Source organism: Oncorhynchus keta, chromosome 35 (genome assembly GCF_023373465.1).
Source record: "Oncorhynchus keta strain PuntledgeMale-10-30-2019 chromosome 35, Oket_V2, whole genome shotgun sequence".
Classification (NCBI taxonomy): domain Eukaryota; kingdom Metazoa; phylum Chordata; class Actinopteri; order Salmoniformes; family Salmonidae; genus Oncorhynchus; species Oncorhynchus keta.
In genome coordinates, this window is record NC_068455.1 from 55,735,586 (window position 1) to 55,877,395 (window position 141,810).

General features: G+C 43.6%; 9 protein-coding genes and 1 non-coding gene across 28 annotated transcripts in view; 8 read left to right on the top strand and 2 right to left on the bottom strand.

Moving 5' to 3' along the window:
- The window catches only part of LOC118368654 (uncharacterized), a 12,964-nt gene extending 5,144 nt beyond the window's left edge, over positions 1–7,820 (bottom strand). For 2 of the 3 annotated variants that reach the window (XM_035752935.2, XM_035752933.2), the window contains exons 1-3: positions 7,411–7,820; positions 1,282–5,056; positions 1–896 (exon numbers count right to left, since the gene is read on the bottom strand). The exon at positions 1–896 is cut by the window's left edge and continues 13 nt beyond it. In XM_035752935.2, the coding sequence (XP_035608828.1) occupies positions 1–896; positions 1,282–4,833 (4,448 nt within the window). In that variant the 5' untranslated portion in view covers positions 4,834–5,056; positions 7,411–7,820. Of the gene's footprint in view, positions 897–1,281; positions 5,057–7,132 lie in introns of all 3 variants that reach the window. The other variant, XM_035752934.2, reaches the window with a different exon arrangement.
- Positions 7,821–13,825: 6,005 nt separating this feature from the next.
- LOC118383874 (zinc finger translocation-associated protein-like) lies at positions 13,826–19,443 on the top strand. The gene is made up of 5 exons (XM_052497139.1): positions 13,826–14,326; positions 14,811–15,335; positions 15,636–15,977; positions 16,205–16,690; positions 16,805–19,443. Exons 1-5 carry the CDS (start codon positions 14,191–14,193, stop codon positions 17,299–17,301), a joined length of 1,986 nt encoding a protein of 661 aa, XP_052353099.1. The 5' UTR covers positions 13,826–14,190; the 3' UTR covers positions 17,302–19,443.
- Positions 19,444–21,233: 1,790 nt separating this feature from the next.
- LOC118368655 (reticulon-3-B-like) lies at positions 21,234–53,954 on the bottom strand. 6 transcript variants are annotated; one of them, XM_035752936.2, is made up of 9 exons: positions 53,624–53,954; positions 47,295–47,342; positions 35,768–38,329; positions 28,530–28,737; positions 27,645–27,783; positions 26,355–26,424; positions 23,020–23,066; positions 22,254–22,312; positions 21,234–22,096 (listed from the first exon to the last, which is right to left on the bottom strand). In XM_035752936.2, the coding sequence occupies exons 1-9, from the start codon at positions 53,718–53,720 to the stop codon at positions 22,048–22,050; spliced, it is 3,279 nt and encodes a 1,092-aa protein (XP_035608829.1). In that variant the 5' UTR covers positions 53,721–53,954; the 3' UTR covers positions 21,234–22,047. The 6 variants fall into 6 exon arrangements, with proteins under 6 accessions (XP_035608829.1, XP_052353097.1, XP_035608830.1 ...); XM_052497137.1 differs by lacking the exon at positions 53,624–53,954 and adding an exon at positions 52,898–53,175; XM_035752937.2 differs by lacking the exon at positions 35,768–38,329 and having other exon boundaries at positions 53,624–53,911.
- A 4,504-nt stretch (positions 53,955–58,458) lies between these two features.
- On the top strand, positions 58,459–68,925 carry LOC118368658 (menin-like). Of its 4 annotated transcripts, none has more exons than XM_035752946.2 (10): positions 58,459–58,481; positions 61,955–62,475; positions 62,725–62,933; positions 63,066–63,194; positions 64,081–64,121; positions 64,288–64,375; positions 64,541–64,677; positions 65,718–65,850; positions 66,039–66,203; positions 67,163–68,925. In XM_035752946.2, exons 2-10 carry the CDS (start codon positions 62,040–62,042, stop codon positions 67,673–67,675), a joined length of 1,851 nt encoding a protein of 616 aa, XP_035608839.1. In that variant the 5' UTR covers positions 58,459–58,481; positions 61,955–62,039; the 3' UTR covers positions 67,676–68,925. The 4 variants fall into 4 exon arrangements, with proteins under 4 accessions (XP_035608839.1, XP_035608837.1, XP_035608836.1 ...); XM_035752944.2 differs by lacking the exon at positions 58,459–58,481 and adding an exon at positions 58,510–59,598; XM_035752943.2 differs by lacking the exon at positions 58,459–58,481 and adding an exon at positions 58,511–59,490.
- Positions 68,926–69,053: 128 nt separating this feature from the next.
- On the top strand, positions 69,054–87,542 carry LOC118369146 (mitogen-activated protein kinase kinase kinase kinase 2-like). Of its 4 annotated transcripts, none has more exons than XM_052497140.1 (32): positions 69,054–69,451; positions 72,723–72,780; positions 74,307–74,397; positions 75,352–75,416; positions 75,519–75,574; positions 77,142–77,189; positions 77,432–77,474; positions 77,717–77,789; positions 78,058–78,189; positions 78,680–78,742; positions 78,957–79,038; positions 79,443–79,553; positions 79,679–79,757; positions 81,001–81,059; positions 81,243–81,295; positions 81,628–81,666; positions 82,260–82,293; positions 82,441–82,597; positions 82,871–83,046; positions 83,564–83,605; positions 83,883–83,967; positions 84,060–84,139; positions 84,230–84,290; positions 84,553–84,676; positions 84,853–84,914; positions 85,015–85,118; positions 85,247–85,430; positions 85,544–85,624; positions 85,723–85,809; positions 85,973–86,043; positions 86,165–86,220; positions 86,339–87,542. In XM_052497140.1, exons 1-32 carry the CDS (start codon positions 69,344–69,346, stop codon positions 86,424–86,426), a joined length of 2,652 nt encoding a protein of 883 aa, XP_052353100.1. In that variant the 5' UTR covers positions 69,054–69,343; the 3' UTR covers positions 86,427–87,542. The 4 variants fall into 4 exon arrangements, with proteins under 4 accessions (XP_052353100.1, XP_052353101.1, XP_052353103.1 ...); XM_052497141.1 differs by having other exon boundaries at positions 84,856–84,914; XM_052497143.1 differs by lacking the exon at positions 83,564–83,605.
- A 342-nt stretch (positions 87,543–87,884) lies between these two features.
- Positions 87,885–91,825, top strand: LOC118368660 (RNA-binding protein 4.1-like). 4 transcript variants are annotated; one of them, XM_035752952.2, is made up of 3 exons: positions 87,885–87,992; positions 88,772–89,207; positions 90,572–91,825. In XM_035752952.2, exons 2-3 carry the CDS (start codon positions 88,796–88,798, stop codon positions 90,688–90,690), a joined length of 531 nt encoding a protein of 176 aa, XP_035608845.1. In that variant the 5' UTR covers positions 87,885–87,992; positions 88,772–88,795; the 3' UTR covers positions 90,691–91,825. The 4 variants fall into 4 exon arrangements, with proteins under 4 accessions (XP_035608845.1, XP_052353105.1, XP_035608844.1 ...); XM_052497145.1 differs by lacking the exon at positions 90,572–91,825 and adding an exon at positions 89,515–90,336; XM_035752951.2 differs by lacking the exons at positions 87,885–87,992; positions 90,572–91,825 and adding exons at positions 88,107–88,360; positions 89,515–90,336.
- A 61-nt stretch (positions 91,826–91,886) lies between these two features.
- Positions 91,887–96,946, top strand: LOC118368659 (RNA-binding protein 4.1-like). 3 transcript variants are annotated; one of them, XM_035752947.2, is made up of 4 exons: positions 91,887–92,109; positions 92,683–93,104; positions 93,558–94,452; positions 96,169–96,311. In XM_035752947.2, the coding sequence occupies exons 1-3, from the start codon at positions 92,033–92,035 to the stop codon at positions 94,430–94,432; spliced, it is 1,374 nt and encodes a 457-aa protein (XP_035608840.1). In that variant the 5' UTR covers positions 91,887–92,032; the 3' UTR covers positions 94,433–94,452; positions 96,169–96,311. The 3 variants fall into 3 exon arrangements, with proteins under 3 accessions (XP_035608840.1, XP_052353104.1, XP_035608841.1); XM_052497144.1 differs by having other exon boundaries at positions 93,558–96,946; XM_035752948.2 differs by lacking the exon at positions 93,558–94,452 and having other exon boundaries at positions 91,965–92,109; positions 96,169–96,946.
- Positions 96,947–104,891: 7,945 nt separating this feature from the next.
- On the top strand, positions 104,892–117,727 carry LOC118368661 (splicing factor 1-like). The gene is given in 14 exon segments (XM_052497146.1): positions 104,892–105,440; positions 105,941–106,072; positions 108,037–108,112; positions 113,260–113,412; positions 113,731–113,820; positions 113,962–114,145; positions 114,303–114,418; positions 114,558–114,665; positions 114,982–115,168; positions 115,339–115,588; positions 115,782–115,946; positions 116,184–116,265; positions 116,267–116,463; positions 116,466–117,727. Coding segments are annotated over 14 exon segments (2,040 nt in total). The 5' UTR covers positions 104,892–105,184; the 3' UTR covers positions 116,510–117,727.
- Positions 114,794–114,919, top strand: LOC118369353 (small nucleolar RNA SNORA17). Its single transcript, XR_004822590.1, has one exon. It is a non-coding gene; the product is annotated as a small nucleolar RNA SNORA17 (small nucleolar RNA).
- A 7,735-nt stretch (positions 117,728–125,462) lies between the features above and the next one.
- The window catches only part of LOC118368663 (glycogen phosphorylase, muscle form), a 26,397-nt gene continuing 10,049 nt past the window's right edge, over positions 125,463–141,810 (top strand). Inside the window, exon 1 of the mRNA XM_035752953.2 lies at positions 125,463–125,909. Coding sequence (XP_035608846.1) covers positions 125,667–125,909 — 243 coding nt within the window. The 5' untranslated portion in view covers positions 125,463–125,666. The remainder of the gene's footprint in view (positions 125,910–141,810) is intronic.

Sequence of the window (141,810 nt, forward strand, 5' to 3'; positions counted from 1 at the left end):
CCCTGCAGCAGGTGTTGAGGCTGACTGCTGGGGAGGATGGGCCTCCAGTTGACCGAAGCCCTCTTCTCAGTCAGCTCCCTGTCCCTCATGGCCTTCCTAGCTCTCTGTTCCTTCTTCTTCACTCTCCAGTACTCCCTCTTCTTCCTCAGAGTCTCCTCTTCAGACTCCCCCGGCACTGGCTTGGGCGGACCCATGGAGCTTATGTAGATGGGGCTTCTGGTGAGCCCCTGCATTGTAGGCAATCCTACATTTAGTAAATTCCCACTTTGAGGAATCTGTGCACCTTGACATTTGAAAGGAGTCTGTGTTGGTGTGAACGTGGACGTTTGACTGGGAGGATGAATTGGTAAGAGCTTGATGCTAGTCAGAGGGTTGGGCGGAGGTGTGAGAGTAGCGATGGGTGAGGCGTCTGCGTCTGAGATTTCCTGCACTTGCAATCGCCATTTTCTAACACGTGGCGAGTCAGGGCTGGACCCCGGGGCCGCTTCCTGTTGGCTCTCCACCAATAGCAGCCCGCCTTTCTTCCCCTCACCCAATGGAGGGACAGTGACACCGCCTCCTACAGGGAGAAATGAGGTACTGAAGCTGTGAGATGTCTGGGGGGACCCTGTGTGGCCAATGGATGAATTGGAAATACTGGTACAGTTGACCGGAGGTCTGAGCTGTAGTGTATCAGATGGCTGTCCCATGTTGGAGGTGCTGGGGCTCACAACCAGAAGTGTAGGGATGTTGGTGACCATGCTGAGGCTTGCCTGAGGTCCAGAGTCAGGGGGAGATATAGGCTGGAGAAGGGGGGAGGGCTGGGGTTTGAGCAATGGTGCAGCTTGGAGACTGAAGCTCCCGCCTCTCTGCACTGGCCTCTGTGTCGGAGTCTTGACAATATGGAGATTCGGAGCCTAAAAGACAACAACACAATCAATGGACAGCTTTACATTCGTTTTATGTCTCAATATATAATTTAGAACCAGGGTTATTTGATCAATTTGTTTATCTTTACAAACATTTACTTGTTTATGTTCAGAATCCATATACCTCCTCCCCCTCTCCCTCTATTTTCGCTGCTTGTGTCAAATGCCAGAGAGAGATTTGTGGCTTTTCAGTTAGACTGGACAGTGGCCTTGTGTACAGTATTGCATTGTCCACATTCCAATTAACATAACCACAAAATGTACTTTTACCTCAAATTAAATTGAAATGATAGGTATTGGCCTACCATGTGAGTCATGAAATCTGCACTATGATGAAATCTAATAGCATGGATTACAAATTATATCCACCCACCTGTGCTGCTTTGAGGGCTAGTCGTCTGCTGTAGTCCCCCTGCCTCAGCCCCCCTCCTCCCTGCCGAGCCTTCCTGGCTCTCTGCTGCCTCTTCATCATCCTCCAGTACTCTCTCTTCTTCTGCAGAGTCACATTCTGGTCTGTCACCGCCGGGGCGTGGTGATGTTGCTGACGCTGCTGCTGTTGTTGGGGGTGTTTTTGATGTTGTTGACGCTGGTGTTGATTTTGAAGTTGGCAAGGTGGTGGTTGTTGTTGTGGTGGCTGGTGATGTAGCTTTGGAGGTTCTGGGGAGCAGCAGTGGTGGTGGCCTGCTTTTTTGGCACGCAACCTCTGGGCTCTACGAGGGACAGGGAGGGGTGGTTCTCCGGAAGCTGCCTTGTGGGAGCAAGATTGTGTGGGTGTGTGAGAGGGGGGTTCGGACCGATTGAGAGGGGAAGCTGAGAAAGAGAGGGTGTTAGCACAAGGACTGGATAGGGGAGAGTCCTTAGGATGAGGACTCAGTGGACGAATGGTCACCTGACATGGTGGCGGGGCGTCAGCATCCACCTGCCACCCTTTGACCTCCAACAATAGGTCACCAGATCTGGAGGCTTTCTCCTCGTCTCCCAGGGTGAGCAGAGGTAGATTTGGCTTGACCTCAATCTGGACGGCATTCTCCTCGGAGGAACAAGCCTGGGGTTCACTTTTACAAGGCAGCTGTTCTGTAATACAGTCAGGCTGTTCCGTTTTACAGTCAGCCACAGTGCTGAGAGATTCCTCCAGAAGCTTCTTCATAGAGGCCACTGCCAGGAGAGTGGTGGCCTGGCTGTCAGCACTCAAAGCTAGGTCTGGTGGCTCTGGATGTGGTGGAGACGGGGACAGTTTGATATCAACACAGAGGGGTTGTTCCAGTGGAGGACATGGAGCATGTGTTGAGATTGATTCTCTTTCTTTTTTTATTTGGTTTCCCGGTGGAGGCATGGGCAGACTGGTGTTTAAGAGAGGCTTGATAGTGTGTGTGTGGCTGACAGAGGTGTTGACATTGGGATTGGCTAATCGCGCTAACCTTTGGTTCCGCCTCTTCTGTGAGGCAGCATTTCCCCGAGCTTGAACTCCTTGCCTTAGGCGGATGGCGCGGGCTGCCCTCTGCTCTCGTTTCTTTACCCTCCAGTACTCCCTCTTCTTAGCCATACTTTCCTCCTCTGTTAGCTTTGGGTCCAAGTTAAGCACTGCTGATGCTGTAGAAGCTTTGACAGCCATCTGCATGACACAGCTAGCCGGCTTTGGCATTGCTGTAGGCACACCAGGAAAGGTGTTTTGGATGTTTTGAGGGTGTGTGAGGGTGATATGACTCTGGGGCTGGAAGACTGTGTGTAAATTCAATAGGTTTTTCGGTGTGCTGCGAAATTCAGTCCTCGGTCTGATTGAAACCAACCTGGGAGGATTCATGATCGACAGGCCGACGGGAGGACAAGAGACTTGAAACGGAGCAGAACGGATTAGAGGAGGTGGTGGGTTGTCCTGTGTTTGATGACTTAACACCACATTACTAAAGGCATCACCAGTAGGTTTGGGAAGCAGTTGGTGTTGGCGGTGTGTGTTGGTAAATAAATTATTAACAGGCATCCCACTACTGCTACCAATTTCACCCCCAGTCTCTTTCGCTTCTGTAGTGAGATCAATTTGAGGAATATTATTGGTCACTGTGCCATCCTCCATGATGAAACCTCCAATGATCTCTGAGGCGCTGGTGTGAGTAGGCCTATTTTCTGTTGGTTGTGGCAGCGTGTTGCAGCCCGCTGCTCTGTCCTTCCTCATATCCTCCAGGATGCTCTGGTAACGCTTGACTCTTTGCATCAGAGCATCCCTCTCCTTCATCTTAGCTCGGACTTCGCCAGAAAGCTTGGCTCGCTGCTCCCGCTTCTTGACGCGCCAGTATTCCCGCATCTGAGCCGCCCTCTGCTCGGGGGTCTCCTTTGAGTCATCTCGTGGTGCGTTGTAGGTTGTTAAGGCTTTGGCATGACAGGGGGACTTCCTCATCTTTCTCTGACCCAGGAAATTCCTGTGGGTTTCAATGAACCTCTGTCTCGGAGTCCTACAACGGACCATAACTCGGTTAACGTTGGCAAACTGGACTGGACCAGGGAGCCTTCTGCTTGGTTCCCCTGCTGGTTTATAACCAATGATATTAGATGTGATACCAGTCTGCATTGTTGCTTTAGCCTCCTGCAGATTCTCTGCTCTTAGCTGAACGGTCTGTTCATTAGCGTCGACTGTGGTTAGCTTAGCCAGGATTGAATCGTCAGACTCCCTTTTGACAGCAAAGCTAGCCACTGCTCTGGCGTTCTTCAGCAGCCGTCCGGCTGAGATGAACGGGGCACTGACCCTACTAACACACTGCCTCTGGCCCTGTCCACTCAAAGAGGACTGGGGACGTTCAACGTCCACGTTTGGTAACAGTTCTACTTTCTGCAATGATACCTCCATGTTAGTGATTCTTTTGCTGGCCTTGCTTAACCTAGCCGCTTGCTTCGCTCGCTGTTCTCTTTTCTTGATGCGCCAATTCTCTCTGCGCTTGGCGGCTCGCTCCTCCTCAGTCTCCAGTGTAGCTGATGTGTCGTTGATGCTTCTAACTTCTTGGGCCGCGACCACTGCGCTCTTTTTCCCGCCTAGCGGTGTTACTTTCATCCCTCTAGGCCTAACCCCTGGTTTTTGAGCGAGCATAGGGGCAGATTGAGTGGTCACGATGGCTATCCCTGTGGTAATGTTAGTTGTTAGCGATCTAGGCTGAACAGACACTGTAACTTGCGTCTTTGTCATTGCATCGGGCCTTGATACACTCTGGGTGGTCAGATGCTGCTCAGATGACACTACAGAAGAGCTGCCATTGAGAATAGTCATTCCGCTCTGTGGTTGGCGAGGTGCAGAGCCTGAGGCTCTCACCGCCACTCTTACCGGAGGCACAAAGGAGCCACTGTTGAGAAGCACTCCATTGGGTTTGGCTGAGGTAACTGTTCCAATCACAGCGCTCCCTGTTGGATAACTGTTCACTGCCATCTTGCAGACCATTGCACCTTTTCCTGGGCCTGCACTGGACATTGGGAACTGAGGCAAGACTTTGTTGAGTTTTATCCTCTGGAACCAACTCTCCTTTTGGTTTGCTGAGGAATAGTTTTGGCCCCCTTCCTCAACACTATGGTTCTGATTATAGGAGACAGCAGAGCCCTTTCCCTTCAATAAGACTACAGGTGCACCGCCGACATAAGTTTGGTAGGAACCATCACTATTCAACAAAGGGGGGGCAGACCCTGCTATTGAACAAGAGGCACCAGAATTCAACCCCATTGAGGTTATGGTTTTATGGACTGCATTACTGTCCAAGGATTTACTTCCTCTGTTTGTTGCTTTTGACCTCTCCTTCTTGACCTCTGACAACTTAGCCCTCTGCTCTCGTTTCTTAGTCCTCCAGTACTCTCTCTTCTGGGCGAGGGTGGCGTTGTCAAACTCCGAGGCCGGACGGTAGCGCTGAACCCGTGGGCTGCCAGCCCCTCCCGTTCCCTGGGTGGTTGGCATGATGGTCGTGTTGCTGCTTGGTCACCGTTCCTACCCTTCACCAAACTGTGCTGGCAACGGAATCCTCACTCATCCTACTATTTATCGTCCAATGTCCTCCAGATATAGATATCGTCAGCCTTTAGCTATTGAGTAGCATCCTATAGGTCTTGTTATGTCCATCTCCCATCTCGGGTGGTCACCCGCCACATCTGGACATTAACAGACGCCAGATGGTAAAGTCCTAAAAGTATGAAAATAAACAGCGCGTGAATAAACAACTGAAGGTCACATTCAGATATTAATCATAACAGGGCTTGTGATTGGATTGTTAGCTGACTTATCACTTCTTGAAATAGTTTGTTGGGTAGTTGATAAAACAAAAAAATGAAACGTACTTCTTCAAGACACATATCATCAGTGTTCGCAAAACCCCATTTACAGTGCCTTCAGAAAATATTCACACCCCAATGACTTTTTTCACATTTTGTTGTGTTACAGCTTGAATTTAAAAAATGGTTCATTTAAGATTTTGTGTCACTGGCCTAAACACAATACCCCATATTGTCAAAGTGGAATTATGTTTAAATTCTTTAAAAGTGGAAAGCTGAAATGTCTAGAATCAGTAAGTATTTAACCCCTTTGTTATTGCTAGTCTAAATAAGTTCAGGGGTAGAAATGTGCTTAACAAGTCACACAATAAGTTGCGTGGACTCACCCTGTGTGCAATAATAGTGTTTAACATGATTTTTGAATGACTACATCAGCTCTGAACCCCACACATACAATTATCTTGAAGGTCCCTCAGTTGAGCAGTGAATTTCAAACCCAGATTCAACCACAGACGTCCTTCCCGGTGGTGTAAAGTACTTTCGTTTTTTGGGGTATCTGTACTTCACTATTTATATTTTTGACAACTTTTACTTCACTACATTCCTAAAGAAAATAATGTACTTTTTACTCCATACATTTTCCCTGATACCCAAAAGTACATTGTAATTGCTTAACAGGACAAGAAAATGGTCCAATTCACCCACTTATCAAGAGAACATCCCTGGTCATTCCTACAGCCTCTGATCTGGTAGACTCAATAAACCCAAATGCTCTGTTTGTAAATAGATGTCTGAGTGTGTGAGTGTGGCCCTGGCTATCCGTAAATGGGGGGGAAAACCAGACAGCACCATTTTCTTGTTTTTTTAATATACTTATACACTTTTGAACCTTAAGTATATTTTAGTAATGACATTTACTTTTGATACTTAAGTATATTTAAAACCCAAATACTGTCCTACTTTTACTAGGTGACTTTCACTTTTACCACCACTGGTCCTTCCTAACTCAGTTGCTGGAGAGGAAGGAAATCGACTCTGGGATTTCACCAATGGTGGCCAATGGTGACTTTAAAGCCTTTACAGAGTTTAATGGCTGTGATAGGAGAAAACTGAGGATGGATCAACAACATTGTAGTTACTCTATAATACTCATCCTATTCTCAACGACAGTGAAAAGAAGGAAGCCTGTACCTAATACAAATATTCCAAAACATGCATCCTGTTTGCAATAAGGCACTAAAGACTGCAAAAAACATGGCAACGAAATTGACTTTATGTCCTGAATAGAAAAGCATTATGTTTGAGGCAAACCCAACAACACTGAGTACCACTCTTCATATTCTCAAGCGTGGTGGTGGCTGCATCCTGTTATGGGTATGCTTATCATCGGCAAGAACTAGGGAATTTTTTAATGATAAAAAGAAACGGAATAGAGCTAAGCACAGGAAAAATCCTAGAAGAAAACATGGTTCAGTCGGCTTTCCAACAGACACTGGGAGACAAATTCACCTTTCAGCAGGACAATAACCTAAAACACAAGGCCAAATATACACTGGAGTTGCTAACGAAGTCAACATTGAATGTTCCTGAGTGACCTACTTACAGTTTGGGCTTAAAAATCTATGGCAAGACTAGAAAATGGCTGTCTAGCAATGTTCAACAAGCAACTTGAAGAACATATTTACTATACTAACAGCTCTGAGCTATCTGTGAACATTTTTATTGATTTGTTCTACCATAGGACAGATTTTCAGAGTAGCCTCCATGCAACCTAAAGGAGACAGTGTTGCAAAACACATTTTCTTTGAAGACAACATGATCTTTGGCAAATGAAATCTGAAACGCTTCCAAAATGCAGGCTGTGTTCCTAGCAGCATGCACTACAACCAGGAAGAGAAAAATGGCACTGTCTCTTTAAGTCATGTCCCTCGTCTATCACAAAATATGTCTGTCGTGTGCCGTTTTTCATTCTTTATTTATGTGCATACCAAACGCAGTGTGCTGACGAGTGTCCAAGTATCGCCACCAATTCCAAAGAAAAGCGTCCGGAAGATTGGACAAATTTGGTGATATTCATGCCGTTAGCAGCGCTGTCTCTACCAGCGTACAATGGACAATATCTTCCTCCTCCCCTGTCCACACGGACTGGCGCCTGTCTGCGTGTGTGTTCCTTGTCGAAATGAATCGAAAAGCATAAAACCCAAGCCCGCGGTGAAAGAGCAGGATGTTTGGAAACGTGTGGAAAAAAAACATGCATATGCATTACCTGGTAGTTACACCTAACTTTCCGGGACAGTTTGTTAACGTTTGGACAGATATACTGTCAGGACACTGCAGATACTTTCCGCGAGCCAGCCTTTCTCTCTATCGCTGCCTTGACAACGGTGAAAAGTACCAGGATGTGGGACCTTGCTGCTTGTGTGTAAACTGCGTCGCGTGGACAGATACAAGCCTCTTAAAGCAATACTTACCACAACAGGGGACATTATTGTTTATCTGGACAGCAACATGTATTTAAAATAGATGGACAACGGAATTGAGACATTTCTATCCATATCCACGATACCAAACATTTCCACTCTATAACACCATTTTATTATAGGCTATATTGGTTATATAATTTTTGACCATGCTGAAAATGTTGTTGAGATGTACAACTGGGACTGCACCCAAACAAATCAATTCATCCATTAGAATCCAATCAATTAAGTTATTTGTAATTGAATATACACCTCCCTAATATTGGAGTTGTGCCCCCTTTTGCCCTCAGAACAGCCTCAATTTGTTGAGTCATGGACTCTTCAAGGTGTCAACCGTTCCACAGGGATGCTGGCCTATGTTGACTCCAATGCTTCCAGAGTTGTGTCATGTTGGCTGGATGTCCTTTGGGTGATGGACCATTCTTGATACACAAGAGGAAACTGTTGAGTGTGGAAAAACCCATCAGGTTGCAGTTCTTGACACACAAACCGGTGCACCTGGCACCTACTACCATACCCCATTGAAAGGCACTTGCATATTTGTCTTGCCCATTCACCCTCTGAATGGCACACATACACGATCCATGACTCAAGGCTTAAAATTCCTTCCTTAATTAACCTGTCTCCCCCCTTCATCTACACTGATTGAAGTGAATTTAACAAGTGACATCAATAAGGGATCATAGCTTTCACCGGGATTCACCTGGTCAGTCTGTCATAGAAAGAGCATGTGTTCCTGACGTTTTGTACACTCAGTATATTCTAGCACATTTGACTTATGCAAAATTGACCATGGATTTTCACTAAATTACAGGGTTTCTTATGTGGGGACAAAATAATAGACAATGTTGCCACGCCCGTTGTATTAATTCATGGGTGCGAATTTGAGCATTTTGGCAAATATTTCTCTCAATATCTCACTAAAAAGAACATGAAGAAATGACAGTGCAAGACACATTGCTATGATATCCCCTGAGATTATGCAAAGTCACTGTACAGAAGGAATTGTTCATAAATAGTGAAAATGTAGGTTGTCTTGAGACAGCCATTTCAAAGACAGTAGATCCCGCCCCTCCACCCCATATTCATGTCATAAACGTCTCTGTAACAAAACAAGTAACATAACAACCCCATTGGCAAACTGTCACATTTGTCCAATTGATTTTGCAGTAGAATTTAACCTACACACTACAATACTTGGAAAGTATTCAGACCGCTTGACTTTTTCCACATTTTGTTATGTTACAGGCTTATTCTAAAATGGATTAAATAAAATTAAATCTTCATCAATCTACACACAATACCCCATAATAAAAAAGCAAAAACAGCTTTTTAGAAATGTATTAAAAATAAACTGAAATACCTTATTTACATAAGTATTCAGACTCGAAATTGAGCTCAGATGCATCCTGTTTCCATTGATCATGCTTAAGATGTTCCTGCAACCTGATTGGAGTTCACCTGTGGTAAATTCAATTGATTGGACATGATTTGGAAAGGCACACACTTGTCTATATAAGGTCCAACAGCTGACAGTGCATGTAAGACCAAAATCCAAGCCATGGGGTCAAAGGAATTGTCCGTAGAGCTCCTAGATGATCTAGAGTTTCTCTTTGGAGATGGGAAAACATCCAGAAGGACAACCATCTCTGCAGTACTCCACCAATCAGGCCTTTATGGTAGAGTGGCCAGACAGAAGCCACTCCTCAGTAAAAGGCACATGACAGCCCACTTGGAGTTTGCCAAAAGGCACCTAAAGACTCACAGACCATGAAAAAACAAGATCTCTGGTCTGATGAAACCAAGATTGAACACTTTGCCCTGAATGCTAATCGTCACGTCTGGAGGAAACCTGGCACCATCTCTACGGTGAAGCATGGAGGATGTTTTTCAGCGACAGGGACTAGGAGACTAGTCAGGATCGAGGCAAAGATGAACAGAGCAAAGTACAGAGAGATCCTTGATTAAAACCTGCTCCAGAGCGCTCAGGACCACAGACTGGGCCGAAGGTTCACCTTCCAACAGGACAATGACCCTAAGCACACAGCCAAGACAACGCAGGACGCACTAAATGTCCTTGAGTGGCCCAGCCAGAGCCCGGACTTGAATCTGATCGAACATCTCTGGAGAGACCTGAAAATAGCTGTGCAGCAACGCTCCCCATCCAAACTGACAGAGCTTGAGAGGATCTGCAGAGAAGAATGGGAGAAACTCTCCAAATACAGGTGTGCCAAGCTTGTAGCGTCATACACAAGAAGACTCGATTGTGTAATTGCTACCAAAGGTACATCAACAAAGTACTGAGTGAAGGGTCTAAATACTTATATAAATGGGATTTTTCAGTTTCTTATTTGTAAAACATTTGCAAAAATGTATTTTTGCTTTGTCATATTTTGGTATTGTGTGTAGATTGATGAGGGGGAAAAAATGATTTAATCAATTTTAGAATAAGGCTGTAATGTAACAAAATGTGGAAAAAGTCAAGGGGTCTGAATACTTTCTGGCTGAGACCAGCCACCCGGACAGCTGATGAAACTGTGTGTTTGCACAACCGAAGAGTTTCTGCACAAACTGTCAGAAACCGTCTCAGGGAAGCTCATCTGCGTGCTTGTCATCCTCACCAGGGTCTTGACCTGACTGCAGTTCGGCATCATAACCAACTTCAGTGGGAAAATGATCACCTTCAGTGGCCACTTGCACCGTGGAGAAGTGTGTTCTTCACTTGGATAATCTCAGTTTCAACTGTACCGGGTAGATGGCAGACAGCGTGTATTGTGTCATGTTTGCTGATGTCAACATTGTGAACAGACTGCCCCATGGTGGCAGTGGGGTTATGGTATGGGCAGGCAGGAGCGACGGACAATGAACACAATTGCATTTTATTGATTGCAATTTGAATGCACAGAGATACCGTGACGAGATTCTGAGGCCCATTGTCGTGCCATTCATCCGCCGCCATCACCTCATGTTTCAGCATGATAATGCACGGATCGCAAGGGTCTGTACACAATTCCTGGAAGCTGTAAATGTCCCAGTTCTTCCGTGGTCTGCATACTCACCAGACATGTTTGGGATCCTCTGGATCGATGTGAACGACAGTGTGTTCCCGTTCCCATCAATATCCAGCAACTTCGCACAGCCATTGAAGAGGAGTGGGACAACATTCCACAGGCCACAATCAACAGCCTGATCAACTCTATGCAAAGGAGATGTGTCGTGCTGCTTGAGGCAAATGCTGGTCCCACCAGATACTGACTGGTTTTCTAATCCACGCCCCTACCTGTGAATGACTACCCCTTCCTCTGTCTCCCATTACATACAACATATGTAAGGTCCCTCGGTCAAGTATTGAATTCCAATCACAGATTCAACTACAAAGACCGTTGAGCTTTTCAAAAGCCTCAAAGAAGGGCAGTGATTCGTAGATGGGTAACAATAACAAATCAGATATTGAATATATCTTTAAGCACTGTCAAGTTAATAATTGTGCTGTGGATGATGTATTAAACCACCCAGAAACATCAAAGATACAGTCGTCCATCTGAACTGTACGACAGGAAGGAAATTGCCTAGGGATGTCGCCATGAAGACATTGGGGATTGTAAAACAGAGTTCAATAGATGTGACGGAAAAGAACTGAGGATGGATCAACAATATTGTAGTGACTACACAATCCAGACCTAAATGACAGAGCGAAAAGAAGAATAAAAATATACAGCATATGTATGCAACAAGGCACTAAACTAATACTGCAAAAAACACGTCAAAGGGATACACTTTTTGTCCTAAATGCAAAGCCTTATGTTTGGGGCAAATCCAACACAACACATCCTTATTTTCAAGCATGGTGGTGGCTGCATCATAGTATCTGTGTGATTGACATCGGCAAAGACTGGGGAGTTTTTCAGGATGAAAATAAATGGGATGGAGCTAAGCATAGACACAATCTTAGAGAAAAACATGGTTTGGTCTGCTTTGTACCAGACACTGGGAGAGGAATTCCCCTTTCAGCAGGACAATAACCTATAACACAAAGCCAAATCTACACCCGGAGTTGCTTACTAAGAATACAGTGAATGTTCCTGAGTGGCAAAGTTATAGTTTTAACTTACTTTTGAAGTAGGAAGTTTACATACACCTTAGCCAAATACATTTAAACTCAGTTTTTCACAATTCCTGACATTTAATCCCAGTAAAAATTCTCAGTTTTAGGTCAGTTAGGATCACCACTTTATTTTAAGAATGTGAAATTTCAAACTAATAGTAGAGAGAATGATTTATTTCAGCTTTTAATTCTTACATTACATTCCCAGTGGGTCAGAAGTTCACATACACTCAATTAGTATTTGGTAGCATTGCCTTTAAATTATTTAACTTGGGTCAAATGTTTCTGGGTAGCCTTCCACAAGCTTCCCACAATAAGTTGGGTGAATTTTGACCACTTCCTCCTGACAGAGCTGGTGTAACTGAGTCAGGTTTGTAGGCCTCCTTGCTCACACACACATATTTCAGTTCTGCCAACACATTTTCTATGGGATTGAGGTCAGGGCTTTGTTATGGCCACTCCAATAACTTGACTTTGTTGTCCTTAAGCCATTTTGCCACAACTTTGGAAGTATGCTTGGGGTCATTGTCCATTTGGAAGACCCATTTGCGACCAAGCTTTAACTTCCTGACTGATGTCTTGAGATGTTGCTTCAATAGATCTACATTATTTTCCATCCTCATGATGCCATCTATTTTGTGAAGTGCACCAGTCCCTTCTGCAGCAAAGCACCCCCACAACATGAGGCTGCCACCCCCGTGCTTCATGGTTGGGATGGTGTTCTTCGGCGTGCAAGCCTCCCCCTTTTTCCTCCAAACATAACGATGGTCATTATGGCCAAATAGTTGTATTTTTGTTTCATCAGACCAGTGGACATGTCTCCAAAAAGTACGATATTTGTCCCCATGTGCAATTGCAAACCGTAGTCTGGCTTTTTAATGGCGGTTTTGGAGCAGTGGCTTCTTCCATGCTGAGCGGCCTTTCAGGTTATGTCGATATGGAACTTGTTTTACTGTGGATATAGATTTATTTTGTTCCTGTTTCCTCCAGCATCTTCACAAGGTCCTTTGCTGTTGTTCTGGGATTGATTTGCACTTTCCGCACCAAAATATGTACATCTCTAGGACACAGAACGCGTCTCCTTTCTGAGTTTTATGACGGCTGCGTGATCCCATGGTGTTTATACTTGCGTACTGTTGTTTGTACATATTAACGTGGTACCTTCAGGCGTTTGGAAATTGCTCCCAAGGATGAACCAGACATGTGGAGATGTACACATTTTTTTCTGAGGTCTTGGCTGATTTCTTTGATTTTTTCATGTTGTCAAGCAAAGAAGCATTGAGTTTGAAGGTAGGCCTTGAAATACATCCACAGGTTACACCTCCAATAGACTCAAATTATGTCAATTAGCCTATCAGAAGCTTCTAAAGCCATGACATAATTTTCTGGAATTTTCCAAGATGTTTAAAGGCACAGTCAATTTAGTGTATCTAAACGTTTGACCCACTGGAATTGTGATACAGTGAATTATAAGTGAAATAATCTGTCTGTAAACAATTGTTGGGGAAATTATTTGTGTCATGCACAAAGTAGGTGTCCTAACCGATTTGCCAAAACTATAGTTTGTTAACAAGAAATTTGTGGAGTGGTTGAAAAACTAGTTTTCATAAACCCCCGACTTCAAATGTAAATCTGTTTGAAAAACTATGGCAAGACTTGAAAATTGTTGTCTAGCCATGATCCCCAACACCTTGACAGAGCGTGAAGAATTTTGAAAAGAATCTGCAAATATTGTGCAACCCAGGTGTGCAAAACTCTTATGAAGACTCACAGCTTTAATCCCTGCCAAAAAAAGTGTAACATGTATGGACTCAGGGTGTGAATATGTATATATGTTTTCTTCAATAATCATTTTTTTTTTTTTTTACATTTTTCTTCTACTTTGACATTATGCTATTTTTTGTAGATTGTAGACAAAAAAAATGACAATTAAATCCATTTGAATCCCACTTTGTAACACAATAAAATGTGAAGAAATCCAAGGGGGGTATGGACTTTCTATAAACACTGTAAATCATTGATCTGGCCCCCGGGTCTGCGTGTCGCTGCGTGAATGCCGCTACTGTCTCTTTAAATTTACCCAGGAGCCCCTTAAGGAGCCCCAGGGGCCCCAAGCTCGGCTCCCTACCCCGAAGACAAGCAGAGCCTTAAAATACATACAGGAGGCCGCTATAGCTTGCCATAAACAAGAGATACTCACACCCGCAGACTCGAAGAAGGATATGACCGACCAAATGTCGAGCTGATATATGAAAAGTTAACTTGGCTCCAGAGCTGAGCGCGTGGGGGGACGAGGGGCACATTATAAAGACAGTACGGGGGCACCCTAAAATCGATGGGTCCGAACGTGTTATAGATAGCTTACAAAACGCGTGCCGAATGATTCTCCAAAAATACCGTGCCTCCCTGGTTTATCAAGGCGAATTGAAGGCAATCGTAAATAGTGTAACGTTGCAGAGTAATGGAAGAGAAAGAGACGGGGGAGAGCGAGCCCGTGGTCCACCCGTGTGCTGAGCAGACAGATTCTCTCTCATTAATAATACGCGGAGAGGAGGAAGCAACACGAGAGCCCAGTGATTTGGGACACTGTTCAAGAGGTAAATATTGTCATGTTTTTGTTTCGAGATTATGGACACTCGACCCCTCATCCGCCCGCCACCATTAGACACAGTTAATCCGTGTGACGGACAATGCCATCTAGCAGCATGCCCTCTTGTGTCAGTGGCTCCACTATAAACAAAGGCAAAATAGCATGCTGGCTGCCTGCTGTGATGCACAGTCGCCACCCAGCGGAAACCAGCGGCTGGCTAAATCGGCTAAATGGAGTCGCTTCCCCCTCTCCGATGGCTGTGGTGCTGTGCGCAATATTATCCACAGATTAACGATATTATTATGAATCCCTATTTTTGTCTCACAATATTTCTAGCGGAATGAATATCTGGAATGTCAGGCAGAGTATGTGCCACCAGCCATCTGAGAAATAGGCCTTGAATTGTAGGCTATAAAGCTTTGAAATGTTTAGTTTCATTATATAACCTATACCTACTGTAAGTGCATCTCCTAACACTCTCTCCCTCCTAGAGGAAGACGGTCTGACCAATGGCCACGTGGACAATGACAGCGATGAGGAGATGGTTACCCCACTCTGCTCCCCGGGCACCAGCTACTGGAGTGTCACAGAGGGTCCCGACTCCCCCTTTCTCCTGTCCCCCGTCCCGGGCCCCTCTGGGATCAAGGAGAGGGTCCAACGCGCCTCCCGTCCCGGCTTCAGCCGCATCCCGGGCCGGGACCACCGGCGCTACTACCACGAGTACTGGCGCAGCGAGTTCCTGATGGACTTTGACCCCCGTCGCCACGGCATGATCTGCATGGTGTGTGGGAGCTCGCTGGCCACTCTCAAACTCAGCACCATCAAGAGGCATATTCGACAGAAGCACCCAGATTCCCTGCTGTGGAGTGTGTCCGACAAGGAGGTGATTCGCTCGGGCTGGGAGAGCCACCTGAGTCTGGAGGGGGGCCAGAGGTTGTACTGTCCGGCCGGAGGTGTGGTCGCCATCTCGCAGGGTCAGGAGGAGCAGCTGCTGGACTGCGCACGCCGCTCCACCGGTGGGTTGGGGTTTCTGGAGATTGGGGGGGGGGGTGGAATGAAATTGACATTGGCCTAGTTTTATGATAAGATTATTGAGTTTCAGGATTTTGCGCTTGGTGGCAGTATGAGCATGTCTGATAAGAAGTGTGTATGTTGTACAGTCATGTTGCCAACATCCACTTTTACAGTAATGTAAGATGGTGATGTCTTTGTGCAGTAGCTTGCTGTAGTAGTAAAGCATTCCCATGGTTGCCTATTTCGTGATTCACATTAGCATACATTTCAATTGCATATCCCCTCTCCATCTCTTCCCGCAGGGAAACCCGATGGTATGGTGACCCCCAAACTCCAGCCCCGGTCCACCACCCCATCTCCCCATACACCGGCCCCCCTCCAGCAGCAGGAGGAGCTCCCCGGGCCCTCGGCCCGGACCCTGGAGCGCTACCTGAACGACTCGCTCCACGCCTGGTTCCGACAGGAGTTCCTCATGGAGTACCAGGCGGAGGCGGGCAGGCTGGTGTGCATGGTGTGTGGCCGCCCGCTGCCCTCGCTCCACCTGGACCACATCAAGAGCCACGTGCTGGACATCCACCCTCAGTCGCTGGTCTACAGTTCGGAGGAGAAGCACGGCATCCTGCAGACCTGGGCTCAGACGCATGGTGAGACAGGGGAGGAGGGCGTAGTTGAGTATAACAGTACAGGGAAAGAGGCATTCTGTCACTGCGGCACTCGTTTTTTTTTATATGCAATATGTCTTGTGTCTTGTATGATGCTAGAAAGAGTTAAGTGGAATCTTTTCAGCGCCAAATTGAAAAGCTTTTGTTGAAAAAGCGCTTGATGTTCTGCTATACTCTCCCCCCACCCCCACCACATGCCCCGATTTCAGAATCTGACCCCCTGAACGACTTCATCAAGTCGGAGCCCAACACCAAAGACGAGAGAGAGGCTGGGGTGGACTTCTTCCATGATGACCTGGAGACCATCCAGATTGGCGCGGACAACGATGAGGCATTGTCCCAGATACACGACATGGTTGGTAGCAGGGATGGAGGTGGTGTTGGAGTTCCAGAGGTGACCAGCCCCATACCCCCTCTCCCTCTCCGCCAGCCCAGGAAGAGGCGTCTCCTCGGGGGCTTCCCCTGGCGCCTGCGCCTGGACTACCTGGTGGCCTATGGGCCTCAGGGTCGTGGCACCTTCTGCATGGTGTGCTCCCAGGCCCTGCCCGTGGCTAAGGTGAGCAGCTTCCGGCGCCACATTCAGGACTGCCACCCTGAGACCACCAGCCTGGCCCGGGAGGAGAGAGAGGCAATGGCCGAGGCCTGGACCAAAGAGGCCCCCATGGAAGACCACCTGGCTGTGCAGATGAAAGAAGGTAAAACTTACAAGTTCCAAAAAAATCTAAAAGACAGACTGTAACTACTCTCAGAGAAAATATTAAATACTAAGTGATTCACCAAGTGGTTTTTGTCCCGTCCCCCCCCGACAGAAGTGGACCCCGGTGACATCATCAGCATCCATGTGTCAGGAGAGATGGGTGAAAAGGCAGCACCGGACAACAACAACAACAACAACCACCGGGCCCCCAAGATGTCCGCCATTCAGACAGTGAAGGAGGAGGAGGGGGTTGTCACCATACCTGCCACTCTGGGACGCCATGGACACTACCCGGGCAAGGACCAGCGGCGGAACTACCAGGTGCGCTGGCGGATGGAGTTCCTGATGGACTATGACTGCCGGCGACACGGGCTGATCTGTATGGTGTGCGGGGCGACGTTAGCCACTCTTAAAGTCAGCACCATCAAGAGACACATCCAGCAGGTCCACCCTCATTCTCTGGAGTACAGCTCTGACGAGAGACAGCAAGCCCTGCTCAGCTACAACCAGACAGCCCTGCACTTCGTCCACTCGGACGACTGTTTCTCCTCCCTGGACCACGGACACTCGGCAGTCGGAGAGACGGCCGCCAGCCTCTTCGTCAGTTAAGACGAGGGGCAACAGGCCCACGGTTGTTCTCCGTTCTCACCGCTTCAACCCCAAGTCTTTCTTTCTCAGGAAGTTAGAAACATGAGGCTTGGTAGAGCCCTGCCGCAAGTGGTGTCTGGCACAGTCGGTGATTGTTGTGTGAGGGAGCGTACAATATAGCACTTTTTGTCCCAAAAATGTACTTAAACCTAGCTTTGGGTGTGTAGGTGATTGAATGAGAGGGTGTTTGAGGTTTATTGCTTAAGACAATGAACGGCACTTAAAGATGCGATTATCTTTATTCACTTACGTCAAATACATCAAGTTATTTCAGAAATTCCTTGTTTACAATGAGGTAAATGGACTTCCTCCATACAGTTTTGTCATTCTTGAATGAGAAGATCTTACCTTGCATGTCTTTTCCAGTGTCATAGTACTATTGTTGCACCGGCCAGCAACTATTTTTGCTTCTCATGAGTCTTCTTAGCAAAAAGTTTCACACACACACAAAAAAAAAATCTATTTTATAAGTGTTGAATATTTGCATTTATTTTTATTTTCAACAAGCACTTTTAGACATGTTTTTTTACAAAAAGGTTTGTAATTGCGGCCATTTTGTCTACTTCATTGATCAAAGTTAAAGATGCCACGTACATTTAATTTTGAATGGCAATTCTGAAGTCATGCATGATTGTGGAGGGATTGCCTGGAATGGCTTAGGCGTTTTATAAGAGAGCATATTTATACAAGATTTCACATGCAAGATTTCCATTTCAGTAACTCACCTATTACAAGGTTTATGCAACAAAGTGATAAAAGAAATATTACAACAGCGTCAGGAAATAAATTGCCAAGTTGACCACCTATGAAATGAGCACCTCGGTTGCCCTTATTTCAGTGATCTTTAAAATATCACTCCCACCAGGAAAAGCACAACTCAGGGATTGTCCATTTTCCATCTGTGCTCGCTCTTTCGCTCGCTTGTTATAGCACATCAAAATTACTACACTAAACATAACAATACTTTACAACCCATGGACTAATTGATTTGCTCAAAGAACCAGATGGCAGCATTTCTCCAGTTACGTGGAGAGGAGGGACGTGAGAGTTGAATACCACTCTCTTTCTCTAACCTAAGCTGCCTTAATTGGTGACTCGGGATGGATCTCAAATTGTTACCGGTCAAACCTGTGCTTTCTCCGTCCTTGTTACATGAATTCCTCTCAAAGGCATTGCAGGGCCAGAGGAGGGACCCTGAATCCTCTCCTCTAATGCACTTCAATAGGAATTGAGGAAACAACGAGAGAGGAAGCAAGGATTTGACAGCCAGTAATGTTTTCAGACACATCCCTAGTTTGTGCGGTGGTCTTTTTAGCATGCAGGGAATGGGCAAGGAGTGATGAAATACTTATTACATCTGGGCTTTGAGCCACGTTGGCCACAGAAAGGTTAAAAGCTTTGTGACTCAGCACTTATTATTTAAATATGAATAGAATATAAATATGTGATTGAATAAATAAGAATAAACCTTGTTTGTTGCAATGATTTACATGTATGTTTGTGTCGGTGTGCATAAGGGGCACGTTAAAATGACCCTTTGGTGGTACTTAGTTGGCTTGGGCGAGGACACGAGCAATGATCTTCAGTTTTATTTCGGGACCGAGTCCCTCATCTTTCTTCTGTTTCATCTGTTTCAAGTATCCGCTCTGCATTTCGTCTGTACATGGCGAAAGGTTGTTGAGACATGCATTCTGTTATCAATTGATACTTGTAATAAAAAAAAAGTGTCTGAATAATATTGTCTGACTGGTTCTCTGGTAAATTATGGGTAAAATTGACTCGACTCAGCTGTCATTTGCAGACAACTGGTAATCACGTATAAAGCAACACATTCGCTGATTGGGTTTACCATGTCTGTGTTACCTCAACATGCAGACCTGGTCTAAAATGAGTAGCTACAGTGTAGCTACTCTTATCAAAACCACTCATATCACCATCCCATATCCTCTGTCCAGGCGGGAGCGCGAATGCTGGACTCCAATCTCGTTTTCAATCTTGACACAAATGTATTTCCCCGTGGTTCAAACATGCGGTCATGTTTTAGTGTTTAAATGTTGCTGAGCAGACCACAGATGGACAAAACAAATCAGGGTGTCCTTTGACATATGTTTATTAACTCCACTTTAACATCACTACAGGGGCCACAGTTATTTTTTTTCTGCAAATTCTCTTTACCCCCCAAAAAAAGCTCCAAAATGTGATCAAAAGTCATTGCTAACAGACAGAGCTGGAGATGTTAGTTAACACACCTAGTTCCAATATAGTCAAAAGCTAAACAAATAATGCCAAAGAAGAAATAAACTCCTGCCAACCCCCTCCAAAAAAGGAAAAAGACAGGAAGCAGGAAAAATGAGAAAACAAATACATGCTTCAAGGAAACCAGTTTAAAATGTAGAATTATATCATCATTGACAAAGGAAGAATAAAGACACTAAAGTGAGAGGTTTGTATTATAATCTATTGAAAACATAGGTAGCATTGCCTTCAATGAAAAGGTTGAGGTGGAGCGCCCATGAAAAGCCTGACTGTCTGGAACACCTCGTCATCATGGCAACCGAATGTATAATTAGTCCGGCATCACAAGGACACAGTGGTTTACAGACATTGGATACGTTCGACTGTGGGTGAGCGTGTGTGTGCACGTGTGAAAAACAAAAACATCCAGAACAAACATGTCCAATAGCTTGAGTCGATGAATTGAGGGCAGAGTTAGACCTTACCCTAGCGAAGCAAGTAGAGTATGTGTTCATTGGCTTGAATGAACTGCCACAGAGTTGGATACAGAGACACATGTATGCACAAAGGGAACCAATAAGCATTGTTGCACCACATCTCTGTGAGGTGGTGTGTACGCTGACAACATCAGGGCCACTATGAAACACTGGTTTTCATGCACGAGGAGGAATGTTCTATTAATGTTGCAGGGTAACATTCAGCAGTTAACATACATTTGAGTAGTAGTAGTAGTAGTAGATGCATTGAGGCAATGCGAAACTGTCATTGTATAATTTATGTTACAACATTAGTGTTTCATCTTTAGTGACCATCCAATGTAGAGGGATTTCCTCCCAAAAATTGCAACGGAGGTGCAAACCTACTTTGAGCACATTGTCACGGAGTATGGACGATCAGAATAGGAACAGTCTTTAATATTTTTCAAAAATCTATTTCTAAAATCCCTTTCGAAGACACGAGGCCATTACAGAGAAGTAGCCCTAAAAATAGATGACTATGGTTTTTATTGTAACCAAAACACAATTTAAGCAATCACAAATAATGATCATCTTATAAACAAAAACATTAACACTTAAGAATATGATACAGCCTATATATTTTTAAAAAAAAGTGTGCAAATGTTTCCAGTTCATGCAATGACATGCACTACATGGCATTCAAAAAAATAATAAACCAAAGCCCATTACAAAACACCCACCAAATCTTTTCTTGCATCTATCGTTCCGTCAGTTATACGTCTAGCTACTGCCAAAAACTGGCCGCTCTTTGAACCCATATCCAAGAGGTCTCACTGGAGAAGTCAAGCGGTTATGAAGCTTCAAGAAAGCAACTACGAAGCTTTATGGAGCCTTTACGAGGCTGAAAGGGAGTCAAAAGCGGCAATCCTATAAGCAATAAGAACCATATCAATAATAGTAATAATATACATTTTACAGGTGACCGTGAAACATTGGATGTCGACTTGAACAGGTGCGACAAAAAAAAACGAGTTATGACCGCTGTAAGAGGGAGTTCTTCTTTTATAAACAAGCCAGGCTAACTAACTCGTTTCATTACAGCACAGAAAGGGGGAGCCCGTTGTCGTGTATATACAGAAACATTACGCCAAATGCATTCAAATCAAACAGGGTGAACTTGACCAAAAGTATCACAGCTGGTTCAGTGTTCCAAATCCTTTTATTTCAACCTGCTCGTGGGATTAAAATAAAAAATAAAATAAATGTTCGGTACATTGCAGAAACGTTATACATACATAAGTGCCTTTAAGGTGAGCAAAACACAATTGACACCAAAACCGTAACAGTGAAATCCCAGTACCACGTTCCAAACACAAACTTTATATATTTTTTTGTTTATCCATACAAACTGCCACAGAGCGAGAGAGCAGGAAAAAGACAAGCCACAATTGACACCCAAAGGGTACGTTTCTAAAATCATTTTGCTCTTTTTATGCATTTTACTCTTCTACTTGTTCGGTTTACTTTCAGCTAAATATATATTAGTTAAAAGTACAGACATTTGCTTTTTTTGCGAGACTAACACTCATACTTACTCGTCAGTGATAAACCCTACACACTCCAACTGTACACTACAAAACCAGGTCATAGATTCCGTCTAGTTCACTTGACCCCTGCATCATTTTTATTTATTTTTAGTGCGCCCAAAGACAGGCGTCCTGCCACGGCATTACATCAGTTCCTCCCGCTAGACGTGTTTCCTGTCAACACAGTAGGCGCAGTTCTTTTTCTAAATGCTCTTAGTTAAGCTGCGCGGTTCACATTGAGTAGCATTACTTTGTTCTCTTCTACCTAGCTGGTTCAGTGCAGATGGTATGATGGTTGGTGGAAGGGAGGGGAGTGGGGGTTAGATGGTGGATAAGGGGGAGGAGGACTGAGAAGGAGGGGAGTGCAGGGAAGAGGGGATTTAAGATGGGATGTGAGGAGGATGGTGATGAAGATGTCTGCGGGCCGCTCATTCAGCTTTCGTACGCTTGACGGCTCCAGGGAGTTTCTCTTGCAACCTGGAAGAGAAAAGGCAAAGAGAACATGTACACCGTCAACATACACATCTCTGATCACCTGGCACCACTGATATTGTATACGAAACTGTTAGTTTAGGTAGATTGTGATCGGAGACATCCTGTTGGCATTTAAACCATTTTGGTTGGGAACACTTACTTAGCCATTGTGGTGTTGACTTGAGTGCGTACAATCTCCATGTAGCGATCAATCTGGGTCTGGGGGAAGAAAGAGGGGAAGACAAAAGTGAGTTTTACATTAAATTACAGATCATCTGGGTCAAAAACAGACCTGATCCGAACAACATGAAACAATACCTCATTGTTCACACAAAATGAGTTACGAGATAAAAAAAAACACAAGTAGACAGATGCCACGACTGTTACCGTATTACGGTTGTTATGGTATTAGGGGTTGTTATGGTTACCGCGTGTGTGTTTAGAAGAGTAAAATACTGCCATTAATCTAGGCCTCCGTGAATTCAACAGACCTATACAGTTCACAGTAAGCATATAAAAGATATGGAAACATTAAGTAAAGGTGATGACTTTATTCAACAGGACACTTAAAAGCCATCTTGTAACTGTGACAGTAGGGTGACTTGTCCCATCAGCCTTGTCCTATGATTACGATAAGTATGCAAAAACAGCCTCCAACGACTCGGAGAGCCCAGTCATCCGGTGAGGTCACACAGAGCGGAACGATGGGGGATGGACTTGTACGCTCCCGCAAAGTGATGATGTCGTCATCATCATTGTTCACGGGTGAAACAGAACCATATATAGGCCCAGTTCTAGGTAAAATGGTATGATTTCACCAGCACGACTCATGTCGACATAGTTCTAAAGCATGTAATGCAACAATAAAAGCTCTCGACTTCTTCGACGTCATAAGAAAACAAAAGGGTCAAGGGTCAGACTCTCACCTTGTTCTTCTCATAGAACGGGGGCACGGCAAATAGGAGGATGTCAGCTGGGGGAGAGGGAAAGAAAAACTTTGAAATAACAAAAATAACAACTGACCTCTACAAAAAAGCACAAAGCATCACAGGACTATATAAAGTTACCATTTATAGTCCATCACAATAATAATAATAATAATAATAATAATAATAAAGCCACTTTCAGGGAAGGAGACAAAGAACAGTGAAGAACATTTTACTAGTAAGAAATCCCCCCACAAAAACAACCAATTAGGCTGTACCACCTTGTAAACTGCGATGGCGTGACACGCCATTAAGAAAGATCAGATCGATACTCCTGACATACAGTGTTGTTCAGAGCAGCAGGCTTTTGGGTAGTGGTGGTCTAAACGAGCCAATCATCTGAAGGCCACATTCTGTGCCGCCAGTAACCTCAGACTATCATCAGTCTTGTCAATATAGGAAAAGGTCACGGGTGGACACTGATCAAGTGTGACACGCTAACAACAGACTAAACAAGACCCACACAGTGTTCTAGTCTCACAGCAATTGTCCTGAGTTTCTATTATAAACGATGCCGTTTACCAAGCATTATAGCGATGTAATTGCACAGTAAAAATGCTGGGACTGGGTTTTTAGTAATCCAGTGAGATTCTGAACTAATGTTTAATTATTATAATTTTTTTTTATGTAAAGGAAAATGTTTTATGATAAACCTTTTGTAGCACATTTCATGAACTTTGACCCCCTTTCAAGTGTGTCCCATTGCCCAGGTTGGTTTAAACATGCATGAAACATTTGAGCAAGAACCGGAGAGACGAAGGAATGTGACAGTGGACAGTTACTGTATGTCCACAGGCGCCTGAGAAATGGAGGCGCTTACATCCCCACTTTCAAAATAGGCGTTCAAATATTACATGATTAGATCTGTGAAATAATTGTGTGTCTGTATGCACCTATGCGCAAAATGAAAAAGAGCAAGATATGTGTACCTTGATAAAAACAGCTCTGCTTTGCTTGGTAAGTAATAACGACCAAATAAGCCATTTCTACCCTTCTTTCATCAAATATGTATGCTACTGAGACAAGTTTTAAACATTTTCATGGTGACACTGACAGCGCTTTAACCTGTTTGGGCTAGGGGGCAGCATTTCCACATTTGGATGAAAAGTGTGCCAAGAGTAAACTGCCTGCTACTCAGTCCCAGTTGCTAATATATGCATAGTATTAGTAGATTTGGATAGAAAACACTGAAGTTTCTAAAACTGTTTGAATGATGTCTGAGTATAACAGAACTCATATGGCAGGCAAAAACCTGAGAAAAATCCAACCAGGAAGTGGGAAATCTGAAGTTTGTCATTTTTCAATTCTTGGCCTATCGAATATACAGTGTCTATGGGGTCATTTTGCACTTCCTAAGGCTTCCACTAGATGTCAACAGTCTTTAGAACCTTGTTTGATGCTTCTACTGTGAAGTGGGGCCGAATGAGAGGGGAATGAGTCAGAGGTCTGGCAGAGAACCACGAGCTCGTGACGCGCGTTCATGTGAAACTTACCTCGTATTCCATTGCTTTTCTACAGACAAAGAAATTATCCTGTTGGAACATTATTGAAGATTTATGATAAAAACATCCTAAAGATTGATTCTATACTTCGTTTGGCATGTTTCTACGAACTGTAATATGACTTTTCGTCTGAACTTTTGCCTGGACCTGCACGAGCGCCGTGAGTTTAGATTGTGTACTGAATGCGCGAACCAAGGAGTTATTTGGACATAAATTAATGACTTTATGGAACAAATCAAACATTTATTGTGGAACTGGGATTCCCGGGAGTGTCATCTGATGAAGAATATCCAAGGTTGGTGATTAATTTTAGCTCCATTTCTGCTTTTTGTGACTCCTCTCTTTGGTTGAAACATTGCTGTATGCTTTCTGTGACTAGTTGCTGACCTCACATAATATGTTCTGCTTTCGCCGAAAAGCGTTTTTGAAATCGGACACTGTGGTTGGATTTACAATAATTTTATCTTTAAAATGGTGTGTAATACTTGTATGTTTGAGACATTTGAATCATGAGATTTCTGTTGATTGAAGTTGGCGCCCTGCAATTTCATTGGCTGTTGGCGAGGGGTTCCTAGACAGGTTAAACAACGGCGCCAGAACAATTCCATGTCAGATGAGAAGCGGAACAGTCAAGCAATGTGTTTGCCAAGTCTACAATTTTGTTATTCCTCGTACTTTTCAGGATTATTCTGTTTCTTCAGGATTTGTTGTCAAATACATTTAGCCTACTCACTGTGGTGTGTTGTTATATAGGCCACTATTCAACAGAATGACAATTAAACATTTATTTGAAATTCATTTATAGCAGCCTAGTCCTGTAACTGCGGAAGACACATTCCAGTTGAAGGCATTCAGTTGTACAACTGACGAGGTCTCCCAAAATGTGTGGTTTTAAGAACCAAAACGCAGTTACTTCATGTATGCAATGCTGTTCTTTGTTTTTAATTCATCAAATTAGGCCTACACATTAACAACAACAAATCTAATTTTATATAAGTAGCTTGAAAAATGTATGAAGTAGCTATTAGCTTGTATGAAGTAGCTATTACGAAAGAAAAGGTTGGAGACCACTATTCTAACCCAAACTGTTCAAATATGACTCATATTACCAGAGCTACATTTTTATTGCAGATTCAGGGCTGCAATTTATGGATCTATCTCAGAGATAGATAGATAGAGAGAGAGATAGAGAGATATAGATATATAGATATGAGATGCCAAAATATTGCAATATTATTTTTACGTTAATATATGACAAACCAATTGAATATTCAAGATTACAGGTCTTGTTCCATGCCATACCAGATAACACTGCAATAATTGAGAAAGAAAATTGTTAAAAGATAAATCTAAATTCACATTTGTAATTGTACTACATTATTGTGATCACATTATTTGTGTAAAAAAGAAAATGAGAATTCAACGTGCAATACGTTTTTTCTTAACCGACAAGGTGCAAAATTCAAATTGTTATTGGGGAAAACAATATTGTTCCTCCCATTTTCGATTTAATTTCCTCATTGTCATGTGCTATCCTAGCCACATTCTTAACAGTTTGGCCTCTCAACTGATCACTGAGGGTGGGATTGTCAGGGGAAGAGCAGGATATTTTTGTGAGTCACAGAGATGGTAGGGTTTCAGACCTGTCAATCAATCACTGAGCTACAATCAATCATTCAGCTGCTGATTCAAAACCTTTCCCCTCAGGGCCCTAGCTGCTACTCTGATTGGCTGCAGTGCAGTGCTGAGTGCAGTGCTGAGATAGACTCTTACCCAGGATGAGGATGGTGATGCCGTTGAAGACGGCTCCTACGTAGGTCAGCAGCCACATCACTACAGCCAGCTGGGAGAAGAAGAAAACACACCCGGGTCAGAGCCAACGATGCCATATTAAGTCAATGATTAGAACACTGGGTGCCTGGGGCCTATTCAGAGGGGTGAAGCGGTTCAAACGTTGCAGAGTGAAATGTAGAACAGGCACGGTTTTCTGTCATGTAAGATAGGGAATCATGCCATTTCTATGCATTACATTTCTATCTGAACGTTAGGTACAGTTGCATCCTCCCAAATTTATCCTCGGTTTATACATACCCATGGTATCCATACTCAGAAGTGGGAGGATTAAGACGATGCCCCTTAACTGTTCTAGGGTCAACTATTGTAATATTTTCTAATTCCATTGTTGGTTTATGCTATGGGAGGTAGGATAATCTGATCCTAGATCTGTGGTTAGGGCTACTTCTACCTCCGGCTAGGGAAGGGATGGAATGTTGATTTAATAGGCTGAGAGTGGAGCCACAGCAAGGAGCATTAACCCTGCATGAGTGGCCATGGGATCGACCAGCAGCAGTCGACTTGGTCTGATGGGCTGGTATGTCTGGTTGGCTGGGCTATAATGAAGTGTTAAGACTGGCAGTAGCTCTCCTCTCCTCTCTTCCCTCCTATTCACTCACTCCACAGAAAGCTAGCCGTGAGCTGCATTCTGGGTCAGCGAGCTAGCTGCTATCGGATGGCCGCGGTGCGAAGCCAGGGCTAGTGTCGCGCCTGCCCTGTGTGATTGACGCACACGGGCATGCCATTGACATACCGTGAGCTCTCCCGCTCTCGGTCATAGTCACATGATGAAGAGTTTTGCAGTCGATCACTGTCACACTCACACTGCAACATACAATAGGGTTGAGTTACTAACTACATGACCAGGGTTGGTGGTGGAGAGGCTTATTATAGACACACACACACAGCAGGGATCGCTCAGTGTTCAGATTGCGTGAGTCAATGAAAAGTATTGTGCGGCAGGAGAGGAGAGTTTAAGGGGGAAAGAATAGACATAGGCCTATGGGAACAAGTCCGGATTGTCACCTGTTTAGGACAGTCTTGCCCGATACCTTGTTTAGGGTCGTGTACGTAGATTTATGAACAAGGTGAACAGCAAAACGATCCACCCACACACGCCAGGGTTTGATGGAATGGATCACTGGTCTACCAACATGCCCATCATAGTCAGAGGCACAGATACAGGGGGTGAACCGCCAGACAGGCAGCTGGACAGACACTTAAACCCACCTTCAGGGAGTCGATGAGGTCCTCGACCAGGAAGAGTTTGCTCATCTGTTTGAGGAATCGGTTAATGTAGGTCAAACTGACGTCCACGTGCTTGTGGAAGGTCTCGGGGGGAATGCTGACATCCTTCTCCATCAGAGCCCTGAAGAGAATCAACCCACAGCAGGAGTGTGAAGCTGCGAACTCAAAAGTCAGGCTAACCTGCTATATGTCAACTCTAACAACGGCTTTAATTTGATCATTTAATGCTAACCCGCTAAGAAGCGCCAAATCAGCTCAACCAACCCGAGCTGCTTTCATTTTAGAACTTGATCAAGTCACTGGATTTGAGGATTTCACTGGTTCGCTTTTTTCCCCTACTCCAGCAGTTGTTTCCATGTGCATTTGCTGAGTGTACAAACCATTATGAACGCCTTCTCTTTCCATGACAGACTGACCAGGTGAATCTACTTGCCTGGTAAAATAAGTGTTCAATAAATAAACAAATAAGAAGTCATCATTCTGTGTTTGACTGGGCTGTAGTGAAGTAAGCCCCCCCCCCCCACTCTGCCTGGACCAAACATGATGTTTCTATTAATAAAACCAGCATGAAATGAGTCACTCAGGCAGGGATTGTGATGACAAGCACAAACATCCTGCTGGAGCTAAAAACAGCAATGGCAACGATGATAACATAAAAATAGGGAATTTAGTTTTTTCTGGTCATGTGGTGAGGAGAAAAAAAGAAAAAAAAACCTCCTGGCCCTTGTGAAGACTACTCAGCTAGACGTTTTGTCAAAAACAACCACTCCTACCAACCACTCTTACCACTGGCTTTTCCCACGTTCGTTCTAATGAATACAATACTCAGTAGCGTCACAAGTTTCCAGGTGGAGTGTGCCGCCTTACTTGAAGGGGTGTCCGTCGTTGGACTTCTGCACGGCCTGGACGACGGACTTGTAGATGCGGAAGGAGATGGTGACACAGAGCAGGGCGAGGAGCAGGTAGGAGATCACGCTGATGACGCTGAACGCCGCCAGGGACAGGAGCGTCAGCAGGGACAGGCCGAACACCACGCCAGACTTCTTGGGGTCTCGCCAGTGCACCAAGTCCTTGACTAGAGTGGGTGAAAGAAAGGGTGTAGCAGAAAGGTGTGTGTGTGTGTGTTTAATGGAAGGAAAATGTGTGTTTGTATGAGTGCATGTTTCAGTGTGTGGAAAGCGGGTGAGAGGGCATTATTGTTTATGAGATTAGGGGGGAGACAAGAGGGAAGAATTCAAGTTGCTTATTGCACAAGACACGTTCGGAATACAAGACCAGCAAATGGTGATATCCAACCGCCAACCTATAAAAATAAAAAAAATGCTGTGTTTTCCCCCTCTGGCAACTCCAGTCTAAGAATAACATACTGTATACAGACTGCATTAGATACTGTTACCACACCTGCCCCCACAACCCTGTATATGTTTGTGTGTGTATACAAACTGAACTGATATTCCCAATACAGTGTTGTTACGCAACCCTCTTATTGGGCTCTTAAATATCCTCCCTCCATCCTTTGCATGAAAAGGGGGCATTTAAAAGAAACCTGGTATCAACCGCTGCCTCCACATGGGACTACGCCTCTTCGGGCTCCGGGCCTGGGCTGCTGTGCATTGCAGCCAATTAAGGGGGAGAGAAAGCAGAGCAGAGAGCACGGCATACACAACAACCCTTCCCACTCCCCTCACTCTACAGAGGATCCATTAATGCAATTCGGTTGGCGTCTTTCCGTTTCACTCTTCTTTCGAAGGCCTTTCTACGTTTTTGACACCGTGGTGGCAGGCTGGGCTGACTACCGAGAAAAGGTTTTTGGAGAAACCGTAGGGAACGGAGACGCCCACTTTTTTTTTTACCACTTCTTCCTTTCATCCCCAATTTTGTTCATCCCACACTGTGCTAGACAGAGCACTGTTTCTACCCCTGTGCATAGGCTACACAAACAGACATACAGAAGGCACACAGAGACAGAGACACACACACTTTCCTGGGGTGGGAGGTGCCTGGCACACTGCTCGCCCACCATTACCTAACTCCGTGAGTGTGTGTGAGAGAGAGTGACTCATGCTCCACTAACATGTAATGTACAGCTGAGAGCGAGCCACTGCGGCTCTGCATCATCTGGTCCCACATACAGACACTGAGGAGATGTAGCATGTCCCGCGGCCAGGGCTTGTATGAAAAAAACAAACAAGGCAGCTACGATTAGTATCAGCATATGTTATGAGCTTGTAAGCAGCCTCGTCGTGGGGCTACGCTACAGGAGGGAAATAGGAATTTATCCAGGGTTGCACATAGTCGAGGCACTCATGTACAGGAGATTGTGTAGAGGCAAAAAAAAAAAAGAAAAAAGAATCACTTAACTATATCCTGTTACAGTAACAGGATTGTGTTGTGAAATTAGGCTACACTGCAGCTGGTTAGTTTTCCATGATTAAAATGCTCACTTACCATATAGGCTTCAGTATTATTAACTGATAGAAAGATTTCCAACTCGAGACAACCATGTGGGGTTTATTGGAGGGAGGATTGAGTGAATGGATTAGGAAACTTGGTTTATCATAGTTCTCTTTTACCCTTCCTCCAATTTAATAAATGTAATAAATATAAACTTCTAAAATCTAAATTTCCATTATTAAATATCAAAATGTTCAAAATATACTACAATAGAGAGTTAGGAGCAATATTGTGTATCAGTTCAAAATGTGGAACATAGCTGCATGGCACAGTGCATTTTTTTGTTTGTTTACAGACAAGTCATTCTGACAGAGCAGAGAAGCAAAGTAGCGCCGCTCTTGTAGCAGGACACAGACAGCACTCCATTGTTCCTGATGCTGCCTGGCTGGCTGGTAAGCGGTGCTCAGAGAATGAGTGGGGTTTCCTAGCCCAGCACTGCAGGGGTCTGAGTCCCTCCCAGCATGCTTTGCTGGTACCCACAGGGAGGTAGCCTGGGCTGGCGGCCCTCGTTAATCATCACTCCCTCCCTCCCTCTCTCCCTCCCTGCGTTATAGGCCCCAGATCTAGCAGCGAGTCCCAGTGGCAGCAGAGCCGCAGTGGCCTGCTTTCTACCTCACTGTGCAGTGAGCAGCTCTTAAAGGTACAGGCACCACACCACATTGCCTGCATTCCAGGGTGTGTGCGCGCCCGTCTATTTGCGTCAATGTGTGTGACCCCATTACAACATAGCCTGGCAACAGATTTCAACGTTTTACTCCTGCAAAGCTAAACCAGCTTCTAAAGCAAGTCAAATACCATAGGTGATTATATACACATTGGCACGGGTGAATAAGTCTGACTCAAGTATTGACATGATCCACTCCCTCCCGACTGACAACGACTGGCTGGTCCCCGCCCTATCCCTCCCAGTCCTAGTCTAAACACACACACACACGATTAACACAAATCTTCCTACTACAAATGGACTGGCTGTTTTGAACTAATCTTTAAAGGGCTGGCAGAAGTCAAGATTTTCTCACTATCCCAAGAGAGAGGAGCCTTTTCTGGCCACTGTTCAAATGTGTACCCTATTTGGGAGGATGACTGATTCATATCACCGTCAGTGTGACCATTTCTTGTTGAGGCCTTTTGAGGGAGAACTGGTATGTCCACACCGCATTATCATTACCAATAGAGCCAAGCCAACTAAAAACAGGTTGTTACACCCACTAAAGTAACCTTAACTCACCTAGCCAGGCATACCCCGCCTAATAAACCACTGAGTTGAGGCAGCAGCAATGCAGAAGGATGACTAAAATAGAATGGTTTGCGGCTGAGGGAAAGGTTCAAGAGGGAAACGGGGTACTTAAAGAGCAGACTGTAGCAGATTGAGGGAAAATAACCCCCAAAATGTAAGCCACGCTACTTGAATTTTGGTCTTTAAAGTATACAGAAACCACTCGTGAAAATAATTACGAGCGCATTATTATTTGATATGTTAGAAGAAAATATGCGCTATACCATCGATATGTATTGTCCTAAAGCACCTCCAACAGTAGCTTAACTGTAATGCTTCATTATAATTCCCTCCACGACTCCTGCATGGCGTAAACTTTCCCCTAGTTACTGGTTGCCTCAGTGATGACCTACAGTTCCATTGCGTGCCCGTGGTGTAGGTTGCGCTCGCAGCACATGAACATGTTTCCATACTGCAGGCATCCTGCCTTTAACTCTTGTCTACATACCAGTTTGTGTGTGCCAGGTTTGGATTTCATGTTTGCACTGAGCAGGCATAGCATAGGAAGGGGTTCCCTATTGGGGGGGGGTCTGCTTCAGCTCCACACTGTGAATTAGAGGGCCACCCTGCCTTGGGTTAAATCAAATCACAGACGAAGATTACACAAAATGTACAGTTAGCTGTGACCTCGTGTGTGTGTAGAGTATATGTAACATCTTGTTAGCCAGTAGGAAATAATGACAGCATTGATAAGGCATATTATATTGGCAGATGTGATATATAAACTAGATGAGGCTCAGATAAGAGCCACATTCAAGCTTTTCACACAGAACAAAAATAGAAAAACGCAACAATTTCACAGAGTTACAGTTCATATAAGGAAAACAGTCCATTTAAATCAATTCCTTAGGCTCTAATATATGGACTTCACATGACTGGGAATACAGATATGCACATATTAGGGGCGTGGATCAGAAAACCAGCCAGTATCTGGTGTGACCACCATTTCCCTCATGCAGTACGACATCTCCTTCGCAGAGCTAATTGGGCTGTTGATTGTGGCCTGTGGAATGTTGTCCCACTCCTCTTCAATGGCTGTGTGAAGTTGCTAGTAATTGGCGGGAACTGGGACATGCGGTCGTAAACGTCGATCCAGGGCATACCTTACACGCTCAATGGGTGACACGTCTGGTGAGGATACAGGCCATGGAAGAAGGGACATTTTCAGCTTCCAGGAATTGTGTACAGATCATTGTGACATTGGACCTTGAACTATCATGCTGAAACATGAGGTGATGGCGGCTGATGAATGGCATGACAATGGGCCTCAGGATCTCGTCACTGAAGCTCTGTGCATTTAAATTGTAATTTACAATTGTGTTTGTTGTCCATAACCCCAGCGACACCATGGGGCACTCTGTTCACAACGCTGACATCAGCAAACCGCTGGCCCACACGACGCCATCTGCAATCAGCCTGTTTCAGTTGAAGCCGGGCTTCATCCAAGTGAAGAGCACACTTCCCCAGCTTGCAAGTGGCCATCGAAGGTGAGCATTTGCCCACTGAAGTCGGTTATGATGCCGAACTGCAGTCAGGTGAAGTCCCTGGTGAAGACGACGAGCACGCAGATGAGCATCCCTGAGGCGGTTTCTGACAGTTTGTGCAGAAATTCTTCGGTTGTGCAAACACAGTTTCCTTAGCTGTTTGGGTGGCTGGTCTCAGACGATCCCGCAGGTGGAGAAGCCGGAGGTGGAGGTCCTGGGCTGGCGTGGTTACATGTGGTCTGCAGTTGTGACGGCGGTTGAACTCAAATTCTCCAAAATGACATTGGAGGCAGCTCATGGTAGAGAAATTAAAATGTAATTCTCTGGCAACAGCTCTAGTGGACATTCCTACAGTCAGCATGCCAACTGCATGCTCCCTCAAAACGAGACATCTGTGCATTATGTCGTGTGACAAAACTGCACATTTCCGAGTGGCCTTTTATTGTCCCCAGCACAAGGTGCACCTGTGTAATGAGCATGCTGTTTAATCAGCTTCTTGATATGAAAAACCTCAGATGAATGGATTATCTTGGCAACTGAGAAATACTCACCAACAGGGATATAAACAAACTTGAGCACAACATTTTTTTACATTTTTAAATAAGCTTTTGTGTGTGTATGGAACATTTCCGGTATCTTTAATTTCAGCTCATGAAACATGGGACCAACACTTTACATGTTGCGTTTATATTTTTGTTCAGTGTATATACCATGTATTTACTGTGTCCTTTGTGCCATTAAAATCAAGGAAGGTCACAAGAAAAATGAAACATTCTGTGTATAATTTTCTAGAGGAGGTTGGGAGGGCTGTGCCAAGACTCAAGTGGAGGGCAAGAGGGCAATAAAAGCTCTTATGGCATCCAGCTAATTACGGCGGTTGGCACCCTTCCTCTGAGCCAAGTGACAATTGTCACACAAAATAAGAGAACCAATGCCCCCTAGCCTGGTCCCTTCTGTATGGGTTTTTGCCAACTCAAACTGGCATAGCAACATTAGTCAGGGGAGTTGGACAAAGATAAGCTGTTATCATTTTTTGCAGTTCCTCCAGTGTGTCTGGTCATGCTCTTGTAATATCCAATCCAGCTCGTAGATAATAATGACCATCATAAAAGGTAAAGTAAAGTCTGCGCCTTCAGAATGATCACGCGTCTCTGGCATGATCGTCTCCTGTCCTGTCTAAGTGCAGCGTAGTGTGGAAAGTTGCACCAGAGCAGAAACCCAACACTGGTGAATCGACTTCTCCGCCTGACATCCAGGGGCATTGCAAGCAGACACTGGAGCGCCATGTTTGAACTCCCCACCACCCACTGTCCGACCATGATTACTCTAAGCTTTTAAGGACATGGAGGAGGGGGGGGGGTCAAAGCCTCAAAACAGGGAGGGGATTGTTTAAGAATACATACAGTTGACATGTTCACACACACACCACCCAGTATAGTTTGACCCTTTACTTTTGTGACAACTGCACTCTGTCTGTCAACGTGGAGACCTTCATAAGGATGACTGTAAGAGCCAGATTTCAGCCTGGCACATACAGTACCAGTCAAAAGTTTAGACACCTACTCATTCAAGGGTATTTCTTTATTTTTACCATTTTCTACACTGCAGAATAATAGTGAAGACATCAAAACTATGAAATAACATATGGAATCATGTAAAAAATCATGTAAACAAAAAAAGTGTTAAATAAATCAAAATATATTTGAGATTCTTCAAAGTAGCCACCCTTTGCACACTGTTGGCATTCTCTCAACCAACTTCGAGGTAGTAACATGGAATGCATTTCAATTAACAGGTGCGCCTTGTTAAAAGTTAATTTGTGGAATTTCTTTCCTTCTTAATGCGTTTGAGCCAATCAGTTGTGTTGTGACAAGGTAGGGATGGTATACAGAAGATAGCCTTAGTTGGTAAAAGACCAAGTCCATATTATGGCAAGAACAGCTCAAATAAGCAAAGAGAAACGACAGCCCATCATTACTTTAAGACATGAAGGTCAGTAACTTCAGAACATTTCAAGAACTTTGAAAGTGTCTTCAAGCGCAGTCACAAAAACCATCAAGCGCTACGATGAAACTGGCTCTCATGAGGACCGCCACAGGAAAGGAAGACCCAGAGTTATATCTGCTGCAGAGGATAAGTTCATGAGAGCTACCAGCCTCAGAAATGGTCAATTAACTGCACCTGAGATTGCTGCCCAAATAAATGCTTCACAGAGTTGAAGTAACAGACACATCTCAACAACAACTGTTCAGAGGAGACTGCGCGAATCAGGTCTTCATGGTCGAATTGCTGCAAAGAAACCACTACTAAAGGACACCAATAAGAAGAGACTTGCTTGGGCCAAGAAACTACGAGCAATGGACAATAGACCAGTAAAAATCTGTCCTCTGGTCTGATGAGCCCAAATTTGATATTTTTGGTTCCAACCGCTGTGTTTTTGAACAGATAATATCTGCATGTGTGGAAGAATCTTAGAAGAATCTCAAATATAAAATAAATGTTGATTTGTTTTTGGTTACTACATGATTCCATATGTTATTTCATAGTTTTGATGTTTACACTATTATTGTACAATGTAGAAAATAGTAAAAAATAAAGACAAACCCTTGAACGAGTAGGTGTCCCCAAACATTAAATTGGACCTGTAAGTAATACAGCCATGGCGCTGTATCAGGAAAAATATATAAAAATCTAAATGGTGTTATCAAAATTCTCAGACACATGCAACCATGTGTTATATAGTTAGTGTACTCACACTTTGAATAAGAGGACCAGATGCTAGAAGAAAGATGCAAGTGAGAAAGAGAGAGAGAGAGAGAGGAAGAGTGTGGTCATTGTGCTATGCTTGCGTGAGGTTAGCAGGCATAGAGCCCAGAGGGGAGGCATGTTACCTGACAAGTGCGTTAGTATTGCTGTCAAGACATGCTCTGCAAGGTGGTAGGCCTCAGCCACCCACACGTCGATGGCCTCTACCTCTTTGGAATACGCGCTGTCGGACGTAGGTTTGTTTTGGGGTGAACGATGGTCGGAGGTTGTTGAGGTGAAGGAAGACTGGGATTTCTCAAAGGCCTTGAAACTAGACTGAAGGTCATCCTCCTCTTCCTGGCTGCTGCCCAACTCTTTAAGGGCATTGATAGTGAGGTGTTCCTGCTCCAGATCCATGACCATGGTTGGTGTGGACTGGGAGGGAGGACACTCATCCTTGGCTGTGGGACCTTGACGGATGTCTTCTGGATCTTCGTCCTGTCGTGACTTCAGGCACTCCCTCATGAACTCGACGAAGCTGTCCGTGGCACCAGAGACAGAGCAGTCCGGCTCAATGCTTTCTGGATCACTGGTATTGTCTGGCGAATGGTGTCCTGCTTTAGTGTCCTTCTCCGCCACAGCTTCCCGTGGTGGGAGAGTCTTGCTGTTGACTATGCGATCTACAATGATGTCATCGTTAGGTTTCTCCTCAGTCTTGGGCTCCACGGTGTTGCCAGGCGGTTCGTTCTGGAAAGAGGAGAATGGATCTTTGGGAAACTCCCTGGGAGATGGCTGGCCACCGACTGGCTTGGGGAAGGAATCTTCATCCATCGAGGTGAGATTCTCAAAATCTGAGATCATGGTAGTTGCGTTGTTTTGAGGGAGTAGTGTTCCGATGTGGATCTGAGAGGTTGGATCCGAGGGAGAGGGCTCTGGTACAGTGTCAAAGTTCAGCTCTTTATTGTCAATGGTGTCATCCGTGGGTGGCAGTGCGTCTTCGTCCTCAAAAGATCCGTATTTACGGATTGTGTCATCCTGCATGTAGTTGGACTTTGAAAGCTCAACTGTCTGCATATAATCGTGTTTAATATCAGACTCTTCAAACTTGGATGTGGGGTGAAGTTGAGGATCCTGAGAAGTAACGTTAGCAGAGCTAGACTTCACTAAGATCTCTTGTGCGTCAGTTGACCAGTCATCGTCATCATAGTCTGTAAAGTCCGAAAGGTTCTCTGCGGTTTTCCCTGCGGTTTTCTCAGAAGGTTTGGCATTGGATGGAGAAGACTTTTCATTAGACTCATTGGGGGTCTGTGATTTATCAGACTCAACTTTCTGGGCTTGTGATACCTCAGAACTAGAGCTCTTTGACACAGCAGCACCTTGCATCCCATCATTAGATAGTGCTGTCTCTTGATCATCCGTATCGCATTCAGATTTCAAGATCTTGTGTTTAGGTGAGTATTCAGCATCAGAGTCGACCGGAGAGGAGGGAGGAGAGTAACCCTCATATTCTAAGGGGGGAATTTTGGAGAATTCCTTTTTAGTGACGTCTGGTTGTGGCTCAGGGGTTTTTGGTGCCTCTTTCACAACTTCAGAACTTTCCTCCTCCTCTTCCTCCACTTCCATCTCCATCTCCTCATCGCTGTAATTCGGCTCGTCTGTCTCAATAACATTGATGGTAGGGACCTGCATCGGCTGCTTTGCTGGAGGAGTTTCCTTTTCTTCGGTAGGGAGAGAGGGAACAGAGGGTTTGGGGGCAGGTGCAGTATCACTTGACAAAGAGGGGGTAGGGAAGGAAGGGGCAAGGATGGAGACTGCATCCTCAATGACAGTGTCATCAGAGTCTCCTGAGCTGTCGACCTCGACTACCTCATCACCCCATGGGGTCTGCTTGGTCTTTGAGTCGTTCTCTTTTGAGTCAGAGGGAGGGGGTGGAGGGGGAGAGTTAAAACCAGCGGGAGGCGCAGGAGAGGCAGGGTGCTCAGAGTCAAGGTCAGAGGGCCCTTGGGTGTCTGTCATGTATGCTGTAGGTAGGAAGCTCAGGTCAAATTCAGATTCGTCCTCAACGCTAGACTGCTGCGCTGGGTCTTTGAACACATTTTTAAGTTTAGGCCCTTCGATGGGAGAGTCCATGAAAGCGTCAGGGACACACGCAAATGCCTCTGGAACATCAGTTATAGCTTTATCTTCCCCTTTTATATCATGGGATCTGCCATCGTTCTCTAACACAAGAGCATCTTTGTTTGAATCTACTTTGTCCTCAAAGTCAGGCACAGGGGGTAAGTGAGCTCGCATCCAGTCTGCGGTATCTTCAAAATCACTCCCTTGCCGTGCTTCTCCCAGGACCTCAAAGGGAGATTCTGGTGAATCCTGATCAGTGGAGGCTCCTTTTTTCTGGAAGGGTGAGGTGGTCTCTGCCGGCACCTCAGTAGGAGACTTTTCATAGTGGCGCTCTTTGAAGTGAGGAAAGCCTCCATCCGTCTTGGGCTCTGGCTCCTTCTTCGCTGCCAGGGCCTCCAGTGCCTTTATCCTTTCAGACACGGGGGATGTCACGATTGACGAATCTGGCTTTCCATCAGACGGACCTGATGATGCTTCGCTCCCATAGTTAGCGGGCGAAAACGAGCCGGACTGAGAAGACCCGGCGAAGCGAAGGGAGGTGGTCACGGCTTCGGAGGTGGGCTTGTCAGAGCCCAGCACCACTCCTTTGTCTGCATCGGCCATGCACAGAGGTAAGGAGGGGAAGGGGGAGAAAGGAGGGAGGGAATAAAAATCACAGACACACTCAAACTCCCATGCACTTCCAGTTATATTCGGCGGAGGCCATTTTGTTGCAGCCCAAGCAGTCATGCATGGCACTGTATAACTGCAGCAATGGATGAGGGTGTGTCAGTCGGGCATGCTGACTTAGCATCTCAAGTTGTTGCCATTGAAGAGCATTTTCAATGAGGCAACGTTCGAAATGACTTGCATGGTCGAAATGAAGCAGCTCCACAACAAAATAACAAAAGTGCATATATAAACAACACTGTTACACAACTGTGTGCCCTGTGGCCGTATATTAATTTATCTAAATGCATATTCATATATTTACATAGAATATGGCTGGGGTTTTGTTAAATCAGGTACTCTGTCTGATCTCTGTTCTACAAAATACATGGCACTTTATTACTGGAAAAAAAAACATGGGACACTACAAACCGCTCTGTTTCTCTGGCAGCCCTGTCAAGTCAAAGTTTCCACATCTGAGGAAACACGATTGGGTAATACACAAAATCTTCTTCCCTCATCATTCCTTCCGCTTTCTGGGTTATATCAATGATCTCATGAGAACCGTTGAGAAGTAACTCACATCTCCAGAAGACTAACATAAAAGAGCACAGGGATGATATCATAGAACTGAATGTGGCACAACGGGGACGAGATACATAAAACGTGCCTGGAAGACGAGTCCGGAAGCAAAGGTCACATAGGATAAACACTCCTTGTATGAACCCGCAAGGCAATTTATGGGCGAGACTAGGGTTAAGTGACTGCAGCCTGGTATAAAAGAGTTAAACGACATTACACTATTTCCATAATGGCTTAATTAACACATACAGTGGGTTCCAAATTATTGGCACCCTTGATAAATTTGAGGAAAAAAAGGGTATAAAATAATACCAACACTGAGCTATATTGTATACTCCCCCCACACACAATTTTTGGGGGGGAAATTATATTATACAGTTGCTCAGAGGAAGAGATTTTGTAAGGGCAATTCCGCCACTTTTCAACCTCATATTCATGATCTCCGGCACAATACCAGTGTCTAGATATGTGAAAATGGCACATTTCTATGATCTGTGGTGAAAAGATTAAGAACGGCCTTCGAATAATGCTTCTCCGTGACATCACACGGCAGGATTAAAAGGATGAAAAATTGTGTTTTTCAAAACCCTGCAGTGAGTTTCTAAGCCAGAGGAACGGTATTTACAGCCCATAGAGAGAGGTATGAGACTGAACTTCACTCAACTTTCTAGAGTGGTCCCTATTAGTTAATGCTATAAACGTTTCTCGTAACTGTGGCAATTGGGATCGAATCAACGCAACATACCGAAACAAAAATGAACTATGCAAGAGATTTTGTTGTAGGCAGAACATATCGGAGTAAGATTCTATTGCGCACTACTCAGCCACAGAACATGGCATAGCCAATCAGAGCTGCAGTACACCTATATGCAAATTAACCATTGCCATATATGGACCTGAGCCATTTACTTGGTCCTGAGTTTTGAGAGCAAAGCAAGAGATGCATGAAGCCATGTGCGCACATTTTGTTCAGTTATTATCCCAGTTATAGATCATTTGTAGTCAGCAATAGGGGGGGGGGGGTGATTGCTACCTACAAGAGCACAAAACGTGTACATTTCTAGGAAAAGTGAGTCAGGTAAAGATATTTTTATTAAAGGGGCAGTGTTGTATTTTGTGACAGGCATGAATAAGCTAAGTAGCCAATAGGCAGAGGGTAGCATCATTTATCTGATTCTCTGTAATAATGGTATGGGAATAATAATGTATTTTATTTTGTGAAGTTGCATCTTTCATCAAACAAAAACATTTTTCAGTCGCCTCCTTGTCTGAAGGACAAGGGGATAAACAGGTTACTGTCAAGCCCTGCAAGTGTTTTTCAAAAGTCACATTGGCTGCTACTGTAGGCTGAATGATAGAACAGCTATTTCCATGTTAAAATGTTATGGGATGGATTTTCTCCATTGTTTTTGATTGTAAGCAACTTTGTTCGACCTACATTATGATCAAAATAGCCACAGTAGCCTACATGGCCACTGTTAAAACTGTAACTTAAAGCGGGTACACCCTCTGTGTTCACAGCAAACGCCCGTTTTCATTACTAGCACCCTCCCCTTGCGAGGATAACAAGCCTTTTTCTAAGATGGTTTTAGGAAATTGGAGGACACGTTAGTTAGGATCTTAGACCATTCCTCCACACAGAATCTTTCCAGATCCTTAATAACCTGAGTTAAGAGCGGAGCAGTGGTCTAAGGCACTGCATCTCAGTGCAAGACGTGTCACTACAGTCCCTGGTTCGATTCCAGGCTTTTATCACATTCGGCTGTGATTGGGAGTCCCATAGGGTGGCACACAATAGGCCCAGGTTCGTCCGGCATTGTAAATAAGAATTTGTTCTTAACTGACTTGCCTAGTTAAATAAAAATAAAAATGCTTTATCTTCGTCTGCGCTTATCGCCTGCCTACTTCATTTCAATCCACAGGTATTCAAATGGGGTTCAAGTCCAGATACTAAGATGGCCCTTGCAAAATATTGATTTTGTGTTTAATTAGCCATTTCTTTGTGGATTTTGATTAGTGCTTGGTGTCGTCGTCTTGCTGGAAGAGTCACTTGCATCCAAGAGTCTTTTTGGCTAAAAATAGTTCATGATGATATTGACCTTAACAAGGACTCCGGGTCCAGTGGAAATAAAATATCCCGTAACATAAAAGATCCACCACCATATTTTACTGTCGCTATGTGGTACTATTCTGCATTTGCTTCCGTTTTTCAAACACCACTGGTGTGCGTGGCCAAATAGCTGTATTTTCATGTCATCTGATCATAGAACTGGCTTCAATCCAAGTGCCAATGACGTTGCTCAAAATCAAGGCGGTGCTGTGGTTTGAATTGAAGAGGGCAGTCCATAAGCACGGACAAAAGGTTATCAAGGATCTGGAACGGTTCTGTATGAAGGAATGGTCTAAGATCCCTCCCAATATGTTCTCCAATTTCATGAAACATTTTTAGAAAAAGGCTCAGTGACGTTATCCTCGGACAGATAGGGTGCTGGCGTTTTGAACACAGGGTTGCCAATCATTATGACCCATATATTTTTTAGATTCATTTTTATTACCTGTTAAACATACAGTATCAGTCAAAAAGTTTGGACACACCTACTCGTTTTTCTTTATTTTTACTCTTTTCTACATTGTACAATAATAGTGAAGACGTCAACTATGAAATAACAAATATGGAATCATGTAGTAACCAAAAAATGTGTTAAACAAATCAAAATATATGTTATATTTGAGATTCTTCAAAGTAGCAACCCTTTGCCTTGACAGCTTTGCACACTCTGCATTCTCTCAACCAGCTTCACAAGGTAGTCACCTGGAATGCATTTCAATTAACAGGTGTGCCTTGTTAAAAGTTCATTTGTGGAATTTCTTTCCTTCTTAATGCGTTTAAGCCAATCAGTTGTGTTGTGACAAGGTATGGTTGGTATACAGAAGATGGTCTTTTACCAAATAGGTTCCAACAACCATGTCTTTGTGTGATGCAGAGGTGGTGAACGGATGATCTATGCATGTGTGGTTCCCACTGTAAAGCATGGAGGAGGTGTGATGGTGCTTCGCTGGAGACACGGTTTGTGATTTATTTATTTTTAGCATGGGTCCCCAGATCCTCAAAAGGTTCTACAGCTGCACCATCGAGAGCATCCTGACCGGTTGCATCACCGCCTGGTATGGCAATTGCTTAGTATCTGACCGTAAGTTGCTCCAGAGGGTAGTGCATACAGCCCAATACATCAGTGGGGGAAAGCTTCCTGCCATCCAAGACCTATATACCAGGTGGTGGCAGAGGAAGGCCCCAAACAATTGTCAAAGACTCCAGTCACCCAAGTCATTGACTGTTCTCTCTGCTACCACACGGCAAGCAGTATTGGAACGCTAATTCTAGGACCAAAAGGCTCCTTAACAGCGTCTACCCCCAAGCTATAAAGACAGCTGAACAATTAATAAAGTAGCCACCCGGACTATTTATTGTTATGTAATTCTACTGTGTTACTTTTTATTTAGTAAATATTTTCTTAACTCTACTGCACTGTTGGGTAAGGGTTTGTAAGTAAACATTTCACTGTAAGTATTCGGTGACAAATACAATTTGATTTAAATTCAAGGCACACTTAACCAGCACTTAACAGAGTGAAGGAAAAGCAGCCAACGAGTGCTCAGCATGTGGGAACTCCTTCAAGGACGGTTAGAAAAGCATTCCAGGTGAAGCTGGTTGAGAGAATGCCAAGAGTGTGCAAAGCTGTCATCAAGGCAACGGCTGGCTACTTTGAAGACTTTTTTGGTTACTAAATGATTCCATATGTGTTATTTCATAGTTGTGATGCCTTCACAATTGTTGTACAATGTAGAAAACAGTAAAAATAAAGAAAACCCTTGAATGAGTGTCCAAACTTTTGACCAGTACTGTATTTTTCCCTGAGCAATAGTATTAGTAAAAAATGATTATCATACACTATAGCTCAGTATTTGTATTATGTATTTGTTGCTCATCTTTATCAAGGGTGCCAATAATTATGGACCCACTGTACATCCTTTACCCATGAGATGTGTCTCCCATTTGAACACAAACTCATTAGGCCTACATACCAAGGGGAATACACTTCCGGATGTCTTTAATACTGCAGATGTATGTCAGTAAGTAATGTAATGCAGAGCTCATTATAATAATCATCATCATGTTAATGCATCGTACCTCAATCTTGTAAATTAGGTAGGATATTAATCAAGCAGTTTAACGCAGATCCAATATCTTTAATGTACTTGAATGACTCATCCCTGGAATGTAGACAAGCATTAGAGCAAGAAATAATACAACGAATAAAAAGCGGAATGAATGAAAAACGTAATTGATTTACAGGACTTGTCCCATTCGCAGAGGAGGGCCTATGGGCCAATTTTCATGGCTGCAACTTGCACTCTACTGGCCTCTGTCTACCCTGCTATCTGTTAAATCAACAGGAAGATGTAACTGAACCGCAAAGGCTACGTTTACACAGGCAGGCTAATTCGGGTCTTTTTTTCTCACTAATTGGTCTTTTGACCAATCAGATCAGCTCTGAAAAGATCTGATGGGAAAAGATCTGATGTGATTGGTCAAAAGACCAATCAGTAGAACTAAGACCAGAATTTGTCTGCCTGTTAAACGCAGCCAGATTTTCTAAACACCTAGCTAACACAACACAGAGAAAAAGCTGGACAATGCCCGTAGTGTGGGGAGGCTTCCTAAATAATGAATGCCCCCCCTGTGCTGCTGTCTGTCAATCAAGTCACTAAGAGAGCTAACCCGCCGCCAACTCCTCGTGCCAGAGCAGAGGTGACATTAGAATCGGACTGGAACAAGGATCCCCCTCCAATGACAGAGTGCCACAGGTATCGTGAGGCAAGGGGGCATACATATATAGTCTGCAAAAATCACATGATCCCTTTTCAGTCCCATGGTCCCCCCTGTCAATTTCAACACAGAGCGACAAGCGAACATGGAGAATTGGCAGCTATAAAAACCAGACTGGACATTAATACGAATTAGTCCAAAATGTGTGAAAGAACAAATCAATGGTGTTTTCATTTCATATTAAATGTTACCGTATATTTCATAAACTAGCCTACTCAATAACTTACATCAACGAGTTACCTGTAGTATTTTGTAATCACTAATAACACGACCCAAAACACTTCATAAGAAACACTGTCAAAGGGGAGTTTTATCTATTGTCACCCACTTGAACTGTTTGGTAATACTCATTCATCCTCAAAGGAGAGCATCACTGCACTTCCACGCCCCACTCCTCTTACGCAATCTACTCCGCATAGGCATTGGAGTTGAGTGAGAGTGTTAAAGTGTGTGGGCTTCAAAAAAGGGACACTTTCATTACGAAACCCCATTTTAAATGGACTGTTGAGCAGAGGCAGAGCAGAAGAGGCAAAGCGAGAGGTTTTACTCTGCCCAAAAATCTGTCCATGAAATTAAGGCCACGAAGTGAGGAATTTTTGTAACGAGGTCAATGACAGTGTCAATTTAGTCAACAAACCGTTTTATTTCTAATTTGCTATGCAACGCTTATTTGATCGAATAGATGTTTCATAATATTAGGTTGTTACGAATGCACTGATAAGTGAATGGCATTTCACCAACTTTAAAAATAACAACATTGCCATTGTGTCTGTTGTCAGAAATATCCACAATTGAGTCCTCACTATCTATAACCCATTTTAGCATGGAAATTGCCATTGAGGGCTTCCACCATTTTAAAGTAGTCAACTGGATGGGGATTCCTATTAGTTGGTTAGCAATAGGCCAATGACAAAATAAAATTAACTTCTTTAAAATGGAGATTAGGTTTAGACCGGGACAAGGACCATACATAGTCACAAGATGTCCCAAGCAACTGCTCCATTAATCACGATCGACTACTTTAAAATGGAGATGCTGTCAAAGATAAGTCCTATATATCTCTTATGGCCTGTTGTTCACACACTTATCTGCCCTCTCATTGGCTAGAATGGTCCAACTTGATTTAGTCTCCTCCCGCCTGCCTTCCATTTTTGAGGACATGCATTTCCATCGTTAGAGTGGTCACTTGACTATTTGTCAATATAATATACAATCATTGGCACAGGCCAACCAACATCTCACAATATGCCTAGAAAGGCAACTTAAAAGGGATGTGCTTCTTCTCGATGAGAAAGTCTCAATCACCTCAATCATTTTGACACTATGGGAAGGAGTCAAATTGCTTACTTGATAAGACAATCTTCCAGTAATTCCATGAAGGATTCCATCTTAGCACGGATGCACGTTTGCCTCTAGTCAAGCAAAAGCTAGATATCTTTATAAGGATCAGAACTGCATGTTACATATGCACTTCAAGGCAAGAGGATATTGCGCCTCTAAGTCACATTCCACTTGTGCATCAAATCCCGTGGTGGTAGGCCTAACAATCTGTTATTGTTAAGCATTCTCAAAAACAAGTCTGAATCCAGCCAAATATTTTTGCTGCAGAGGAATCACAGAATGATAAGAGATCAAATTCCATTGGGTACAGCCCTGTCATATCCAATTAGTGATGGAGGGAATAGGTCCCAAGGCCCATCTCCCTCACTGTGTGATTAGCTCACTGTTTGACTGTGTGAATATCCTAGCACGACATAGGATAGATTTTCAGTTACTGCCCGTCTAGTCGGGGGGTTTAATAATCTCTATACTATCCATTCTTTAGGTTACTTCCAAGGCCTAAATAAACACTGTATTATTATAAATACTACAAAATTGTGTTGTAGAAAAGAAACCCCTAAAAAGCCAAATCAAGAGAGAAAATCAAAAGGACTCAATCTAAACAATGAAACCATAAAATAAAACCTACTTTTTGGCTCCAGCAGAGGTCACATGCAAAAAAGCTTAAGAAGCCATAAGCAGAGGTGGTGGGACAGTGGGCAGCCAGGGTCCAGGGTTCAGACCCCGGCCTGGAGAAGGCATAGAGCAGTGAGTGGAGTGGATCCCTTCACAGTGCTTCTCATCCTTCCGTGCCGGTGATGGTACTGGGGCGGGATTGATGGGGAGGGGGGATTCTAGAGATAGGGCCTAAGGCCTGGAGGGAAGGGGCCAATCTATCCAAGGACAGCTAGGGTCCCCTGGGACAGCCAACCTGATCCATTTTTAGAGTTTTAGCTCCTCCCGCACACAAAGTGATCTTGAACTTCTCTCTGCTTTCTTAAAATAAGTGGCAATCTTGGGATTATCTTGGACCTACAGTGCCGTTGACCTAAATAATGTGACAGAGCAGAAAGTAAAGACTGGAAATGGATCAGCTTGCTGTGAGACTGTGGGGAGTGGAGATGTGTTTTTTCCCCCACATCTTTGATTTCTAGGTCTTGTTCAGTTTTCTGATGGGGTAAAAACATAAAGCAGGTTGCTTTTGGAGGAGAGTACGAGAGCTTGGGGGAACGACTAAACTAATTTGAAACATGCTCTGCTCTTCTACACTGGATTGCTTGTTTGAGTATATAACGCTACTCTAGGTCACCCTTTTCAAGTGTTTGATGCCTATTTATTCCAATCTATTCCATTGGAAACGGCTCTATTCCAATTGGGAATGTCAATACATTCCACTGGTAATCAACGTACTGTAGCACGACACCATCAATAGATGGCTTACTCATTTACTGTACATAGCAATTAGACCTGTGGATTAATCACCATCACGTATCCGGCTGTGTCTAGCCTATATACTGTAGACAATATGGTACCTAGGTTGGGTACATTACATGTATGCCCGAAGAGATTTTTCCTCTGGCGACAGAGATTAAACCGTTTTTGAGCCTGATCTCAAACTCCCCATAAAAACAGTGATTCTCCCTCGACATGCACCATTGGTGTCAGTCAGAGGCTATGGGGTTAGCCATTTCGCTGCTATTAATAGAGTATTTCTTGCCTCCAGTTGGGGGGTTTTAAAAAATTCCAACTGTCAGACACTGTTGAAAGAGGGATGGGCCACGCTGCCCTGCTAAATTGCAATTAGTGCAGGCAGCAGAGGGTCAGCAGCATAGGAAACAGATGGGATGACGTTACAGGGCTTCTAGAGGGAAGGAGCGGGGTGGGGGTGGGTTGAAGATTGCGGAGTGGGGGGGATGATAGGGAGCAGGTTTCTTTGCAGGCCTCTAGTATGAAGTTCTTGGTCTGGTCTGGCCTAGAGGAGGAGAGGGGCACTCGAGAGAGGGATGGAAGGCATTACAGTGGCAGCCGAGCAAGAGAAAAGGACAGAGAAAGAGAGATAAAGGGAGAGGGAGGACAGAGGACAGCAGGCGAGCACCGTAAGAGAACCATACACTTGCCTTGCGGAGACTGAATGAGAGATACAGGCGAAGAGGAAAGAAAGGAATCTGAAAAAATAAAAAGGACAGAATAATGAACATCCTACAGTGGCAGAAAATAACTCCCATCTCCATAACAACCCGTACCCACCCTGCCCAATTTTAAACATTAACAAAAACACATTGATTAACTGGATGCCTGGTGGGGCTTCCACTATGCAACCATAGAACTGTACAATATGCTCTATAAACTTGTCAGACGCTACAGTGAAAAAACGACTAATATACTCTTTCTCACCCCATGCAACTGTTAGCGTCCACAAATCTACTACCAATAAACACCTATAATCAATTAAGAACCATGCACTTAACTTTTCCTAGGCAGGCAAAGAGAAGACAATAACATAGATATGACCAACAACAAACTATGACAAACACAAACTCTATTTTACTACACACAAATAACAACGATGCTTCAGACAATGCATTTTATAACAGGCAATTAATTATATGGCATTTTCCATGCAATTTATTTGCAATGTGCACATATTTCTCCCATGGTTTACGACACCCGATGCCAACCAAGCAGCAACACTGCACTCACTTGATGGCAATTATGCAGAGAGTGATCAAATTTTCTGCCTCACTTCTGAATCTCATGTGATCTTGAAGAACAAGAACAGCCTTTGTAGAGCACCATTATCATCAAACAGCTTCCATTCATATCAAACTAACAAGAAGTGCACGGCTTTGCTCTTTCTGTCTCACACATGCCACGGTTCGGGAACACCGAGGGGAGACTTTCCGGAGAATTTTCTCAGCCGTGAGTGGGACGGTATGTAAAGTTCATGAGCTGGATGATCAAGAAGCAATATGGTCGCCCAACCGGAAATCTCATCAGACTGGCTGAGCAGGTTGGCGAGCTCTTGCTGTATAGCAGTCCTCTGTTAAAAAGACTCGCCCAGACACGTTGATCCTCCCTATGACACACCTTCATTCTTTCCCACGATCAGAGATGAGTCAACATTCTTCTTCTTCTTTCGCTGACATTTCCAAATGGCCTGAAACCAATTGCAAGAACCACTTCAGACCGAAGCGTCCACAGAAAAGCCATCCTCAAAATGTCACTTATCTAAGATGATCTATGCAAGAGAAACAAGGCAACAAAAAGAGTGCCTTTTATTACAGACTGGGACCATGGCTCTAGACAAGGTTTAAACATGGCTTCATATAGCTCATGTTTCCAACACCTCCAGCTGTGTGACAAATCTATCATGGGCAGCTGACCTGAGTATGAAGAGAACCTGCTTTGGCACTACACAGCCCTTTACTCAACTACTAGATCTGGATGTAGGACTATGCCCCAGAGGGCCGATGATACGGAGCTGGAGGAGGCCCTAACATGGCATCCCAGTCACGCCAGGCATTTCTGTCCCTTCCCGAGGAGAGCCAAGACATGACACTCAAATCCCCCACGGGGGTCAGTTTGCTGCCTCAGCCCGATTCACTGACCTTAGAGATTATATGGCCTGCGCCGAGCAGAGCAGCAGTCTCCCAGAGAGAGGGAGAAAATGAGTAGCAGAGATAGAACAAGAATGGCACAGAGGGAAAGGGAGCCGAAAGTACCCCATGTTCTCTCCGGACTCTCTCACATAAACTTCGGCCATATCTGCATAGGACTAGATTCCAGATCATTCCTCAGCATGCAGCTGTACTTTAATCGCTCTCCAGGTAAAACCAGCAGCATGTTGAATCCCTACTCAGGGAAATACAGGATTTCACCTGATTAGATCACAAGTCCAAAGGACTCCCAAGTCACTACTGTATATTTAGTGTCATTTGGAAATGAACGTGTCTGTCAAACTAAGCATAAACCTCATCCTTGTGTCTGACCTTGAGCGTCATTCTAATTGAAAACAGGTGCAGAAACGCAATCAAATGTGCATAGCCTATGAAACCGGAGAGCCAGTGGAGCACTGGGTTTAGCATTGATAAAGGCCGGTAAAATGACATTATCGATGAGATTGAATAATGTTTCTCCAAAAGTTGCTTTGGTTTTACTGGCAGTGCAGGAAGAAATGAAATATAGCACCGACTCAAACAATTGCAGGTTTGAAACCATGAATATAATTTCTCATTCAGAATTCATTGGAACGTGAATTCTTCTGTACACAGTTTAAAAGAGTAGACCTATGGCCTTCTGCCTGCTGTCGTAGATAAACGGTTCCATTGACAGAGCTTGCACAATCACCTTGTCAAAGAGACATGAAAAGAATAGGGGATGCTTTTCATGAACTTAACAACCCTTGACAATCAGACTCAATGCAACTTTAGACGCTAGATATCTTGAGCCTTACGATCTCTCAGGTCACTTCCTTAGTGGGCAGTGCAACAAATGCCACTCAAATGTGTTGAGAAGGAAGTACTAGGCCTAAGAGAGACTAACCAGTGGTCGAGCAGTCTGGTGCAACACTGGGCACCAACAGATGGTATGATACCAAAGTAAAGGCAACAGATGGTATGACACCAAAGTAAAAGACCCAATGAATAACACAGCACTACACTGGTCTGGGTCCTATTCCATTCAGCTGAAAACTCTGCTGGATTCAGTAGATTTATATAGTTCCATTTGGATTCCTCTCGACTGGGTGCTTTGTTAACACAGCCATGTGACATCTGATACTGTATGACAGTGGCGGCAAGGGTCCAGTGACATCTTTGGTGTCATCATTGCCTGATCATACAGCCGAGGTGAGGAGAAAAATGGCACCGATAAGTCAGCAAGGGACTGTTCCGCATGACTGGGGTGAAATGAAAGAACATGTGAACATTTGCTTTGAAGGATTTACTTCAGACAAATGCAAAAGGTCAATGCCAATTTCTTGGGAGAATTGTTCAAAACCTTAGTTACACTTTCAAAACAGAATCAAATTCATTGTCATTCTCCCAGTGGAAACATGTATTGGTTAGAAATACCTTTGTTGTAACATAACCACTGAGACAATGCAACTGGTATTCAGTCTAATACAAATCACAGAAAGCATTCCCAATTTGCAATGGGAGCTGTATACTCTTTTCAGCATTCCTTTTAAATTATATACAGTAAACTAGATTTAAAATGAGGTTTGTTATTAACGGATGCTTTTAAGCCATGGTTAGCTGAATAGATAAATTCAATCGATTTGAAATGCCCCTCCCTAATGACCAAATAAGCTGTCAGTTTGAAGATCGTTGCAGAGGCAAGAGTGTCCATTTGTTGCCATCATATGGGCCTAGATGGCAACGTTCACTCTAGGGTGCACAGTAGCCCAAGATGGCCGCGTAGCTCCCCCAGGACTGCCGCGCAAGAGAAATATCAGCCCGCTGGAGAGAAGCACGAGATTAGAAAGTTGGGTTAAGTTCGGAGCAGTGGTCACCAAGCGGTCGGTCGTGATCGACTGGTCGATTTCCAAGGCATTCCTAGTCGATTACCAAACATTTCTGTAAAAAACTCAAGATAAAGCCTCCCCCCATCATTAGTCTGGGCTGTTAGCAGTAGGTGCACCGGATTCAGCTGCCCTGCGTGCTGGGTAGGCACACTGTTGCCATTTTTAACCATTTCATGTGTCTGAAGGAACAAACTCTGCCTTCCCACTGGGCCAGGGGGAGCAAATCAAGTGCATGAGGCAGAAACAATGAGGTGCAAATCGAGATTCGCCATCAGTTGGAAGGTGTCCCTTTTTGGTCAGTTTCTGTGGAGGAAAGTGAGAGTGGTGGGACAGTGAGAGGCGGACCCTCAGTCTGCTGCTCCCTCCTTCCTCTGAAACTGACCATCAGATGCAGGCACCATCAGCCCAGTGAAATAAAAAAGCGAATTATTTAAATGTCAGCTGTGCCTCCCTCAAAAGTAATACAACAACCGATGTATTATCAGTGTGATCATATAGCCTAACTCAAATTTTGAAATATATATTTTTTAAATGGCCCAAACAACAATGCAATGACAGGGCAATTCAAGCAAAGCCAAAATGCGGTGCTAATGTATTGGGCCTATAGCTTACTGCACAAACTTCATTGCTACAGTACTGTTTTTAATTGGTTAATGTTGCATAGGCTTACATTTTTTAAGTCATGTTAAAAAAAAAATCTGAGCAGTAGATCTCGGCTAGCAATTTGACTCAGAAAGTGATCGACTCAGAAAAGGTTGGTGACCAATGTTCTAGAATTTTCCCTGTTAACACTATCAACGTTTCCCTTCACTGTGGCAATTGCGATCGAATCAATGCAAGTCACTTTCAATGCAACATACCCAAACAAAACAAACTATGCAAGAGATTTTGATGTAGGCAGAACGCATCGGCATATTACAATGACACACAAGTCAGCCCGTACTCTATTCAGACCGGTGTGGCATAACCAATCACAGCTGCAGGATGCCTATATGCAAAAATACCATTGCCATGTATGGATCTGTACCGTTTACTTTGAACTGGACTGTGTTTACAGCATGAGTGGTCATGAGTAGATGCGCTTATTTTGAGATCAAAGCGAGAGATGCATGTAGCCACGTGTGCACATTTTATTCATATCCTTTGCCAGTTAATGAGTTCTTAGCCCAGTTATAGATCTTTTGTAGTCAGCAATAGGGGAGTGATTGCTCCCTACAAAAGCAAAAAAACATGTACATTTCTAGACATCTTTGAAAAGCGTGTCAGGTAAAGAGATTGGTTTTGTCTTAAAGGGACAGTGATGTATTTTGAGACTGGCTTGAATAAGGTACGGTAGTATAATTTGTCTGATTTTCTGTAATAATGGTATGGGAATATTGCATTTTATTTTGTAAAATGGTTTCTTGCAGCAAACACAACAATATGTTCAGTCACCTCCTTGTCTAAAGGACAAGGGGATAAACAGGTTACTGTCAAGACCTGCACGTGTTTTTTTTAAATCTCATGAAATGTAGGCCTACATTGAATACCACACATTGGCTGAATGATAGAACAGCTATTTCCATGTTAATGTTATGGGATACATTTTCTCCATTGTAGACCAATCTGGTAGGCCCCCATTACGATCAAATAGCCACAGTAGCCTTCTTGGCCACTTAAAACTGTAACTTAACGCGGGTACACCCTCAGTGTTCACAGTAAACATTCAACGTTCAAATTAATCAGACGTGAAATTTGCTCAGTGCCAGAAAAAAATACGGCGAGTGCGCAACTATGGGTCAAAAAAGACGGTTGGCTTAGACCGTTGACATGCAAACTATATTTAGTCTGAATGTTTATTTAAAACATAAAATACATTTGAACGTGTCTCAAATACATCGTTACAGTTGTTGGTTAGATAACTAGCGAATGTTTGCTTTATTGGCATATACATGACATCAAAACAAGACATGGTGTCATGCCGAGTTCAAAACAACTAAATACTCGGAAATCTCCGATAAGTGAACGCGCTTTAGTAGGAAGTCAGAGATTTCCCGGGTTCTCGTTGTTTAGAACACGCCATAAAAGCCTACAGTAGGCTACACATTTTAAGATAAAACATTTTTTTTTAAACAGACCATAGAATAAATGCATCATTGTAACGAATGAGAGGGATTGGACTGTGAAACACTAATCTCCTCGCATGGGTTTGTTTACCAATGCCGATACGATTTGGAGGTCCTCCCTTCATTTGCCGTTTCCCAGTAACAATGCATCTGCAGTGCAGATTACCGTCGCCGCAACATGAAGCCATTTCACCGCGGCCAACTAGGGAGTAAAATGTGTCACCATGTTCTGTTCCCTTGTCTGATACTAAATAAAAAGTTAGGTCAAATTAGAGGTTGGAGGGAACGTTGACAAAGCTCACAAAAGACAGCCCCCCGAAGCCTTGCAACCAGCGGGAGACTGGTTTAGTGTTCCATCCAATCGTGGTGCGTGTTTCTCAAGCCAACTATCTGTGTTTTTGAACAATTTCTCGCCAGTGTAATATGGTTCGATTCCATAACGGGCGGTGGGTGCTTACTGGTCGAGCAGAATTTCTAATAGAGCATTTAGGCTAACACCCTTTTAACGCCCACAATGAAGAAAATTGCCTCATATCGGCTTACAAGGCTGCACTTGTCCCTCTTCAACAACTTCACCATTTAAAGTCTCTACAGGGAAGAGGCCAATATAAGTCTGCATAACAAAAGAACAAAATAAGTGCAACTATTTTCATTTACGTTCCTTTTACCGACCTAAAAATACCGTGGTTTTGACGGTCTGCCATTAAAGCAACGGGATACTTTATCTCAAAGCACCTGTGTTACTGAAAGTTTAAAACACAATGTCTATGTTGACCATTTCAACGTTTCCGTTGAATTAGGTACAGCTTTCTCTTACCGGACATTTTTGAGTCTTTGGCCGCAACAGAGTTTTGTCCATCGGCCAGCCCCTGCGACGATGATATCTGGGCGGACTGGGTCATTGGATCTGCCATTTTACTATAATTAACAAAAAATTCTGCACGGTGGCGGCGAGAATTTGTTGTGTATTATTGCTGTCCTTAAAATGTCTTCTTCCAACTTGCCTCGTATTCCCCAAGACCTGGACGCAGTGTCACTGAGCCTGTGCACCTTCACGCGCATGTACCAAGCACTGTGTGGATGGAGGGCACTGTATGGTTGAGGACTGATCGAGAGAGCAAAACAAGGAGTGTATTCATTCCGCCAATTCTGTTGCAAAACGGAACGATACGGGGAGGGACCGACCTAAAACTGTCCAATAGAAACTCTAGTTTTAGTTACAAACTGTTTGGCGAATGAATATACCCGAGATTGATATTTGCCATTGGCTCTTTAAAGGGCAATACCCAACATTATCTCATTGCGTTTCAAGGCAACAGCACGTTATATGCCGCGTTCTACTCGGAACGCTACTCGGAACTAGGAAACTCGGAAATGTTCGACTTTTTTTTTTTTTTTTTTTTTATTTCACCTTTATTTAACCAGGTAGGCTAGTTGAGAACAAGTTCTCATTTGCAGCTGCGACCTGGCCAAGATAAAGCATAGCAGTGTGAACAGACAACACAGAGTTACACATGGAGTAAACAATTAGCAAGTCAATAACACAGTAGAAAAAAAATGGGCAGTCTATATACAATGTGTGCAAAAGGCATGAGGAGGTAGGCGAATAATACAATTTTGCAGATTAACACTGGAGTGATAAATGATCAGATGGGCATGTACAGGTAGAGATATTGGTGTGCAAAAGAGCAGAAAAGTAAATAAATAAAAACAGTATAAAAACAGTATGGGAATGAGGTAGGTGAAAAAGGGTGAGCTATTTACCTATAGACTATGTACAGCTGCAGCGATCGGTTAGCTGCTCGGATAGCTGATGTTTGAAGTTGGTGAGGGAGATAAAGTCTCCAACTTCAGCGATTTTGCACAATTCGTTCCAGTCACAGGCAGCAGAGTACTGGAACGAAAGGCGGCCAAATGAGGTGTTGGCTTTAGGGATGATCAGTGAGATACACCTGCTGGAGCGCGTGCTACGGATGGGTGTTGCCATCGTGACCAGTGAACTGAGATAAGGCGGAGCTTTACCTAGCATGGACTTGTAAATGACCTGGAGCCAGTGGGTCTGGCGACGAATATGTAGTGAGGGCCAGCCGACTAGAGCATACAAGTCGCAGTGGTGGGTGGTATAAGGTGCTTTAGTGACAAAACGGATGGCACTGTGATAGACTGCATCCAGTTTGCTGAGTAGAGTGTTGGAAGCCATTTTGTAGATGACATCGCCGAAGTCGAGGATCGGTAGGATAGTCAGTTTTACTAGGGTAAGCTTGGCAGCGTGAGTGAAGGAGGCTTTGTTGCGGAATAGAAAGCCGACTCTGGATTTGATTTTTGATTGGAGATGTTTGATGTGAGTCTGGAAGGAGAGTTTGCAGTCTAGCCAGACACCTAGGTACTTATAGATGTCCACATATTCAAGGTTGGAACCTTAACTAGTTGTAGTTATAAACTGAACCAGAGACGTTGAATATGGCGATTCTCCTTTAAGCCCGAGAAGTAGCTGTTCAATTTGCTATTCACCAGCTTTTCAAGCTTAGTAATGTCAAAATATGTTAGGTAGCCTACTTATCAAAAAAATTGAGTTTCATTGAGCAACTATCATCATTACTGCCTGTAGGTAATTCCAAAAAGGGTCTAAATACAAAGTTGGAACCATGTGTTTTATGTATTTGATACCATTTCACTCCAACTCTTACCACGAGCCTGCCCTCCCCAATTAAGGTGCCACCAACCTCCTCTGTAGTACACTGTTGTAGGTGATAAAACAGATCTGTATATAATAACAAGATGCTCATGTCTCCGTCCTAACAATGGGAGTCGTTGTCCCAAAGGCAGGCGAAACGCATTTGGGCTTATTTTGGATAGATTATGGCTAGAGTGCAACCTCTCGCTTTGCCTCTTCCTCTCCAGATAAAATCAATTACCTTTCGATCAGCCGACCTATGCTTGGCAGTAATGACTGATTTTTATTGGTACAGAAGAAGTGGATTTGGTGAATGTGCACTTGGTCAAAAACAATACTTGCATGTACCTTTTTACTTAGACCTTTTTTGGAAGTACATACCGGCCGTGAGGGCAATACTGACAACTTTCTCAGTGAAACTCCATTCTTTGGTAAGTACTGAATGTATTTTGACATTATTATGCTTAAAAAGCTGGTGAGTAACAAGTTGAATGTGTGCTTCCTGGGCTTAAAGGGGAAATCTCCTATTCACCCAGATTCTGGTTCAGTTATTCAACCAGTTAGCAATTTGGGAAATTCCAGAGTTTCCTAGTTCCCACTAGCACGTGAATGCGGCATAGCCTACTGTGCATTCAGAAAGTATTCAGACCCCTTGACTTTGCACATTTTGTTACGTTAGTCTTATTCTAAAATGGATGAAATTAATGTTGTCCCTTACTCTACACACAATAGCCCATAATGACAAACCGAAAACAGATTTAACATTTTTGCAAATGCATAAACAATTAAAAACAAATACCTTATTTCCATAAGTATTCAGACCCTTTGCTATGTGACTCGAAATTGAGCTCAAAGTGCATCCTGTTTCCATTGATCACCCTTGAGATGTTTCTACAACTTGATTGGAGTCTACATGTGGTAAATTCAATTGACTGGACATGATTTGGAAAATCACACACTTGTCTATATAAGGTCCCACAGTTGACAGTGCAAGCAGTGTTCAAGCAAAGACCAGGCCATGAGGTAGAAGGAATTGTCCGTAGAGCTCTGAGACAGGATTGTGTCGAGGCACAGATCTCGGGGAGGGGTACCAAAACATTTCTGCAGCATTGAAGGTCCCTAAGAACACAGTGGCCTCCATCATTCATAAATGGAAGAAGTCTGGAATCACTAAGACTCTTCCTAGAGCTGGCCGACCGGCCAAACTGAGCAATCGAGGGAGAAGGGCCTTGGTCAGGGAGGTGACCAAGAACCCGATGTTCACTCGGGTACTGTCCACAGTGACCAAGAATCCAATGGTCACTCGGGTTCTGTCCACAGAGAAACTCTGGACAGAGCTCCAGAGTTCCTCTGTGGAGGTGGTAGAACCTTCCAGAAGGACAACCATCGCTGCAGAACTCCCCCAATCAGGCATTTATGGTAGAGTGGCCAGAAGGAAGCCAGTCCTCAGTAAAAGGCACATGACAGCGCACTTGCAGTTTGCCAAAAGGCACATAAAGGACTCTCAGACCATGAGAAACAAGATTCTCTGGTCTGATGAAACCAAGACTGAACTCTTTGGCCTGAATGCCAAGCGTCACATCTACGGTGAAGCATGGTGGCAGCATCATTCTGTGGGGTTGTTCTTCAGTGGCAAGGACTGGGAGGCTAGTTAGGATTGAGGGAAAGATAAACAGAGCAAAGTACAGAGAGATCCTTGATGAAAACCTGCTCCAGAGCGCTCAGGACATCAGGCTGGGGTGAAGGTTCACCTACCAACAGGACAACAACCTTAAGCACACAGTCAAGACAATGCAGGAGTAGCTTCGGGACAAGTCTCTCTGTCCTGGAGTGGCCCAGCCAGATCCCGGCCTTTAATCTGATCGAACATCTCTGGAGAGACCAGAAAATAGCTGTGCAGCAACGCTCCCCATCCAACCTGACAACTCCCCAAATACAGGTGTGCCAAGCTTGTAGCGTTATACCCAAATAGACTTGAGGCTGTAATCGCTGCAAAAGGTGCTTCAACAAAGTTCTGAGCAAAGGGTCTGAATACTTGTTTAAATGTGATATTTCTGTTTTTTATTTGTCATTATCGGGTATTGATGAGGGAAAACAACAATGTAATACATTTTAGAATAAGGCTGTAACGTAACAAAATGTGGAAAAAGTCAAGGGGTCTGAATACTTATATAAATGTGATATTTAAGATTTTTTTTTAAATACATTTGCAAATATTTCTAATCCTGTTTTTGCTTTGTCATTATATGGCATTGTCTGTAGATTGAGGGGGGGGACAATTTAATCAATTTTAGAATAAGGCTGTAACATAACAAAATGTGAAAAAAGTAAATGGGTCTGAATACTTATCGAATGCAATGTTTATGCATAGCTTATTTATGGCAAAATACCTACCACATTTTATTATTGCAAACATTGCCCTATTTTTTTCTGCTTTGAGAATGTAAATAGGCCTATAAAATACTTAGGCTATAATAAAAAAAGAAGCCCAGTATATGCATGTGTTATGATCAATCTTTCTACAAACAATAATATAAAAACAATTCATTGAAACATGTTAGGCCTATTATGTCCAACAAAACATAGCTTTGCGAGACCATTCCATTTCACACGGGGGGCTCTTTTTCATTATGTAATGTTTATCGCTAGACTTTCCCATTTTGTAACAATGTATCAGTATCTCGTTATAACGTTGCCCTCTGCCGGTGAACCTTATTATGATGTTTTGGCAACAATGGTGCAATGTTGAACTACATCTCCATAAATGCATCTGTTCAGTAGATAAGGAAGTTCGATACAATTCAATGTATTTGCTAGCTGGAATCCTTGGGACGTCCCTACCCCCCCATTGAAGTTGAAATGTAAAATGGTACGGGTTAAGGTTAGGGACGTGGCATAGAGCTAGATATAGGACTCGTCTTTATATCTGTGCCGTTATGACAGCTTCATAGAGTACCACAGTATAATAGTATAACAGTCATAATACCGAGCGGTCAAACAGGTAAATTGTTTCAATTGTTTTTCCACCATTACTTTTTTTCCAATAGGGGACTTTAGAAACACTTAAAATAAGGGCTGTGTTTCATGTAGGCTTACCCTGTCGTGACGTTTTGATAACGTGTAAATCTCTTTAAGGCAAGGTGGCTTATCAATATATTAGCCTGTATTTACCCCCTAAAATGAAACGCTAATTAGCCTATCATAAAGAACTACAAGACAGCCGAATCGAGGCCATTGTAAGAATCCCTGGATGAATTATCTGTTAGCTAAATGTAGTAATCAATTGTATACATTGCTTTCAATTCTGTGAACTGTCTTGTGCAAGTTTTAAATTGACACAATACCTGTCAGCGAAGACTTCTGTTAGAGATGAAGTGCAGGGATTTGTGGTTTTGCATGTCTACTTTGATGCTAATTAGTATTTTCACATCAAGGGTAAATAGAGCCGATTTATATTGATAAATCACCTTGTCCGAGAGAGATTTACATTGTTATCAAAACGTCACCCCAGAGTCAGCCTGCACGAAACACAACCTAAAATCCAGTTTCTAAAATGCCCTTTGGGAAAAATTGTTGAAAAATTATTTAAAACATTTCCCTGTTTTGGCCGCTAGGATTTGACATCTCCACCGTGGTGCTCTATAGAGGTTACAACCCATAGGAATTCCCACCCAGTTGACTACTTTAAAATGGTGGAAGCCCCTCAATGGTTGCAGGTAGCCTCGTGGTTAGAGCTTTGGGCCAGTAACGAAAAATTGCGAGATTGAATTCCCAAGCTGACAAGGTCAAATCTGTCGTAACCCCTCCTTGGCCGTCATTGTAAATAAGAATTTGTTCTTAACTGACTTGCCTAGTTAAATAAAGGTTAATAAAAAAATAAATGGTGCTCCCATGGTAAAACGGCATTTTTTGGCAACTAGATGCCTCTATCATGCTCTATGGGACATATTCTGGACAGCACCAGAGAGGAAGAGACCCAACTCGGCAGAGCATCTGTCTCCATCCAACAGGTGGCGTATTTTCGTTGTTTCGCACACCAAGCAATGAGTTTTTGTATGGAGGCCAAGAAGAAGTCGACTTAGGTCAACAACAACAAACATGAATGGCTTACTTCCTAGGTGACATTTATTTGATTGAATAGAAATGTAATTATACATGATTTGTTTGTAGTGTACTGATAGGTAGGACATGTGACATTACGGTAACTTTGAGAGAAAAAAAAAACGTTTTATCTGAGATTGCTATGGGTATTCATGACATGAGGCTAGAAGCAAAGCAACTCACTCAATTTCAATGTATGGGGCTTTATTGGCATGGGAAACAGATGTTTACATTGCCAAAGCAAGTGAAATAGATAAACAAAAGTGAAATAAAGAATACACATTTACAGTAAACATTACTCACAAAAGTTAAAAAAAAAAAATATATATTTATATATATATATATATAAAAGACATCTCTCTCCATTGAATAAAATACAGGCGGTTGACGTCGTCAACCCTTTTCGAATATTCAAAAAGGATTACAATAATGAGATGTGTCCACCAATCCAAAAAAGGGATTACGTGGGAACTAGACAACCCGCGGTGCCGTGGACAACGACTCCATTGTTAGGGCGGAGAGAGACGTATATATTGTCAGTTTATCCACAATCTTTGATAGCACTAACACAGAAACAAGGGGGGTTGTTCAAACTGAGCGTGCAGCTTCGTAGATCTACGGATACTCTGAACGAATATTGCATTGAGCGCGACTTACAATGTAAGATTAAGCAAGCGCGCCAAATCTTCGAGTTCTGACGGATTTGAACAGACCAACACAGTCATAGCACTGCGCGGCAAAGCACAAACATGTGGGTGCAGCTTTCAACAAACTGGTGCGTATAAGGTTTATTTGTACATTTTAATGAACGGGCTATGAGTTTGGTCATGTTTAAGGAGATTAAAATACACAAGTTTTTCATGTTGGCATGATTACTGCTAGCATAGCCATAGCATATTTGCATATTTGTAGCTGCCCGTTTTAGCTTCAATGTATTGCCTCCACCTGCATGTTTGGTGTTGACTAGAAATTAATCTCAATAATAAGCTAGCTAACGTTACATGTTTTTAATTTTCCGGTCCTGTGTGGGTTGTTGTAACCGTTCAGTTTCAGTAAACTATCTAACCTACCTAGCTACTGTAGTTAGTTACCTGGAAACCCGACGTTGAATTGCATTAAAGTCTTCGCCAAGGCAGAAATCAAATGACATTTTATTGGTCTCATACACATGTCTAGCAAATGTTATTGTGTGTGTTCCTTGCTCCAATAGTGCAGCAATTGCTAACAATACACATCTGTCTGTGTGATTGGATGGAGAGACATGATGGACCGTGTGTGGATAGAATATTTATTTATTTAACCTTTATTTAACCAGGTAGGCAAGTTGAGAACAAGTTCTCATTTACAATTGCGACCTGGCCAAGATAAAGCAAAGCAGTGGAGTAAAACAAACAGTCAATAATACAGTAGAAACAAGTCTATATATACGATGTGAGCAAATGAGGTGAGATAAGGGAGGTAAAGGCAAAAAAGGCCATGGTGGCAAAGTAAATACAACATAGCAAGTAAAACACTGGTAGATTTGCAATGGAAGAATGTGCAAAGTAGAAATAAAAATAATGGGGTGCAAAGAATATATAACGTTAGTATCGTCATCTGAAGGACGTGGTCAGAATAATATGCACAGCAATAGTTGAATAGGGTGGACTAGAAAACAATATATACGCATGAAATGGGTAAAACAGTATTTAAACATAATTAAAGTGACCAATGTAACATTTAATTCATTTTATGAATAACTAAGATGTAAATATTATTGTTGTTCCTGGAAGCCGTTGTCGTAGTGATAACCAAATGATACCTCTTAAGGCGCAAGAATCAGGAAGGTTTACTCTCGCGACCTCTACAAGCCAGAATGTTGAGTACAATTATATTTGAATGTACTTCACCGGTTGTCTGTGCGGTTGGTCCTTTCGGTGGTAGTAATGTGAGACAATATATCAACAGGGAAGTATATTTACAAACTTTTCAAACCGCTGGTGTCACCTGAAGCTTGCACAGAACCATGTCGCTAAACATGCTCTAACTTGTGCGCATGCTCCAGGTCATAGAAATATGAATGCACTAATTGCGCTTTGAGAAGTTAGTTAGCTAGAATAATCTGGATTTGTTATTAATTGAAAACCTTGTTCTTAACTTAACCCAGTTTTGTATCAGATATCAACATTTGTTCCCCGTATTAGTTTACCATTTTCAAACACATTTTGCATAATGAATGGGTAAGTGGATAAATGTCACGCCCCACTAAGGCAACCTAGTCTATTCTATTTTCTCCATAGTGAGAAAAAAAACACATTGCATTTTAAGGAAAAGTACAGCTCAAGTGATTTTAAGGTGTGTGCTGGTATTGATTTCCACATTACTCTCATCCAGCCCCTGTGACATCACTACAGCTGAGAGTAGAGAAGACACACTGGCCAAGTGAGTGACTGAGCTGTGGCAGAGGAGAGGGGTCAACATGGGGCTACACTCAGCCCAGAAGAAGCACTTTCCCCTGAAGGGGATTGGTGGCGTGGTTTCCCTGTTCGAAGCGGAGCTCCGTAAATCTGAACCAGACCTAGCCCTTCTCTCATTGGTCCTGGGCTTTGCAGAACACTTCCTGGCTGTCAACCGGGTCATACCAATTAACGTCCCGGGGGTGCGCTTTGAGCCGCTGGAGCTAGACTGCCCAAACTCCTGCTTTCCTACAGTGGAGTTAGGGATGCTATCGGCCCTGCACGAGCGCTTCGCAGCCCAGATCCGGGGCGCTGTGGATCTGTCCCAGTACCGCAGGCCTGCTGGCGGGTCCAGCAGGGAACTGGTGAAGAAAGTATCTGACGTCATCTGGAACAGCCTGAGCCGCTCCTACTTTAAGGACCGCGCCCACATCCAGTCCCTCTTCAGTCTCATCACTGGTAGGGGTCATTAGATGCAGGGACGGGTTATATGGGGGTACCACTACATTAATTGAATATGATCTATAATATTGATACGGTCTCCTATGTTGGATGATTAGCTATATTGCATTTGTGGCCCAGTAGCTATATTTCTTGGATAAACCTGTTTCTGTGTCATTGCAGTGTGTCCATCCTCACACCAGACAACTGGTCTGAAAGGGGGGTAAAGCTACAAATATTCTATCATATTTTTGTCATTTTGAACAGGCACAAAGCTGGACAGCTCGGGGGTGGCGTTTGCAGTGGTGGCAGCATGCCAGGTGCTGGGGCTGCGGGACGTGCACCTGGCCCTGTCCGAGGACCACGCCTGGGTCATCTTTGGCAAGAACGGAGAGGAGACTGCAGAGGTCACCTGGCACGGAAAGGGCAACGAGGACCGGAGGGGGCAGACAGTTGCTGCCGGTGTCGGTGAGAGGGTAAGTAAGATAACGATACTTCCGTCCCCCGCGGAAACATTATACACACACTCCTCTCACCTTGCATTTGTAATCACAGAGTAAAACACAACACCTCTCAACCCTAACCCCCATCTCTCCCCCCTTCCCCAGAGCTGGCTGTACTTAAAGGGCTCCTATATGAAGTGTAACAGGAACATGGAAGTGGCCTTCATGGTGTGTGCCATCAACCCCTCTCTGGACCTGCACACTGACAGCTCCGAGATGCTACAACTTCAGCAGGTCAGACCACCACCAATATTAACAATAGATGTACACTAGCACAGGGGTTCCCAAAGTGGGGTCAGGGGGTCCATGGCCAGATCTCAAAATATGTATATCTAGTAAATTCATATTTGTTTTGAACATTAATGCTTTAAATGAAGCTTTAAAACTGCAAATGGCATACTGCCCCATGTCAAAATTTGTAGAATTGCAATAAATTAGCTTAAAATGGCAAAAATGTTTTCTCTGCCCAAGGCAAAATGTATAGAATTGCTGTTCTCTCTGAATGCAAGAGGAGGGCCTTTAATATGTTATTTCCCAGGGCCTGAGACTTAATTACTCCGGTCATGTACTGCAGAAGTCTTGTAAAACTGCTTGTATGCTATTTTTATTGCACTCTTAAGTTTTTTAAAGTGATATTGGTCTGATATTATTTTATTTCGAAAATAAATGTAACCTTTATTTAACGAGGCAAGTCAGTGAAGAACAAATTCTTATTTAAAATGACGGCCTAGACCGGCCAAACCCGGACGATGCTGGACCAATTGTGCGCCGCACTATGGGACTCCCAATGACGGCCGGTTGTGATACAGCCTGGATTCGAACCAGGGTGTCTGTAGTGACGCCTCTAGCACTAAGATGCAGTGCCTTAGGCCACTCTGGAGCCCAAGGGGTCCCTGACGCAAAAATGTTAGGGAATCCCTGCACAAGCATGTGTGATATAATGAATAGGACTTCCTGATATTGTAAGGGGAGTTGCACCTGTCGGCATCATCAAAGTCCAAGACATCAAGCATGCCCGAACTGTAGTTTATATTTACTGTGATCAGTGCTTCTGTGTGATGTCCTCTTTCTGATCTCTCTCTCTTTCTCTCTCTCTCTTTCTCTGATCTTTTGTGCACAGAGGCTTCTATGGTTGCTGTATGAGCGAGGAGACCTGGAAAGGTGATACCTTTTGGTACATTTCAAAAAGTATCTGGAAAAACAATCAGTTTTTTGAGTTGTTGCGGTGAAAATGTCTCATGGTTTTATCCAAATGAATTATTATTTTCTGTGGTGAACAGGTTCTTATCCTGTCAAATAAACCATCTTTTCACTTGCTGTTCCACAGATACCCCATGGCCATGGGCACCCTCGCAGACTTGGAGGACCAGGAGCCCATCCCTGGCAAAGAGAGCCCCTACGCCATCCACCTTAAAGTGAGTGTGTGGAGAGCTGTACATATTCTTGTAAAAAAAATAACTTTGTCAAAATGTCATGATCTTAAATAATTGCTTTTTTTTTTTTGGGGGGTGGCTTTTACTCCTTAACTTATGTCATCATTGTGAATTTGTTTGCTTAAAGTGTGTTTATTTTGTTTCTAGGCTGTTAACTCTGCTAAGAAGTACTACAACAACGAGCACATCTACCCCTTCATGTACCTGGCCGGCTACCACTACAGACACAGGGAGGTCCGGGAGGCCTTGGGGGCCTGGGCCGAGGCTGCACAGGTCATGCAGGAGTACGTTACTGGAGCAGCTAGTCTGGCTACCATCTCTATGCATCTTACACACTACTGCTCTGTGTCAACTGTCTTTCTTATTGCAATAAGTGTGTTTGACCCACAGAAATAACCTTTAGCATCATTCATTTAAAAATCCTTGTTAGGTGGTTATGATAATGCCTTATATGGTATGATAAGTTATATTGAAATCTGCATGGATGCTGAGACAAAGCCTGTTGACCATCTCTGGCTGAGGTACGCATTGATGATTTACATCAGTTGCTGTTTCACCTTTCTGACAGCAGAGGGCAGCAGATCCCTTGCGGTAATGTTTTTGAACACTTCCTCAGTACTTTATGGTGTTAGTTTGTCGTCTCAAATCTGGAACAAGTTGTCTGAAATTGTGATTTTATTCTAGCTTGAGGTTTTGCATGGCAGTTTTTCAATTTTCTATGGTGTTATATACCTTTTATATAGCTTGAAACGCTTCTCTTTTTCTTATGATTTCAGTGATCCTAATGCATGCACGTCTTCCAGGGGTAGCATTTTGTCTAACTAAAAACGATCCAATCACAGGAAACTTCCTCCCAACCATCCAGCCTTGGCACTAGTTCTTAGAGGTCGGACCGGCCGGGTCACAGGGAACATCCGAGGGGCTGATTCCCTCCCGTCTCTGTCTTCTCTAGCATGTGTGAGACTGGTACGCCCAGAGCAGTGTAGCAGTCAGTGCATTCCGTCCCTCCTCTTTCGCCTTCCCTTTCCCCCTCTGCCTTTCCTTTCCTGTTTCACCTATTGTTCTTTAATCTCGGCTCCATCTGTTCGCTGTCACGACAAAAAAGAACATACACAAAACGTTACGTTTTTGAGTATTTGCTACACTGTTTTTGTTTTCCCACCAAAAAGACGGGCTAGAACAGTTTTTATAAGTGCACACACCCTTTAATACCCCTTGTCCTGCTTATGTGGAAAACAAATAACAGAACAATTGTATTGGTGATCGTGAATTGCCCGTTTTCAATGTGTGTTTAGAACAAGGTGTGATTTCTCACCTGTCTCAGCTACAACTACTTCCGCGAGGACGAAGAGATCTACAAGGAGTTTTTCGACATTGCCAACGACGTCATCCCCACCCTGCTGAAGGAGACGGCTGCAGCCGCCGAGAGCGGAGAAGGGAGCGAGGGAGGAGAGAAGGTAATGACTCGCCACCAAGGCACCATTGGAAATTTACATGAGAATGGAATAGAATGTTTCCCCTACTCATTTTAATCTCAAGTCAAAGAATGAGGCAATCATATTTAATATTGCAGCTACTGCCTCTCAAGCTATTCTCTGAGGGTTTCCTTTTTCTTCTCCGTAACACCCCCACCCCCCTCCCTCAGGGCCAGCCCATACATGCCTCTGCCCTCCAGGACCCAGAATGCTTTGCCCACCTGTTGCGTTTCTATGACGGCATCTGTAAGTGGGAGGAGGGAAGCCCCACCCCTGTCCTTCATGTTGGCTGGGCCACCTATCTGGTCCAGTCCCTCAGTCGCTTTGACCCACAGGTAAAATAACACAAACCTGGATTTTAAATCCGAAACCATTCCCCATTTACTTTAAAGAGATCTAGTGTTCCACTCATAATACAATCAATCTAACTTGGTCTTTCCACAAACGTTGGCTGTACATGGTAGTGGTATATCTCTTTGAAACAATGTTGTTATTATTATTATCTTGCGCCTTTTAATTATGTTGCCTCACATTGGGTTCAATGTAAATTACACAATGTATGTGGCCACCAGCTCGTCAAACATCTCATTCCAAAATCATGGAGTTGACCCCCCACACCCTCTTTGCTGCGTTCTCCTGGCATCGGCCAAACCCAGATTCGTCCATCGGACAGCCAGGTGGTGAAGCATCACTCCAGAGAACGTGTTTCCAACCCCCCGAGAGACCAATGGCGGCGAGCTTTACACCACTCCAGCTAACGCTTGGCATTGTGCATGGTGATCTTAGACTTGTGTACGGCTGCTCAGCCATGGAAACCCATTTCATGAATCTCCCGACGAACAGTTATTGTGCTGACGTTGCTTCCAGATGCAGTTTGGAACTCTATAGTGAGTGTTGCAACCAAGTACAGACGATTTGTACGCTCTACATGCTTCAGCACTTGGTCCCGTTCTATGCGCTTGTGTGGCCTACCACTTCGCAGCTGAGCCGTTGTTGCTCCTAGACGTTTCCACTTCACAATAACAGCACTTACAGTTGACCGGGGCAGCTCTAGCAGGGCAGAAATATGACGAACTGAAAGAGGTGGCATCCTATGACAGTGCCACGTAGACAGTCTCTGAGCTCTTCAGTAAGGCCATTCTACTGCCAATGTTTGTCTATGGAGATTGCATGGCTGTGTGCCCTATTTTATATACTTGTCAGCAACTGGTGGCTGAAATAGCGAAATCCACTCATTTGAAGGGGTGTCCACATACTTTTGTGTGTATAAATAATGTATGGACATCATCCACAGATCCGTCAGAGGGTGTCCATCATCACCAAAGAGCCTGAGCCCCAGGAGGACGATGACCAATCCAGTGAGGACCCTCGCGAAGGCCGGAGACGTGGCCCGAGGCGTGAGTCCAGACTGGAAGACCAAGCTTCCCCTCCAACACAGTCCACCCCCACCACCCCTGTCCCACCACCAACCCAACCCAACCAGGCTAAGAAAGTAGGTGGCGAGGGCGGGACGCGGCGTCGCTCTTCAGGGCTCCGCGGTGGAGACCCCGACGGCAAGGCCAAGTCGTCCAGCCCGGTGCCATCTCCTCTCCAGCAGCTGCCCTCCCCCAGTGGGAATACCCTGGTGGCCTTCCAGAGCAAGAAGATGAAGGGCATGAAGGAGCTGCTGTCTGCACCCAAGGTCAACGCCAGCGCCATCAAGCTCCAGCTCACCGCCCAGTCACAGGTGCAGATGAAGAGGCAGAAGAGCACACCGTCGGGGGACTACACCATGTCCTTTATGAAGCGCCAGCGTAAATCTCTGTAGAAGGAGGACTCTGTAGAACATGTCTGTAGAACATTCCTCTAGCATGGTTCCCAAGTCTGGTTGTGTTGTAAAGCCAACATTTATGGTCATTTATCATAGGAGTTGACTATACAGCGCACACACACAGATCTGGGACCAGGCTAGACTTTCTCTTCATTGGGAGAGAAATGAGGAGAGGCTGTCTGTAGTACATTTCCGTTGTGCTGTGACTGTGAGAGGCGAGGCAGCACATAAAAGACTGCCGCATCAACTTGCTTACATCTGCTGAGCATTATGCGATTTACTTTCTTTTTTCATCCAAAGGTTATTTTAGCAATCATATCATGTCTCAATAAGTAGGGCCGGGATGATACCAGTATCATGATACTCGTTAGTATTGTGGCAAGGAAACAAATGTCGGAAACATAAATCCATTAAGTTGTAGGCATCCAGAGTCACATTTGTTTTTTTTCCCGAGCTATAGTGTACAATACTGTACGTACAGCAGGTTTTGTATGGTTTGTGTTTTCATTTTTGCCATGGAAAAATATTGTGATGCTGGCATCGTCCGGACCCTACCAATTAAGGCCATACGAGGGTCGGTAAGCACATGACGTGTGTGTTTAAGCGTGGAGGTAGTCACTTTAATCAAGTTTGAACATATGTTGACCAAGTTACTCCTTTTTAATCTTGTGATTCAATAATGATTGTGTATCATACCATTTTTTTTTTTTTTTTTTTTTTTTTTTTTAATAAAGTAAAATGCTGTCACTTTGAGGATCAACTGAGCAGTGGCACACATCAACTGTTGAGTTCTGATTGACTTGTGTGGAAGTTATTTTAAAGCCAAAGTAATGGGCGTTTAGATGATGAAAACACCCTGCCCCTGGACATTTTATGGGATGGGAGAATTGCTCTGTTAAAGCAGCCAGAATTCCATTCTATATTTTCAAGTCATGACTTAATTTTCATGTTTTTCACTGAAATCCCTGGAAGTGATTCGGACTATTACTGTGGAACAATGTCCAACCCTGCTCTGTTGTATCTTACATGCTAGCTATTGGTTGCCTTATACACCACCGCCTTTTTTATTTCAAATTTAGGTGGCCTTTTTAGTTTTGAGACTAGCCAGAGCTGCAATAGGCAACCTCATGATTAGAAAGACCATGCACTGTTGAAAGGGTATTGCTGTAGTTTTCCCAGCTACATACAGTAGTATTTTGCTTGATCATTGGTTTTATTTGCAGGTAATAAAATAATTTCAAATATGATACCCTCTTCTGTTTTGAATATAATGGGAATACTGTTGCACGTGTCATAATGGGCTATTCATAGATGTACAGTGTGCGTCCTCTGCTCGTCTGCTCTAATGACCAGGAAAATTCCGACATGCGCCTATAGTCGACATGAGAATTGAGATCACTTGACTTTGCATGATCTGGCGGGCTCGCTTCGGGTAACATGAATGACTGAAGAAGGGTATCTGTGGTGTCTGGCGACGTAATCAATACCCATTCTGTCAGGCTATCAGTTCTATTTGCTTGGTCAGAAGAGTCGTGGTGTAATAGTATTTCATCGAGACAGCACCCCTGGGATTACTGCAACTATACTGCGCGTCCAGTTGTTGATTCGCTGTATGTATTGTTGTCATGAGTGGATATCAACGTGCGTGAGTAACCAGACGCAGTTATGTCTGCAGGCATGGATACTACTATTGGAGTCTCGTTTTTGGACCCGTTGAATGATTACGAGTTAATTCATCGTATTGGGAGTGGCACGTACGGAGATGTGTTCAAGGTGAGTCGTGAGTGGGGGGAAATATCAGTTCGCACGTATGCGTATGTATGCGTTTTAATTAACATGCCAAGTCATTAAACCAACGGAGCCTAGCTGTTAATTAACGTTTTTTTTCCTTCCTGTATTCCACAATGGGACATTTTATTGAATTTTATGTTGACAGGCTCTAAACATTCAAAAGTGGATAGAAGCACAGCCACCATACATTAACGCTCTTAACATAATCTATGTTAAACTTTATGTATGACCATTCAACAAATCATGTGTATGCAGGTAACCAATAACTGGTAAAAGGTTGGGTATGGCGCCCCTGCAAGTGTGACTGCTATGTGAAAATAATGCGGGGATAGTCAATGAGCCCTCATCTTAATGATGCCTTTAGTGCATATGGTTAATTCCCATAAACTACTGGTAGGTAGTACATCTTCTGCTGTTCAGTATTCATAATCAGGCTGGGATAGCATCAGGGCTGGTCAATTAGTTCAACATCCATAACGACCAAGGCCACTACAGGAACATTTATCAAGGCTCAAGGCATTTCATTCTAACTTTTTATTAGCTCTCTCAGCAATACTATAAACCACTCTGTAATATACTCTCATTTTGTGCTGTTTTTTTTTCATGAAGGTAGAATAACTGACTTCATAGATCACCTTTTTAAGACCAGGGGATGTTACAAGAAATCTAGTCTGAAGGGCACTGCGACATTTATCAGCATTTATGTTTTATGTATCTTGACTATCGATAAGGTCTTTTTCAGTCTTCGTGATGTGAGCTGTAGGATAAAAAAAACATCCTGTGATCCCACCCTGAATGTAAAATACATGCATCCTGCAAGAGCAACAGACTCAAATTGCTATGTGCCTCCCCCCTGCCAGATACATTTGGTATCCAATAGACTACAAAAGTAAAACAGGTACAACAGGCAACATTTACTGCAAGCACAATTGTTAACTTTTGGGCTAATGCTTTATGAATATGAATAATTCAAAATGTCCCCAAGACATGTCCTCTGTTTCACTCAGTCTTGAAGTTATATAATGTTGTACAACCCCTGCCATGCCTTAGCGCCATGTCACTGCCCGGGCTATGCCTGCCTGCCTGCCTGCCTGCTGTGAATGGAGAAACTGCTACTGTCCCATAGACAATGGCCTATTATCACCTCCCACTACCTCGCTGTTCTCCTCCTCTCCTCCACTGTTCTGTTTCTCCAGCCGTACTGGAGCTCCGTGGAGGTCAGGGGTCAAACCACTGGCCATGTGACCTAGTGGGCTCTCTGACTCTGTGGACATTCATTAGATGACCATTGTTCACAAGATCCAGGAAACTCTTCAGCTACTCAGCTGAGGCTTCTGCTCTCAAGTGTGTGACCTGTTGCAGCTACGTAAATAAAGAATGAAGCCTTTGTCAAACAAGAAAGCATGGATTTCATGCCTCAAAAGTAGCCCTGATATTCATCTCAAAGACCTCAGTGGGAGGTTGCTTTTACGAGTGAGTAGTTATTTTTGTCTTGTAGTCTAGTGAAACTATGCCAAAGACAGGTTGAGGAGTCATACGTATGTACATTCATGGTTATAAACGTGTGACCTGTGACCTGACTGAGATTACCTGAGGTTCGATGGTAGGGGAAACCCACAGAACAGAAATATGTTTCACAAAGCAGCAGCAGCACTGCAATGCCCAGTCATCACTGTCACACTGTGGGCTGTTGGTCGTTTGTTATTGCAAGTTACATCACACACACACACACACACACACACACACACACACACACACACACACACACACACACACACACACACACACACACACACACACACATTTCCATTTGTGCTGTTTGTTGCAGTTGTGCGGATCTGTCTCTCACTGAATATCAATAATGTCTTGAGGCCAGTTTAGTGCAACATACTTCCGAATGATCGTATGGAAAAGCAGGGAAAAGACGTCTGTGTTTTTATTGTGTGGAATTTCAATCATCAAGCCCTGAGAAATAACTACTTTTGGAACTATGATCAAAGTGATGAAGTTTTATTTTCATTACCACTGTCTATCCCACAACACACTGTTATTTCATGCTGCCTTTGGCGAACCTTAAAGAGACATTACTGTCACTTTAGTCACAGGAAGTGCTCTGTTATAACAGGAAAAAAACAGGAAGTCAGTGTAGCCAAGCTTCAGGTTTTGTCTACAGGCAATCTGATAGACCATTGGTTGATTCTATATTTGTCGGGCATAGAGTTAAGGACCTTTACGACCTGACGTCACTTCACCATTTGACCTGTCAGAAAGAATGGGAGCAATCCATGTTTTTAAAGGATAAAACGAGAGGAAATGACGGACGAACGTCGGATGGACATTGTAAACAACATCCTCTGGATTCAAAGCCAGGGACTTTTCCCCTTGTTCTCTCTTACGCCCCTGACATAGACCATGTCACTGAGCATGACACTTAAAGCTCTGGGTCTGCGTCTGAAGTGGCACACTATTCCCTATACAGTGCACCACTTTTGATGCGGGCCCTGGTCACAAGTAGTGCACTATAGAGGGAATAGGGTGTCATTTCAGATACAACCCGGGACTGTGTAGGAAATACCTCTCACTACTATAGTGTCCCCAGCAGCCCCTGTCTCTGTCTCCTGCTGTTGCATTTCTACAAGGTGAAGCTGAAGGTCAGAGGCAGCATGCGAACAGCCCGGCCAGACCAGGGTTTAATATTGTTTCTTTTATCGTCAAGATGGCTGACTAGGGGGTTTGGGTTTTGAATGGATGCCCGGGGCTTCCTATAGTGATGGGAGGAATGTGGCAGATCTCCAAACTGAGATGAAAATGCAGTTAGGAATGGGTTACAGAGAAAATTGCATTTTGGCCCCCCAAAAAAATGACTTTTCCCTTGAATTTCACAAATAGGACTCTCATAACTATATAAATCTAGATATTTTGTGATTTAATTGCATTAGCTGTTATGTTTTCCATTGCCAATACTAAGAAATTGTATTTAGAGTTCGAAATTGTGGGAGAAAAAATAGAAAAACGAAATGGTTGTAAACAGCTGTTGTAAATAGAACGATAGCAATGAGCTGTCAGCAATTTGATGCAATTGCTTCGAGGAAACTGCTTGCTGATGGTTTCGTGTTTCACTCTCCCGGATGTAGCTGTCTAGTGCTGTAGGCCTATGTACTGCTGACTAATCCATGGACATGTCATTCTGTAGTCTGTATTCCCTGTATAAAGATCACAGTATTAATCACTCACAGTTCACCCTTTCTTTCAGGCTCGCAACATCAAGAGTTCGGCAATGGCAGCCATCAAAATAGTCAAACTGGATCCTGGTATGTGACCAGACTTGTCAGGCCTGTATTATGGGTTATTTCTTACATGTTTTGCCTTCCTGTATGCTTTGTGTAGTACATTCTTAAGTCTTTGGAGACAATCTATTGTGTGTGTGTGTGACACAGTTAACTACTACTACTAGCAGCAGTAGGCTAGTAGTAGAAGTAGCTAGTAGTTCTAGTATCAGTATTAGTGTTGAGATGTCAGGAAATGGCAAACAGTGGGGGGAGTATTTGATCCCCTGCTGATTTTGTACGTTTGCCCACTGACAAAGAAATTATCCGTCTATAATTTTAATGGTAGGCCACTCCAGGACCTTAATGTGCTTCTTCTTGAGCCACTCCTTTGTTGCCTTGGCCGTGTGATGTGGGTCATTGTCATGCTGGAATACCCATCCACAACCCATTTTCAATGCCCTGGCTGCGGGACGGAGGTTCTCATCCAAGACTTGACGGTACATGGCCCCGTCCATCGTCCCTTTTGATGTGGTGAATTTGTCCTGTCCCCTTAACAGAAAAACATCCCCAAAGCATAATGTTTCCACCTCCATGTTTGATGGTGGGGATGGTGTTCTTGGGGTCATAGGCAGCATTCCTCCTCCTCCAAATACGGTGAGTTGAGTTGATGCCAAATAGCTCCATTTTGGTCTCATCTGACCACAACACTTTCACCCAGTTGTCCTCTGAATCATTCATATGTTCATTGGCAAACTTCAGACGGGCATGTATATGTGCTTTCTTGAGCAGGGGGACCTTGCGGGAGCTGCAGGATTTCAGTCCTTCACGGCGTAGTGGGTTACCAATTGATTTCTTGGTGACTATGGTCCCAGCTGCCTTGAGATCATTGACAAGATCCTCCTGTATTGTTCTGGGCTGATTCCTCACCATTCTCGTGATCATTGCAACTCCACGAGGTGAGATCTTGCATGAAGCCCCAGACCGAGGGAGATTGACAGTTATTTTGTGTTTCTTCCATTTGCGAATAATCGCACCAACTGTTGTCACCTTCTCACCAAGCTGCTTGGCGATGATCTTGTAGCCCATTCCAGCCTTGTGTAGGTCTACAATCTTGTCCCTGACATCCCTGGAGAGCTCTTTGGTCTTGGCCATGGTGGAGAGTTTGGAATCTGATTTATTGATTGCTTCTGTGGACAGGTGTCTTTTATACAGGTAACAAACTGAGATTAGGAGCACTCCCTTTAAGAGTGTGCTCCTAATCTCAGCTCGTTACCTGTATAAAAGACACCTGGGAGCCAGAAATCTTTCTGATTGAGAGGGGGTCAAATACTTATTTCCCTCAATTAAATGCAAATCAATTTATAACATTTTTGACATGCGTTTTTCTGGATTTTTTTGTTGTTATTCTGTCTCTCACTGTTCAAATAAACCTACCATTAAAATTATAGACTGATCATTTCTTTGTCAGTGGGCAAACGTACAAAATCAGCAGGGGATCAAATACTTGTTTCCCTCACTGTATATCTGTGTCTTAGTTTGGTCATGTGACCTGCATGCTCCCTGTTCAGGTGATGACATCACATCCATCCAGCAGGAGATCACTATGATGAAGGAATGCAAGCACAAGAACATTGTGGCCTATTTCGGCAGCTATCACAGGTACATGTTTAGGCTTGTCTAATGTTACACTTCATGAGAGTTCCACGTCCATCTGTGGAATTCCTTGGATTGTGAGTGTTCTTGGATATGTTGAATTCCACTGTTTTTATTTAACTAGGCAAGTCAGTTTAGAACAAATTCTTATTTTACAATGACGGCCTACCCTGGCCAAACCCTCCCCTAACCCGGATGATACTGGGCCAATTGTGCGCCGCCCTATGGGACTCCAGATCACGGCCAGTTGTGATATCGCCCGTGATCGAACCAGGGTCTGTAGTGGCGCCTCCTAGCACTGCGGAATCAGTGCCTTAGACCACTGCGCTACTCACTCATTGTGCCACTCGGGAACGCTCTTACCTCAAACGCCCACTTCTAGGACTTAGAATGCAGCATTCTCTCCCACACTACAGAAATTGTGGCTCTCAAAATGAACGTTATACACACAAAAAGCTTGGTTGTTGATAAAATACGGTCACTAACAAGCGCATGCATACACACAGAATTAAACGTATGCGTTTGTGTGTGTGTGTGTGTGTGTGTGTGTGTGTGTGTGTGTGTGTGTGTGTGTGTGTGTGTGTGTGTGTGTGTGTGTGTGTGTGTGTGTGTGTGTGTGTGTGTGTGTGTGTGTGTGTGTGTGTGTGTGAGTGCGTGCGTGCGTGCGTGCGTGCGTGCGTGCGTGCGTGCGTGCGTGCGTGCGTGCGTGCGTGCGTACACCCACACTGTTGCTGAGTCTCAAATTATTTTGATTAAGGTTTTTACCTTTTTATCTTAGTCCTTTTATCCACGTCTGAATGTTAACTCTGTAACATTTCAAGGTCAGATAACATTGCGATTTGTTTGGATGGCAAAACAGTCCCTACTCAGTTCTCCTCTACAATGAAGTTCATAGTAATTGGTTACAAAAATGCATTCCCGACTGGTAGTCAAAGTGTGTTATCTCCCATTCTTTTGCAGAAACACTAAATTGTGGATATGTATGGAGTACTGTGGAGGGGGGTCGTTACAAGACATTTACCACGGTATGTATTGCTACAACTGAACTGACCTTACCTTATAGCCATGTATTTTCCTTCCTCTCTTGTGTGGCCATTAATCTAAGGTCTCTACTGGTATTTCCACAGTGACTGGGCCCTTAAAGGAGAAGCAGATAGCCTACATCTGCAGAGAAACCCTGCAGGTTAGTCAGCCCAGGGATGTACTATAAGTGATGAGCTCTGTCACTTTCCTAACTGGGACAGACGGTCACAGTATAATCCAGTAGCAGTGTGTGGATAGAATCACTGCGGAAGCCAAGCCAGGACAAAAAAACAAACATATTACAACCTATGTGTTGTGATAATTGCGTTGTTTGTTCTATAAGCTGGTGGTTCATATCCCTTTTTACCGTGATAAAAAGGCCGAGACAATAAGAAGACACAAACAGACAGTTGTTACATGACCTACTACTGCATGGTCAAGCAAGTTAATGTTTCCAACATTTTCTGACCAGTAAACAACTCTTCATTTAGAGTGTTACCGCAAGTTGCAAAGAAAACAGGAGTTGCCTCCACTATTCCAGCACCATTTCAACTTCAACATCATCAAATCACCTATACTTAGTCTAGTAATTACAACTAAAAGATACCAAAAAACAATTTAGTCCAATCAACGTAAACTAAATATGATGTGGCTGTCGATGGTTCTGATTTCTGTGTGTGTGTGTGTGTATGCGCGAGCTTGCAAGTAGACAAAAACAAGTTGACTCACCCAGAAATGCCAATGTCATCCTCCTTTCTTTCATGACTCTGTCATACAGTACACACTTTAAAAAATGTTGTTGTCCTAGGCAACCTGGCTAAAATGCTTGATCGCTACCCTGACTTCTTTTCATGGACAACGATGCGCCAGACCAGCTAGTTAACATTAGCCTACTACATCTCGCTACATATTGGACTTCCATCCTCTCAGGCCAGGGGCACAATATGAATTTATGGTTGGATCAGAATCTCTGTATTAATCATTGGCCAGTCCATAATTCATTTAGGAAAGGGATGATTTTAGCTAGCCACCAGAGGACAACGACACTACGAGATGCAACAATTCAAGTTGTTTCTGTAAATGACGCTTGGCTTGTGAGTTGTGTGAAGCAAAATCCACTGGGCTCTTTTTATTTCATTTGTAAAAACATTTTTAACCTTTATTTAACTTGACACTTTGTTTTTGGTGCTCCAGGACCATTCACAGTTGAGCTCTCTCAGTTCAGCTCAATGCTGAACTGAATCCTCGCTGGCTTCCCTTACATTCAATGCGACGAGCGGCATCAATGTCATACTCTTTTTGACCACACAGTATCAGATCCAGAGACAGAGGGGCGCTGTTTCGCTCGCTCTGTTGTTTTCTCCAGTGAGATACATTCAACCTCCTGCGAATTGAAGAAAAAGGATGAAACACAGAGAGAAAAAAATATATATATATTTTTTTTCTTTCTTTGTCTATTCTTTGGGGAAGGCTGGCTTCTCTTTGGAATCCTTCAATACACGCCACTGGTATAATCATGTGTTTCTAACCACAGGAAAGCAATGCAGCATGTTTCGTGACACCATACACACAGCACAGCAACATAACATTACCTCCCTTATTCATGTCAACACTTTGTGATTGTTGCACACTGTTGTGTTGTGTCTGTCTCTATGGGCTTGTGTGGTGAACTGAGGATGAGATTGAGAGATTTGTCAAACTGTTTCTGTGTTTTTGTTTTTCAACAGGGCTTGTACCACCTGCACGAAACAAGTAAAATGCATAGAGACATAAAGGTATCATTTTGACATACCGGTATGTTATTGTCAGTGAATGGCTCGGATCGGAATCTTTGTGAGCTCATATCTTTGTGTGTGTGTGTGTGTGTGTGTGTGTGTGTGTGTGTGTGTGTGTGTGTGTGTGTGTGTGTGTGTGTGTGTGTGTGTGTGTGTGTGTGTGTGTGTGTGTGTGTGTGTGTGTGTGTGTGTGTGTGTGTGTGTGTGTGTGTGTTTGTGTGTGTCTGTCCATCTGTCTATAGGGAGCAAATATCCTTATCACAGAACGTGGAGATGTCAAACTGGGTCAGTGAACATCTATTCTATACCATCAATCACACTCATCACACTCATAACATTCATCCACACTCACTCACTCACTCACTCACTCACTCACTCACTCACTCACTCACTCACTCACTCATATACATTGTCTGCAATAACTTTGAGGTTAACTAGCGTGGTAAAAATAAACCACTCACAAGACATATTGGATTCTGCATTCTGTCTCCCCCTGCCACCAAACTGTCATCTCTGTTTCCATGCAGCCGATTTTGGAGTTGCTGCAGAGATCAGTGCTTCTGTGGCCAAGAGGAAGTCTTTTATAGGAACTCCCTACTGGTAAGATAACTGGGCTCAAACCACGACCTTCAACGTTATGACTCATTGAAAACGATATACTTCAGTGCTTATTTATGCTGACACTGATACGTCTTACAGTAGTCATACGTTTCCTTCTCTGGATAGGTTCTTTCAGGGTGGCTATGAGACACTTTATAAGGTGGTCGTATGTCCTTATGACAAGTCCTATAATGCATTATAACCACATCATAATTCATAACCCCCAATCTCCCATTTCACCTGACTGGTGTTTATGTACCCATGCCAGGATGGCACCGGAGGTGGCAGCAGTGGAGAAAAAGGGCGGGTACAACCATCTGTGTGACATCTGGGCGGTGGGCATCACGGCCATCGAGCTGGCAGAGCTCCAGCCGCCCATGTTTGACCTCCACCCTATGAGGTGAGCCCTGAGACAAAGGACGGAGTTACAGACACAAACTGAGACGGAGGCAGAGATCCAGGCACAGAAAGGCAGAGATCCAGACAGAGACACAGACAGAGACAGGCAGACTCCGTACCAGTCCCATCTAGACTCTAGCCTTTAACATCAACAATAAATAGTTTCCATCCCCTTTTCATTCACTCTAAATCCACAATAATTCCACTGAAAATAAATGATGATGGATATATATTTGTGCTGTGTTGCATTTCGCGGGCTATCCACATACCTCTGAATCCAATCTGGTATCATAGCTTTGTAGGTGACGACAACGACAAAAATCTCAAGCCTGGGAGCAGGTCTGTTTGTGCTTTTGGAAACCGCCTCTGGAGTGTTTGTCGTTATGGCAGACATGTCAGCGAAGGACAACGGAGCTGGCCAAGGCACACAATAAACAGAGGCTAGGCTTTCCACCATGTTAACGTTTCAAACTATTAAAACTATGTTCCAGAGCCTTGATGTTAATGTCGAAAAGCAGCTTCCAGCCACCCAGGCTCAAGGACAAGACCAAGTGGTGAGATGGACATGAGCACACCACATTCCCTGAACAATTCAGCCACCTCACCATGCATCATACTGTATGTGAAATACCTCTTCTCCGAAAGCATCCTCCTGACACGAGACTGTTCTTTGAATGCAGCATTGATATTCTCCATATTTCTCAATATGGTTATATGCATTTTTTTTTTTTGCTGTCTCATCTCCCTCCCTCCCTCCTCTCTCTGCAGGTCTGCGGGGTTCCAGAGCTTTGTGAAGATGTCCCTCATTAAGAACCCCAGGAAGAGACCGTCGTCCGAGACTTTACTGCAGGTACACTTCGGTACACCGCTGAGAGCATGTTGCTTTCCCCTCTCTCTCTCTCTCTCTCTCTCTCTCTCTCTCTCTCTCTCTCTCTCTCTCTCTCTCTCTCTCTCTCTCTCTCTCTCTCTCTCTCTCTCTCTCTCTCTCTATAAACCAGCGGAGGAAACATTCATGAAAAGCCCCTGGATGGCGATCAACATTCACCGCCATTATAGACAGAGCCTCTGGACTAGAGCCTCTGACTGAGGTGCTAAAAGCATAGCAATCCTGTATTCATGTCTATAGCTAATAGGGACCCCTAACAGGGCCCCGGGAGCTGTGAGAGATCAAGGAAATGAATGATGAAGTTATTTATTGATGTAGAGCTTTTACATAAAAATTTAAAAAAAAAAAATCTGTTGTCGTATCCCCAGCATCCGTTTGTGACCCAGCTACTGACTCGTAACCTGATCATTGAGCTGCTGGACATGGCCAACAACCCGGACCTCCACTCCACACACGGCATGGATGATAACGACATGGAGGTGAGGATTAGGTTACAATAGACAGACAGACGCACATGCATGGCCATCACCCAGAACTCTCAGGAACATTGCTTGTTCCTAGTGTGATTTATTATGTGTGTGCGTGTGCGTGTGTTTGTCTGCAGAATGTAGAAGCTGCTCCTGATAAGATCCAGTCTGCAGGGAAACACCTGCCCGTGGAGAGGACTCTGTCTGAAGAGCAGTGTGAGTCTTCAAATCCCTACACAATTATGACACTGAAGCATCATCATCAGCCCACGCATGACATCATCACTACAATTTGTGAAAAGGGTTATCGAAGTTCTATTTGCAAAACCATCAAAACCAACATCAATGAGGGTCTTATTCCCTGAACACTGTACATGGGCTTTGACTGTACATCCGTCCACAATAATTCATCTATAGTTAGAGAGGGTGTGTGTGTGTGTGTGTGTGTGTGTGTGTGTGTGTGTGTGTGTGTGTGTGTGTGTGTGTGTGTGTGTGTGTGTGTGTGTGTGTGTGTGTGTGTGTGTGTGTGTGTGTGTGTGTGTGTGTGTGTGTGTGTGTGTGTGTGTGTGTGTGTGCGTGCGTGCGCATGCGTGCGGCTATCCTTGTGTATCGCGCGTACTTGGAGAGTTGAGGTCAACATCACCCTCGCTGGCTTAATGTATGGAATTGGGGACGAGGTAGGAGAGCAGAGCAGCACGCAACACAAGACTCTTGGGGTCCTGACTCCTGTTACAAGACGCCCATTGAGAGTTGAAGGGGGAGATGAAGTCACCAAGTCACACGGTCACCCAACACAGAGGGACGCATAGAGGTGGCACTGTCTGCACATGCACATGCCATGTCCCCTTTCTGTCCATGACTCTGACGTGCCTGGCGTCCCACGTGTGAGGAGGAGGTGGGGGAGGCGAGGAGGTGGGGGAGGCGAGGAGGGATGACTGAGGAACTATTGTTATGTCTCCTATCAGTGGGATTACAGCATACACAGGGTGCGGTGATGGTGGACAATGCGTCCGCTCTACAGCAGCCTGGGACAAAAAGCGTATATATAGACAAGCATGTCAGCAAAGATGGTGGGAGTGGGGAGGGGTGTTGTGACTCGTCTCTTATGCAAATACAATAGGTTCTCGGGCATGTTTGTGGAAAGGGGTGTGGTGAGTCATTGTGAATGGGCATTACAATAGGTTTTCTGGGGTGAGCAGTGCGGTGAGTTGCCTGAAGCCAATGGTAGTACTTTCAACACATGATTGAGGTTGTGGTGTGTGATATAGCCTGTGAGAGTGTGCCCCTGAGCAAGAAAGTAGTTTACCAATCGATTGGAATATATAGCAAGTGATAATAAATTATAGTAAAAATGAATCACATAAAACGTGTTTTGTATCAGCAGCTAGTAATTATAAGTACATACTTTGTATTTAATTGTAACTTTTCTTCATGGTTAACTAAGCTGTGCTTGCCTTAGTTGACCAAATGAAGTTTGGGCCCCCGTTGAGGAAAGTCACAGAGCCTTATCCTGATATGGTGAGTGACATTTATTTCCTGTGTTTGACATGTAGGGGGTTAGAGGTCAATTCAACATAGAATGGCTATTTGGGGAAGTGTGTTTACGAGATGTATGAGTTCTTGTATGGCATAGTTTTAAGATGTTATTAAAAGGGATACTATGAATGTGTATGTTGTTGATGTTTTTTGGTCATATTTCAGCAAAGCTCGTATGAAGACGATTGGGACCTCTCAGAAGATGAAACTGAATCACCGTAAGATGCTCCTCTTCCTCACCAATTTTCTCAAATCTAGTAGCATTACATCAAAGACATAGTATTTCAGAGCATTATCTCAAATCTACTATCGGTGTTTGTGTGGCCATGGATGTGACATCCCCACTAGAGAGGGAAAAATATTGAAAAAAACTCCCAATGCGTTATTAATAGACTCATATTTGCAGTAAAAGGAAAAGTTTGCTTCCTCATCGAGAGAGAACACTGGCTGCAACGCTCCTATTGTCACAGAACAGGCAGTGCTCTGTCACATCATGTACACAGAACAAGTGGCTCCATAGAGACATTAGCATGTTGTCTTCCTATTTCAGGAGCCTGTTAGAATGTGTGGAGGAAGCTCTGCAGCTGAGGTAGGCCTGCAGACCCCCCCATTGTAAAAACACTATTCAACACTATTCTACCCTGTGGCAACTTTTATCAATGAAGCAAGTTTGTTTATTTACATTTAAATGATTAGCTTTTCATGTTTGGTATGCATATTTTAAATTACATTTAAAAAATAATTATTTAACCTTTATTTAACCAGGAAGGGCTCGTTGAGATGAAAATCTCATTTTCAAGAGTGCCCTGGCCAAGATAGACAGCACAAAGTCATTACAAAAAAATTACAGACAGACAACATGAAAAACTACAAGTTATAACGAAGTTACGCAACCATAAATAAATAGGTTATTAGTAGGTTAAAATGTACTAGTCACAGACAAACGACTTGACATGCTGCCATCTTGGATTTGAAGTTGATCGAGTGTGATAGACAAGTTGTGTTTTTACAATTAGTTGAACCTGCCCTGCTCCAAATCTTGTCCTATTAAGATCCAACACAATTGAGCCCATGTCAGTTTATTGACTGTGACAGCAAGTATCCCACATGGAAAGCAAATCTGATTTACCTTTGATTTACCACAGACTGCTTCAGTAACAATATTACCATTGACTATTTCAGGAGCTTAACCATCAAAAGAGTGCCATCTACTGACGTAAGTGCCAATAACACAACCCCAAGAAAACAAAGAGTTCCTTCTGAAATAGTGTAATGCAATACATGAAGACAATCCTTTTGACCTTTCAGCTATTTCCTATTGCATTATATGAGGGTGTTTTGTCTATTGTCTTTGGTTGTGTAGGGGGGTAAAGGTGGGAGGAAGAGTGGGTTGTTCAGCCCTTCCACAGCCTCCCTGCCTGCCATCGGCTCCTTCTGTCCCACCCTGGAGGACAAGGACCTCACCCTCCGCCCCAGCTCCACCCTGGGGCCCGACTCCACACCCAACAACTCCATGTCAGGTACTGAACTTCCACACACAGAGTAAATGTTTCCAGGTTATCTGTCATGACAACTGATTTGGTTCTGGGTCCCGAGATTATATGTTGACGTGAATATTTGACGAGTGATCAGTGTTTTCTAATGCAATCGTAATACGTTCAATTATACAGTATATCTTCTGTGTGTTGTAATCCGAATCATTGTAGCTTTTCTCATTCATGCTAAGATTGACAACATGTCTCAACATGACAAATGGGTTCTCCCATCTCTCCTCCTCTCGTGTGGTTCTCTAGTCTTGGCCAGGTGTTCTGCTACCCAGGACATCAGCAGACAGTGGTGCAGTGACCCCAGTGTTTCTGAGGGGAGCGCCGTGCAGGCGGAGAAGAAGACAGGGGGAGTGGCCTCTCCGAGCAGGGAAACCTCTCTCTCTCCAGAGTGGAGCACACTGAGGAGAAAGACCGAGGACTCTGTGAGTGTACAACACAGGAAAATGTTGGCCCACTACATATGAGTACATTAGTTTCATATCCATACTGTATGTGCTGATGCCGATAGTTGGCATGGTTGGGGTTAAATCCAATGTCAATTCTGACACTTTGGGATGAAGTGAAATCTCAACGCAACAGTTGCAAAGTGCCATTCAATCCAACCCTGGGACGTAGTGACAAAATGTGTGTGGTTTGTTTACCAAAAAAGTGTGTGGTTTGTTAACCAGCAAGTGTGTGGATTGTTAACCAAAAAGTGTGTGGCTTGTTAACCTAATAGCCTGTTTCAAAACATCCAGTTGTATCTCATTTTAATAAACAATCCTTTTGTAACATTAATATAGGAGGAGAGAATTCAGAATAGTCAACCAAACAGCAGCCAGATCCCATGACATTGCTGTTTTTGCTCCATTCATTTAAACAACATTATCATTTGAACGACACAGTTACCCCTCTTTTTTTGTTGTTGTTGTTGTTGTGTGTAACCCTTTTAACTTCTAGAGAGCTGATTGTCATGGACTCCCTCCTACCCCTCAAGTCCATGTAAGTGCAGAGGTCGAGTCTTAACAGCATGTGCCCTACGGTACAGGGACATGACCAATGACACTGCTGCGCCGACAACTAACAACCCATGCTTACACACAGACCTAGCTAATGGCTGTCGGTCTAACGAACGCCTGGTGAATGCTCACTGCAACATTGCTTCTGTGTAGATGAACAGTGGACACATTTCAGTATTCTAACCATGCCTATTTTACCGTAATGTCGGAATTGGTCAACACGATATTAAAACACACAGTATGTTGTTTTGGTGTAATAGATGGGTGCCTGTTTCTCCAAAGTCTTCAATGGTTGCCCTCTGAAGATCCACTGCGCTGTGACCTGGATCCTCCCGAAAACCAGAGGTAGGTTTGCAGAAAGGGTTTAAATGGTTCAAATGAGGTTCTAATATACGACCTAGAATATGAACCAAGGCATGGTCTTGTCTCTTCCTCAGATCAGTACCTTATTCTGGGTGCAGAGGAGGGTGTATATACTCTCAACCTCAACGAGCTCCACGAGGACACTCTGGAGAAGGTAGTGGCACAGACGTTTATGAATAGGGTAAAGGGTGAAGTCGTGTTGAATTCCTGACCATACCACTAATACCTCTCTCTTCCCCCACAGTTGCTCCCGCAGAGATGTGCCTGGCTGTATGTCATGAACAACGTTTTGATGTCCGTATCAGGTAGGACAATCGATCCCCATTTTTCGTTCGCCCAATCACACACCTATCCGATTGGTCATAGGATCCTACACCATCAACTACACTACTCCAAACCAGATCTGGGTTCAAATAGTATTTGAGTGTTTGCTTGAGCCTACTTTGACTGCCAGGTGGGTGGGGTTTGCACTCCATTGGTTCCATTGTACCAGGCAAGCTCGAAAAAGAACTGCTAAATTGGAACACTGGTTCTTACCATTCCTTCCTTCTCCACCCCCATCTTCAGGGAAGTCTTCCCAGCTGTACTCCCACAGTCTGATGTCTCTGTTTGAACAGAGAGGTCACAAGCAGCAGAAACAGAGTCACCTGTCCCTCAGTACCAACCGCCTCACTGAGAGGATCAACCCCAGGTAGAGTGAGTGAGTGAGTGAGTGAGTGAGTGAGTGAGTGAGTGAGTGAGTGAGTGAGTGAGTGAGTGAGTGAGTGAGTAAGTGAGTGAGTGTGGATGAATGTTATCGGGTTAAGTTTGCCTTCAATTTATGTGCATCTCCTTATTTCAAATGTTTTTCAAATGTTTGTCCATCAGCAGGAAATATGCTGTAACTGTGAAGATACCAGACACTAAAAGCTGTCGAAGATGCAGTGTGGGTAAGTGTAATTTGACGTTGCAATATGTTCAAGAAGGTTTATGACATTGACCCAAAGTGTTTTCAGTTGCTCTTTCTCCCTCCCTCTCTCTCTGCCACAGCAAGGAACCCATACACAGACAGCACGTTCCTGTGTGGGGCTGTACCATCAGGTCTGGTTCTACTCTTGTGGTATGACCCCATGCAGAAATTTATGCAGCTCAAGGTGTGTATTGACATAACTCCATATTGTGCTATTAAAATGATTACTTACAATTGATTTCAATGAACCGTGTCTGTTAGACTTGTAAAATGTATCCTCCTATGCTCTCTTCTTCCCTCTCCTTCTCTCAGCATATAGACATACGTCTACCAGATCAACTCCCTATCTTTGAGCTTCTGGTGTTAGTGACAGATGAGTTTCCACAGTTGTGTGTTGGTGTGAGAGACTGCACTGCAGAGAAAGGGAAACCGCCAACCAACCAGCAACTGAAGTTTGATATCGTAGAGTTGAACGGCACACCAAACTCTTCACCAGGTGGCACAGAGATGTTCGATGCCAGGATTTCAACCATATGACATTGTGTCGAGGAATTGTATAATTATCTTTCTTTCTCTCTATTTCTCTCTTTCTGTCTTGTGCGTGTGCAGAGAGTATGCCTGTCGGAGCCGGACCGGGAGCCGTGCAGGCGACACAGCTGGACAGAGACACGGTTCTCATTGCACTGGAGAGTGAGTCTATTGGAGCTCGATCGGAATATATTATCTCCCTGGAATGTCATTATCACTACCTACCCTTTAATGTACAATACTAATGGTATTTTTTACAGAGACTGTGAAGATTGTCACCCTGCAAGGACTTCCTTCCAAGGAGCTGGCTTTTGAACTGGTCTTTGACTTCCCCATTGAAACACTAAGTAAAAACGTCATTCAATCCCAATTATCATTCTTTACTGCATAGAATGTTCTCAATTCGTCACCAAATCGTAGCTACAGGGGTGAGGTACTGTAGCTACACCTAACACACCACGTACTGTATGTGTGGGAGATTCCTTTGTGACATTACTGTTGTGTGGCTAGTTTGTTTACAGGACAGTGTTCTGGCTTTCTGGAAGCATGGTCTTAAAGGGAGGAGTCTTCACACAAATGAGGTGATTATAATGCCTTCTCTCCACCATGCGCTTGTGCGCTCATTCAAACCAAAAATGCTTGATCTGCATTGTAAGTATTTTATCTCTCTGAAACATTGAAATACATTTACACTCATCTTAGGTCACGCAGGAGATTACAGACGAAAGCAGAGTATTCCGGGTCTTGGGGACGAACAGGTATGCTCCAAACTCTAGCTGGCCTGTTATCTTGAAAACCACATTATGTGTGATCCCATAAGGGGTCAAAAGGTTATTTTGAGAAAACCAATCACGCTGTCTTTTGTCATTTTCATAGGGATATTGTCCTTCAGAGTACCCCCACAGAGGACCCATCAGCAACGAGCAACCTCTATATCCTGACTGGCCATGAAAGCAGCTACTAAGATTAGACAGAGAAAAAGGACTTGAGGAAGGAAGGAAATGAGAGAAAGCTATATTAAAGGAAGAAGTGAAGGAGCGTGTGTCCCAGAGATGGGCAGCTTTTATTGTGTGAAGAAAGGAGGCACTACAGGCCACTGGCTCTTCCCTGGCACCTAATAAACTCGAACGAGCCCCCTGGCACCTAATAAACTCGAACGAGCCCCCTCAGTGTAGACTTGTCTCAAACTGATGTAACCCCCTCTACCTGCATACTGGGAACAGACAGACCATATGAGACTCTCACACAGTTAGCCACAGAGAGAAAACTGAGCTGTTGTGTGTTCAAGGAAGAATTTGTTGAAAAAGACTTGTTAGAGAGAGCCCCCCAGTCATGACCCCCTAACCCCTTGAATGCGCACACACTACTTTTAAACCTGGTTCCAACCCCATTGTGTTTTCTTACTGGTATGCCATTGGAAATACACTAACTGATGACCGAAGTCTGCACTGTCTCCCGATACAACATTGTGAAGTGGAAACCAACTACATCGGTGAACGGAATACACCGCTAGACCACCATGCTCTGTTCACTACCTGTAATGGCATAGGTGGCACCGTTCCCAGATGTCAACATGAACAGTTTTCACCTCATACGCTTGAAAATATGTCACCTAAAATCAGAGTGCTAATACAGTTTAAAAGTGCTCAGATTAACACTTTTCCAGGATTTAAAGTGTTTTCAATAGAGATCTCTGTTGAGCATGCTTTTTAGGACAGGATTGGGCTTAATCTGCATCTTGGGAAACCAGCCCTAATGGAGTTGAATTGTATGATGAATTCCAATATTGTTTTGTTGTGTTTAGTCTCAAACCAGACATGTGTGTTTGCCACAAAGTAAAACTACGTTGTGTTTAATGATACTGGTTTGCTTTTGTTTGGTTGTGCATGGGAGGGACTGGGCCCAATGTAACACTCGTCATCCCTGAAAGACACTTGAAGGAGAATACATGTTGCTATTTAATTGTTTCTTTTAATTCAAAAAAAGTGAAAATATGGATTTGAGAGTTTTTATGTATACTTGTTGAATTTATGCCAAAACATTGAATTCCCAATGATAAAATAAAAATGTTTTTTTTAAATGTGAGTCGACTGATGCAAAGATAAAAGATGAATGTGTTTCTCTAAAGACATTAGACAACATTACCTATGAAGTTTAGTCCAGTTTAGCAAGCCTCAAGAATGTGTGTGACAAGTGCCAAAATAGATTTGCATGCTAATTAGTATTAGTATAAATTTCATTATAGGGCTCTTTGTACAATTAGTTGATAAAAATGGTCATCCTTTTTATCCACTTGTAATAAGACGTTCCCATACAAGACTATTTACAACAGTATTATGAATTGGGTCAGTTTACGTAAAAACATGACATGATGCGTAACTTTATAATTGATGTCGTATCTCGACTGAACAGGCGGGGGCGCCATTGCTTTTTATGTATCCCTTTGATTGCGTCACACACTTCCTAAAAATAATCACGGCGCCATTTCAGAATTCATTCATTGGCATTTGCAGTTTGAGTCGTTATTCAGGTAAGGGGGACATGGTGGAAATGGAATCTCAATCAGTGTTGATTTGTATTCAACAAGTTGCTAGAGGGAGGGCTAAGACACCCTGTACGATATAATCACGATGTGTTTTGTTTGACCAGAATTAATCATAGCTAGCTCCATACCGTGCGAACGTTTCTTTTCAACAACAAATAATATAGATATATAATGTTAGAAACTAGTTCACGCAAACGAAGACCAAGCTAGCTGGCTAGGTTATAAACCTCATTTGGATTTCAGTTGGAGGTTTTCAAGAGTGTCAGCCAGGTTGTTAACAGAACAGGTAGCTAACTAAACTAGCTAAGTTAATTCCGACAGAACAAGCAACTAGCTGACGTTAACTGGCTAAAGTGAGGAAATTTCTAGTTTTTATAACCACGGTCAGACTTACGACGTTAGCTGCAAGATAAAAATAAAAATGTATATATTTATAAAATACGTTCTCTTAATAGCCATGAAAGATTAAATGGAAAGTTCTCAATACTAACGTTAACTTTCCTATTTGGCCTGGTCAGTTACTGTTAGCTGGAGAATTAGCTAGCGGTAGGTAACTAGATAACATTAGCTAGATTGAGTTGCTAGCTACTGTACGTCAGATAGCTTGCGAACTTATTCTCTTTTGACATTTTATTAAAGTAGGCCTATAATCATAACATTAGTTGTGAAATTGCATGGCAAATTTTGGACCTGGTATTTTTCTTCATGCTTCACATAGTTGAAATGGACTTGGTAAACAAACAACTGCTTGTCTCCACTTCCAGGAATAACACGCCACAGATTTGAAGATGGTGAAAATATTCATAGGCAATCTTGATTCCGACACCACCGTGGACGAGCTACGCACTCTCTTCTCCCAGTATGGCAAGATCTCAGAGTGCGACATCGTCAAGAACTTTGGCTTTGTGCACATGAACGACAAAGCCGAAGCGGAGGAGGCAATCAAGAACCTTCACCACCATGAGCTCAACGGGGAGCAAATGAACGTGGAGATGAGCCGCGGCAGACCAAAGTCCACCACCAAGCTGCATGTCAGCAACATCCCAGAGGGTTGCACCAACGAGGAGCTGAAGACCAAGTTTGAGGAGTATGGCCCTGTGGTGGAGGCTGACATAGTGAAAGACTATGCATTTGTCCACATGGAGTCTGTGGATGATGCCATGGAGGCCATCAGTAGGCTGGACAACACAGCCTTCCAAGGTGAACCCGCAGATAGTCTGAGCTTTCTGTAGTTACGGAATGCACTTCCCTTTAGATGGCATAAAGATCGTAAAGTGATGCCGAAAAGCATTTTGGTTTAATTCTCTGAGTTTTTAATGGATACGTAATGGCACTAAAGTCGTGATTCTTTCGTGATTATTTTATCCGGTTTCAACGTAACAGTGCAGGTGAACTAATTGATGCTAATATATAAGTATTTGCAATGAGGAAATAACAGCCGTTAAGAAGCAGTGGTGTGCGTGTCAGAACCCAACCGTCTCATGCGTCTCTTCTCTCTCCTCAAAAGGCAAGCTGATGAGCGTGCATCTGTCCACCAGTCGCCTGCGCACGGTCCCGGGAATGGGAGCTCAAACTGGCTGCTATGTCTGCGGGAAACAGGGTCACTGGTCGAAAGATTGCCCGAACGGCGGTCAGAACGGCGGTAGCTATGGTGACAGTGGTGAACGCCCCAGAGGTGGCCTAATGATGGGCAGGGGTTTCCCACGGGGTCCCCCAGGTTTCAGCAGGAGTAGCGAAAGATATCCGAGTGGCTACGGGATGCCCCCAAGAGCTGCGGCATCCTATTACATGGGCAGACTAGGGTATAGCAGATCGTCCAGTTATCTGGGGGGGCCGCCTCTTCCCCCTTTGAGCCGTAGGCCTAGCTATGGCTCTGCTCGGGAGTACAGCGCCGATGCCAGGGATCGGTACAGTGGCAGGCTACCGAGCTCTTATCCCGAGAGGGTATCGGCCTATGAGCGAGACCGTTACAGCATTCATGTTGACTATTATGAGAAGTACAGGGCACGGCCATACGGCTCAAGCTATTTTGAAGAGCGCCGTCTGGCCTATATCCCCCCTCCCCCCTCTTCCTCCCTCTCAAGGCTCTCCTCTAGTGTCGACCCGTACGAGCGTCGCCCTCTACCACCATCCTCGGCGACCGCCTCGTACTACTTGCGAGACCGCAGCCCGATCAGACGAGTGCCTGTCACCTCTGACAGCTATGGTTATGAGCGTTCACGGCTGTCCCCGGTGTCGTCCTCCAGAAGCTCCTCGTACGCCGTCCCACAGGCCAGGGACTCTTACACCGATCGGACACGCTATGCTTACTGAGCTACATACTGCCAAGGTGAGCCAACCAACCAGGAGTACTGGCCCATTGCTCTGTGACATTTGGAATGGTGCGTGCCATTGAATGTAAAAAGGTACATGATGATGATGACACAGTGGGGGCTGGGAACTGTAGACTCGTGTTCATCCTAATAGTTCTTCAATGAAGAACATAAACTATGCCCCCCCCCACAGTGCTTTTAAACCGTAAAACACAATCCAATTCTCAAAGCGAATGCTCTGCTCTTTTCTAGGTGTGTATGACTCGCCAGACTTTTCCTTTGCTACCATTCCTCCTCCGAGCTGCATGGTTCCATCGAGCTGTGCCGCAAACAAACCTTTCGTGACTCGGAATGTGATGGCACGAGAATGATGCAGGCGGAAATCGGCATGTGCATCGTCCTGGCACCTGTGTGCCAGCCGTCGGCAGATGAATCTTCATCTTCAACTGACTAATCAATCCATATTCAAGTCAACATACTTCCTTTATTTCCAGTTGTCACTTACAAGGACACTTAGCTATCTGGAACCACAGGTCTGGCACTGTGTGTGTGATGTTAATACTAGCTTAACTATACCGGCTTTCCACTCGCTTTGTTTGTCTTTTTTTAAATTCTTTTTTTAGAAATGATACATCTTTTTATTTTTAAGAATCTCCTCAAAGCAAATTGGCCACTGAATTTGGCGTATTGAGGTGACCATAGTTTAGAGAGTTTTGTCTTACTTGAGAAATATTTTTCATTCATTTAATTGTTTTCAGCTATTAATGACAAATTCTCATTCATGCCATGTTTCGCTCAGTCATTCAACCACATTTTTGTTTTGAATTTTCCCCCAGTAATACACGATTTAAGAATAAACCGGTATGAATATTTGTGAAATTCATGCACTGGCTTTGAGAACGTTCATGAACATCTGTTTTCTCAAGAGGACATTCCACTTCGTGTTGAGGAAATCCTCGTCATACTGCTTTTGCTTAGAGTTGTTGTCACGGTGACATTATCCGTATCCCAAAACAAACATTCCAATTTGTCTCAGTTGATATGCTTCATCAATAATATCTGCATACGTCTCCTAACCAAAAAGAAGCATTTAAGTTTGTACTAATTTGAACAGTGTGCATAGAACGTATAGATTCATACACCGCCAAAAGTAATCTTCTTGCGTAATTCGGGAAGGCCCAATCTGATATACAGCAATTCAAGAGGATATAGCAATATATTAAATATGGTTTTCTAACAATCTATGTTTTAGTAAATCAAATTCACCTGTGTTCATTGAATATTCATTGCTACTAAACATGAACCTGTTCAATACAGCAAATAACATGAGCATAACTCAGGGCTATGACATAATCATTAAGGTAAGGGGCTCTTTCTTGTCTTAATCACTTTCTATGGGTGCCTTTTACAGCGAAGCTATTTTGGGAATTGTTGTAGTTTGTATTTTTCCTAAGTCCAAGCGTGTACGTTTTTCGCATTTTATTTTTTAATAAACCATAAAGTATTTTTTTGTGCCAATTTTCTTTATGTATGCTCTCTTCATAATTTATCCACATCGACACTAAATTGAAATTAATGCTTTTCTGATAATACCGACTAAAACCTGGTACTACTAAATCAAGTACAGTCGGAAAGAAATGCACGTATGCTGCTTTCGTCCAATCAACCAGTCTGATTTCGACGCCCTCCAATCTGGTTTTGCCTTTTGAGGGGATGGGCAGAGATTGTGCTGTGGCTAGCAGGCGCGGCGCCATTTCATCTCGGAGACCAGTGGCATCCCACAGTGAAAGGTACGAAAGTAGAAAATGTGATTTATGGCGTTTTTAAAATAAAAAAATTATGTACATTTTGACGTTGCATATTTCCTTATGTGAACAGCAAATAACTGACACAGCTATGAACGCGTTTCGGATCTATTGTTAGGATAGCATGCTCGTTATGCATGCATATGCGGACACTTGCTAGAGTTGCCACAAGAGGCAATTCGGTGTCGCTAGCTGTCTTGCACGTTACAAATGACTACACGTGCAAATGTATGCTTTAACTATGCTGAGATGGCGATGTATTTTAAACGTTCGCTTACGTGCCTGAATCATTGGGCTGAATTAATGACCAATGGACAGCTTGTCTAGTTGCAAACCTGCTAGCTGCTTCTGACACTGGTGGCAGAGAGTAACCAGCATTATGATTGGTAAATTGGTCCTGTTAATGATCCAATGCATCCTCTTGCACAGCGGATTATTGATAGAGCGAATTTATCAAATAGTCAAATAATCAATGTACTCTTAGGTTCATAAGACTTCCTGAGCCAAGTTATTTCATGTTTCATCAGTTTAATTTCCTCTTCCACTGTTTATATACAGGAGCATCATCATGGTGAAAATCTTCATTGGGAATTTGTCTCCAGACACCACGGTGGAGGAGCTGCGCTCCCTCTTCTCCCAGTATGGCAAGATCTCAGAGTGCGACATAGTCAAGAACTTTGGCTTTGTGCACATGGATGACAAAGCCAAGGCAGAAGATGCCATCAAGAATCTCCACCACTACGAGCTCAACGGGCAGGCCATGAATGTGGAGATGAGCCGCGGCAGACCCAAAGCCTCTACCAAGCTCCACGTGGGTAATATCAACAGCAGCTGTACCAACCAAGAACTACGGGCCAAGTTTGAGGAGTACGGCCCAGTGGTGGAGTGTGACATAGTGAAGGACTACGCCTTTGTCCACTTGGAGCGTGTGGAGGATGCCATGGAGGCTGTCAGTGGGCTGGACAACACAGCCTTCCAAGGTGAACTCACACAGGCAGGGCTTGGTTGGTCAGTGCCCGGTGTGGTGTAGGTCCACCCTGATAATTAGAATGAGTTCTATTCACTAAGAAAAGGTCTTAACAAAACTGATAGGTAAGTCATGGATAAAGGTAAGTAGTGAAAGTAAGGGGCAGTCAACCACTATCCAAATCCACTTGTTGTACTAATTTTTGTATCTTTAAAATTCATCCCAGAATATGGACTTGTGTGTCAGTTGTGGATATATTTCCGTATACCTGGGTCAGTGTTGCTTGGATAGAACAATCGTCAGTGTTTACGTTCAGAGGTGTTTTAAAATGTAGGCTATTAGGATAGTGTTTTAGTACGTGCCCGTCTCCTTTCTGATTCCGTAGCTCATATGCATAGATATAGATGGAACAGTTTATTGTATCGTCGTAAACTCTTGCGTCTTTTTTTTTTTTTTTTTTTTAAAGGCAAACTGCTGAGCGTGAAGCTTTCGACTAGCCGCCTGCGTACTACGCCTGGCATGGGAGAGAGGACTGGTTGTTATCGGTGCGGGCAGGAAGGCCACTGGTCCAAAGAATGTCCGCTCGACACATTGGGCAACTACAGAGAGGGTGCCGAGCCACGCTCTGACGGATTCGATGGCGGTGCCCACAGGTTCGGCGGGGGGAGTCGCAGCGGTCGCGTTTATCAACGGGGCTTCAGTGGCGGCGATCCAGGTTACAGTGGCAGCTACGCTTCCGTGCACGACTTTGGCAACAGAGGGTCTGTTTACGGCAGCGGCAGTGTACCCGGGTATGGCAGGGGCGCGGGCTACGAGAGCGCAATGAGTTACAGTGTCCCGCAGGGTTATGGAATGAGCGCTGCCGAACAATGCATGGCCCGGACATACGCCAGCGAGGCAGCGTACGGCTGCACCAGCTCGAGCTATGGTGTGATCCCAGCCAACCCAGTGCGCCGGTCATCTTACGAGGACCGGGATCCTTATGGTGTTGTGGACTTCTACGAGAAGTACCGGGCTCGCTCGTATGGAGCCAGTTATTTCGAAGAGCGCCGGTCTGTCCCTTTGCCAGCCCCACCTCCCCCCTCCTCCTCAGCCATAATGAGGGAGCGCCTGCCGCCCTCTAGCCTCGACCTATACGAGCGCTGTCCCCTCCCTCCTCTACCAGCCTCCATCTCCTCATACTACTCCCGCGACCGGAGCCCGATCCGGCGAATCCCTGCTGATGCTGAGGGCTACGCGTACGAGCGCGCGCGCCTCTCCCCGGTGTCCTCCCTCCCCAGAAGCTTGGCTTATGACATCCCGCGGGACCCCTACGCCGAGCGGGCGCGCTATGCTTACTAACCTTTTTCCCACTTGTCCAGGTGAGACCTGACTAGCTTTCACAGGTTAGCGTGATTTTAAGTTCCCTGGGAACTACACTGAACAAAAATATAAACGTACCATATAAAGTGTTGCTCCCATGTTTAATGAGCTGAAATAAAAGATCCCCAGAAATGTTCAATACCCTGAAAAAGCTTATTTCTCTCAAATTTTGTGCGCAAGTTTGTTTACATCCCTGTTGGTGAGTATTTCTCCTTTGCCAAGATAATCCATCCACCAGACCGGTGTGGCATATCATGAAGCTGATTAAACGGCATGATCATAACACAGGTTCAGCTTGTGTTGGGGACAATAAAAGGCCACTTCGAAAATGTGAAGTTTAGTCACACAGCACAATGCCACAGATGTCTCAAGTTTTGAGAGTGTGCAATTGGCATGCTGACTGCAGGAATGTCCACCAGAGAATTTGAATGTCATTTCTCTACTGTAAGCCGCCTCCAATGTCACTTTAGAGAATTTGGCAGTACGTCCAAACGGTCTCACAACTGCAGACCACCTGTAACCACGCCAGCCCAGGACCTCCACATCCGGCTTCTTCACCTGCGGGATCGTCTGAGACCAGCCACCGGGACATCTGATGAAACTGGGTTTGCACGACTGAAGAATTTCTGCCCAAACAGTCAGAAACTGTCTCAGGGAAGCTCATCTGCGTGCTCGTCGTCCTCACCAGGGTTTTGACCTGACTGCAGTTTGGAGTTGTAACCGACTTCAGTTGGCAAATTATCACCTTTGATGGCCACTGGCAAAAGGTGTATTCTTTACGGATTAATCAGTTTCAACTTCCGGGCAGATGTATGGCATCGTGTGGGCAAGTGGTTTGCTGATGTCAACATTGTGAACAGAGTGTTCCATGGTGGCAGTGGGGTTATGCTATAGGCAGGCAGTTGCTACTGACAACTAACACAATTTGTATTTTATTGATGGCAATTTGAATGCACAGAGGTACTGTGCCGAGATCCTGAGGCCCATTGTCATGCCATTCATCCGCAGCCATCACCTCAAGTTTCAGCATGAAAAGGCACGGCCTCATGTCACAAGGATCTGCACACTATTCCTGTAAGTTGACAATGTCCCAGTTCTTCCATGGCCTGCGTACTCACCAGACATGTCACCCATTGAGTGTGTTTGGCATGCTCTGGATCAACGTGTACAACAGTGTTCCAGGTCTGGCCAATGTACAGCAACTTTGAACAGCCATTGAAGAGGAGTGGGACAATATTCCACGGGCCATAATCAGCAGCCTGATCAACTCTCTATGTGAATGAGATGTGTTGTGCTGCATGAGGCAAATGGTGGTCACACCAGGTACTGACTGCTTTTCTGACTGAAGCCCCTACCATTTCTTTAAGTTATCTGTGTTACCAACAGATGCATATCTGTATTCCCAGTCATGTGCAATCTGTAGATTAGGGCCCGATGAATTTCAGTTGACTGATTTCCTTATGAACTGTAACTCAGTAATGTCTTTAAAATTGTTGCGTTTTATATTTTTGTTCGGTGTAGTGTTAATATAAACACTGGGTGCTTTGATAGTTTCTCTAGGTAATGTCTTAGATCTGTCAGGTTTTCTGTCTTGTCATAGGTTGATAATGCCGAGGCTGTCAAGCCTGTTGATCGAATAGGAGAGAATGCATGCCGTGGAACTTGACTGCATCTTGTGGATGACCGTGTTACTATTTGGTATGCTCTCTTTTCAGGTGTCGCAAAAGTGTCGTGCTCGGTTGGCCATCTTAGTTCCGTCTCGCTATGCGTTTCGACGTGGTCGTGGGATGGATGGGGAATGTGCGGACCTTTATCTTCACTGTTCGATATCTGTCTTGTATGTTAACTGATAGCTTAGTGATGTTTTGTATTTCCCCGCTGAAAACAGAATGTAAATATAGATTTCAGGTATAATTAGATTTTAGGTATTTAACAAAAAGCAACCATGTGCACGTTTTATTTTTTAATGTGAGTCCTTCAGTTGGAGGTGTTGTAGCAGTAGTTGAATCAGTCATTGCACTTAACTCTAGCAGTTTTATGCATTAGTGCGATGAATGCAATCAGTTGCTCATCACATTCGCCTTTTTAAAATGCATATAAAACCATTAAAACAATCGATACAGGTGTTGTGAATGAATGTGTAAATAATATATATTTTTATTTTACTCCACATCTAAGGCAGGGGAGGCATATTATGCATTTTGGCTGATATTTTTCAATACCTTTTGAAAGTGAAATTGCACTCACAAGGGAAGCCCTGCTGCTTCAAATCTAATTTCCCACTTAACATATGACTGTATTGCTCATGTGTTTGAATGAAATAATACACTTTGTATACATCCTGAATTTTAGAACATTTCTAAACTGTTGTATAGTCCCATTCCATCTCGAAAAGAAATGTGTTTAAGAGTGCATTTGGCACTATTTGCCCTGAATGATATGAGAAATATTTATGTCCATTTTGTTTCTCAATAAAATCACTCTGAAAAGGTGTACTATTTGTCATTTGATTCGTGATTTCGTTCCATGTCTTGTTCATTTTACCCCCCGCCCCCCGTGAACTCTTTTGGAATGTAGTTTTGAAGCTCAAATGTTTCCTCGGTATCTCAGCAGTAGCATGAATACATTTTAGTGTGTATTTCTCCTCTTAGACTCTTAACATGATAGTGGTAATATTGTATGGCCATGATCTATACTGTAGGTTAATTAACACACCTGATAGGTTCATCCAGGACAAATCATGTTAAAACATACTATTTGGTTAGGCCTACACGTTGGTTTGATGATTGACCAAAAATATATTCTGAATTATTTTTCCTTTTCTTGTCATGGTCAAATGACTTGGGCATAGATTGGTAGTTTTTCCTAATTTGGCTTACAGAAATTTGAGGCCATGAGTAACTTGGTAAATGAACAATAGCACCGATTGGCCTATAGGCGGCACTGTTATAAGCAGCTTCACTTACATTTACATTACATTTAAGTCATTTAGCAGACGCTCTTATCCAGAGCGACTTACAAATTGGTGCATACACCTTATGACAACCAGTGGAACAGCCACTTGCATCTAAATCTTGTTGGGGGTGAGAAGGGGGGTGAGAAGGATTACTTACCCTTACTTACCCTATCCTAGGTATTCCTTGAAGAGGTGGGGTTTCAGGTGTCTCCGGAAGGTGGTGATTGACTCCGCTGTCCTGGCGTCGTGAGGGAGTTTGTTCCACCATTGGGGGCCAGAGCAGCGAACAGTTTTGACTGGGCTGAGCGGGAACTGTACTTCCTCAGTGGTAGGGAGGCGAGCAGGCCAGAGGTGGATGAACGCAGTGCCCTTGTTTGGGTGTAGGGCCTGATCAGAGCCTGGAGGTACTGAGGTGCCGTTCCCCTCACAGCTCCGTAGGCGAGCACCATGGTCTTGTAGCGGATGCGAGCTTCAACTGGAAGCCAGTGGAGAGAGCGGAGGAGCGGGGTGACGTGAGAGAACTTGGGAAGGTTGAACACCAGACGGGCTGCGGCGTTCTGGATGAGTTGTAGGGTTTAATGGCACAGGCAGGGAGCCCAGCCAACAGCGAGTTGCAGTAATCAAGACGGGAGATGACAAGTGCCTGGATTAGGACCTGCGCCGCTTCCTGTGTGAGGCAGGGTCGTACTCTGCGGATGTTGTAGAGCATGAACCTACAGGAACGGGACACCGCCTTGATGTTAGTTGAGAACGTCAGGGTGTTGTCCAGGATCACGCCAAGGTTCTTAGCGCTCTGGGAGGAGGACACAATGGAGTTGTCAACCGTGATGGCGAGATCATGGAACGGGCAGTCCTTCCCCGGGAGGAAGAGGAGCTCCGTCTTGCTGAGGTTCAGCTTGAGGTGGTGATCCGTCATCCACACTGATATGTCTGCAAGACATGCAGAGATGCGATTCGCCACCTGGTCATCAGAAGGGGGAAAGGAGAAGATTAATTGTGTGTCGTCTGCATAGCAATGATAGGAGAGACCATGTGAGGTTATGACAGAGCCAAGTGACTTGGTGTATAGCGAGAATAAGAGAGGGCCTAGAACAGAGCCCTGGGGGACACCAGTGGTGAGAGCGCGTGGTGAGGAGACAGATTCTCGCCACGCCACCTGGTAGGAGCGACCTGTCAGGTAGGACGCAATCAAGCGTGGGCCGCGCCGGAGATGCCCAACTCGGAGAGGGTGGAGAGGAGGATCTGATGGTTCACAGTATCGAAGGCAGCCGATAGGTCTAGAAGGATGAGAGCAGAGGAGAGAGAGTTAGCTTTAGCAGTGCGGAGCGCCTCCGTGATACAGAGAGAAGAGCAGTCTCAGTTGAATGACTAGTCTTGAAACCTGACTGATTTGGATCAAGAAGGTCATTCTGAGAGAGATAGCGGTAGAGCTGGCCAAGGACGGCACGCTCAAGAGTTTTGGAGAGAAAAGAGAGAAGGGATACTGGTCTGTAGTTGTTGACATCGGAGGGATCGAGTGTAGGTTTTTTCAGAAGGGGTGCAACTCTCGCTCTCTTGAAGACGGGAGGGACGTAGCCAGCGGTCAGGGATGAGTTGATGAGCGAGGTGAGGTAAGGGAGAAGGTCTCCGGAAATGGTCTGGAGAAGAGAGGAGGGGATAGGGTCAAGCGGGCAGGTTGTTGGGCGGCCGGCCGTCACAAGACGCGAGATTTCATCTGGAGAGAGAGGGGAGAAAGAGGTCAGAGCATAGGGTAGGGCAGTGTGGGCAGAACCAGCAGTGTCGTTTGACTTAGCAAACGAGGATCGGATGTCATCGACCTTCTTTTCAAAATGGTTGACGAAGTCATCTGCAGAGAGGGAGGAGGGAGGGGGGAGGATTCAGGAGGGAGGAGAAGGTGGCAAAGAGCTTCCTAGGGTTAGAGGCAGATGCTTGGAATTTAGAGTGGTAGAAAGTGGCTTTAGCAGCAGAGACAGAGGAGGAAAATGTAGAGAGGAGGGAGTGAAAGGATGCCAGGTCCGCAGGGAGGCGAGTTTTCCTCCATTTCCGCTCGGCTGCCCGGAGCCCTGTTCTGTGAGCTCGCAATGAGTCGTCGAGCCACGGAGCGGGAGGGGAGGACCGAGCCGGCCTGGAGGATAGGGGACATAGGGAGTCAAAGGATGCAGTAAGGGAGGAGAGGAGGGTTGAGGAGGCAGAATCAGGAGATAGGTTGGAGAAAGTTTGAGCAGAGGGAAGAGAAGATAGGATGGAAGAGGAGAGAGTAGCGGGGGGAGAGAGAGCGAAGGTTGGGACGGCGCGATACCATCCGAGTAGGGGCAGTGTGGGAAGTGTTGGATGAGAGCGAGAGGGAAAAGGATACAAGGTAGTGGTCGGAGACTTGGAGGGAGTTGCAATGAGGTTAGTGGAAGAACAGCATCTAGTAAAGATGAGGTCAAGCGTATTGCCTGCCTTGTGAGTAGGGGGAAGGTGAGAGGGTGAGGTCAAAAGAGGAGAGGAGTGGAAAGAAGGAGGCAGAGAGGAATGAGTCAAAGGTAGACGTGGGGAGGTTAAAGTCGCCCAGAACTGTGAGAGGTGAGCCGTCCTCAGGAAAGGAGCTTATCAAGGCATCAAGCTCATTGATGAACTCTCCGAGGGAACCTGGAGGGCGATAAATGATAAGGATGTTAAGCTTGAAAGGGCTGGTAACTGTGACAGCATGGAATTCAAAGGAGGCAATAGACAGATGGGTAAGGGGAGAAAGAGAGAAAGACCACTTGGGAGAGATGAGGATCCCGGTGCCACCACCCCGCTGACCAGAAGCTCTCGGGGTGTGCGAGAACACGTGGGCGGACGAGGAGAGAGCAGTAGGAGTAGCAGTGTTATCTGTGGTGATCCATGTTTCCGTCAGTGCCAAGAAGTCAAGGGACTGGAGGGAGGCATAGGCTGAGATGAACTCTGCCTTGTTGGCCGCAGATTGGCAGTTCCAGAGGCTACCAGAGACCTGGAACTCCACGTGGGTCGTACGCGCTGGGACCACCAGGCTAGGGTGGTCGCGGCCACGCGGTGTGGAGCGTTTGTATGGTCTGTGCAGAGAGGAGAGAACAGGGATAGACAGACACATAGTTGACAGGCTACAGAAAAGGCTACGCTAATGCAAGGAAATTGGAATGACAAGCGGACTACACGTCTCGATTGTTCAGAAAGTTAAGCTTACGTAGCAAGAATCTTATTGACTAAAATGATTAAAATGATGCAGTACTGCTAAAGTAGGCTAGCTGGCAGTAGCTGCGTTGTTGACACTACACTAATCAAGTCGTTCCGTTGAGTGTAATAATTTCTACAGTGCTGCTGTTCGGGGCTAGCTGGCTAGCTAGCAGTGTTGTTTACGTTACGTTGAGTTAAAAGAACGACAATAGCTGGCTAGCTAACCTAGGAAATCGGTCTAGACTACACAATTATCTTTGAAACAAAGACGGCTATGTAGCTAGCTATGTAGCTAGCTACGATCAAACAAATCAAACCGTTGTACTGTAATGAAATGAAAATGTGATACTACCTGTGAATGCGACCGGGTTGTTGGGTTCTATTCAGTAGACGTTGGCTAGCTGTTAGCTGTTAGCTGTTGGCTAGCTAGCAGAGTCTCCTACGTTAAGGACGACAAATAGCTGGCTAGCGAACCTCAGTGAATTAAGATAATCACTCCAAGGCTACACACACTAACTACACAATTATCTTGGAAACAAAGACAGCTATGTAGCTAGCTAACACTGAACTAATCAAGTCGTACAGTTGAGTGAATAGCACTACAGTGATGCTAATCTGTGTGCGTTAGCTAGCGTTGCTAGCTCCTGGGCGAATAGCAGTGAAGGCTATGTTAGGGCGACGAAATACGAAATACGATAATTAATGCAATTATCTCTGATACAAGGACGGCTATGTAGCTAGCTAAGAAGAATGGCTAAGATTATGATTACTTAACATATCTGTCCTGTTTGAGCTAGAGACTATAAACTTTGTTGGTTGCAGAGGGGGGCTATAGGTGAACGGGCTCATTGGAACGGCTGGAATGGAATTAATGAAACCGAGTCAAACGTGGTTTCCATATGTTTGTGTTTGATACCGTTCCATTCCAGCCATTAACATTTTCAGGTCTTGCCTTAGATTTTCAAGTTAATTTAAGTCAAAACTGCAACTCGGCCACTCAAGAATGTTCACTGACTTCTTGGTAAGCAACTCCAGTGTAGATTTGACCTTGTGTTTTAGGTTATTGCCCTGCTGAAATGTGAATTCATCTCCCAGCGTCTGGGGGAAAGCAGACTGAACCAGGTTTTCCTCTAGGATTTTGCCTGTGCCTCCATTACGTAATTTTGTTTTATCCTGAAAAACTCCCCAGTCCTTAATGATTCCAAGCATACCCATAATATGATGCCGCCACCACTGTGCTTGAAAATATGGAGAGTGGTACTCAGTGATGTGTTGTATTGGATTTGCTATAAACAACACTAGCTATTCAGGACAAAAAGTGAATTGCTTTGCCACATTTTTTGCAGTATTAATTTAGTGCTTTGTTGCAAACAGGATGCATTTAAAAAATAAAAAATATTTCTGTACAGGCGTCCTTCTTTTCACTGTTGATCCATCCTCAGTTTTCTCCTCTCACAAACATTAAACTGTTTTAAAGTCTCAATAGGCCTCAGGGTGAAATCCGTGAGCCGTTTCCTGTATCTTTGTCGAGACTGGGTGTATTGATACACCATCCAAAGTGTAATTATTAACTTCACCATGCTCAAAGGGATATTCAGTGTCTGCTTTTATTTCTTTTTTTACCCATCTACCAATAGGTGGGTCTTCGTGGTTGAATCTGTGTTTGATTTTCACTGCTCGACTGAGGGACCTTCAAGATAATTGTATGTGTGGGGTACAGAGATGAGGTAGTCATTCAAAAATCATGTTCAACATTATTATTGCACACAGACTGAGTCCATGCAACTTAATATATGACTTGTAAAAGCACATTTTTACTCCTGAACCTATTTAGGTTTGCCATAACAAAGGGGTTAAATACTTATTAACTCAATACATTTATCCATTTCTTTCTCCCCAATTTTGATCTTGTCTCATCGCTGCAACTCCCCAACGATCTCAGGAGAGGCAAAGGTTGAGTCATGCGTCCTCCAAAACAAACCAAGCTTCTTAACACCTGCCCGCTTAACCCGGAAGCTAGCCGCACCAATGCGTCGGAGGAAACACCGTTCAACTGACAACCGAGGTTACCATGCAGGCGCCTGGTCCGCCACAAGGAGTTGCTAGAGTGCGATGAGCCAAGTAAAGCCCCCCTGGCCAAACCCTCTCCTAACTGGATGACGCTGGGCCAATTTGTGCACCTCCCTGTGGGACTCCCGATCACGCCTGGTTGTGATACAGCCAAGGATCAAACCAGGTCTGTAGTGACTCATCTAGCACTTAGATGCAGAGCCTTTGACCACTGCGCCACTCAGGAGACCCTTAGCTTTTCATTTTTTATTAATTTGTAAAGATTTCTAAAAACAAAATTCCAATTTGACATGGGGAATTGTGTGTAAGCCAGTGACAAAAACAAATCAAATTAATAAATGTTAAATTCAGGCTGTAACACAACAAAATTGTGGAAAAGTCAAGGGGTGTCGATACTTTCTGAAGGCACTTTATTTTAAGCCCATAACCATGTGTGTGAGGTGTATAATTTGTTTCAAAGTATAATTGTTTAAGACTACCAAGAAACACTCTGTGTGACCCTGATTTAACCTACTGCAGCAAAATTAACTGTCCTCCAAGTTTAGCTGGAATTTAGCCCATAAGGATTTGACAAATGCGATTGGTTGGTGATATGACATTGGCACACGTCTCTTGCGCTGCGCATAATAGCAGATCACAACAACAATATTTGAAATGTTTAACATCACCAGCACCATATCCATATAATATCTTGCCATAAGCGCAAAGTGACTGCAAAAGATACAGGTTGGAATGTCACTTTTCATCAAATGAATTGGAAGTCTGACTGAAATATGGGACAAATTGACCTTTTTTTCACAATTAGTGCATTTGAATTCTGTTGATAAAATGCGGAACATGATTGGTTGGTTGCAGGGTGCAGGAAAAAGGGCCTATATTCGGGACTGTCCCACACAATCCGAGATGTGGTCACCCTAGATACTAAAATAATAACTATTGATCAAGTGGACTTTGTCCTTGAAATTAATGTTAGATTTAAATTATGCAGACTAACTGAAATATTGTGATTAGTCGATCTGTATAATCACATATTATTGCCCTATTATGAGGTCTGAACTTGTGGATATTTTATTCTGGAAAATTCCTGCCGCTTGAGCAGTCAGCGTTTTACAGCTGTGAGAGTGTGTTTTAGTATTTTGGAATGCTAATGTGGAATGTACCAACTCAAATTTAAATAATTTACACCACTCAGGGCCCCCGAGTGCCGCAGCGGTCTATGGCACTGCATCACAGTGCTAGAGGCGTCACTACAAACCCTGGTTTGATCCCTGGCTGTATCACAACTGGCCATGATCGGCAGTCCTATAGCGTGGCACAATTGGTCCAGCATCGTCCTGGTTAGGGTTTGGCCGGCGTAGGCCGTCATTGTAAATAAGAATTTGTTTAAGGTTAAATAAAAAAATACACAAACAGATTTAAACAAAATGAGTCCCAGTATTCAAAGATGCCTGTAATATACCAATACAGTAACGCTGAGAATATTTCACAAATGTTAACATACACCATTAGTCAAATTGACCCCAGAATTGGTATATAAACTCAGTATATTAAGTAATGACTATAAAGATTACCTGCTGCATTCAAAGAGAACTAACCTATAGCACTAGATTAAACTTCACTTGAGTCATCCTTCTGGTATTGATAGATAAACATGGACATTTTCTCTGATTGCACATAAAGGAATATACGTCCTACATGATAATGCTTGCTTTGTTATCCAACTGTCATCCTTCGAACTCAGTTCATTGCTGCTGACGGGCTATATTTATAATAATCTAATATCAAGAAGAGCATACCCACCATAACTTGTTTTTTCAATGTTTTGATCTACTATTTGTAGTATGGAGTGGTGATATTCCTAATTTCAATGCAATCATGTGTTAAGGTTTGCCAGTGCATGTTTATTTTTTAAATTTAAACGTATTAATCCAAAGTGACAAGTGAAGTACTTCCCTGGTACAACCACCGAGGTATAACAAAAACGAGCACTAGTGGCACAACTGTACGGTCGCGCGCGCAGGTAATGGTAGGCGGACACCAAATGTCAAAGCCCAATCAAAGAGTGTGGCTCAATGATTGTCAAGATTAGAGTCCAATCGTTTTTCGAGGAAATTGAGCGATGGCAGATTGACGCTATGTTTTATCCAATGATATAACAACGGGCACCACAGTCACAACTGGGCGGTTGCGCGCGCAGGTAATGGTCAACACATTTCAAAGCACAATCAAATAGTGTAGCTAAATGATTGTCAAGATTAGAGTCCAATCGTTTTTTGAGGAAGTTGAGACACTATGTTTTATCCAATGAAAAGCGGGACGTTTCGGCTGGCACTGCTCTACACCAATAGCTGTGCTACGCTGTACAGTTCGTCCTCCTTTGTGATATTCCGCTGTGCGCCATCTTGTGCCCCCCCCCCCCCAGCGTGAGTGGGGAAGGTTGTGCAAGTCGTTGAATTTATTATTTCTTAATATATTTACAAGCCTAATTTAATACAACCTTAATTTGAAACAGAGCACATTTGGAAATGGCTACGGGAGCAAATGCAACCCCTCTGGGGAAGCTGCACCCGAGTATTGGCGCTAAACGAGGCTTTGAAGCCGGGCCCGGTGCGGGGTTAATGCCTACACCGGGGCCGCCTGTTTCCTTTCCTTCGCTCCCGAATTTTCAGCCCCCAATTCCAAACGTCTCTTTCCCGCAAGCTCACCCAGTATTTACTGCGGTGGCCGCTTTTCCCACCCCGCCACAACCACCCCAAGGAGCAGGAATTCCGTCTCAGACAGGTAAGCCGGGCTAACTAACGTTATCTAGAGAAAGGTCTGCAGTGCAAGGCTGGTGTTGCTGGGATGAGCTAGCTTCACGTTTATGCGAAACATTGCAACTTCAGACATGCAGTATTATCACCCTGGCAAGTGAAGTGAACAACATAAAGATAGCTAGACATTAATTAGTAATAGTTAACGCCAAGTTAGCAAACAATGCGCGGTAGTTACAAGTACAATGCTTTTGTGTAATAACTAGTTCATTGCAGCCGCGGTAGAGCCCCGTTTCATAATATTACCATGTGTTCCAGTTGCCTGTCGTAGTTTTGAAGTAATCACGAAAAAATGGGCCCTTATTTTTAGGGCATTTTTCACCCTGGCTTCGTCTTTTAGCTGTGTAACGTTAGCTGATGTTAACGTCACTAATTTAACATTTAGCTAGTTGTCTGTTAATCCATTTGTAAATTCGGTGAACATGTATAAGTACTCAAATTGAGAATACTCTCTATCTCATCTGTCAGACTTCGGTCAGAAAAAAGCCAGGAAAAGAAGCCGCTGGAGTAGCGAGACACCCGACCAGAAGACAGTCATTCCTGGCATGCCCACCGTCATCCCGCCTGGACTGACTCGGGATCAGGAGAGGGCCTATATAGGTAACCATCTTTTCCACTACTGTACAACTGAACTGTAAACTGCACTGTACTAGTGTTTTAGATATACAGGAAATCAGTCAAGTCAAGGGGCGTTAATGTAGCGTGTTCTTCTTTACCTGACCCAGTTGTGATTTCCTCACGTTTTGCACATTGAAATGTTGTGCATAGGTCCTGACATGTTTGCTAAATTTCATCAGTAAAGAGTTGATTGAATCAGATAACAGACATGTTGGGTCACTCACTGGTAGAGCTGGGAGACTGACCAAAATCCAGACTGGTGCATAACCACAAGGTTGAAATGCATTCTTCAAGATGATTCAAGTACAGTATTTGCCAATACATTTAAGGGAAAAAATGGAGAGGGGAAAAAAGTTTAAATTATGCAACTGAAACTATAATTCAAAATCCTATTGCTCAGATGAAATTCAGTATTCTTATCCACTGAGTATACTAACTTGTTGATGTGGAGTGTGAAGGAAGGCCATTGTCCTAAGACAAGGAGGTACAATAATGTGGTTCTCCTATAGAACGCTTTTTGTGGCATTAAGGTTTGCATACCACTGGACATCCATTAGCAAATCAGAAGGGTGTTGCTGCTTGCCGTGTCATTGTTTTGGGCTGCAGGTCACTGTCCCCTTGTACTTCACCAACTGCCCTGGCATGAAAGGGTCTACCCACGTTGTCCTTGTAACATGCAAAATGATTCCTTGATATCATACATGTGAGTTTAATGTGTGAGCAATGGCGAAAGCTTCATACTCATTTCCAGTGCATCCTTTAAAATAGGCACTCGTCTGGATGTTTTCAGACCAAATTCGTTTAAGAAACGGTTGGCTTGACAATAACTGCCTTTCAGCAGTAGTGTAACACCACCAAACTGGCTTTAGACACTTGTAAGGTGTTTGAAGCAGGTGAATCTACCCCTTAATAACAGAAGGGGTTATCAATGTATGTCATTGTTTATGGTTGGTCTTCCTTGGTATGTAAACATTCATTTCTGCCAGGGTTGGGCGGTATCCAGATACTTTTTTTTTCTTGATCCAGTAGGGGATTGATTGTCTGCTGTACCCAAGAAGCTTGATCTTGCAAGCTAGCCACTTAGCTGGCAAGTTAGCAAGCCAAATGCATAGCTGGAGCCCTGAGCTTGAGAATTTATTTGGCACATCTGGGATCGTTAACTTAGTTATAAGCCATTTCTTTATTTTTTATTGTGTTCAAAGTCATGCTGTCTGTATTTCAAAATACCTCCGAATATGGCATACCGCCCAAGCCTAATTTGTGCCTGCCTTATGTTCTCACTTCTATGTTTACATTGCTCATTCAAAACAAGAATTGCAGGGGGGGTCCAAAGGGATTTGTTTGAAGCCCGTAAGATGAAATAGCAGTGAAATATCAATTCACAGGGGCTGTCTTCATCTCTGGCATAATTTCTCAATTAAAGCAGAAATTTCATAATTGAGTCATTGTTGAATCTTGTCAGGAAAGGGTGGGAGTTTTTTTTACATAACAAATAGCTCCTCAGCTGTAGCTCTACAGGAGTGCAGACAGTGACACTTCAACTTTATTCATGTATATTGTGTTAGTCCTATTTGTGTATCAGGCTCCACTTTTATGCCAAAGCCACATTCAACTACCATCGTATGACAGTCTCAAATTTAACTGATTCTTGAATCTTTTGGGGTGGGTTTTGGAATGTGGTTAATGTATGCTGGCGGGCATCGAATGGAACTCTGGTCTAATGATCCACGCTAAAATGTTTCTGTTTAAACCCTTCATCACTGGGATGCCACATTGTATTTTCATGTAAATGATTCATCATTCATTGTAGTCATGTTTTTGCCTGTCAAACAAATGACAGTGCTTGAATTTAGAATCAAATGTATTGTCTCCAGTTGAATGTTATTTTTGTAACCACATTTCTCTCCATCCTTCTTGTTTTTCTTTCCTAACCTGAATTCTTCCAGTCCAACTGCAGATCGAAGACCTGACTCGTAAACTGCGTACAGGAGACCTGGGAATCCCTGTTAACCCTGAGGACAGGTCGGGAAACGTTTTAAACCCACGAACAGTAACATTTTCTCTACCTTCTTGTCGTTCTTTTTGACGCCAAATGTTGGTCTTGGGTAAAATGATACTTATTTCTCAGAAGATGCTTTAGGTCCCGAAGTTTAGTAGGTTTAGTTGCCACAGTAAGGATGAGTTATTGTCCAGCAATGGTAGTGTCATAATATAACATGATATGTTCTCCTTCCAGTAGTATTTAGGGATGTCATACTTCTAGGTGCTTATAGTCACAACTTCCAGGATGACTGAAGACTAAAGTTTTGCTCAGAATAACTTTTTAGTGTTACATCCCAATCTGTGCAGTTGGGTAGTTATTTTTTAAATGTAATCCGTTAGGTACCTTGTGGATTACCCAAATTCCTTAATGAGATCACTTCCCCTTAAGAAGCATTAGAAGAAGACAAAAAGGACCCATTCCTTTTCCTGCTCTTTCCTGGCAATCCATCAAACACATTTGGTGTGCCATGATAGTGGTCTCTGACCTGTGGTCAGTCTCGCTCAGGTGGAACAAACTCAAATGTGCACCTTTATTCAATGCTGAATTGAATGTCATTGAGAAAACAAAGGTGTTCAAATGTACATTTTAGTCATTTAGCAGGTGCTCTTATCAGAGCAACTTACATTATTGCCTTAATCTTAAGATGGTTAGGTGAGACAACACATCACAATCGTAGCAAGTACATTTTCCCTCAACAAAGTAGTTATCAGAAAAGACAATTGCATATGTGTGTGTGTGTGTGTGTGATTACTTTTTTTTTACTCCCTGGGCCAATTTGTTAGATGTAGATCTTCATTTCTGAATTGGTAGGCATCTAAATAGGAAGGAGTAAAAAGTGGTAATTATATAAACCTCATGGCTCTGCGTTAAGGTGTGCTGTGAAGTTACCATGGTCACCTCTGGTTTACTTGGGTGTTCAAGCATTTCCAGTTTACGTTTATACCCATCTAAATGAGCCTCGTAAGAGTTTGTATCCTTATAATATTCCTATATTCCATAATTATTTTCTTATACTTAAATGGTATATTATGGAATTATTACAATGTATTACTTTGTGCTCTGTCAAAATATTCTGAACTCCCCTATGTCTTTATTTGGACAGTGAAACTAAAATGTTTCATTTGACTTTATACTCCAGAAATATACTCAAATATTTCCATAGTTAAGGGCATACTTAAGGGGTTTTAGGGTAGTTTGAAGGCACGTATAGTGGAAGGAGTATCTGGTTACCATGGAGATGGCCTGATTCACTGACTAAATATCTCAGAGATCACTTTCATTTTGTGAGATGGCAAAATTAAATTTATAAAGCCAAGACAGGATAACTAAATTGCTTTAGAAGATAATAAACCATGTTTCTTGTAGTTACTGTTATTTTTTCTCAACTTGTTTATATTACTTTCTCGTGCGTCAAGCTATCTTACAGAGTAGCTGTAGCTAACTAGCCAGCTAGCTTTGTAGCCATGGATCGTGCACCTTCCATTGTTTAGCTAAGTAGCTAGCTGGTTGACGTTTTCCTTTTGTAACCAGAGCAGATTAAATCAACATTCACCTCTATAAATGCTGTTTCCATTGATATCGATACATAATGAGACATTTAAGGGACCTCATGGACACCCTTAACTTTTGAACTTAATTTAACGGGGAAATTCACCCTAAAATGTAGTGTCAAACTGTCTTAAAGTTAAGGAAACTTTAAGGGAAAAGATGAGGGGAAAATTTTACCTAAGGTGTTTTATGCAACCGTGCCATGATATTTGTTCCACTGTAACTTTCTCACTCATTATTCACAATTAATTCATGAATATCCAGAATCATGTTAACATCCACCTTAATGTAGAAGTTTTCTAAAATGTATTATATTCTTATTTACAATATAAGTGACTACAAAATGATACAGTACATTATTTATCATTTAGTTCCTATTGGACAAAACAACGTAATCTGAAACACAGTCTGCGAATGCATCCAACAAGTTTGACATGCCACAAGCTTGATGTAGTCATTGCGTGCTTGGAATATGGGACCAAATACTACAGTTTTGACTACTTTAATACGCAATGAGGGGAATTTAGCCAAATACTAATATATATTTATTCAAATGTGGGGACTAGATGCATAAAGGGCCTTCATTACTAAATGGTAAAACATATGAAACATTTGATCTCTAATCCAAAATGCTAGACTAAAGAGCCAAATGTCGCTTCACTGTCCAAATAAATACATAGGGGAGTGTATATCACACTTGCTATATATTTCTTTCTGCCTTAGCTGTGACCTCTTGTATTTATCTATCATGGTCTTATTTTTGTTGACTATATTTGAGCTAATATGTCGACTTGTGCGTCATGGTTTAGCCGTTTCCTGTCAACTCAGATGTTGACAATGTGTTTGAGTATTTTTTTTTTATGCATCTTAGATTATCACCGTTTCTTCAACTTGAAAGTAGGTTTGGGTCAGTACTTATGACAAAGTTAATCTATTTTTGGTTTAACAGCTTATTATGATTGCATATTTCTCCTTTTGATAGTCATAGAGCTGTAAGTTAAAGTGAGTAAGTAGACCCAGATCTAACATCTTAAATAGTTACTCAATGATATACAGATTGCTATATGAACAGGTTAGGACAGGTTTGGTTTTCAGTAATGGATTTCTTTAGAATAGCCTGTTTCTGCCAGTGCTTGACCTGACTTTAATCCTAATGTGTTACCCTTTTTTCTTGGCTTGTCTCGTAAATTCAAATGGTCCTACCTTTGATAGATTCCACCTGAAACCGGACAAATTAACTTTTAACCGTTGGGTGTTTTTCCATGGTCATTAATGGGTTTTCCATAATGAAGCTTCCCAAAGTTCTGCCCAGTGGATTCGACAGTATTCCAGTTGGAACTTTGAGGCTCTGGAGGAGAAACCCCTCTGATCCTGGCTATTCCGGAATGACACAGATCGGCTCTGACACTGTAGAAGTCTGCATCTATTATTCCAGCAGGAAATGTCATAATATTTTTATGAGTGTGAGATTGATCTCTCTTTGTTGGCCACTGTCCCTGTCGTCTGTATTTGACATAGTTTCATTGTAATCTTAATCAGATATTTCCACAGCGACAACAAAAAGCTCATCGCAGGACGCTAATAATGTCACTCCAACAAATAACAGGAGTGTTTCAGGTTGTCACCGGTGGAAATTTCAAGATTTAAAAAGAGAACCCTTTCCTCTATTTCGATTTTTCTACTTTTTCTCTCCTTAATTGTTCGGCCGAATGTTAGCTCTCTTGTGGGTGAGCGCACTATGAAATGGGTTAACTTCTAACCATAATTCATTTTCTCTAACCCCAAATTACCCCTCGTCACCTTAACCTTTTTCAAACGCAGAGCCTCTAACGCAGAGTAACAGGTTTTCAGGTGTTCCATCCAAGAGGAGGTATGGACCTGGCTTAAACACCCACCACCTCAGCATCCAATATGGCACCTTCTGACTCCCAAAACCAGCAGTTCCTTGAGGAATGCATCCTTTTTTTGCCATTTGCAACCTGTATGCAGGATTAATTCTGTCACCCCCCCTCCTTTTTTTCCCTTCTATACTGAACAAAAATATAAACACAACATGCAACAATTTCAAGGAGTTTACCGAGTTATAGTTCATATAAGGAAATCATTCAATTGAAATAAATTCTCTGATATATGGATTTCACATGACCGGGAATACAGATATGCATCTGTTGGTCACAGATATCTTTAAAAAAGGTAAGGGCATGGATCAGAAAACCAGTCAGTATCTGGTGTAACCACCGTTTGCCTCATGCAGCGTGACACATCTCCTTTGCAGAGTTGATCAGGCTGTTGATTGTGGCCTGTGAAATGTTGTCCCACTCCTCATCAATGACTGTTTGATGTTGGTGAGAACTGGAACACGCTGTTGTACATGTCAGTCCAGAGCATCCCAAACATGCTTAATGGGTGACATGTCTGGTGAGTAAGCAGGCCATAGAACACATTTTCAGCTTTTAGGAATTGTGTACAGATCTTTGCGACATGGGGTTGTGCTGAAACAGGTGATGGCGGGGGATGAATGGCACAATAATGGGCCTTAGGATCTCGTCACGGTATATCTGTGCATTCAAATTGCCATTGATAAAATGCAATTGTTCATTGTCTGTAGCTTATGCCTGTCCATATCATAACCCCGCAGCCACCATGGGGCACTCTGTTCACAATGTTGACATCAGCAAACAGCTCGCCCACACGACGCCAAGCACTCCGTCTGCGGTTGTGAGGCTGGTTGGACATACTGCCAAATAGTCTAAAATGACGTTTGAGGTGGCTTATGGTAGAGAAATTAACATTCAAGTCTGGCAACAGCTCGGGTGGACACTTCTGCAGTCAGATGCTAATTAGTGGCCTTGTGTTGTCCTCAGCACAAGGTGCACCTGTGTAATGATCAGCTTCTTGATATGCCACACTTGTCGGGTGGCTGGATGATATATTTTAATTACATTATTTTTATGTTGATTGATTATCTTGGTAAAGGAGAAATGCTCACCAACAGGGATGTAAACCAATTTGTGTACAAAACTTGAGAGAAATAAGCTTTTTGTGCATATAGAATATTTCTGGGATCTTTTATTTTCGCTCATAAAACCAACATGTTGCGTTCATATTTTTGTTCAGTGTAGATAGATTTAGTTGATGAAGTTGTGGTTGCCCCTTCAGAGTAGTCTTTATTACATATCACAAGGTGATATGTCCCCATTTTTAAGACGTGTATAAAATACCAGAACCGAATTGGGCAGTCCAACGCTACAGCCTATTAGCAACCAAACTTCTTGAATTCTCAAAAGGAAATTAACACCAATATTGATATCTCATAACAAGCCCTATGAGAGAACACTTTATTTTCTCCACCAGTGACCGAAATGCTTGCTTGTAACCATTGTTTTTCTTGCATTGCCTTCCCTTCACTGATAAGTGGCTTGGAGACATGACCATGCTATTATGAAGTGGCCCTTAAAATGTTTTATTTCATGGTAACCTTATTTAAGACGTAGTTAGACATAGGGAAACTTGTGTATGGTTGTCAGTGGTCTTAGAGATATTAATGTTTGTCTGTCTACTCTCTCCCCTCCCCAAGGTCCCCGTCTCCAGAGCCCATCTACAACAGCGAGGGGAAGAGGCTGAATACCAGGGAGTACCGCACACGCAAGAAGATCGAGGAGGAGCGTCACTCCCTCATCACCGATATGGTGGCACTCAACCCTGAGTTCAAGCCCCCCGCTGACTACAAGTATGTTTTCTCTATCTCCTAACATAGTCTTGTTTATTTGGATCCCCGTTAGCCGTTATTAAAGCAACCGCTGTTTACCCTCTAGTTTGTTTCCTGCTCCTTCCAGAATGATTTATTTCTTGTTTGTTCCCTATGGTGGTGTTGTGATATCTCATTTTCCTTTATGGTTGGTCTGAATTTCAGAGCTATTGCTGTAGGTCTCTGGTACTTTTCACATGGCTTCTGAGAACAGCCATGCTTTATTTTCTTCACCTTGGCATGAATGTGTAGAGACTGTGTTATAGCCTTCACTATACTGAACATAATTGTCCCCCACAGGCCCCCAGCTACTAGGGTCAACGACAAGGTGATGATCCCACAGGACGAGTACCCCGAGATTAACTTTGTTGGGTTGCTCATTGGGCCACGGTGAGTTATACCATGGATCTATCTAATGTTCCTTTTGTGTTGTGGGTCTATTTGGGGATTTGCCTAGAAGCCCAGTAGGTGGTGCCTATGAGTCCTTACTGCAACACAAACACACGGTGTGTGTTACTTGTGTCCTTGCAGTGGCAACACCCTGAAGAACATAGAGAAGGAGTGCTGTGCCAAGATCATGATCCGTGGCAAGGGCTCTGTGAAGGAGGGCAAGGTTGGCCGTAAGGACGGTCAGATGCTGCCAGGGGAGGATGAGCCGCTGCACGCCCTGGTCACCGCCAACACCATGGAGAACGTCAAGAAGGCGGTGGAACAGGTCAGCTCACACCCCCACACCCATCATACTTACAACTCATTATCTACTACGAGCTTACCTTTCAGTGTCCATTGAGTTGGATTATACTGCCACTATGCAGTTGTATTTTGATTTGTCCACACATACTGAGAGTGGTCCAATCTGGTCTCCTCCGTAGATCCGTACCATCCTGAAGCAGGGCATCGAGACCCCCGAGGACCAGAACGACCTGAGGAAGATGCAGCTGAGGGAGCTGGCCAGACTCAACGGCACCCTGAGAGAGGACGACAACCGGTGAGCCTGCCACATTTTGACAGCAGCCATTCTGTGACGCTTGCATAATCGCATATACCCTGTCTGGCCTGGATACATCTGATATCCTCTTCACTTCTCTTAGTTAAATATGAAATGCTTCTCTTTGTTCCCCACCCAGGATCCTTCGTCCGTGGCAGAGCACTGAACCCCGCAGTGTCACCAACACCACCCTCTGTACCAAGTGCGGTGGTGCAGGCCATATCTCCTCTGACTGCAAGTTCACCAGGTAACTAACCAGCTACATACTGTTGTGTAAAGGATTTCTGGTCAGAAAGCAGTCTCTTTGCTTAAACACATTGAATGAAAGATCATTTTTTTGCTAGCCCAATCTGGTACTAGAGATGATGCCAGGAACCTGCCCCTTGAGGCGTTGCAGTCGGACTGCAAGTGTGGAGTCTGTGTCATGAGGGGCGTAGAGTGACATGTCTACACAGAGGACCCAGAACAGTGGCTACTTGGAGTGATTGTAGCTCTGACAGAAAATAAGGCCATTCAGGATCTTTTCCAAAAGTCGACCATAAGGACCTATCTCCTCTTTCTAGCTCCTTTGCGGCGCCCAGGGCCGGTGAGCCTCCCCAGTCTGCCCAGGACAAGGCCCGTATGGACAAGGAGTATCTGTCCCTCATGGCTGAGCTAGGCGAGGCCCCTGTACCTTCCTCTGGCGGGGGACACTGCAACAACCAGAACAGTGGCCACAACAGAGGCAACAACAACAACCAGCCACCACCGGTGAGTTAAATTAAGTGACGAGCACAACCTGATCTTCCATTTTCTTAGTCTATCCATAAAAATGGGCCTTTACATTCCAAGTTAGAATATTTGTGGATTTGAGTTTCATCAGCAGATGAGACGATGAACAATACAAGTGCCTCTCGTCTCATTCTGTGTTTGTACTGCAGAGCCGTCCTCCCTGGATGAACTCTGGCCAGTCTGAGAACAGGAACTTCAACAGCATGCACGGAGGCCACGGCGGTCATGGCAACCAACACGGGGGTCATGGCAACCACGGAGGTCATGGAGGCCACCACAACTTCCCACCCCCCATGTCCAACATGGGAGGGCACAACATGCCTCACAACAATGGAATGCCACCCCCGTGGATGCAGCCCCCACCGCCCCCCATGGGCCAGGGACACGGCCACCATATGGGTAGGAGGGAGACAGCCTGCTGTCGAAATGTGCCGTCTGTGTTGTTGTAGCCCGTTTCCGTTTTGTTATCCCAGTTTGTAAATTGCGTTGGTGGTGTCATGTACACACAAATGTAGTAAACACAGGCCTTCTGTGCTTTGGCTTTGTAATCCAATCGGTTGTGTCCATTCATATTTCCTCGGTTTGTCTTCAGGTCTGCTGCCACCACCCATGGGTATGATGCCACCACCACCTCCGCCCCCCAACAACCAGCCTCCCCCGCCACCCTCAGGTCCCCTGCCACCATGGCAACAGCAAGCCCCCCCACCCCCTCCCACCAGCAGCATGGCCACTAGTGCACCACTGCCATGGCAACAAAGTAAGAACACTAGCCGCAGGCTCTTTGTTTCTGAAGCTTTGACCAGTTAACCAGAAAAGTACAGCCAGTTTCTCACTCTTTTCATGGTAGCTTTTGTAGATTTGACACATGGCGGCTTTACATAGAACATGTTTTGTGTTTCATCATTCCTGTATGATCTTAGAGGGATCTAATGTTGAGTAAGTGCAGCATGTTTTTTGTTGTATGTCCTACTAACTACAGTTCTTTCCTCCCCAGATACCACCACGACATCCAGTCCTGGCTCTGGCAACCTGCCCCCCTGGCAGCAGCCCCAACAGTCCGCTGCCTCGGCCGCCCAGCCCCCCCCCCATGGGCAACCCCTCCATGGTCCCCCCTCCGCCAGGGGTGCAGCCCCCTCTCCCCCCCGGCGCCCCACCTCCCCCTCCTCCCCCACCCCCCGGCTCGGCCGGCATGATGTACGCCCCTCCTCCCCCTCCGCCCATGGACCCCTCCAACTTTGTCACCATGATGGGGATGGGGGTAACGGGCATGCCCCCTTCGGTATGCCCCCCGCACCACCACCTCCGCCCCCTCAGAATTAAACACCCTCTGTACCCCCCCAGGTTCCTCAGTCTCAACCACACAGCCCTCCCAGATTTTACCCAACACCATGGACTCGCAGCACACCACACAACCAGCTACCCAATGGACTGATACGCAGCTCTGCCCAGGGCATATAGTTGTTCAGTAAAATGACATGACCTGTGCTATACTCTCTTAATCACAGTCCTGGTTAACATGCAGAGAAACTCCTCAAACAAGGGAGGTGGTGTGGTTGAATTTGTACATTTTCTTTACAGAATTTTTCTGTTTTTAAAAGTTAGTGTTTTTGTTGACTGTGTAGGCTCTCTGTGTCCATCCAACACTGTTGCTGTGCATAGAGTATATGGTATGCCTTGTATCTATTTTGCAGGGCTTACTCCATGGTTGGCTTATAACTGTTTCACCATCTCTCACACCAAATAAATCACCTCAAACAAAAGCTTTGCTTTGCCGACCGGACTGGAGCTGAAGCTTAGTAACTATTCGTTTTCATTTACAGTGATATTTTACTGTTCTGATGATCCAGCCAGTTTAGTAGGCATGGCAGTCCAATGGACTCGAGCTTCATTCATCGTCATGTTCCATTCATTTGCTGTGGTTTCACGGCGCTGAATCGTTTTGTAATTACACCTGATGTGAAGTGTAATTGCGCAGATCTTTTGGATGTGAGAATCTCCTTCCTAATTATTTTGTCAGAGAAACGGGTATTTTGTAATGCTGTCTGATTTCAGAGGTTTTGGGTTCTATCAATTTGTTTGCATAATTTCTAATCCCCTATAATTTTATTTTGTCATTTGTTTTTCAAACCCTGTAAGCTGTTTCTAATGAACTTTTTCCCCAGATGCAAATTAATTTAGGTCCATGAGGATGCAGCAGGGAATAGGACTTGGGATCCTAGAGTGAGTTGGCTTAGAAAGATACTCTGAACTACTTCTGATTCTGATCGTATGCGTGATTGTTCTGTTAACAACCTCTCCCCTCCTTGCTATGATCTGTAGCTGTGTGCAGTGCTTATATCGCCTCTGCAACATCACCACGCCTTCTGTTCTCTTGTTGTTGCTTAATGAGAAAAAAGAATACATGATGTTAGATGATGATATACAATTTGTATTTTTACTCTATTTTTGGAATTGGTTTGTCAGCCCTGTTTTCGGTCTAGCCTGAATGAATAGTCCTTGCGATGTTGCTTGATTGTTATTAAAACTGAATATCTTTAATTTTGCCGTCGTTTTCTTTTTGCCTTGCAAAGGTGTCATCGCTGACGCTTGAATTCAGCTTCTACAGACCATCTTTTTAATCTGTGTAGACAGAATGCTTGCTCAGCCTCCCTCAATTTATGTAACATCCTAGTCATGAGGCTGTTTTTCTGTATACTATGCAGTCTTACATCCAAGAATACAAGTACTTTTATTGGTTTTACTTTAGTTTCTTTCACATGCCTTGTGTAAATCAATCTTGCAGGTAAAAACAAAGGTGTGCAGGTGAGGTTGGGTTTATGAAAACCACACAAAAAAACATGTACAGTTGAAATCAGAAGTTTACATACACTTTAGCCAAATACATTTAAACTCAGTTTTTCCACAATTCCTGACATTTAATCCTAGTAAAAATGTACTGTTTTAGGTCCGTTAGGATCACCACTTTATTTTAAGAATGTGAGATGTCAGAATAATAGTAGAGAATGATTTATTTCAGCTTTTATTTATTTCATCACATTCCCAGTGGGTCAGAAGTTCAGACTCAATTAGTGCTTGGTAGCATTGCATTTAAATTGTTTAACTTGGGCCAAATGTTTCTGGTAGCCTTCCACAAGATTCCCACAATAAATTGGGTGACTTTTGGCCCATTCCTCCTCACAGAGCTGGTGTAACTAAGTCAGGTTTGTAGGCCTCCTTGCAAACATGCTTTTACAATTCTGCCCCCGCATTGTCTATAGGATTGAGGTTAGGGCTTTGTCATAGCCACTCCAATACCTTGACTTTGTTGTCCTTAAGCCATTTTTCCACAACTTTGGAAGTATGCTTGGAGTCATTGTCCATTTGGAAGACCCATTTGCGACCAAGCATTTAACGTCCTGACTGATGTCTTGAGAAGTTGCTTCAATATATCCCCATAATTTTCCTTCCTCATGGAGCCATCTATTTTGTGAACTGCAGCAAAGCATCCCCACAACATGATGCTGTCACCCCAGTGCTTCACGGTTGGGATGGTGTTCTTCAGCTTGCAAGCCTCCCCCTTTTTCCTCCTAACATAACAATGGTAATTTTGGCCAAACCGTTCCATTTCTGTTTCATCAGACCAGTGGACCATGTCTCCAAAAAAGTATGATATTTGTCCCCATGTGCAGTTGCAAACCGTAGTCTGTCTTTTTTATGGCAGTTTTGGAGCAGTGGCTTCTTCCTTGCTGAGCGGCCTTTCAGATTATGTCGATATAGGACTTGTTTTACTGAGGATGTAGATACTTTTGTACCTGTTTCCTCCAGAATCTTCACAAGGTCTTTTGCTGCTGTTCTGGGATTGATTTGCACTTTTCGCACCAAAATATGTTCATCTCTAGGAGACAGAATGCGTCTCCTTCCTGAGCGGTATGACTGCTGGGTGGTCCCATGGTGTATATACTTGTGTACTATTGTTTGTACAGATGAATGGGGTACCTTCACCCGTTTGGACATTTCTCCCAAGGATGAACCAGACTTGTGGAGGTCAACGATTTATTTTCTGAGGTCTTGGCTGATTTCTTTAGCTTTTCCCATGATGTCAAGTAAAGAGGCACTGAGTTTGAAGTTAGGCCTTGAAATACAGCCGCGGGTACACCTCAAATTGACTAAAATAATGTCAATTAGTCTATCAGAAGCTTCTAAAGCCATGACACCATTTTCTGGAATTTTCCAAGCTGTTTAAAGGCACAGTCAACTTAGTGTATGTAAACTTCTGACCCACTGGAATTGTGATACAGTGAATTATAAGTGAAATAATCTGCCTGTGTAAACCATTTTTGGAAAAATGACTTGTCATGCACAAAGTAGATGTTCTAACTGACTTGCCAAAACTATAGTTTGTTAACAAGAAATTTGTGGAGTGGTTGAAAAACAAGTTTTAATGACTCCAACCTAAGTGTATGTAAACTTCCGACTTCAACTGTGTGTGTATGAACATATATAAACACAGCAAAAAAAGAAATGTCCCTTTTTCAGGACCTTGTTTTTCAAAGAGAATTAATAAAAATCCAAATAACTTCACAGATCATTTTAAAGGGTTTAAACACTGTTTCCCATGCTTGTTCAATGAACCATGAAAAATGAATGAACATGCACCTGTGGAATTGTTAATTGTCTACTGTCTGTAAACAGTTAGTGTCTTAAGGTCACATTTATGAAAATTTAGGACACTAAAGAGGCCTTTCTACTGACTGAAAAACACCAAAAGAAAGATGCCCAGGGCCCCTGCTCATCTGCGTGAATGTGCCTTAGGCATGCTGTAAGGAGGCATGAGGACTGCAGATGTGGTCAGGGCAATAAATTACAATGTCCGTACTGTGAGACGCCTAAGACAGTGCTAAAGGGAGACAGTGGCAGACCACGTGTAACAATACCTGCACAGGATCGGTACATCCGAACATCACATCTGCAGGAAAGGTACAGGATGGCAACAACATCTGCCCGAGTTACACCAGGAACACACAATCCCTCCATCAGTGCTCAGACTGTACGCAATAGGCTGAGAGAGGCTGTACTGAGGGCTTTTAGGCTTGTTGTAAGGCAGGTCCTCACCAGACATCACCGGCAACAACGTCGCTTATGGGCACAAACCCACCGTCGCTGGACCAGACAGGACTGTCAAAAAGTGCTCTTCACTGACGAGTTGCGGTTTTGTCTCACCAGGGGTGATGGTCGGATTTGCGTTTATCGTCGAAGGAATGAGCGTTACACCGAGTCCTGTACTCTGGAGTGGGATCGATTTGGAGGTGGAGGGTCCATCATGGTCTGGGACGGTGTGTCACAGCATCATCAGACTGAGCTTGTTGTCATTGCAGGCAATCTCAATGCTGTGGGTTACAGGTAACACATCCTCCTCCCTCATGTGGTACCCTTCCTGCAGGCTCATCCTGACATGACTCTCCAGCATGACAATGCCACCAGCCATACTCCTCGCTCTGTGTGTGATTTCCTGCAAGACGGGAATGTCGGTGTTCGGCCATGGCCAGCGAAGATCCCGGATCTCAATCCCATTGAGCACGTCTGGGCCCTGTTGGATCGGAGTGTGAGGGCTCGGACCATTCCCCCCAGAAATGTCTGGGAACTTGCAGATGCCTTGGTGGAAGAGAGAGGTAACATCTCACAGCAAGAACAGGCAAATCTGGTACAGTACATGAGGAGACCTAGTCTATGCTGGGAGTTATTGAGAGATGATTTGGCAATGTGAAGATAGGAATTCCAAAGTATGGAACCTTTATCTGATAGAGAATGGACCATATGTGGCAGTGGGGAGGGTGAAGGTTATCTGTGTGTCTTGTGTTGTATGCATGGATTTCAGAATTAACCGGGAAGAATCCATTGAAGGGTGTGTGTGGGAGGTATTTGTAGATGAAGGTGCAGTCAACATGTAAGCACAAGTCTGACAAGTTGGTCAGTGTATAACGTGAAATTCTAGCAAATGGTAATTGACCTTTTTAACAATATGATACATGGGTAAATCCATTTGAATTCAATCACTTTTTGACAACATCCCTTTTGATTTAAACAAACAAAACTTTCCATACATATTTGCCCATGGAAGAAGTGGTCAGAAAATGACTTTTTGGACCTGAATGCCAAAACATTCAGGAGATTAAGGTGCTCATACCCCACCATACCAAGACCATGTCTTTATCACTAGAAAATATACACGAGTTTGATATCATTTAAAATCTTACAAACAGTGTTGTCAAATTATTGAACAAAAATGATCTAAAAACACTTACACTCAGATTTGTTCATATTCACGTAATGTTGTTGCTTCGACCCCTATTTGACATCATCTGAGGTTTTTGTGCTGTGCCTGACATCAGTTGAGACAACATGCTCTTGAATACTTGCCACCATGGCCACCATGGCCTATTTATTGCCTTTACCTCCCTTATCTCACCTCATTTGCTCACATTGTACATCGACTTATTTTGCCACTGTATTATTGACTTTATGTTTGTTTTACTCCATGTGTAACTCTGTGTTGTTGTATGTGTCGAACTGCTTTGCTTTATCTTGGCCAGGTCGCAGTTGTAAATGAGAACTTGTTCTCAACTTGCCTACCTGGTTAAATAAAGGTGAAATATACAGTGCCTTGCGAAAGTATTCGGCCCCCTTGAACTTTGCGACCTTTTGCCACATTTCAGGCTTCAAACATAAAGATATAAAACTTGCAGCAAAAGGTGGCGCTACAAAGTATTACCTTAAGGGGGCTGAATCATTTTGCACACCCAATTTTTCAGTTTTTGATTTGTTAAAAAAGTTTGAAATATCCAATAAATGTCGTTCCACTTCATGATTGTGTCCCACTTGTTGTTGATTCTTCACAAAAAAATACAGTTTTATATCTTTATGTTTGAAGCCTGAAATGTGGCAAAAGGTCGCAAAGTTCAAGGGGGCCGAATACTTTCGCAAGGCACTGTATATATATTTTTAAATAAATACAACAGGGTGGGTTTCATTTCTATCACAGAAATATAATGAATAGAATGGACCTATCCCTTCAGACCGCTGCAATTTATCTGGTACACCAGTTGCAATTGAATTGAATTGAAATGTTAACTTCTAATTGCTACAACAAAGATGACCACCGGTCCACCCACGGTCGAATTTCAAATGTCTTTCTATTACATTGATCATCAGATATATGGGACCAGAAATCGTCCCTGGCATTTCCAACACACTGGCCTATTTGTTTCCTTGAGGCCCCCATACCAGCCAATTGTTTTCCTCGATTCCCCCACACCAGCCCATATTTTCACTTGAGGCCCCCATTATTAGACAGATAATGATCTGCGGGCCTGTATAACTTTTTTTTTTGGTGCAAAATTATCATGATATGGCTAATAATTGTGGCCTCTGGGAAAATATGGGCTTGTGTGTTGGAAATGCCAGGGCCTATTTCTGGTCCCAGTCCGTCCCTGAGAGGCTGAATAGAAATTTGATAAGAGCTCAGAAAATATTTTATTGTCTGGTATGGTTTTCAGGCAGACAGAATCTTACTCCCAAATAATAGGCTATACATCACGCAGTCCTAACAGCTGATAGGCTACATGGCTCACACCCCTCATATGCACAACCCCTCAATGCCATCATCCCTTTTCAACCTTTCGAGGGAGTTTTGGGGGATTCTCATTAATTATGATTAGCTCTGCATATTGTCATTAAGAGGGTCAACTCTTAATTGGGCTGGAGCTTCTGTAAGACTCACGCTGTACTTGAAATAAATTATGGGTGCATTCGTAGAAATGCAGCTGTGCAGGACTGGCATACCAACTCTGGTGTCCTTGTCCATACTTGAAGAGACAATGGCAGGGGTTCAGATTGGCCATCTGGCAAATCAAATAAAAGTTTATTGGTCTTGTATACAAAAATCTGTCAGACGCCAGATGGGCTAGACCATTTTTTGGGAGGGTATGCTGGTCAATTTTTAAAAACATTTTTATATAATTTATTTGGGGTAAAAAAGAGCCGGCCTGTTAATATATACTACATGACCAAAAGTACTGTATGTGGACACCTGCTTGTCAAACATCTCATTCCAAAATCATGGACATTAATATGGAGATGGTCCCCCCTTTGCTGCTATAACAGCCTCCATTCTTCTGAGAAGGCTTTCAACTAGATGTTGGAACATTGCTGCAGGGACTTTCTTCCATTCAGCCACAAGAGCATTAGTGAGACCTCACTAATGCTATTGTGGCTGAATGGAAGAAAGTCTGGGCACTGATGTTGGGTGATAAAGCCTGGCTCGCAGTCAGCGTTCCAATTCATCCCAAAGGTATTCAATGGAATTGAGGTCAGAGCTCTGTGCAGGCCAGTCAAGTTCTTCCACACCAATCTCGAACAAACAATTTCTGTATGGGCAGAATTGTCTAGAATGTTATTGTATGCTGTAGCGTTAAGATTTCCCTTCGGACCTAGCCCCCAAAACAGCCCCAGACCATTATTCCTCCTCCACCAAACTTTACAGTTGGCACACGCTATGCATTGGGGCAGGTGGCGTTCTCCTGGCATCCACCAAACCCAGATTCGTCCATTGGACTGCCAGGTGGTGAAGAGTGATTCAAGAGAACATGTTTCCACTGCTACAGAGTCCAATGGGGTGAGCTTTACACCACTCTATCCGGCGCAAGGCATTGCGCATGTTAATCTTGGGCTTGTGTGCGGCTACTCTGCCATGGAAACCCATTTCATGAAGCTCCCAGCGAACAGTTCTTGTGCTGACATTTCTTCCAGAGACATTTTGGAACTCAGGAAGGATTGGTACAACCGAGGACAGATTTTACGCACTACACGCTTCAGCACTCGGCAGTCCCGTTCTATGAGCTTGTGTGGCCTACCACTTCGCAGCTGAGCCGTTGTTGCTCCCAAAAGTTTCCACTTCACAATAACAGCACTTGTTGTTGATCTGGGGCAGCTCTAGCAGGGCAAACATTTTACGACCTGACTTGTTGGAAAGGTGGCATCCTATGAAGGTGCCATGTTGAAAGTCAATGAGCTCTTCAGTAAGGCCATTCTACTGCCAATGTTTGTCTATGGAGATTGCATGGCTGGGTGCTCGTTTTTATACACGTCAGCAACAGGTGTGGCTGAAATAGCCGAACCCACTAATTTGAAGGGGTGTCCACATACTTTTGTATATATAGTGTATTTTTGTAGAAACCTAGGCTATATAGCCTACCTTTTTCTCTGTTGACATAATCTAGCATCTTTCTCAACTGGGCAGATGCAGTGAGGAACATTCCCCCTGTCAGGATTGGCCGGCCCAGTTGAGTTCAAAGTCAAACATGCCAGTTAACCAGACAGATCCTACTGAAGTTGCCGAAATGGCCGGTAAAAAATGTAAAGGTTGGTGTCGAGATAAAATCTCTCAAAGCCTGTGCAGCAAAATGTGGGCTACCAAATTAACAGATGTTAATGTTTAAAAAAAAAGTTATGCTGGTGCTTTTGCCAGCTGAACTAAAGAAGCAAAAAAGTGAGCAAGGATTGTGAGGGAAATGCTACCACTACGAGCCAAGTCAAACTTGGATGATGAGGACCAAGAACGTGATTCTAGGCTCACAGACAGTTTAAACAGGGAATCTGCCGTTGCTACATCAATTTTTGGACTTATTGATATATATTGATTCTTGAAAAATATAACTTATAAATGGCTCATGAGCTTAGTTCAAACGCCATACCTTGCATCAGAGCTCAAAATATTAGTTTGTTTTACTCCCATATTTGTAAACAATGTAAATGCAAACAAACACTGTATAGACTCAAAACATGGTTAAAACTATATTTTTTATATCATGGATGGTCAGTCCTTGCATCCATGGCTTTGTCTATGAATTTGAGTGGCTACATTACTCCAGACCCATCCCTCAGCTTTTTACCAAAACAGAGGAGGGGTGGTATGCTATTGTTTCAATTAAGGATGATTCTAGCTTTGTTTTGTGGCTATATAGTGTTTGTTTACATATACTTTGTTTACAAACATTGGAGTACAACAAGACAATATTTTGGGTTCTGATGGGATACAACATTTGAGCGGGGCTGGCGGTATGGTGCAATATTGCCAGAGCAGTCCACCACTGGACAGTCGTCCCAAGTTACCACGGTCACAAAATCATAAACCCCGCCCATTTCAACAATTATCTTCTTAAAATCTGATTTTAAACCTAACCGTAACTTTAGCCACACTGCTAACATTATGCCTAACCTTAACGTAAGACCAAAAAGCACATTTGTGTTTTCTTGAAGCTTTACGATATAGACTTTGTGGCTGTATTATCGCGTGGATCCCCACTGGTCAGAGGGAGGCAGGGCAAACACTGTGACAAGCATAGGCATAACACAGTTAGTTACTTGCCATCTCTCATCAGCCTAGGTCGATATTTGCCATTCGGATCTACAGTCGTACAATATAAAATACGCATTTACCAAAATGCCTAAGCCATTGACAGACCAGGAGAAGAGAAAGCAGATATCGGTGCGAGGGCTTGCAGGTGTGGAAAATGTTTCAGACCTCAAGACTAATTTTAATCGCCATCTCCACTTTACACTCGTAAAGGACCGAAATGTGGCGACCAAAAGGGACTACTACTTCGCCTTGGCCAACACAGTGCGCGACCATCTGGTTGGCCGATGGATCAGGACGCAGCAGCACTACTACGAGAAAGACCCCAAGGTAAGCAGTCGAGTTGCCGCAGTGACACAGTGTTCCCGTCCCATCGCAATCTTCCGCACATATTGCAGGCTTCGGCACGTAGGCCTACGCCTCTGTCAGACTCCGGGTAAAGTGGGGAGGGGGTGGTTTTCCCAGGGAAATATCACTGCGCATTATGTGAAATTATGCTGAAATCTAGACTCTGCGCTTCAGACGCTAAAATTACAGAAGTGTTATGCTCATATAATATCAATTGAAGGGAAAGTAGACTATTTCATCCTCAATGTGATTATGCAGGGTAAATGGTAAAGGAATGCCAAATTATACATTGAGCGCTCCATCAAAGCTCCTTGCTAGTTAGGCTACATTGTGATGTTGCATCTCTGGATGAGAAAACATTCAGTACATTTCTGTATATTATCTCATTCTTAATCACTGAGTTGATAAATAAACTGGAGACAGCATCCAAGATGGACGCCTGTCGTTTTCAACATAATCTACTCACGTTCGCATACTGTTATCATTTTTTTTCTCTCCATAATATAAATTCCATACATTTTGAAGGATATACATTTAAATGTTACATTTGTTAAGAATGTATAGATTTTTGTAACACAAAACATCACAAACACGCAACAACAAAAACGCATACAGGGTTGTACATTAAAATACATGTAAAATGCTTAAAGCTGCAATATGTAACTTTTTGGGCGACCCGACCAAATTCACATAACAATGTGAGTTATAGGCCTGTCATTCTCTTTGAAAGCAAGTCTAAGAAGTGGTAGATCTGTTTTATGTGCGCTATTTCTATGCTTCCTGTTCTTAAATTTTTGTGTCTTTAATTTTCGGTTTTGTACACGACCTACAATATTTTTGTTTATGTAATATATATTTCACAGCGGTTTAGAAGTTACAATGATTCTCTACACTATACTTGCTTGGTTTGTCACATAAACTGAAATTAGGCTAACTATTATAATTTCAGCAACCAGGAAATGGCGAGCGATTTCTGGATATTGAAACTTTAAGAGTAGCAATAGATTGAATGACTTTCTTATTCTTATAGAGCATATTTTTTAATGTGACAAAGTAATTATTTAATTCAACCTTTAAAAATACAGAATATTATTTGTTATGTTCTTAAAGAAAGTAATTTTATGGGTGTAATATTGAGCAAGAGTTATGAACAAATGCATCACATACGGTTCATTAGTTGAGAATCTTGGATTATTAAACAGAGAAATAACATCATACATTTGCAGATTTAATGTCTACCCAGAAAATAGTTACATACACACATTGGAAAAATACATGTTAAATTGATTCTGTCCAATTCTAGTGAATCTTTTTTTTCATTTCAACAATTTATGATCTGTAATGTGCTAGAAGCCTTGCTTAAGACTGATATCCACTGGGGATGATATGCTTGATCCATTTTTTGCTGCAGATCTCTGCCCCCTTGATTGCTGAATCATTAACCCATATTTTTAACCTGGCAAATATATCTGGTACTATCCCCAAGGATTGGAAGGTGGCCCATGTACTCCCCGTTCACAAAGGTGGTGACCCTAAATAATTATCGCCCAATTTCTTGCCTAGGTAAAATATTAGAATTCTTGATTATTTCTCAGCTAAGATCTTACTTATCTTTGAAATGTATTCTAAATGTGCTGTACATCAGACAGGTTTTAGACCAGGTCATAGCACTATCTATGCTGCATCCCTAGTTATAAATGATTAACAGTATGGATAAAAGGCAACATTGTGCTGTCATCTTCATTGACCTTTCAAAGGCTTTCGATACTGCTGATCAATGTAACCTGCACTTGTATGCAGATAATACTGGGTATGCTATTGCCCCCACAGTTCACCAGGCTCTATCTGAACTACAGTCTGTCTTCATTGTATTACAGAAAAACTTTATTGACCTGAAATTAGTATTAAATGCAGGTAAAACAAAGTATATGTTGTTCTCTAGAACGCATAAAAAATAACTAATGATTTAAGCATATGTACTTTGGATGGTGTCTATATTGATCTTGTCCCTGCTTGCAAAAATCTGGGCATCTGTATAGATGAAAAGCTGTCTTTTAAAAAGCATATTGATGAGGTAGTTAAGAAGCTGACAATAAAAATGGGCTTCTTCTATAGAAATACAGCGCATTTGAAAAGTTTTCAGACCCCTTGACTTTTTCCACATTTTGTTACGTTACAGCCTTATTCTAAAATGTATTACATTGTTGTTTTCCCTCATCAATACCCGATAATGACAAATAAAAAACAGAAATATCACATTTAAACAAGTATTCAGACCCTTTGCTCAGTACTTTGTTGAAGCACCTTTGGCAGCGATTACAGCCTCAAGTCTTCTTGGGTATGACGCTACAAGCTTGGCACACCTGGATTTGTGGAGTTTCTCCCATTCTTCTCTGCAGATCCTCTCAAGCTCTATCAGGTAGTATGGGGAGTGTCGCTGCACAGCTATTTTCAGGTCTCTACAGAGATGTTCAATCAGGTTCAATTCCAGGCTCTGGCTGGGCCACTCAAGAACATTCAGAGACTTATCCCGAAGCCACTCCTGTGTTGTCTTGGCTGTGTGCTTAGGGTCGTTGTCCTGTTGGAAGGTGAATCTTCTCCCCAGTCTGAGGTCCTGAGTGCTCCGGAGGAGGTTTTCATCAAGGATATTTCTGTACTTTGCTCCCTTCATCTTTCCCTCGATCCTGACTAGTCTCCCAGTCCCTGCTGCTGAAAAACATCCCCACAGCATGACGCTGCCACCCCCATGCTTCACCATAGGGATGGTGCCAAGTTTCCTCCAGATGTGACGCTGGGCATTCAGGCCAAAGAATTCAATCTTGGTTTCATCAGACCAGAGAATCTGTTTTTTCAAGTGGCTTCTGTCTGGCCACTCTACCATAAAGGCCTGATTTGGTGAAGTACTGCAGAGATTGTTGTCCTTCTGGAAGATCCACCCACCATCACAGAGGCACTCTGGAGCTCTGTTAGAGTGACCATCGGGTACTTGGTCACCTCCCTGACCACGGCCCTTCTCCTCCAATTGCTCAGTTTGGCTGAGAAGCCAGCTCTAGGAAGAGTCTTGGTGGTTCCAAACTTATTCCATTTAAGAGTGATGAAGGCCAAGGTGTTCTTGGGGACCTTCAATGCTGCAAAAAAAGTTGGTACCCTTCCCCAGATCTTTGCCTCGACACAGTCATGTCTCGATACAGTCATGTCTCGGAGCTCTATGGACAAATTCTTCTACCTCATGGCTTGTTTTTTTTTTTTTTTGCAAACATTTTTTAAATGCTGGTTTTGCTTTGTCATTATGGGGTATTGTGTGTAGATTGATGTGAAAAAAAACTATTTCATCCATTTTAGAATAAGGCTGTAATGTAATAAAATGTGAAAAAGTCAAGGGGTCTGAATACTTTCTGAATACACATTATGTCACATTATGTGACTTGTTAAGCAAATTTTTACTCCTGAACTTATTTAGGCTTGAAATAACAAAGGGGTTGAATACTTATGGACTCAAGACATTTCAGATTTTATTTTTTTATTAATTTGTAAACATTTCTAAAAGCATAGTTCCACTTTGACATTATGGGGTTTTGTGTGTCTTTTGTCTGCGCTTATGTCTGCACTTATGTACAGCTCTGTTCCATTCGAACCACAGGTTTTTTCAATGGGTTTCAAGTGTGGAGACTTCTTTGTGGATTTTGATGTGTGCTTGGGGTTATTGTCTTGCTGGAAGATCCACTTGCGGCCAAGTTTCAGTCTCCTGATATCCGAAGTCTATGCCGTATTCTGAGGCCTTGAACCTCTTGTCCACTTTAGTAGTGTTGTTTGTGAGATTCACAAAGTCCCCCAGCATGTAGGGCTCGACTGTCACACAGTCCACCACCTCACCCGTCTACAAGATCTGAAACATAACAACCAGCTGTCTAAACAGGAGGCAGGTTCACTTCTTCTGAAGATTTCTAAACATTACTTGAAATCAAAGGTCCATCACTGTATTTGTAGGTAGTTATGGGTTTTGATTTTGTTCATGCATACCTACTGTAAAATATGATGGTGGATATTTGATGTTATGGGGCTATTCTGCTTCCACTGGTTCTGGGGCCCTTGTTAAGGTCAACAGCATCAACGTTGTTGCCTCTGCCAGGAGGCTGAAAGTTGGCCGGATGTGGATCTTCCAGCAAGTCCATAACCCCAAGCTAGAGGTCCACCGATTCATCGGAATAGCGTATTAATGGGGGCCGATTTCAAGTGTTCATAACAACCGGAAATTGGTATTTTTTGCCAAATTTGCCAAATGTATTTATTAAATTTGTAAAAAAAAAAAATGTAACACCTTTATTTAATCTTTATTTAACCGGGCAAGTCAGTTAAGAACACATTCTTATTTTCAATGACGGCCTAGGAACAGTGGGTTAACTGCCTCGTTCAGGGGCAGAACGACAGATTTTCACCTTGTCAGCTCGGGGCATCCAATCTTGCAACCTTACAGTTAACTAGTCCAACGCAATAACGACCTGCCTCTCTCTCGTTGCACTCCACAAGGAGACTGACTGCCTGTTACGCGAATGCAGTAAGCCAAGGTAAGTTGCTAGCTAGCATTAAACTTATCTTATAAAAACAATCAATCATAATCACTAGTTAACTACACATGGTTGATGACATTACTAGATATTATCTAGCGTGTCCTGTGTTGCATATAATCTGACTGAGCATACAAGTATCTACAGTGCCTTGCGAAAGTATTCGGCCCCCTTGAACTTTGCGACCTTTTGCCAAATTTCAGGCTTCAAACATAAAGATATAAAACTTAATTTTTTTGTGAAGAATCAACAACAAGTGGGACACAATCATGAAGTGGAATGACATTTATTGGATATTTCAAACTTTTTTAACAAATCAAAAACTGAAAAATTGGCGTGCAAAATTATTCAGCCCCCTTAAGTTAATACTTTGTAGCGCCACCTTTTCCTGCGATTACAGCTGTAAGTCGCTTGGGGTATGTCTCTATCAGTTTTGCACATCGAGAGACTGAATTTGTTTTCCCATTCCTCCTTGCAAAACAGCTCGAGCTCAGTGAGGTTGGATGGAGAGCATTTGTGAACAGCAGTTTTCAGTTCTTTCCACAGATTCTCGATTGGATTCAGGTCTGGACTTTGACTTGGCCATTCTAACACCTGGATATGTTTATTTTTGAACCATTCCATTGTAGATTTTGCTTTATGTTTTGGATCATTGTCTTGTTGGAAGACAAATCTCCATCCCAGTCTCAGGTCTTTTGCAGACTCCATCAGGTTTTCCTCCAGAATGGTCCTGTATTTGGCTCCATCCATCTTCCCATCAATTTTAACCATCTTCCCTGTCCCTGCTGAAGAAAAGCAGGCCCAAACCATGATGCTGCCACCACCATGTTTGACAGTGGGGATGGTGTGTTCAGGGTGATGCGCTGTGTTGCTTTTACGCCAAACATAACATTTTGCATTGTTGCCAAAAAGTTCAATTTTGGTTTCATCTGACCAGAGCACCTTCTTCCACATGTTTGGTGTGTCTCCCAGGTGGCTTGTGGCAAACTTTAAACAACACTTTTTATGGATATCTTTAAGAAATGGCTTTCTTCTTGCCACTCTTCCATAAAGGCCAGATTTGTGCAATATCCGAATATCCGAATATCCGATTGTTGTCCTATGGACAGAGTGTCCCACCTCAGCTGTAGATCTCTGCAGTTCATCCAGAGTGATCATGGGCCTCTTGGCTGCATCTCTGATCAGTCTTTTCCTTTTATGAGCTGAAAGTTCAGAGGGACGGCCAGGTCTTGGTAGATTTGCAGTGGTCTGATACTCCTTCCATTTCAATATTATCGCTTGCACAGTGCTCCTTGGGATGTTTAAAGCTTGGGAAATCTTTTTGTATCCAAATCCGGCTTTAAACTTCTTCACAACAGTATCTCGGACCTGCCTGGTGTGTTCCTTGTTCTTCATGATGCTCTCTGCGCTTTTAACGGACCTCTGAGACTATCACAGTGCAGGTGCATTTATACAGAGACTTGATTACACACAGGTGGATTGTATTTATCATCATTAGTCATTTAGGTCAACATTGGATCATTCAGAGATCCTCACTGAACTTCTGGAGAGAGTTTGCTGCACTGAAAGTAAAGGGGCTGAATAATTTTGCACGCCCAATTTTTCAGTTTTTGATTTGTTAAAAAAGTTTGAAATATCCAATAAATGTCATTCCACTTCATGATTGTGTCCCACTTGTTGTTGATTCTTCACAAAAAAATGCAGTTTTATATCTTTATGTTTGAAGCCTGAAATGTGGCAAAAGGTCGCAAAGTTCAAGGGGGCCGAATACTTTCGCAAGGCACTGTAAGTATCTGACTGAGCGGTGGTAGGCAGAAGCAGGCGCGTAAACATTTATTCAAACAGCACTTTCGTGGGTTTTGCCAACAGCTCTTTGTTGTGCGTCAAGCATTGCACTGTTTATGAATTCAAACCTATCAACTCCCGAGATGAGGCTGGTGTGACCGAAGTGAAATGGCTGGCTAGTTAGCGCTCGCTAATAGCATTTCAAACGTCACTCTCTCTGAGCCTTGGGGTCGTTGTTTCCCTTACTCTGCATGGGTAACGCTGCTTCGATGTGGTGGCTGTTGTTGTTGTGTTGCTGGTTCGAGCCCAGGGAGGAGCGAGGAGAGGGACGGAGGCTATACTGTTACACTGGCAATACTAAAGTGCCTATAAGAACATCCAATAGTCAAAGGTTAATGAAATACAAACTGGTATAGAGGGAAATAGTCCTATAATAACTACAACCTAGAACGTCTTACCTGGGAATATTGAAGACTCATGTTAAAAGGAACCACCAGCTTTCATATGTTCTTATGTTCTGAGCAAGGAACTGAAACGTTAGCTTTCTTACATAGCACATATTGCACTTTTACGTTCTTCTCCAACACTTTGTTTTTACATTATTTAAACCAAATTGAACATGTTTCATTTTCTACTTGAGGCTAAATTGATTTTATTGATGTATTATATTAAGTTAAAATAAGTGTTAATTCAGTATTGTTGTCATTGTCATTATTACAAATACATGTTTTTCTTTTTTTTAAATCGGCCGATTAATCGGGATCGGCTTTTATGGTCCTCCAATAATCGGTATCGGAGTTGAAAAATTATAATCGGTCGACCTCTACCCCAAGCACACATCAAAATCCACAAAGAAATGGTCAATCCGTAGCAATATGCTAAATGCGTTTACATGAAAGAAGCTATGCAAATATAGCAACAAGATAACAATATGAATTTTTAAAGTGTGATGTTGGTGATGTAGACGCCAACATCAACTTGCTCCACTATAGCCCGTCGATGAGAATGGGGGAGTGCTCGGTCCTCATTTTCCTGTAGTACACAATCATCTCCTTGGTCTTGATCATGTTGAGGGAGAGGTTGTTTTCCTTGCACCACAGGGTCAGGTCTTTGACCTCCTCCCTATAGGCTGTCTCATTGTTGTCGGTGATTGGGCCTACCACTGTTGTGTCATCAGTAAACTTAATGATGGTGTTGGAGTCATGCCTGGCCGTGCAGTCATGAGTGAACAGAGAGTACAGGAGGGGACTGAGCACGCACCCCTGAGGGGCCACCGTGTTGAGGATCAGCGTGGCGGATATGTTGTTACCTACCCTTACCACCTGGGTGCGGTCTGTCAGGAAGTTCAGGATCCAGTTGCAGAGGGAGGTGTTTAGTCCCAGGGTCCTTAGCTTAGTGATGAGATTTGAGGGCACTATAGTGTTGAACGCTGAGCTGTTGTCAATTAATAGCATTCTCACATAGGCGTTCCTTTTGTCCAGGTGTGAAAGGGCAGTGTGTTGTGCAATTGAGATTGCATCACATCTGTTGGTGGAGCATGCAAATTGGAGTGGGTCTAGTGTTTCTGGGATAATGGTGTTGACGTGAGCCATGACCAGCCTTTCAACGCATTTCATGGCTACAGATGTGAGTGCCACGGGTCGGTATTCATTTAGGCAGGTTTCCTTAGTGTTCTTGGGCACAGGGACTATGGTGGTCTGCTTGAAACATGTAGGCAATACAGACTGAGACAGAGAGAGCTTTGTACACGTCTCTATGTGTGGAGTAAAGTTGATCACATTTAACATGCTAATAGAAATGAGGTAAAACTGATTTAAGTTTCCCTGCATTAAAGTCCCCGGCCACTAGGAGTGCCGCCTCTGGATGAACATTTTCCTGTTTACTTATGGCAGTATACAGCTCATTGAGTACGGTTTTAGTGCCACCCTCGGTCTGTGGTAGTATGTTGACAGCTAAGAAAAATACAGATGAAAACTCTCTAGGTAGATAGTGTGGTCTACAGCTTATTATAAGATACTCTACCTCAGGCGAGCAAAACCTTGAGACTTCCTTAGATATTGTGCACCAGCTGTTGTTTACATAAATGCATAGGCCCCCGCCCCGTGTCTTACCAGAGGCTGCTGTTCTGTCCTGCCGATAGAGTGTATAACCCTTCAGCTGTATGTTCTCAATGTCATTCTTTAGCTATGTCCCGTTGGTTGGATAAACATGCTTTCAGTTCGTCCCATTTATTTCCCAGCGATTGAACGCTAGCTAGCAGGACGGAAGGCAAAGGCAGATTAGCCACTCGTCGCCTGATCCTCACAAGGTACCTTGATCTCTTTCCGCGAAATCTCAGTTTCCTTCTTCAGCGAATAACAGGGATCTGGGGTGTTTGTATAATATCCCTCCCGTCCGACTCAGTGAAGAAGAACTCTTCATACAGTTTGAGGTAAGAAATCGCAGTGCTGATGTCCAGAAGCTCATTAGAAGCAACATTATGTACAAAACAAGTTATGAACAACGCAAAAAAAACAAACAGGATAGCATGGTTGGTTAAGAGCCAATAAGATGGCATCCTTCCCCTCCGGCACCATCACATAAACAATAGAGTAGATAGTTAGTAGACAAACAAGCAAGCAGTATTAACTCAAAAGTGGGACTTAATTCGCATTAAAAAACAAGTGCACAGAATTTGCAAAAAATTCCATGTCAATTAACAACTACATGTAGCATCAAGAAAACTGATCAATGAGTATGTTTATATGCACTCTAATAATTCAATATTAAACTGCTTATGGCAGTAGGCCAGGCACGTACACAGATAGGGGTCTACCTGTGCCTCCCTCTTGCTCCTTTGCCGTCCCACTCGCCAAGTGCCCTTTTGGGTGGTGGTATAATTTTATTTTTGAATACAGGTTTTGGCATTGTTCTGAACTGACTGCCCGCAAGTCGTCATGACATCTTCAAGTTCGCCACCCTCTACCCCCACCCAGTCCTTTTGTTGCGCCTGTTGTTCTGGCCTGTAGAGAGCTCGCACGCACAAAACAAGCTCTCAGTCTTATGGCAGAGTTAGATGTTTATCCACCCCTTCCAAACTTTTTTTATTTGCAGTTACTTCAAACGTCAAATTTCAAAGTGTTTTTGTTGCTCCTGCTGCTCGTAAGTTTAGGCACTCATTCCAAATGGTTACTGTAAGGGTTAAGTTTTGGGATAGGGTTAAAACCAAAAACCAGCTTGCACGATGGAGATCGAACGCACAACCTTCTGATCCAGAGTCAGCCTAACAAAACTCAAGCCTACTTGATGGTAACAGTGCTCACTACTGCCCCAGTGGCCTGTTTTGAAGGCATTTCCCGACGTCCTTAGGACATGGATAGACGTTAATCTTGAACTACCTGGCTGCGCATGCTTTTCTGCTGTCCGGTATTCAAATTTGAGATGTAGTCACCGGTCCAGTGTATAGCTAGCTACCTAGTTTAAATATCAACAGTACTGCAACAGCAGCAAAACATTTGATTAACACTTGATTTACATCATCAATATTCGGTCTGGTTGGCTGGTACACGCAGCAGAGAGAGGCAGAAAGAGAGAGGATCAGATGCATCAATGAGGCCTCCGACTCAACTGCCCTGACATGTGTGTCAGGGCAGCAGCAACACAGACCACAATATACTAAAATATCCAAACAAGCCAGCCTGACATTTATCATGAGTTAGAAGATTATGAATATTAAATTATTAAGTTATTATTTATAAATCGAAAGAGCATTAAAGATTTTTTTAAAAAGCAATCAGTCAAAAAAAGGGGGGATTGTGCTCTTTTTATCATTTTGAGCACCTGCGCCCTGAAAGGTCTGTGTACGGCCATGCAGTAGGCCTGACTTTGACATTACTAGTCATATAAATGCCTTACTCTGTTTATATGAATCGGTGTAAAACGTAAAGTCATTATCGGCATAAGCAGGTCTCCTGCAACACGGTGATCAATAAAGACCCTGAGACCATATTTGACCAATACCTCCATGCCCTGTAAGAAATATAAATAATCATTTGTTTACACGAATCCTTAGTTGATAACCCCTGGTCATCTAGAGTTCAATTACATTTTTGGTATTCGGCCCATTTTCCTATAATAGTAATTTCTCATAATCAATCCATTCTTCCCAAAGTCTTCATGTTTACAAATGCATTTAATAGCTGTAGTAATAGTTGTAACACTGCTGTTATTTAGAGTGTTTATGTAACCCCATCTCCACCAATGATTGGCATCTCCCTCCCTAGTCGCTCTAACCTTTTAGAAGGGGCCACTAATGCGACTATTTTTAACAAGCGACTAGATGCCTTTGTCACTTTATCATGGTCACACTCAATGAGACAGTCGGGAGCTCTGTCTTCCATGTCCTCATTTGCATGCCCTCCTATTGTCGGAAAAAACCCATTTGAAATGTCACAGGTCAATCGAAGTCTCGGGTGTCATTCCCTCCTAACTCTTCATTTAGGATATCAAACACACCATCCCGATCAATTATGTTGTAGCACTTTATACAACGAGTGGGTCTAATCCTGAATGCTGATTGGTTAAAACCGCATTCCAGTCAGTGTCTATTCCACAAGTTATCACAGGCTAAATATATAACGTTATTGTTTCAGTATTCAAATTCTATCTTCAGCTGTCCCATAGTAATGAACGTGTCGGGAGTCGGGACGAGACAGACAGGCAGCCAGCGTTTCTCAGCCAGTCAAAATCATGACTCAGCTGGCATCATTTTTATAGATATATACAGGGCACGACAAAGCCTATTTCCCCCTCAGGAAACTAAAAAGATTTGGCATGGGTCCTGAGATCCTCAAAAGGTTCTACAGCTGCATCACTGCCTGGTACGGCAATTGCTCGGCCTCCGACCGCAAGCCACTTCAGAGGGTAGTGCGTACGGCCCAGTACATCACTGGCGCTAAGCTGCCTGCCATCCAGGACCTCTACACCAGGCGGTGTCAGAGGAAGGCCCTAAAAATGGTCAAAGACCCCAGCCACCCCAGTCATAGACTGTTTTCTCTACTACCGCATGGCAAGCGGTACCGGAGTGCCAAGTCTAGGACAAAAAGGCTTCTCAACAGTTTTTACCCCGAAGCCATAAGACTCCTGAACAGGTAATCAAATGGCTACCCGGACTATTTGCATTATGTGCCTCCCTCCAACCCCTCTTTTACGCTGCTGCTACTCTCTGTTTATCATATATGCATAGTCACTTTAACTATACATTCGTGTACATACTACGTCAATTGGGCTGACCAACCAGTGCTCCCGCACATTGGCTAACCGGGCCATCTGCATTGTGTCCCGCACTTCGTTTCGTTTGACATGTTTTAATTGACATTTCTTTGTAAATCAAATCAAAGTTTATTTGTCACATGCGCAGAAAATACAACAGGTGTAGACCTTACAGTGAAATGCTTACTTACAGGCTCTACCCAACAGTGTAAAAAATGTATTATGTGAACAATGGTTTAGTAAAGAAATAAAACAACAGTCTAAAGACAGGCTAGATACAGTAGCGAGGCTACATACAGTCAGGCTGATTGAGGTAGTATGTACATGTAGATATGGTTAAAGTGACTATGCATATATGATGAACAGAGAGTAGCAGTAGCGTAAAAGAGGGGTTGGCGGGTGGTGGGTGGCAGGAAGTTTGCAGCCTTTCCAGCTTCAGTTTGAAGTGATTGTTTTAGATGTGTTGTTGGCTAGCTCCTCTGAACAACAGTGCCCTGACGAGTGAGCACATTTTCTATGTAGGGATGGATGTATCCAAATAAATGGAACTAGAAAACAGCTTAAACAAATGCAAATGCAGCTACTTTACTGTTATTCTGGCTGCTTTGACGTGACTGTAAGTTAGCCGTAGTTGGCTAGCTAGCAAGCAAGGGATAAGAATGATGCCCGCCAGTATGGCAATGGAACATTTGAAACGAACGACTGGGTCGCGTCCATAGATACAGAACAAAAAGACTGAACGACTGGGTTGCATCTCTGGCAACCAAACCGATAGAAAGAACGACCAGCCGGCTTGGGTAGCAACCTTAGATTTGTGTAGGGACTATATGACATAGTATGAATAAATTAATCAAAATAACATTTTTTTAAATAAAAATATGTAAATCATTATTTAAATAAGATAGTAACCCATTGTATAAAAGTGATAATGCCCTCAAAGCCGGTGTTTGAAGGATATATTGGCACGGTTTGCCGGCCCTCAACTTCTTCTGGGGCCTAACAATACCCATGCCAATATATCCTCCAAACACCGGCTTCGAGGGCATTATCACTTAAGTGGGGCGGCAGGGTAGCCTAGTGGTTAGAGTGTTGGACTAGTAACCGAAAGGTTGCAAGATCGAATCCCCGAGCTTTGAGAGCATGCCCCTGAACAAGGCAGTTAACCCACTGTTCCTAGGCCGTCCATTGAAAATAAGAATTTGTTCTTAACTGACTTGCCTAGTTCAATAAAGATTTTTTTGAAATCATAAATAAATAAAAAGTAGTGACCTTAGAAATAATGAAGCGAAGAGGCATTTGCAACTAGAGGCATAAAAACTCTAGATCACCTTTACTCCGCACACAGCTCTGTTGGGTAGAGCCCCGCTTGCAAAGCTCTCCCCTGCCCTCCATTTACCAAATGTGACCATATCTCAAACAGGAAGTACCAGTGACGCTCTCAATACGGTAGTGGTCCGATGAAGCAGAGGCTAAACTACAAGACTGTTTTGCTAGCATTAATTAGTGCTTCATTAATAAGTGCCTCGAAGACGTTGTCCCCACAGTGACCTTACGTTCATATCCCAACCTGAAGCCATGGATTACAGGCAACAACCGTACTGAGCTAAAGGATAGAGCTGACGATTTCAAAGACCGAGAGACTAATCTGGACGCTTATAAAAAATTCCGATACGCCCTCCATCAAACAGACAAAGTGTAAATGCCTTTTATGCTCACGTTGAGGCAAGCAACACTGCACCACCATGCATGAGAGCATCAGCTGTTCCAGACAACTGTGTGATCACGCTCTCTGTAGTATATGTGAGTAAGACCTTTAAACAATTTAACATTCACAAGGCCGCAGGGCCAGACGAATTACCAGGATGGGTACTCAGAGCATGTGCTGACCAGCTGGCAAGTGTCTTCATTGACATTTTCAACCTCTCCCTGACCCAGTCTGTAATAGCTACATGTTCCAAGCAGACCACCATAGTCCCTGTGCCCCAGAATGTCAAGGTAACATGCCTAAATGACTATCGCCCTTTAGCACTCACATCTCTAAAAATATAATGCCTTGAAATGCTGGACATGGCTCACATCAACACCATCATCACATACACTGGACCCACTCCAATTTGCATACCGCCCCATCAGATCCACAGATGACGCAATCTCTATTGCACTCCACACTACCCTTTCTCACCTGGACAAAAGGAAGACCTCTGTTAGACTACTGATCATTGACTAAAGCTCAGCATTTAACTCTATAGTGCCCTCCAAGCTCATCACTCATCACTCTCCCTCTGACACTGGATCCTGGACTTCCTGATGGGCCACCCCCGGGTGGTGAGGGTAGACCACAACACATCCACCACACTGACCCTCAACACGGGGCCCCTCAGGGGTACGTGCTTAGTCCGCTCCTGTACTCCCTGTTCACCCACGACTGCAGGTTTGTGCACGACTCCAACACCATCATTAAGACCCAACAGTGGTAGGACTGATCACTGATGATGATGAGGCAGCCTACAGGGAGGTCAGAGACCTGGCAGTGTGGTGCTAGGACAATAAGAACTCCTTCAACGTCAGCAAGACAAAGAAGCTATTCGTGGCCTACAGGAAAAGGAGAAAAGGAGGGCCGAGCAAGCCCACATTCACATCGACGGGGCTGTAATGGACAGGGTCAAGTGCTTCAAGTTCCTCGGTTTGCACATCACTAAAGACCTATCATGGTCCAAACACACCAACACAGTAGTGAAGAGGGAACGACAACACCTCTTCCCCCTCAGGAGGTTGAAAAGATTTTTCATGGACCCTCAAATCTTCAAAACGTTCTTCAGCTGCACAATTGAGTATGTTTACATGCACACGAATAATTCAATATTATAGAAGAAGGCCGAGTTTGACATTAGTCATGTCAACATCTTACTCTGCTTATCTTAATCTGCATTAGGTCATAATCGAAGTAAGCATACGGCGAGCAATCTTTCAAATTATTAGGACATGTAAACAGCTTAATCGGCGTTCCAGTGGTGGATTTGATCTGCGCATGTACCAGGCCAGTCCCGGGTAGCGCAAGCTTCCGTCTTATGTGCGAGTGAAGTGAGTTAGGAAAAACTGTAGGTATGCATCTTATAAATCGTTTTCACATACACATCTCGCATGTCCCAACTCAGAATCAAATAGTCTTTGCAGAAATAACATGGTCACTGTGCGAGAACGTTTATTTTGTTTGCCGATGTTCTGCATTAACAAAAGTTCCCATTGGGTAGCCTGATTTCAGATGTGTCCATGTAAACAGGATTGTTAGGGAAATCGTTCTTCTTGCAAAGCATGTAAACGTTTTAAACTAACTATTATATTAACCTGACTATCCACAATAACTGCATTATTATGTGCATGTAACCATGCTCATTGAGAGCATTATGACTGGCTGCATCACCGCTTGGTATGGCAACTGCTTGACCCGCAAGGAGCAACAGAAGGTGGTGCGTACGGCTCGGTACATCACTGAGGCCGAGCTCCTTGCCATCCAGGACCTTTATAACAGGCGGTGTCAGAGGAAGGCCCTAACAATTGTCAAAGACTCCAGCCACTCAAGTCATAGACTGTTCCCTCTGCTACCGCACGGCAAGCGGTACGAGAGCACCAAATCTGGGACCAAAACCTCCTGAACAGATTCTACCACCAAGCCATAAGACGGCTGAACAGTTAACCAAATGGCTACACAGACTATTTGCATTGTCCCCGTTTTTTTCTATGGACATTCTTGCACTTGCTCTATGCACACTCACTGGACTCGACCCACACACTCACACATACTACTCTCACACACTATATACGCTGACACAAACAAAACACTCACACATAGACACTCTTCACATAGGCTGCTGCTACTCTTTTTATTATCTATCCTGATTGCTTTGTCACTTTTACCCCTACTTACATGTACATTACCTCAATTACCTCAACATCCTCATACCCCTGCACATTGACTCTGTACTGGTACTCCTTACAGAGACTGGACTCTGTTTATCATGCATCCTTGCTCTTTATTACAAATGCCAAGTCACTCACCCACCATTGCACATTGTACCAAATGGTAGGTTGGACCTGACTTTATATGCACAGAATGCTACATTTGTATGTGTTCATACACAAAAGCCCTTTTGGGTAAACTCCCTCTTTACTTCTGTAGTCTGGTCTCCTTCACCACCAGCAGTTGTTGATTGTTGCTGCCTTCTTGGCCAGGTCTCCCTTGAAAAAGAGATTCCGGGTCTCAATGGGCTTTTCCTGGTGAAATG

What these genes read in the sequence shown, in the direction of transcription:
- LOC118383874 (XM_052497139.1), top strand. Translation starts at nt 14,191, where the DNA reads ATGGAAGAGAAAGAGACGGGGGAGAGCGAGCCCGTGGTCCACCCGTGT. An exon ending in TTTGGGACACTGTTCAAGAG is followed by an intron (nt 14,327 to 14,810) that starts GTAAATATTGTC and finishes TCTCCCTCCTAG; the next exon opens with AGGAAGACGGTCTGACCAAT. An exon ending in GGCTGTGCAGATGAAAGAAG is followed by an intron (nt 16,691 to 16,804) that starts GTAAAACTTACA and finishes CCCCCCCGACAG; the next exon opens with AAGTGGACCCCGGTGACATC.
- LOC118368660 (XM_052497145.1), top strand. Translation starts at nt 88,796, where the DNA reads ATGGTGAAAATATTCATAGGCAATCTTGATTCCGACACCACCGTGGAC. An exon ending in GGACAACACAGCCTTCCAAG is followed by an intron (nt 89,208 to 89,514) that starts GTGAACCCGCAG and finishes TCTCCTCAAAAG; the next exon opens with GCAAGCTGATGAGCGTGCAT.
- LOC118369146 (XM_052497140.1), top strand. Translation starts at nt 69,344, where the DNA reads ATGTCTGCAGGCATGGATACTACTATTGGAGTCTCGTTTTTGGACCCG. An exon ending in AAATGCATAGAGACATAAAG is followed by an intron (nt 77,190 to 77,431) that starts GTATCATTTTGA and finishes ATCTGTCTATAG; the next exon opens with GGAGCAAATATCCTTATCAC. An exon ending in CGTCCGAGACTTTACTGCAG is followed by an intron (nt 79,039 to 79,442) that starts GTACACTTCGGT and finishes TCGTATCCCCAG; the next exon opens with CATCCGTTTGTGACCCAGCT.
- LOC118368655 (XM_035752936.2), bottom strand. Translation starts at nt 53,720, where the DNA reads ATGGCAGATCCAATGACCCAGTCCGCCCAGATATCATCGTCGCAGGGG. An exon ending in CGTTCTATGAGAAGAACAAG is followed by an intron (nt 22,313 to 23,019) that starts GTGAGAGTCTGA and finishes TTCTTCCCCCAG; the next exon opens with ACCCAGATTGATCGCTACAT. An exon ending in GTCAACACCACAATGGCTAA is followed by an intron (nt 22,097 to 22,253) that starts GTAAGTGTTCCC and finishes TTTCTCTTCCAG; the next exon opens with GTTGCAAGAGAAACTCCCTG.
- LOC118368659 (XM_052497144.1), top strand. Translation starts at nt 92,033, where the DNA reads ATGGGCAGAGATTGTGCTGTGGCTAGCAGGCGCGGCGCCATTTCATCT. An exon ending in GTGGCATCCCACAGTGAAAG is followed by an intron (nt 92,110 to 92,682) that starts GTACGAAAGTAG and finishes GTTTATATACAG; the next exon opens with GAGCATCATCATGGTGAAAA. An exon ending in GGACAACACAGCCTTCCAAG is followed by an intron (nt 93,105 to 93,557) that starts GTGAACTCACAC and finishes TTTTTTTTAAAG; the next exon opens with GCAAACTGCTGAGCGTGAAG.
- LOC118368658 (XM_035752946.2), top strand. Translation starts at nt 62,040, where the DNA reads ATGGGGCTACACTCAGCCCAGAAGAAGCACTTTCCCCTGAAGGGGATT. An exon ending in GAGCGAGGAGACCTGGAAAG is followed by an intron (nt 64,122 to 64,287) that starts GTGATACCTTTT and finishes GCTGTTCCACAG; the next exon opens with ATACCCCATGGCCATGGGCA. An exon ending in TCAGTCGCTTTGACCCACAG is followed by an intron (nt 66,204 to 67,162) that starts GTAAAATAACAC and finishes CATCATCCACAG; the next exon opens with ATCCGTCAGAGGGTGTCCAT.